This window comes from Scomber japonicus, chromosome 4, assembly GCF_027409825.1.
Source record: "Scomber japonicus isolate fScoJap1 chromosome 4, fScoJap1.pri, whole genome shotgun sequence".
NCBI lineage: Eukaryota > Metazoa > Chordata > Actinopteri > Scombriformes > Scombridae > Scomber > Scomber japonicus.
The window spans coordinates 17,346,941-17,465,582 of record NC_070581.1 but is presented as its reverse complement, the minus strand read 5'-3'; the positions used below and the strand labels follow the sequence as shown (position 1 = coordinate 17,465,582).

The 118,642-nt window shown below is 39.2% G+C and overlaps 5 protein-coding genes across 9 annotated transcripts; 2 read left to right on the top strand and 3 right to left on the bottom strand.

The window, feature by feature from the left end:
• Nucleotides 1–18,781: 18,781 nt before the first annotated feature.
• Nucleotides 18,782–25,597, top strand: slc26a10 (solute carrier family 26 member 10). Its single transcript, XM_053318373.1, has 18 exons — nucleotides 18,782–19,151; nucleotides 19,623–19,733; nucleotides 19,868–20,025; nucleotides 20,167–20,331; nucleotides 20,435–20,587; nucleotides 20,671–20,753; nucleotides 20,840–20,987; nucleotides 21,079–21,192; nucleotides 21,780–21,857; nucleotides 21,957–22,052; nucleotides 22,689–22,795; nucleotides 23,462–23,531; nucleotides 23,649–23,831; nucleotides 23,941–23,995; nucleotides 24,216–24,304; nucleotides 24,413–24,467; nucleotides 24,646–24,752; nucleotides 24,856–25,597. Exons 1-18 carry the CDS (start codon nucleotides 18,887–18,889, stop codon nucleotides 24,892–24,894), a joined length of 2,076 nt encoding a protein of 691 aa, XP_053174348.1. The 5' UTR covers nucleotides 18,782–18,886; the 3' UTR covers nucleotides 24,895–25,597.
• Nucleotides 25,598–31,962: 6,365 nt separating this feature from the next.
• Nucleotides 31,963–45,887, bottom strand: b4galnt1a (beta-1,4-N-acetyl-galactosaminyl transferase 1a). 3 transcript variants are annotated; one of them, XM_053318374.1, is made up of 11 exons: nucleotides 45,781–45,887; nucleotides 37,640–37,851; nucleotides 37,358–37,540; nucleotides 36,342–36,448; nucleotides 36,151–36,188; nucleotides 35,658–35,838; nucleotides 35,272–35,364; nucleotides 34,941–35,128; nucleotides 34,706–34,846; nucleotides 32,826–33,063; nucleotides 31,963–32,682 (listed from the first exon to the last, which is right to left on the bottom strand). In XM_053318374.1, exons 2-11 carry the CDS (start codon nucleotides 37,849–37,851, stop codon nucleotides 32,471–32,473), a joined length of 1,593 nt encoding a protein of 530 aa, XP_053174349.1. In that variant the 5' UTR covers nucleotides 45,781–45,887; the 3' UTR covers nucleotides 31,963–32,470. The 3 variants fall into 3 exon arrangements, with proteins under 3 accessions (XP_053174349.1, XP_053174351.1, XP_053174350.1); XM_053318375.1 differs by lacking the exon at nucleotides 31,963–32,682 and adding an exon at nucleotides 34,328–34,356 and having other exon boundaries at nucleotides 32,947–33,063; XM_053318376.1 differs by lacking the exons at nucleotides 37,640–37,851; nucleotides 45,781–45,887 and having other exon boundaries at nucleotides 36,373–36,448; nucleotides 37,358–37,371.
• A 7,516-nt stretch (nucleotides 45,888–53,403) lies between these two features.
• c1galt1la (core 1 synthase, glycoprotein-N-acetylgalactosamine 3-beta-galactosyltransferase 1, like a) lies at nucleotides 53,404–60,569 on the top strand. Of its 2 annotated transcripts, none has more exons than XM_053318379.1 (4): nucleotides 53,404–53,591; nucleotides 54,923–55,180; nucleotides 57,102–57,766; nucleotides 59,367–60,569. In XM_053318379.1, exons 2-4 carry the CDS (start codon nucleotides 54,970–54,972, stop codon nucleotides 59,691–59,693), a joined length of 1,203 nt encoding a protein of 400 aa, XP_053174354.1. In that variant the 5' UTR covers nucleotides 53,404–53,591; nucleotides 54,923–54,969; the 3' UTR covers nucleotides 59,694–60,569. The 2 variants fall into 2 exon arrangements, with proteins under 2 accessions (XP_053174354.1, XP_053174353.1); XM_053318378.1 differs by lacking the exon at nucleotides 53,404–53,591 and adding an exon at nucleotides 54,005–54,169.
• Nucleotides 60,570–60,885: 316 nt separating this feature from the next.
• Nucleotides 60,886–62,744, bottom strand: tac3a (tachykinin precursor 3a). The gene is made up of 7 exons (XM_053318382.1): nucleotides 62,699–62,744; nucleotides 62,175–62,287; nucleotides 61,979–62,078; nucleotides 61,676–61,705; nucleotides 61,517–61,570; nucleotides 61,308–61,374; nucleotides 60,886–61,007 (listed from the first exon to the last, which is right to left on the bottom strand). Exons 2-7 carry the CDS (start codon nucleotides 62,271–62,273, stop codon nucleotides 60,989–60,991), a joined length of 369 nt encoding a protein of 122 aa, XP_053174357.1. The 5' UTR covers nucleotides 62,274–62,287; nucleotides 62,699–62,744; the 3' UTR covers nucleotides 60,886–60,988.
• Nucleotides 62,745–91,471: 28,727 nt separating this feature from the next.
• Nucleotides 91,472–117,722, bottom strand: znf385a (zinc finger protein 385A). 2 transcript variants are annotated; one of them, XM_053317807.1, is made up of 7 exons: nucleotides 117,609–117,722; nucleotides 108,668–108,778; nucleotides 103,513–103,687; nucleotides 96,705–97,064; nucleotides 92,475–92,659; nucleotides 92,083–92,175; nucleotides 91,472–91,741 (listed from the first exon to the last, which is right to left on the bottom strand). In XM_053317807.1, exons 1-7 carry the CDS (start codon nucleotides 117,705–117,707, stop codon nucleotides 91,487–91,489), a joined length of 1,278 nt encoding a protein of 425 aa, XP_053173782.1. In that variant the 5' UTR covers nucleotides 117,708–117,722; the 3' UTR covers nucleotides 91,472–91,486. The 2 variants fall into 2 exon arrangements, with proteins under 2 accessions (XP_053173782.1, XP_053173783.1); XM_053317808.1 differs by lacking the exon at nucleotides 96,705–97,064.
• Between the last annotated feature and the right edge of the window lie 920 nt (nucleotides 117,723–118,642).

The following is a 118,642-nucleotide window of genomic DNA, read 5'->3' as shown; positions in this document are numbered from 1 at the left end:
TGGGCTACTCATAATTTCACTCAATTTCAACCAAACGCTGACCCCAAGAACTGACTCCTCCTCCAATTGTTATGGGAAAAAAAAGACTTAAGGAATGATAAGAACCCTCCTGTAATATCTAGTTTTCAGGGTGTCATATATCTTCTTTTTTTCTCTAAATAAACCTTGCACAGCTATCATCTTAAATGATTCAAAATAACATTTCAAAGACTTTGTGTTTCAGCAATTTTCAGATCTTCATTTAGGGCCAAATTTTGCACAAGAACAAAATGCTTAGTCTGTTAAAAGATCTAAGATTAATATAGACAGCTTAGTCAAGACATTTTTCACTCAGGGACTGTTTGCATTCTGTTTCATCTTCACTGTGGGAATTCATGTAAAGATAGTAAATACATTTTTATTTATGGGTATATTCATTGATGCAGAGTTAAATTAAAAGGTGGTAAAACTTTCCAGTCAACAAATATAAAGATAAATAACCATCAATGTAAACCTGAGTCATATTTGCATGATTTCACAAAAGTGTGATTTTGAAAACTTACACAATGTAATGCAATAAAGTAGGATAAATAATATTCGATATGAGGCCAAAATCTAATTTTGAGATAAATTAAGCATTTTTTCAATAGGAAGCTGAAGTCAATGTGCATAATTCTGTGACAGTGATGGTCGACATTACGTACCATAAATCTTTCACTCTTGAAAATGCTTCACCCTGTGAGGGATGAACATAAAACATCTCAATGACAAGAAGCTTACTACACAGACAATAGTTTAGAGGTGTTTTTATTCACTCTTTGATTATTAGTTTTCTTCAGAAGAAGATGACACGCAAACTTCTTATGTCTTAACGCTGCAGCTCTCTGGATTAGCAGGCATGAGGCTCACACACTCTGAAGATTTCCCTCACAAAGCTAATTGATAAAACTCAATCAAAGCCTCAGAGTTCTCACCAGTAGGTGACAAGTCAAATAGGCTGCCCTGTGTGACATTCTCACATTTCGGAGTTCAAGTAGAGGCCACTTCAGATCTGCTCCATTAAATGCAGATTGAGGCTTAATCTCATTCTGTAAGTCTGTTCACCATTACAATGTTAAGAGTTTAAATCCAGGCTGGGAACCCGTTTCTCATGTAAATTCCTAGTTCTTCACTTATCTACTGCTCCCTGTTTCACAGACTGTGATCCTTAAATAAACATACCCCAAGGAAAAGCCAGCTGGAGTAAGAAATAATTAAACTAAAAAATGTATTCTTTATCAATGTATTTGAACAGAAATATAGAGCTTATTTTATTCCACTGTTACTGTAATTGATAGAATTCATTGCTTTTAAAAATAAATGGAACACAACGGAGATGATCACTAAACTGTACCATTTGTTTAAGGGGTTTGAAGTAATTGGTGTGAAAGTAGAGCAGACAGAGTTATGGCCTTGATAGACACCTCAGCTTGAAACAAAGATTTCTCCTGACTCACAATGACATGCAGACTTCAGTTCTTCAGCTGCAGCCCGTTAATAAATCCCACAGATTGTGTTTATTTTAGGTGAGGATAAAACTGAGCAAATCTGGAAAATCTGTATGTTTATATTTAAATGTATTTTCTCTGAAAAAAGGAAATGATGACACTATTCCTTTAAAGAAAAAAGCACTTACAGGATGTTAGGACAGATGTAATATTTGAGCAAAAGCAACAAGGCTAAGAAAGCTGAAATGATATGAACTGTAATTGCTCAACTGTTTCCTGATGCCTCTTGCTTGAAATACAAGTTTAACTAAATAATTTCGGCGCTTGCTGATCGATACTGCGGTTATGATACATAAACAAGACAAAATGCCTTGATTTTTTGTTAAACAAATCCCCCAAGCAAATCTTAATAAATATGATGTAACTTCAACAGCATTCAGTAAAAAAGTCTAATGCCAAATTAAAGTGAACATTTAGGATGAAAGAAAACAGCAGTACACAAATAGAGCAAGGAGGACATCAAAATAGGAGTGTATCTCGGAGGCAGAGGTATACTACGTCTCTGGTTTATTACGGAGCAGAAGTTGTTAATTACCCTGATTCTTATTTCCTGTCCCCTCTCTCCCCCCCATGCCACCCCACCCCCACTGTACTGCCTCCCAGATGAGTGGCTTTGAAGTGCAAAGTACTCTCTCCTCACTTTGAACTGTGAAAACAATGCTCATGTGGTGGTGCTTACCTTCCCCATGTTACCTCATTTAAATAGACCTGGATACGGCTTCCACAGTTTTCAAGGGAAAACTCATTTCCAGAGAAAGAGGTCCCTGTGTTCATTAAACAGCTGGTGAGATTGCTGGTAATCAGGCCCGCGCCGTCATACATTTCAGGCTGTGCTGACTGGGTGGCTACCAGCAACTTCAACTTCAAAACTGACACAGACTAAATCCCAACAAGGCAAGCAGATGTTCTCCTGCACCTATTTCTAAACAGAAAAAAGACAGAAATACATCCAAGAAAAAGGAAATAACAGATTTAACAACTCTCAAAGACTTTTTAAAAAAAATTGATAGATTAATACTCTAAAATCTTCTGATTCTGGAAGAGTTTTCAGTCTTTTTGCCCATTGTAGAAAATAAATGTTATTGTATTTGTTTCAAACATCTTACTCTTAAGCTCAGGAGACAACGTAGAATATGCAAGTGGCTACTCAAGCTGTTTTTTTTTATCATGCCTGGGGGGCAGTTTAAAAGTCTCAGATCACTAAATTGTCCCAGCTGTCTTGACCATCTGTACCCAAAAAGGGCAGCCACGGAGGAGAGCAGCCTTTGTACTGGTGGCCATGTCAAAAAGCCAATTTTACTGCACTGTGCCGACTCAATGGCCCTCATGTGACAAATGTGGCCTAATGGATGAGACAGACAGCATGTAAAAGCCTGCTGCTAAGTATAGTGCTTCACTCTTAACCATTCAGCAGTTCAAGACAGGACAAGATGGGGCTTAATTAGCATGACACTCAGTTTCATTGAGACCAGGAGCATCATCAACAGCTGGACTTTATAGTGCAACAAATTTGATACCTCATTCAGGAGTCTCTCTTTCCTATCTCCTATTGAGTTAGAAATGTGTGTGTGAGTGTCGGAGAGTGTCTTCAAAACTGTTCTCTCACTCATTATCAAAGTTTCCTCTGCTCCTAATTACTCAAGTTATTCTGCAGAGTGTCTATTGGTTTTTAAGGGATTTAAGGGAATGAGGATAAATTATTTTTTTTCTTTTTGCTAATCACAAAAGTGTATTACAATGATGAATACATTCTGAAGGAACACAACAACCAAGTAGAATATTTTTTTTCTTTTTTGAGTGCTTAAATCTCCAAAAACACCTTAAACATAAATTGATAACTAATTAATTCAATTTTTCTTAAAAATGAAGTAGCTTTCATTACTGATACCATTCCAGGTTTCATCACTCGCTGGCATCTTAATTTAGCTCTTTTGTTTGCAAATGAAATAAAGTCAAATGGTAAATTCTAACATGCTGAATCAGAAGTAAACCAAAATTAGGGCATAAATTACAGAATAGCGATAATTCTGCATTGCTATTCTTGTGTCTTGATATCACAGCAGGATTTTGTGCTGTTCCCACCCCTATTCTACATTGTTCAGTGTGTGAAGTGGAAAACTATAATAATTCCCTCATCTCATGTCCATTAGCATGTATGAAAACCCCAAAATCTCCAGTCTTGGGCAGACACAGGCAGACAGCACGCATCTCCACTTGTCAAAGAAAACTTTTATCAATACCAAGAGCACTTGAAGTTTGTTTGCATTTTGTTTTCCAGCACTCTTAACAACTTCAGAAGTCAGATCACAGGAGTATCTGATCAAAGCGCTTCGTGGTTAGTTCTGGAAACACAGGAGTGCTACACACGCTTTGATACTCCACATCAATATTTCAATTCAACAATCACTTGACATGCACCCATACTCCCAGAGACGAAAGACGAAAGGGGATAGAGGAGGAGAGAGAGAGGGAGAGATCCAGGGAAGACGGAGGGGGTTTGGGAAGTACATATAAAAGAAATGGATTGAAGAAATCACTGCCTTCTTCACCTTTGTAGCAATATTAGATGAAATGAACTGAGATGCCCTTTACACGATGAATATAATCTACTAGAATCTTGTTTGTGTGGCAGTCCAAGTTACAGTAACATCAGATCACACATCAGATTTGATTCACAACCAATAAATGTGTTTGAGTCCTGCATGTCACAAAATGAAAATTGAACCACAAAAATGACATTCACCCCCCCCCCCCCCCCCCCTCCCCTCTTTTTTGGCGGTGCGGGGGGTGGGGGGTAGCAGACTCAGTTCACAACAATCTCACTTATATATCAGTACTGAAGCTAAAACACTTGTCACACACTGAAAGTCTGAGCAGAAGATATGTTTCATGTTATATCAAAGGAAAGTAGTACAGGAACTCTGCAGTGATAAAGATGAAGACAGTCCAACTGCCAAATGTCACTTTCATGGTGCTTCATAATCATTTCATCATCTCGACAGGATATGACATGCTTTGAAGGTTTCGGCCTATAAAATATGGTGTTTGATCTGAAAAAGAGACTTGTGGCTAAAGTTGCATGAGACATGTAGTCAATCATGATATAATAAGCGACACTGTTACTAGTAAAGCCTGATGTGTGGTTTACTACATAGTGTAAATTGAGCCATTTCCATTTTGTTAAAGAAATAGTTTGACCTTCTGGGGAGTATTTTTATTCACTTTTTATGTCAAGTGTGAGATAAGAAGATTGAACCTTCAGGTAGCAGCTGGTCAGCTAAGGATAACAAGCTCCCAACTCTTCTAAAGCTCCATAATTCATAAGTCATATCTCGTTTGTTTAATCAAGGTGTAAAAAATACAAATTGTCGTTTTATGGGAAGTTATATGCCAGACTTTTTCTTAGCCAGGACTAACTTACTAAAGTCTCTGCTGGTTGCCTGGCAACCTTAGGTGATGACATTAAATTAATCAATTGTGATATAATGTGTTAATCAGTGACATTTAGAACTGCCAGTATGCAGATTTTGTTACTTTTAGACAGAGGATGGCTAGCTGTTTCTCCCTGCTCCCAGTCTTTATGCTAAGCTAAACTGAGCAGTTGATAGCTGTAGCATCATATTTACTGTAAAATATTAGATTGATAAGCAAGAAGTCTCACTATTTCCCAAAATGACAAACTATTTTATCTGGCTTTATTGCTTATATTTCCACATACCTACAAATATATAATTTCACTGCACACTACCAACCATACCAACTACCATGATTCAAGGCAGGGACCTTTGTTGTATGTCATAGGCTATCCATCTCGCTGTCTGTCTTTTCACTGCCCTCTGTCCAATAAAAGCAAAAATGCCTTTCCTTTTTCAAAACCTTCCTTAGCACGATACGCTTATGTTAATTCATTTCCCCGGCACAACATTTAAAATTAATGATAACTAATTTACTGGGGAAAAAACACGAATTGTTTATTCATAGGGTTTGCTGTGTATATTCCCTAAAACAATGAATTCCTTACAATTGCCTGTCTGTACAATGCCACATAGAATGAATAATAAAAAAGCAAATGCAGAGACAAAAGGATAAAAAGAAACAATGAGATTATCAATCATGAAGCATCTCTGAATGCATTTAGACAAAGATGAACAAAGGTAAATAATTAGCTGTAATGCTTGACAATATCATTTACAGCCATCATGTTAATGTGGGTATTGTAGCATACAGGGACCCCTGCCAATTGATCTTATAGCTTTGTTCGGTGGCTGTGGGAGATGTTAGCACCTGTCACAGTGACATTGGCGTCTGATCTAATCTACTGTACTCAGATGGGACTAATTCAGGCAGGAAATAGGAATAAACCAGAGTAAAAAACAAAACAAAACTGAATTCTCACTCATTTTTGATATCATGGCCAAGTTTAACCATATTTAGTCTCAAAGGAGAAAACGACTGTGTACAATATTTTAGTTGTGTCTGCAGGAGGCCTATTAGTAGTATTAAGATAAGAAACCCAAAAAATGTCATGGATCCTGTTTCATAAATATCACCCAGGAAGCCCCAACATGCCATCTGGGATGAGGGACTCAAGTTGGTATGGTAACCGGATCTTATGGCAAGGCTCCAGCTGAAATCAGAAATGCAAAGCAGGAGCACAGATACAAGGGTTACATGTGCAGAGGAGTGCCACACAGCCAGAGCAGTAGATTTATTTGTAAACGTACGCCTGTGATGCCACTATCTGTTAAGCCCCTCAGTCAGCTCAGCCTGCGTAATGTGAGGGGAAGTGTCACCCTGTCACCACCATGCCAGGGATCAGCCTGCTGTTTGTGTGTACTGTGAACCAAGTCAAGCTTTGAGGAGGAGGGGAGAAAATGACACAGAGGCTCTTTCATCTAATCCTTGGGGTGTAATTTGCACCTCAGTAAGTTTAATTGATGACTACTGATCAAATGCTTGCCTTTGAAAAAAAATCTTTGGGATTGTTATTTTCCTCTTCAACCTGCAAAAAGAATTCTTAATGCACCTGATAAGAGGTTTCTACCTGATGGATCAGTTTTTTTGAGAGTCTGAACTTTGGTACAGTATATTCAAAGACTGCAGCTCCTGCCAATAATGTGTGTATTTTATTTTATTTGCTGCATTAACTTTATATTTGAACTATATACAAACTTCATTAAGCAAACTTGGAGAGACTTTTCTTTCTACAGCATGGTAGCAGCAGCAGCAGCAGCAGCAGCAGCAGTAGCAGTAGCATATGCACCTGGATTCTGTGCGTTCCACTTCCTCCAGAGATCCGACCTGAGCATCAATGTCATTCAGACAAATGGATAGTGACAGGCCAAGCTTATCAGTGTCAACGTCAGGCTGCTCTCCGGGACTTTGATTCCGCACTTTTCCCACAGCTGAACAGAAGGCTGTGCTTTGCAAAACAAACCAACAAACAGGGAACCTGAAGAGTGTGATGAAAGAGTAAACAACACGGCCCGGTAACATGCCCCACAACCATGACACTTCCTAAGTAGGTTACCATGGAGGGTAACCCAATTTAACACGTGGGTCTGATTGAGCTGAGAACACGCAGAGAACTTCAGGAAGTTCACACCATCCCGGCGTTGTTAGGCTTATGAAGATTGATCCGTCTCTGGACCTTGGCCTTGAAAAATCAAATGGGCCTACCATTAATGCCCTTGCACGTGTACAAAGCAGTTCATTATCAAGAAAAATTATAGGGAGTCAATCTATTGATGTTGCTTAACTAATTGTAAAGCAGGGGATTCAAAAGCAGATGTTGCATTTCAAAGCAGTTGTGAGCAAGGAGACAGGTTATGATTTATGCTAAAATGTGTGGCTTCAAAGCGTCGAACGCGGCTTCTAAACAAATTGAACAAGTCAAGCGCTATTCACCCAGGACCAGGAGGGAGCCCAGCGCATGTAGATCAGAGGCGCACGGCTGCCGCTTGTAATATCGCTCAGTGGAGGAGGGGTCCCACTGGGGGGAAGCAGCACAGAGAGGCTAACACAAAGCACTGCGCGCACAGAAAGGAATTATGTACGAATGCAGCTGCAACACCTGTGCAGAAACTACACCCCCCCCCCTTCCCTCCCTCTGCTATCCTCTTGGAGCATCATCCACACAGGGGGAGTGGAGAGGGGTGGGCAGCACCGAGAGACTTGACATCCTTTCTGTGGATGGCACTATTATTTGGGAGGAGATCGAAGAGTTGGTAGAAGATATGAGGCCTATGTCAACATACTGATGCAATTTTAGTAAACATGGATAAAGCCGGGTAACTTGTTGGGAAGATTTGTGGATGGGGGGAGGCTTTAAAATGTGTTTATCACTTTTGTCTTCTAAATGAGGCAGGCTGTGTGAAATGTCTTTGGAAATGCAGATAATTTCTGACTGGACTTATCTCAGATCTTTCAGTAACATCACAGGCCAAACTTGCAAATTTGGAGAAATATTAAAGGGAATTCAAGAAGTGGGTATGATGGATTATATTCAGAATGTTATGTTTGATGAACAGTTTTCTGTGTTCAGATATATTACAAACAAGATGGGATATATATCCTAATGATACACCCTGTATGAAGAACAGCAAGAGGTGGAAAGGATTGGTGTAACATCCTGAATTTTATATTAGAGAAGTGTTCCTCCTTGTTGACGTTGCCATACATGTAAGAAGACAGACTGCATGGACTTCTCTCACAAGTCATTTTTCCGTCTGTTTTCTTCTATTTGATGCAGCCTAAATTGGGACAGGAGAAACGAATTGCTAAATTTTTAATTAACTTCATAACATCTGCACTTGTGCTTTGAGAGAGCAGCGAGATTTCCTTTTAACCTATTCCAGCACATTTGCACACCAAGGTAAATCTTGATGCTGGCACTCTTACAGAAAGGAAGGGGAAAAAAATCAAAAATGGAAATGAACTCTCACTTGTGTGTGCAGATCAAAGAGGCAGAATTATTCAACTTTTTGCCATTGCTTGATCTTCAAAAAAAAAAAAAAAAAAAAGGAAAAAAAAAGAAGAGGAAAAAGTAGGGGAGATCTAGATGGATAAATCAGTTAGAGTTAGAGTGTTCTTTAGCTGTTTTATGAGCATTCGTTTTCTCATCTGGTGCATTTACTTGTACACCGTGACTTTAATGTCTCAGTTCTGGGCTGCTTCATTGTGCAGGTAAGACAGGCGTTATGCTTAAGAGTTGCCAGGACAATAATACAAAGCTTGCTTTAAAATTGGATTAGCTTCTTTCTCCCAATTAATTTTGTAAACTGTTTAAATTCTCCTGTTCTCTTGCTTTTGGTATTTCTCTAAAAAAGGATCATTAGGACAAAATGCATGAAAATAAAATAATGGTATTTCTTATATATATATATTACCATTATATCATAATATAAAAACAAGAAAGGCATTAAAATAGCTTGATGCGCCAATATTGCCCCCTCCCAGTAGACCAAGTATTAAAGTACTGATGATGTGATGCATCAGCCACTTTGCCTTAAGTTGCTCTAAGCAGCGGTTCACAGTTTTTCAAGGCTGTCCAAAACAACAGCCAGGTGCCCAAATTAACATTAACACGTTTTTCTTGCTGTAATCACTCCTCCTGTGAAAAGGGGAGATAAAATCCACAGTCTTTCTTCTATGCAAAAATGTATTTAAACGTGTATTTGAAGCTAATTTGAGGCACCAGCTGTCCAAATTAGTCAAATGAAGTCAGTATCTTTCAATGTTTTATTTGTGCCAAATTCCATTTTTTTTATTCTTCCACTGGACAGGAAAACACTGTTGAGGCACAAAGATGGTTGTTGCTGTTTTTTTGGTTTGTTAAAAACTAAAATCAACTGTAACTCTGGAAGATATCCACTTTGACAAATTCACGCAGCCGAAATATTATCTGCAGATAAACTTTTAAACACATTTTTGCTCAAAAGATGTGATTTTGTCATTTACATTGTAAGTACATTTGGAGGGGATCCTTACATGAACAGGATGAGTGATTGCAGATAGAAAACCTATTTCACCGGCTGTTAAGACAAAAGTGTTCAGATAAAAAATATGAAACTATCCTAGAATACAGCAGCATATGAACTACATGCACCGTTTTTTATTATTAGATTCTGGACTCATATTGCGAGACTAAATTTATCTACAGAAGTGACTCTATATCTACAAATGTTATGGTTCTGTTAATGCTGAAATAACTGTGTATCTGCAGTAATAATGTATGACACTGTGTAAATGTGCTGAAGTTAAACAAGTAATACCTGATTGATTTTTTTAATGTCCACATGTGTAATTTGGAAAGGGAGTTAAACTGTCTTGATCTTTCTATTATTATTCACCTGAATTAGATGCTTTATGTCTTATCCCACATGATGAGGTAGTGTACAGTTCATTACCACCCCACTAGAGAGAGCTGTTGAGCATGCAACAAAAGTCACTGGAAGATACTGAAGACTTTAAGGTAAAGGACAACACAGGATCACATCTGTATCACTATACAGAAGACAAATATATACAATTTAATTTGTAGATTTTTAAGGACGGAGGGGAAGGATCTATGATTTTATTTATGTCAGCTTAGATACCTTCCTCAAGTCAGAGGCCTATGAAATTGGAGCAGACAGGCAGTCCAGCAACCCCACCCCCCATCCCCCACACAGTCACAGGCACCTGCACGGGCAGTCCTGTCTGATGTGGGTGATATCACAGCACACCAAAGCTCCTTTAACAATCTCCCTTTGATACAGCGCACACAATGGTGTCTCTATGGGAAACCACCTTACCACTCTCTGTGTGCGGGGAAAAGCTGCTCAAACAGGGAAAGAAAATGGCAGACCACCCTCAAAAAAAGAAAAGAAAAGGAAAAAGAAAAGAAAAAAACTGCTAAAGCTGGTTTTAAGTAAAGATGAAAAATCTTTTCTTGGGTTTCATGGTGTATTTGCTTTACTGTATATGTCCACAAGAGGACACTGCTCCCGTATTGTATCTACTCCATGCCTTCAGAAGATCACAGTAGATGCATTTTTCATGTTTCTTTTCTACTCTTGCAAAATATAGACAGAAATTGGTCCTTCAGAAGAACAATGACACATGTTTTCTGGTCATAATGGGATGTTTAAATTAAGTTTCAAGTGCACACATTTCCTAATTCCATAATTGACATAAATTACATGAATAACATCAGTCAATGTCTGAGTCTGCATATGTGTTTTCTTTTTGTAGAATAATAAACCATGAAGCTGTAAAGGATTAAAACAGTCTGACAAAGGTGATGAAATTGAGAGAAATTAACATGAGGAGAGTAAAGCCGCCCCCCTGGAACAGGACTCTAATCACAATTAGGATGTCAAAATAAATACGTGAGTTTCATCTAGTTCAATCACAATGACTGTGATTGCAGAAACAGATCCTGAGTTGATTTCAGCTCTCCATACTTTTGTTCCTTTTACTTGATGCAAATCTCAATATTTCAACCGTGCAGGTTTTGGAAAAACAACAAAATTCAGAAATGTTTACAGAATTTAACTGTGATATTAAGTCACTGAATGGATTTAAAGTTGTTTGATAGATTTAGCAGATTGGAGGCAAGGCAAGGCAAAGCAGTTTTATTTATATAGCGCATTTCATACACAATGGCAACTCAATGTGCTTTACATAAAACAGTAAAACATGTAATTTGAGAAACATTAAAACATACAATTAACCCCCACCCCACCCCCCCCCACCCCCCACACTAATAATAAAAACAAAGTACAAAAAAATAGAAAGAGAGAAATAAAATGCTTGAATAGAGCATTAAATATAAGATTGCAGCATAAAATAATAATTAGCTTTAAAATCATTAAAAGGACATAGAGTGCAAATGAAAGATTAAAATGTAAAGTGCTTTAAAAGAGCTCAATCATATGCACAGCAGAAGGAGGATCATGTCCTTTAAGACAAGCTTCACTTATCTACTGGTTCACCCCCATGATGAATTCCCTCTCATATATTATTTAAACAAAACATCTGTCAAATGTGAGAACAAAAAGTCTGCCAATAATTTCAACAAAAACTGCCTCAGGAGACATGATGGCTTAAAGTAGTAAGCACCCAACCTCAAACTTTAAGGGTCTGGTGGAAAATTGTGGGTGCAGTGCTCCAACCTCCTTTGTTTGCACAGAAATCATTTCATGTAAGGACAGTATCTTCATACTTACATTACATACATTTTATGTATATGACATCTAGCTGTTTTAGCTCCCTCTTCATTGAATGTGATCCATGTTTTTCTGTTTATCGCTGTGATTTTTTTTATCCTGTTAAATGTCTCTTTGTCTCATGATTCATGTGTCTGTTGTATCCATTTAAATTTACCCTGGTTGACAGTGAATTTGACTTGACTATCACAAAAAAAAAGTTTTTTCGAACTCTGAGGACTGAAATTGTTTTTCTCAGTCTAATATCTGACTATTGTATTACTGCTTCTATCAGTCACATATACTCAATCAATCTACAGACCTTGTCAAGATCATCTACATAATTATACCTAGACCTGCATAGATCAGGTTCCCCTACATATCTAATAACTATTCACAACAGGTCTGCATGGTTTAGTTGGCTTTAACTTTCCTGTAAATACCAAGAAAATGTGTAGTGCCTTTATGCATCTATCAGTGTTTGCAGCACCCCTTTCATGAGCTATTGACATGTTTAACAAAAAAAGAAAAAAAATCAAGAGAGCTTCAACACAGCCAGTGAGGTGGGGGGAGCCCCCAGGCTCTTGGCTTTGTCTGCCTGTTGAGTGGGGCCATCAGATAACAGCCAGGACAATGGTGCTCCATTCTGAGGGCTCTCTTAAATGAGCAGGAAGCAGTGGTGAGCGCCTAGCGGAGGCTTCTGGTGGACTCCCTGGGGTCCGCTCAGCCCTGACGGAGCACGCCACCACTGAATGGCTGGAGAGCCTGAGAGGAAATGAGAAGCTAGTGGCCACCCAGCTGGAGCCACGACTGCCCTTTGATGCTGTGCTGGTGGGAGCAAGGGAAAGGTGATGGAGAGGTAAAAGAGGATAGAGAGGAGAGAGGAGAGGACTCTAGGACTATAGGAAAATGAAGAATATGAAATAAAGGACCTCAGAGGTGGCATCATAAATTACTGAGTTGGATCTCAAAGGCCTACAAGGATGAAAATGGGTGAAAGTACATTTCACAATCAAAATAAAAAACATGTTATGATTTCTGATGAGAATCACTGTTACTAACCTGTCACCTGTTTCATTAATGGTGACATGACCTCATGACATCTTTATTCATTGTAGCATGCATGTGACACTCAACTGAAGTCAAATACAGTATATTCAGATACTTTCACAGCCAGGGGTTTTGCAGCATACTATAAGGTAAGATGGGATACAATTCTTAGAGGATTAAAAAATATATTACTATTTTGTAACTGCTTCTTATTTCTAGTACAAAACCCCTCATTCTTGTTTCAACTTTATTGTCTGGCCTCAGATGTGAGTACATGAGTGATGGCATGGTGTGGCAGGAAGGTGGTGTAGCAGTGACTGCCAGTACAGTTCAGCACCCACGTCTCCTTGTCCTCCACCCTGCAGCTTTCAGCCTGCTACGTGCTGTAGGGGGTGATGCAGCAGCCCTCTTAACAATAGGTGAAGATAGGTGAATTACAAAATGATTAATATTTTCTATGCAGTTGAAACTGTGTGGCGGTTGATCGGCAAAGATTAATCAGGAGTTCTGTCTTAATACATGTTTGATACATTCTAACAGCAGTCCTTAGATGACTGTGAGGCCAGTGAGAAAAAAGGGAGAATTTTAAATATAATTTTTCAAATGTGTGAGCACCATAAATTGAATCTCATTCTTCTCCATTGTATTTGAGATGAAGGTAGAAATATTGAAGAGAAATACCTCAAGAACTGGATAAATTCAAACAAACCTACCTTTATGGCTACATACCACTAGAGGTAATTCAAATAACTTGTTTTTTGTATTTTGATTGGACCAACCCTTTAATATATAGTTACAGATCTTGGTGCACACAAATTCTAACTACAGTGTCAAAAGTTGTTGAGTCAACATTTTGGGGCGATGAGCACAACCTACCTGCTCTGAACTCTGTGTAAGACGAGCCTGGTCGCACTGGTGATTCTCAAGGACCCACTCCATCAGAGTCTCACGCACAAGACAAAATACTAGAGTCATTATAGTGGATCGACGCAAAATCTTGCTCCCTGTACCCTCCATCACTGGGACTGGAACAGTCTAAATATTGGGCTGTATGTGCATCTTTCAGAAAACTTGCAGAAGCTGCGGTTCAACTACTCAGACCTTTATCAATATACCATTTTCAAATGCAAAAAAATGTCTCTTCTACTTTCCTGCTCAGTATTTTATCTGTATTGTATCTGGGACTAATTGTTCTTCAGTAGTGTACATGCACCCGTTATGAAGGAATTTACTTTAGGGTGGTGCCTGTATTCTTCAAATGACAACATAGGGAAATCTTGTTGTTTTTTCGTTGTGTTGAAGGCTACTTAAGCTCTGCAGCTGAAAGTGAATCTAGTGTTGTCGGCAGTGTTGAGGCAAAGCAGACAATGCAGCAGTGGCTCTTACAATGTGGTTCAAGGCTGTGTCGCCGATGTGTACTTGAGCTGTACAATGCTTCAGCATGGGCTAGGAAGTGACACATCCCCAGTCCACCCAGCCCCTCTGTGGATCAAAACAGCTCCCCTCCATGGTGTAGTAAAATTAACTGTTATTCTGAAATGGAGGTGCAAAACAGCTTTACTGTAGGTTGTTAGATTTTATATATACATAAAACCTCAGAGGCCTCTTTTCTAGAGGTTGGGGAAAGTGGATAATGTGTGCCAGCAACAGGGTCAACAGTGACTGTCAGACAGAAATACCCTAGATGAGACTAAACATTAGTGAGTGTTTTGTTTTTCACCTTTAGTACCATATCCTCACAGGGGACTGACATGACAGTGACTATCTCTACATAAAGGAAGGTCAGATGAGGATCTAGGCTTCACCTTTTGTTCTCTTCAGATGACAGACAGGTTGCTAAGGCATGGCGTAGCCCTTTTTGTTGTTGAGAAGAAGAGATCACACTCATTGAAGTGTATTTCCTTTACCGGCAGCCGACCAAAACAGTTATGTAATCAACCCAGTGCTCAATAAAGTGGAGATGATCATGTGTTTAATCCAGGCCAAAAGTCATCATCTTTGTTGCTACCTTAATGAGAACATAAAACTTAAATGTGTAGGATGCATCCCAAGCACACACACTTGTTCCCTGGGGAGCCTGTGAATGTAGGCGGGTGCTGTCTTACCCGCCCAGGAGATGCACGACCCAGATGTTTGATGAATTGACATGACTAGCGTAGGTGTGGTGGAGGTCATCAAGAGTGAACATGAAATCACCAACTCACTCACGCTGGCCTCACGCATAGTTACAAATTGCTTTAAAAGGAGAGATGGTATTAAAAAAACATTGAAAATTGCCTCAGCTATTTGAGAATAAGAAATGGGAACATGAGAGAGAAATCCTCCATAGATCTTTGACAAAGTGTAATTTGATTATAATGTGTTGCCCTATAGAAGAATAAGCAAAGGAAACAAGTCTTTAGTTAAATAATGCAATACTTTGATTATTGTGTTGCCTAAATAATGGAGGACAACAAGCTACCATAAAATATACACTTTTCAATGCACATCAAAGGGCTGTTAGACAAATTCCTGGGCTGAGCTCGGCTCTTAACCTCTTCAGAAACTTTGTATGCTGTGAGTGACAAATTGCAACAAATTCATGAGCCGACAGGAAGAATTCTTCATAGAGACATGATTCATGAAGTCAAACAATGTAAATACATAGACAACATGAGGAGAAGTACTAATGGATGGACAGGAGCAATGAACGGAAAGGGATGGGAGAGGTAAGGAGACAGGGACACAAGGAGAGGTTTGGCTGCCAGCACTCAGCCTCATAGACAAGGTCATTTCCAAAGTAACATGCCATGGGGGGTCGGGACAAGCATCCCATAAAGCAGATAAAGAACAATAGCAGGAACTATAGGCCACAAAATGACTGGAGCCTCTCCTTGGACAAGAATAATAGAAAGACCCTGTAAGATCAGGACACACACTCAGCATGAAGGAGACAGGGTGGATGAGATATTTTTGTAATGTGATTAATGCTAATGCAACAAGGAAAGTGGGATCATGAGGTATGCTGCCAAACATAACTACAGTTGCCATCGAAGTGTATATTTTTACAAACCTTACAACACTCCATGAGTGGTTTTTAGGAGTCAAGATAATTGCTTTTTTCCTCCAAGACAATACTGCACTTCGGAAACACTGAAAATGGGAACAAAACATATTACAGAGTAACAATATTAATATTAATAATATTCATCTAATTTTACACAAACAATGTGACCTCACTTTTAAAATATGCATGTTTGTCAAGCAAAAAAGGTCACATCTCTTGACACTGCTTTGTTCATAGAAAAGTGTTGATACCCTGTTTGTTGTTGCTTTTAAGCCAATTGAATGTGCATTGGATTGCATGAATGGTACAACTGTATGCTGCAGTGTGCCACTCAGGTATTCCCATTTTCATTGTTTCAATTTATAAAGAGCTGTCTGTGTTATGATGGAACAGAAGGGTTTTGTCTAGTTGGGGGTTAACACTTCATATCCTTTTCCATTCAATGCATTGTTCCTTTTACCACTGATTAATATCTTGTTTAAACAGCCCGTAGACACACCATGCCATTGGTATGTTCATAAATCCTCTGGAACTGATCAACACAATGGCCCACATTCCTGGAATTTAAAGGAAGTTCCTTATATCACTGCATCTCCTCTCCAACAGAGACACAGAAATTGTAGGAATATGACACTGGAACAAAAACAGCTGTCTACATGCATGTCTGTTTATTTCATTTAGTTTAGAATATTAGTGAGATTGGGACACATCACACTTTGGAGGGTGTCCATCCCGTGCTTTACCTCTGCAATGCATCACCTACACCCTGTTTGACTCCACTTACATCTTTAGCAATATTTTCTCTTTCATGGAATAACAACAGCATGGCCTAAACTTAGCTCAATAATAGCCATTGTTTTCATTTTTTTTAATTTAGACTAAATCAACAATGGTCATTAGAAAGAAGTAATTGGGGTTAAATCATTTGACCTGTCTCCAGCATTGTCGCAGTATGTGGGATTACTAAACACCCCCTACTAATTGTGGCTTCCTCTGGGTGGATGAGGTGACATGGCATATTAAAAGTGATTTCATTTTCATAACATTAAAGCTCTACTAATTAATATTTTTTTTGTATGAACAATGATTCAAATAACTACATGTAATGCAACAGAGGTCTCTTGCTGTGATTAACTCAAAGTTATCACCCAACTCTTCAACTCTACAGAGCTTGTTAGCTCTTTTTAACTTATTTTTGCTGCAAACTGACTGCAGCAAAAATACTACTAATATACTAATATACTAATATACTTCAGCCATGGCACTCTCATCATGAGCCCCATTTCCAGCAGCAGCAGCAGACGTTGAACGATGCCTGCCCAGCTCCAAACAGCAGAAAGACAAAGTTAGAGGGCAGCTACTTAAGAAAGTCTGACATCTTGCCAGTTAAAGCACCTGTTATTTTCCTCTGGAGATGGTGGAAAACAGAGCTGAAAGGAAAGCAAACATCAGACTTAAATTCATTAAGTGGGCCAGAAACACAACTCTTAACGAATGTTAATGTGGCCGAGCTTTGTCTGCTGAATTTGTAAATAGGTACATGTTTTCTAAAAAGCTGATCTAATGTCAACTTTAACATAAAAGATGAAAGTTTAACATAAATGTCTTCTACCTTTTATGCATTAGAGCTTTTTAAAGTATATTGTTATTGTATTTATCAGTACGCTTGATATTCAGATTCACGAAACACACGCTGACAATGTTATCAAAATGCACTGTATTCTTGCTTTCATGTTAACTGGCTGAATGTTTTTTTTGTTTGTTGTTGTTGTAATTTTACATAACTACTTTGTCATCATTGCTGTTGTTTGAATGAGTGGTACAGTACATTTGAGATTTGCTGCATTAAACTTCCTGCCCGTCTAGCTAGTCCCATTCAAGCCAAAATCTGTGGGTGTTGTCCTGTGCAACAATGGAATACGGTGGCATGGTACGGTTGCCTGCACTTCCTCACGTAGCCTTATGACATGAAATGAAATGAAATGGGAGAGGTTCATTCACAGGGCCAAAAACCAGGAGATAAATTTACAATTCCCCTTGTTTTATAATGGCTAGAGTCAGACTTAAACTTCTGTGTCATACTCACTCATGCAACTTTCAATAGGATCATTTCTACTTTGATTATATCCAGTGGCTAGGCTCCTTTGCAAATAATATGTTATTACCTGTAACGCATAGAGATCCTATTTTATCACATCCCAACCCTCATGTATTCGCTCTTATCTGACAAAGGACAACATGTCAATCATCATGCACCATCTCTGATCAGTCAAGGTGTGGTTTGATCCATGAACCAGGCCTCCATGTGTGATTGAGTTTCACAGAGGTCTCATGGGGTAGCAGACTCTTTCCTTGTGGCTACACAGTTTAAACACCCACCCATTACAGACATCCATCCTTCTCGGAAATGAACTCCTCATGAGCAGACATGGTTTGAGGTTACACCTTAGCTCCACCAACAATACTACTTTGATCTCTTTAGGCGTTTCACAGTGCTATACATTGTATGCACTTTAACTGTGCCTCCCCTGAGCTGGTACCTCCCGCGTTGCTCTCTGGAGGCAGGACATAAGGGAGGATGGGACTGTGCAGTGCATAGGATGTTGTATGTGTGTGTTGGAGAGAGAGAGAGAGAGAGAGAGAGAGAGAGAGAGAGAGAGAGAGAGAGAGAGAGAGAGTGTGTGTGTGTGTGTGTGTGTGTGTGTGTGTGTGTTTGGAGGGAGGGGTTGTGAGTGTGAGACAGACAGATTGTTGGCCTGACTTTCTTTCTGTTAAAAAAACACTTTTAGCAGTAGGACCCAGAAGATTTTTTCCAGCCCAAAAAGAAAAAAAACTGGACCAGCTCACCTTTATGAAGTCTTAGGAAAGACAAAGATGTGAAAAAAGTTGTCTAACACTGTGACAAAAAAGGTTAAGCTTTGAGCCATGTCATTGGCTAAGAAGAGTCTGACAGGAAAATGCAAGGGCTCTTGAGGTCAGGGCACAGTCTGCTATATATGTAATGCAATAGTCAACACCTTTGCTGACTCTAAGACAGCGCTGGCGTGGTGAACTATCATCTCCACACGGACAACATGAGCGCTTCTGTGGCCGTGTACAGGAATATCTACACGGAGGACCGCTTCAAACAGGCCTATGGCTCCGAGGATAACACAAGTGGAAGTCTGCGGCTCCGAGAGAAGCTCACCGAGAGGTGCAGGTGTTCAAAACGAGCCTGCCTTCACCTGTTGAGGGAGAGGATACCTATTTTCAGCTGGCTGCCAAGATACAGGCTAAAGAAATGGATTTTAGGAGATGCTATAGGGGGATTGACAGTTGGTATTCTTCACATACCGCAAGGTGAGAAAACATTGGCCTGTTATAAGGATGAAAGTACAGATAATTACTTACTGCCAGACAGGAAAAGGGGAAAGAAAAGCTTATTTTCACTGACGTGATTTGATTACCTTAGTTATAGTTAATTAAAGTCATTTGTTAATATGCTGAGCTTGATTTAATTTTTTTATTATGTCATCAAAATATGAGCAAGTATTTCAAGGTTAATTGCAACTGAATGACAACATCTAAAAGGAGAAACTTTCAACATGTACATTGTCACAGTGAAGGTGAATACTGTCTGTTGTTTTAAGTCACTTTTATTACTTATTTTATTTTGTATTCAGTTAATTTGCATGCTCCAGCTTGTGTGTGACAAAAGTCAATATCTAATATTCAATGGTACAGTTGAAAAATGAACTGATATAAAACCATGTTGGTTTGTTTGTTGTTTTTTTTAAGAAGTTGTCTTTTTGAATTCTCTTCCCTAAACAGGCATGGCCTTTGCTTTACTCACATCTGTAGCACCAATATTTGGCCTTTACACCTCCTTCTTCCCGGTGGTCCTGTATATGTTTTTTGGCACTGGTCGACATGTGTCCACAGGTAAGACTGTAATGTATTATATGTATACAGAAGCATGACAGCAAGGTTACATTAATTCATGCATCTCAAGTGTCAAGTGTTATCCAGGTCTGTTATGTTTATCACTGTTACTGAGAGGATGGGTCTTCTCTCAGGTACCTTTGCTGTGGTGAGTCTGATGACTGGTTCTGTGGTGGAGCAGCTCGTCCCCACTCCTCTGGAGATGAACTCGAGTTCGCCTGAAGCGGCTGACTTTGAGGCCCAGAGGATTGGTGTAGCCTCAGCTGTAGCACTCCTCTCAGGAATTATTATGGTAAGACAGAGGCACAAAGTCTATGGATTAATCAAAAAGTCACAAAAATAAATAATAAATGCAGCTGAAATAGCAGAGTCAAGAGTACCAAAGATGAATCCACAAAGCAAATGATAATGTTGTTGATCTCTTGTGCTCCAGCTCTGTATGTTTGGGCTCCAGCTGGGCTTCCTTTCAACCTACCTGTCAGAGCCAATTGTTAAGGCTTTCACCAGTGCTGCTGCCTTCCATGTAACCATCTCACAGCTGCAAAGCATGCTGGGACTGCGGCTCCCTCGCTACACAGGGGCCTTCTCCCTCTTTAAGGTATGCAGTGCTTCATGATGAGATCTTGATGGTAAATTCAACATGTTTGAGCAAATAGCATTTGTTGTTGATTTCCCTGCTGCTCACTAACTTGTATTTTCAGACTTTTGCGTCAGTGATGGAGAACCTACCTCACACCAATATGGCGGAGTTGCTCATCTCCTTGGTGTGTTTGGCTGTCCTGGTGCCAGTTAAGGAGATCAACATGCGTTTCCGGCAGCGCCTGCGTACACCTATCCCTGTGGAGATCCTCATCGTTAGTGTCAATTTTAGTGTACTTATTATTTTTACAATGTAAAGAACAGGTTACAAGTCATGATTTTTCACTTCAATCCCCAGGTGATTATTGTCACAGGTGTGGCTTACGCCTCCTCCCTGGACTCCACTTTTGACATTGAGATAGTTGGCCACATCCCAGCTGGGTAATCTTTTAGATTTGGGGAAAAAAACTGAAAACACAAACAAGCTCATCAGCTTCTAGTTTGACTTTGTACCCTCCTATCCTCAGATTCCCAAAGCCACAGATGCCTGCCTTACACACTTTCCCTGAGATTGTTGGAGACACAATAGCCATAACATTTGTTGGTTACGCAGTGTCCGTCTCACTGGCGATGATCTACGCGGATAAGCATGGCTACTCCATACATCCAAACCAGGTAAATCTCTAAAGTGTCTCAACTGCTTGCTGAAATGTTACATTCTCACCAGTCTGTTAACTATTTGTATTGAATCTGTGTTTGATTTCAGGAGCTGCTGGCTCATGGTATCTCCAATACAGTGTCCTCCTTTTTCACCTGCTTCCCAAGCTCCGCCACTCTAGCCACCACTAACATACTTGAGAGTGCTGGTGGATACACACAGGTAGATTTCATGATATACAGCAGCTTCAGTGCATCTTCAGTTTTGTTACACTCACTAACCACTGGTAGGCTCTTTGCATTAAGGTCACAGTGATTCAAATGTAAACAAAATGGTCACATCGTCAAAAGATTAAAACACCTTATTGAATATTGGTATCCCTCCCAAACTGACTTACAGATGTTTTAATTAAAATCAAAGACTAACATAAACATTGAAGTTAAGTTTATTGATACTTTTAACATAAATGCAAAACAGATCTACATGTTTAATTCTGATCAGCACAGAAATACAAATTCTGATTTTGCATATATGACTCATTGTTTAGTTGTGTATATGAATGTACTTCAAATGTATGTGGCCTAAGTGGCTGATGTGCCATATGTTATAAGTCATATGTACTAAACACTATAATCCAATCAAATGCTGCTGACATGACTTAAATGTAGGAGTGCATTTAGAGCTGTTAAATAACATAGGTTTAGCTTGCATTTTGAATATCCGTATTTTTAATGCAGAAGTTAGCTAATGGGTAACATTGGGATGTCCAGTAAGTGACGTGTGTCTTCTGTGTGTGTGTTTTCCTGCAGCTCTCCGGCTTGTTCACTAGTTTGGTTGTTCTGATTGTCCTGCTGCTGATTGGACCACTGTTCTACTTCCTGCCCAAGGTGTGTTTATACATGTGTATGTATATAAGCATTGGAAGGGTCAGAGACAGACAGGGAGAGAAAAAGTCCACTTAGCTCATCCTCTACCTCTCTCCCCAGGCAGTGCTGGCATGCATCAACGTCACCAGCCTCAGGCAGATGTTCCTGCAGTTCCAAGACTTACCTGAATTGTGGAGGATCAGCAAGATGGACTTTGTAAGACCACTGATTGACAAAGAAATATAAAGCATATGAAAATATCCTGCTATGTGATCCCCATGCATAAGAAAAAAACCCCTAAGCAAACAGAATGAAGATGGTTAATTAGCTCCCTAGTTACCATTAGGTCAACAACTGATCCCTAAAGCGCAGCTAATTATTATACTCCTCAGGCTGTGGTCAGCTTCAAAAACGGTGCTCTATTCACAGTAAAACATGATGTTCAACACTTTTCATTTCTAACTTGCAGTCAAATTATCAGGCAGCCAAGGGAAACTGGACTTCATTCTTGTGACTATTTGCCACACAACTGTTTGCTATTAATTTAGCTGTGAGTTGACAGCTTTTCATGCAGTCTGTATCAACTACAGTGTGGTTGTCTGCTGACAGACTGATGATGCATTTATCTTTGAACAATAACTGCTCTGTCACAGTTGCAAGGTTATTTGAAAACACAGTTGCAGCCAATGAGCCAGTAGAGCACAGGTAGCACATCAGATAAATTACCTTCTTCCTCCACTTTTACACTGATTACTTGGCTGGAATCAACAATAATTTTCACTGACATGCTTCCATTGTTAATTGTTACATCCTGACAAGGAAATAAGTTATTGTGGCCATGTCTTTGTGTAGATGGTTTGGGTGGTAACCTGGCTGTCTGTAGTGGTACTCAACGTGGACCTTGGCCTAGCCACTGGGGTGGTTTTTTCAATGATGACCGTCATTTGTCGCACACAAAGGTACATTTTCCATTCCATCTGCAAAAATACTGTTGTGCAATCCAGCTAGTGTTCTTGCCAAATGCTCTATTGTATGAAACACCATACTGTACAAAGTTTAAACTTTCGGTTAAACTGAGATCATCACACAAGCAAGCAAACACTATGTAAATGTGTTGTTATAAGATTAATAAGGATAAGGATAAGACTAAACTTTATTGTCCCTTGCAAGAAATTTGTTGTAGACAACAGTACTACAGGGGCTGCAAACACAGACACATAAAACACCAACAAAGAACGTGAACAGAAAATACAACAACAAAGGAAAGTGGACTCTGCAATTGTCCCATGTATTGCATTCGACTCAGCTGAAGGGCAGTTTATCATCATTTTCACCAAGAAGAAGGAGAGTTCAACAGAACAGTGCTAAACTGCCAAATGTAAGAAAAAATATATGTCAAGCAAATAAATAATAAGAACATTGCATATAAATGAACAATAAGTCAAAAGCAGAATAAAACATAAACAACAAAATGAATTTTATAACTGACATGTACATCAGGAGTTTTATATCTGCATTAGAGCCCTGAGCTGAAATTAATCACTTGATACCTATGAGGTAATGCAGATCATGTATCATCGTGTATGTGTTACTTCAATTAAAATTAATGACCCATGGTTCAACAGGGCTGGTTGTTCAGTGCTCGGCCGGGCCAGCAATACAGAAATTTACAGACCCCTGGAGAACCACAGCAAGGTGAGAGGAAACCTTATTGTCTTCATTTCTAATCCCAAAAACAAGTGATAATCATAATCTTAATGAAGATACAGCAGGAATATCCCAGAAAGACTTTGAGTCCTGTGTTTCTTCCAGTGCTATGAGGTGCCAGGAGTGAAGATCTTGACTTACAACGGGCCTATTTACTATGGCAACCGCAGCTTCTTCAGGGAGGAGATAAGCAGGCTGTTGGGCCTGACGCCAGAGAAGATCCGCAGCCAGGAGAAGGCCAGAAAAGCCCTGGAGAAACGGGAAAGAGAGGCCACCGTCAACACTGTGGTACGACTAATGCAGTCACTGAATGAACTGAGCCTAAAAATAAACTGTTCTCACTGTAAATTCCTATTTCTTATGCCTTGTTTTGTTTTCTCCTTCCATCGCTCTTCAGGAAAGAGGCATTGCAAACACATCGTTTTCTTCAGAAAATGAGTTCTTTAAATCTGGTAAGTAATGATAACTTTTTGGCGGCTCTGAGTGGTTATATTGAATATGTATACAGTTCCAAAAATGGAAACTATATATTGCCATTTTAGATAAGGACACTGACAACAGCTATTTAGCCATCACAAATGAAATTTGCAATGCTACATATTTTTAAATTATTCTATTTGTGTTATATTATATTATAGTGAAATTCAAGGAATGTCTTGTTTTTCTCTGCAGAAACATCTGAAAATGATGTCAAGGCAGTGTTAATTGACTGTAGCAGTGTGATATTTGTCGACGTTGCTGGAGCAAGACTATTTACACAGGTTAGTCTGCTAAACCAAGATATTATGCTTCAGAATTCACAGTATGGAGCTCTCGCTATGTCAAGATATATCATATTGATGTGACCGATGGCTTCTGGGTTTTTGCAGATGTGTACTGAATGCCAGAAAGTTGGAGTTCATGTATATTTGGCAAACTGCAATGGTAAAGCCTGTTTTATTACACAGTATTATTTTCTTCATGAAGGTTTTCTTTAATATATTCTTTGATTATACTACTTAATGGGAAATCAGTTTTAGAGATTTGTTTTATGTTTAAGATGATATTTTTCAAAATTAACTTCAATACAGTATACACTGATTAATGATGTATGTCTCCATAGAGAGTGTTTTAAAGATTCTCACATCAAGTGGTCTAATGAACTACATGAACCCTCAACATATTTTCGTAACTGTTCATGATGCCGTGATGTATATCCAGCAGCAGAGGGTAAGCTAAGAAGGAGATATGTTCACCCATATATAAAAGACTTTGATTTCTGATTACTTAGATTGTTGTAAATAAATATTGATACTGCTGTCATGTGCCACAGGAAAAATGTCCAGAGAACACCACGACTGTTTGGGTATGAGGCAGATGGACAATGACGAGTCATGCTTCCTTCAACCATGTGTTTGGGACTAAAACAGCAGAGGGTATTAGGAGTTGTACATTTATTTTATTAGTGGAGACTATATCTCTCTGCTGTATATGATCACTCCAGTATTTGGTCCAGTTTATCTTCTGTATACCAGTGTTTCAGATAACCAGTAGCCTGTTGTAGCACTATGTCATGAATTACAATAATTATCACATTACAATGTTACCGGTTTTCCTGTAGATATACTGGAGTCACCCCTGGCACACTTTAATCTGATGTAAGTAAATAGTTACAAATTCAGATGAGTTTAAATCATGCACATATACTGTAAGTACTTTACAACAGGAAATGTTATCACGTATTTAGTGTAAATAAATCTAAAAAAAACCAAACAAATATCTAACACGTTATGGCTGGAATATTAGCATAGTAATATTTATTTAGTTTCTGTTTGTTGTCTGCAATACAGAGAAATACACTGTAAAGTGCACTGAATAGTTTGTTGAAATATTTATAGATTTGAAATGTGCTTAAATATGCAAATGTGTACAGTAAATGCCATTCCATAATGCCTTTAAATGTTCTGTCTTTGAACTCCAGAGGGACTGCACAAAATAGTTTATGAATGACTTTTGTATATGTCAGCAACCATCCAGTGGCTTTTTTGACAATAAATATATCTCCATAAAGAGAACTCAGTCTCCCTTTTACTAAATTTATTAAATGCCAAACACATTTGAAAGACGTGGGTTTCTACACCAGTACTTGGGTGTCTGTAGTTTTTAAGTGTGATTACAGTTTGGGGGGAAAACACAGTTTGGAATGTGAAGCATGCCCCCTTGTCAGATTTTGAGGACAGAAGAAGAGCAGTCTTTGTATTTGGTGGCGTACTGTAGAGCAGTGTGTGTATGTCTGTTCAGATATGATGAAAAGTCTGACAAATGCAGGATTTAAATGACAAAGACAAAGGAAATTCTTGCAACAGCAAAGAGCTAAATGGATGAAGTGTGACAACAAGTTCTTAGTCCAGTCTAGCAGAATGCTGTATTTTTCCTACCAAAATGCATCAAACAACATAAATAACATTCCTACATTGCTAAATTGGATGAAACTTTAGGTAACACTTTATTTTACATCCTTTAATTTTATTCAAATTTCCTGGAAATATAAGATATATATAGAGTAATTTGCAGGTATTTAACAGTTACATTTACAAAAGGGGTAGTGTAATTTGGTACAAATAATAAGAAAAACTAACTTGGTTTAGTTAGTAACTATACTCATATTTGGTTTCATATGTAGTTATTTTGTAAAAAAATTCCCAAACTAACCGTTTTTAGTGTGAACGTTTGTTGGCCAAAGTACACATTAGCATATTCGATTCTTCATTAAAAAGTCTACAATAAGCAACAGCTACTTTCAAGAAACTATTGAAAAATTTTCTTGGAAATTAGTGCAGGGATCTGCAAAATTAAGTGTTACTGAAGTTCTTATTATTTCTTAATTCATTAGATAAATGATGATGAATTAATTTTTGAAAATGATCAAGGCCTACATGAGAACCTAAATATAATTCGGTTACAACTTGGCACTCACTAACTTGACACGTTTTTGTACACGGGTTTGCACATTGTAACACACTCTCCTTTCTGTTACAAGGTGTTTAAGATGTGTTTTACAAGACCTTATAAATACCACTAATGAACTAAGAGTGATGTCTTACCTTGCCACCATGCTGCCCTCTGCTGTACAACAGCTAAAGGTTTCTCCTCATCACAATCCTGTTACCTTGACCTGATAAAACTATATGCAGTGTGAGTTCAAAACCAGGACAGAAAAAAACTAATTATTTCCTTGCTTGATGTTGGATAGCCAAGTTATTAATTTTTTGCAGTGCATATTTCAAAGAGGCCTCTAGACACTGTACCCTTTGGGTTTTCCCTTTAAAGCTCAAGGAGTATTTCACTAATTGGCAGGAAGTAGTCCACTTCAATTAGAGCATGGTACACAAGGCTCTGGCCAACTGTTTACTAAGCCAGATTCTACAGGCAAACCTACTAGCATGCACACACACACACACACACATAGGCCTACATTCAAAAAAGTAACCCTGTAAACTACTCACTACTCACTCCAGGAAGGTCAGCGCTTTAAAGCTTTTGATTAACCTATGACGTGCTAACAGGTAACATTGCAAAAGTAGGAAAGTGGAGCACATGTCATATTAGTTGAACTACATATAATGTTAAAAAACTAAGAATTGTCATTTCATGGATATTGTCAATAACTCTGGTTAAATGATTTCAGTGGAATATTACAAAAGGATAAAACATTGTGTAATTTGTATCAGTTCTAATTAATGCAAATTTGTATAGAAGCAGTTAAATGGACCTTCAAAATAAAGATTATTCCAATGCGTTTGCTCATATTTAGTAAGACAACAATAATAAAAACAATTTTTCAACAAATCTTAGCCATACAATCACACACACAATCATAATTTCAAGCTGTTCATGACAAGGCAGAGGACCGTTCAACTTGTGTGGCATTTTTGTGATTGTTTGTTTCCATCTTGTGGTGAAATATTGGAATGACAGTCTGTCAGCAAGTTCATTATTCTGGACAGTAGTTAAGGAAACATTCCGATCCTTTACGTAAGTAAAAGTATTAATACAGCAATATAAAAATACTGGATTATAAGTAAAAGTCTTCAATTAAGAATTCTACTTAAGTTAAAGTATATAAGTATTATCAACTTACAGTTAAAATATTGCAGTACAAGTACTGGTTTTGTCCATCTGATATATATTGTAAGAGGTCAAGAGCCAAAAAGGTTGTAAACCACTAGTTTAATCTTTAACAATGTTGTATTTTAAATGTTTTTAGTTGTGGAGTTGAAAGTAAAGTATTACCCTCTGAAATGTAGTGGAAGTATAAAGCAGCATCAAGGGTCATGACTTTCCAGTGAATGAGTCAGCAGTCTATCACCATAGTAACAAAAATGTCATTGTTGAAATCAACCACATGCACATCACACACATTTTAATACCTGTAACTGTATTTTTGCTCTCATTTTTAAATGCAATACAGAATATAAACAGATGATAGACTTTTTAAGCCCCCATCAGCTTCAAATAAGCTCACAGATACCAATGCCCTCTGCAAAATATGGCAACTGTCAGCAACTGCCAGCAACTGCATTGGCACAGCAGTGCTGCATACTTTTGTTTTGGGAATCCCTGTCATTCACAAACCCCTCGCCACCAATCTGTCAATATTACCCAGGCAACAAAACATAAACACAAGCAGTGTCATCAAAACTGAAAGGCAAAGTCAGCTAATGGCTATTTACTGTGCAACCTCAGTGAGAGTGATTCCTCAAAACTAGCCAAAGCCTCTGTCAGCTTTTCAGCTTAAGTACTTAACTTTCACCTCTTTGTAGAGGCAAACCCCCACACGGATATGCAAAAGCAGGTCATGAGACAGGTTGAAATATACTTGACTTAGCACTTAGCGCTAACCTCACCCTTAGCCAGCTCTAGCAAATAAAATACCCAACCCATAACATAAAAACATACCAAACGACTAAGACAGTTCATGAAGACTGCAAACAACAGTCAAAAAACAATAGCAACACTAGATGCCAGGCTGAGAGACAGCAAGACCAGCAGTCCACAAAGCAGGAACCAAGAACCTGGAGTATTTAACCACTTCCTTTCTCAGGCCAGGTGCACCTGATTGAGGACAGATCAGGAATAGAGGACCTGGGTGGAGTAAGAGACAGGAAAGGGAAAAGGACAAACAGTACAGGGAACACATACAGCTGTAACACAACAGTGATGGGTGGATAACTGAAGCTCTTGGAATGCACTCTGAACATTCTCTCTATTTTAGCTATTTCTACTTGATCGATTATTTTACTTTTTAAAAATCTACATCATAATAAAATAAGCACTTGCCAGCTGTCTACATTTGTTGCCTGTATCCACTGTCATGTTGATATGAACATGCAGCCAATCAAATCACTTGCTTTCAAGGCCACTCCATTAGCAAACGCAGCCAATATGATTATTTCTAAAGTCAAGTCAAGTTTTATTTATAAAGCACATTTAAAAACAACCTCAGTTGAACATGTAAAGCATGTATGCACATAATTGTCTGCTTATTACCACTGATAATTATGGGTATGTGCAATTGAGGCCACTTGGCTAACTATTTATCTCCCCTCACACATATTCATTTTTATATTCATTGAGTAATGTGTTTGTGTGCTTCTTCTGATTTTGTTGTATTAACATTCCTATTTTTTGATCCCAGACATGAGTACCTAATTTAGATCATGTAGTTTCATGTACCATCATGCTTTGGAATGAACTTGGAGTGAACTTCCTAGAACACTGACTCTTACAGCGTGCCTAGACGTGTGTGTCACGCATCACAAGACTTATCCACCCATGTTTGCTCTCTCACTTTCCGTCTCAATAATGATCATTTCATGAAGAGATAACTGTTGGTAGCCTACTGAGTGGAATAAGATTATCTTCGGCGTCCAAGGAGAAACGTACAGAGCCTGTAAAGGGACATGGTAAAAAGAAAAAAAAACTTTGGTTTACGTATATACACAGAGCTAGCCAGATGTTTAATTAAAAAAATTAACTACGTGATCCAAGGTGGTGTATCCCTTGCGCCGAAACAGACTACAAGACTTCAAAATTAGTTTTAAATGTCTTTCAGGGTGCACTCACACTAGTTGTGAGCCAGTTGTTCCCTACCGTGCTGAAGCACAAATGTCCCCCCTCCCAGCTGGTCCGCACTCAAACCCAAGTGTACTCAAACACGGTTGCCTCCTCCAAAACATGCGTTGTGTGTTGTGTACGTAACCATGTGGCTGATTTATGCTTCTACGTTGGGTTGACGTCAAGCCGACGGCGTCACCTGATGTGCACCTCCCCACAAATGTAACTACGTGTCGAGGCAACGCAGACCGCAAGGGCTGTGATTCGGACTCGGATTTGGAGGTGCTGATTCTCATCCCAGCCGCTTCACACTCACAGAGTTGGAGGTCATGGTCTGATGAAGCCAACTGGGCCACATCATCTGCAAAAAGCAGTGACCCAATCCTGAGGTCACCAAACCGGACCCCCTCAACGCCCTGGCTGCACCTAGAAATCCCGTCCATAAAGATTATGAACAGGATCAGTGACAAAGGGCAGGCCTGGCAGAGTCAAACCCTCACTGGAAACAAGTCCGACTACTGGCAATGCAGACCAAGCTCTGACACCGGTCGTACAGGGAACGGATGGCCTGTATCAGGGGGTCAGATACCCCATACTCCTGGAGAATCCCCCACAGGACTCCCTGAGTGACACGGTCGAATGCCTTCTCCAAGTCCACAAAACACATGTGGACTGGTTGGGCAAACTCCGATGCACCCTCAAGGATCCTGCAGAGGGTGTAGAGCTGGTCCACATTTCCACAACCCGGACCAAAACCACATTGCTCCTCCTGAATCTGAGGTTCGACTGACTGACGGATCCTCCTCTCCAGCACCCCCGAATAGACCTTACCAGGGAGGCTGAGGAGTGTTGATCCCCCTATAGTTGGAACACACCCTCCAGTCCCCCTTCTTAAAAAGAGGGACCACCATCCCAGTTTGCCAATCAAGAGGCACTGCCCCTGATGTCCACGTGATGTTGAGTCGTGTCAACCATGACAGCCCCACAACATCCAGGGCCTTGAGGAACTCGGGGCGGATCTCATCCACCCCCAGGGCCCTGCCACTGAGGAGCTTTTTGGCCACCTCGGCGACCTCACCCGGAGGTTGGAGTTGAAACTCTCCCTGACAGGAGACTCTGTCAGACATTCCCAGCAGACCTTCACAATATGTTTGGCTCTGCCAGGTCTGACTGGCACCTCCCCGACCATCGGAGTGAACTCACCACCAGGTCGTGATCAGCTGACAGCTCTGCCCCTCTCTTTTGGCAATTAATATAAGTCAGGTGTGGGGGTGGGTGGTGGTGCACATTACAAAAAAAGTGTACCTTAAAGGAATACGAGCACAATTCATAGGATGAGGAGTTTCATTACAGACTATTATTTCCTCACTTGCATTACTCAAAGAGCAAAATTGATTGTACAACAGTGCAATATAAAGACACCCTTTACAAACTTTATACATTTTAACAAAGATAGGAAAACATTTTATATACATCAATAATCCCTGAGAAACAAACTATAATAAAGCTTTGGACCATGTTCCTCGTATTGGGACAAAAGAGATGGAGCTTCATTGATGAGTCTCAACCTTTCAGTGGCTAAAAATATGTAAACAATATAATAAACAATTTCTTCGTGCTCATTTTCAGAAATGGATGCTCCTTTTCTTGGAGGGTCCAATACACCATGATGTTATCATTTTAGAATGGGTAGATGTACATCATGTGAGATGTAATTTTAATTAGATGTATTATCTAACCTACTGATTACTTATAAAAAAATAATTTAAAATAATAATTATTGAAATATTGCAACAAGATATATAGATTTTTTTTTAAACTATAAAACAAAAAAACAAAAAAAACCACCATGACCAAACACAAATTTTAAGCATAAATATAGACAATGACTGGTTCACTGTCTTGTATGAATCATCATGGGCCTCCACAGACACATCCCAGCCACTAATGTCTATGTAATGAATTAGAATTTAACATCCAACAGCTTTAATTAGGCACTGCAGAGCTTTGAGCTAAACGCTAACGTCACCATCCAAACATGCCGAAGTTATGGAGGCAGTGTATTTACCATGATTTGAAGTGGGTAGTGAAGTCTGCACCGACTGCACCCAACATACTATTAATGACATTTACATCAGGAGGTGCAGGAATAAAGCTTCCTGCCTCATGATAGACTCCACCCCCTCTGCAAATGGAGTGTTTGCCCCCTCCCCTCAGGCAGCAGGCTGTGTAGCATCAATTCAACAGTTATTGAAACATTTCACAACCCCCCCCCCCTACAAAAACTACAACAAAAAAACAATGTCAACACAACAAAATAAAAAGTCAAGGCATCATTAAAGTTACCAGGATTTACTCCCTGGGCACCATGAACATCTCATTTAATGGGAAATCCATGCAATAGCTGCCGAGATATTTCATTGAGATTCAACAATGTCAACTTCATTGACATTTCTGAATGACGGCCCAATGAGTCAGTGGGTTTGCAAAATTGGTCGGATTTGTTCTTGGCAGACAACAAATCTTTGCACAATCTTTGCCAGCATGATTGCATGGCCAAAAACATGGCCTTTTTAGCGTGTACCTTAGAGGGTAAATATTGCATAATGGAGGTTAATGTCTAATGAATAGGATATGGATTCATTGATTTCTCCCAATATATCAGGGAGGAATGTTCTGTTCACAGATCAAAATTTGTCCACACAACAGCAAGTCTTTAGGCAGTGAACGAACAGTAAACAACAGCTTGTGTTCTTAATCGTAACTGAAAACAATAATTTTCCATCCATCCTCACATTAAACCAGCAAAGAAACAAGTGGAAGCACAGGTTTCAGTTACTTGTCTTGCACTTGAACCTGTTTTTGAAATAAAATATTTCGTTATAAAGGTCAGATTCAGAACTGGAGGAGGTGTAACGGAATTTCTCATAGGCCTTCTGGGATTCTGTTTTTGTCCAGGGTAAATGAATCTTTGATGTGTGGTTTACGATGACATCATGACAGGAGCCAATATGGAGGTGTCCCAGTGCATCGACGAAGAACTCTGCAGTATAAAAAGACATTCCTGTTTTAAGCATATTTCCAATCTGAAGCAACTCAACGTAATCTCCACCATACTAAAAATAGAAAATAGTTAACATAAATTACTGTGTTAATGTGATAGCAGATAATTACAGACAGACTCACCCAGATGACCGCGCCGTGCCAGGCGGGGGTCGAAGCCCACCTGCTGCACCTTGTATGTCCTCCCCATGAAGAAGTTGATGACAGCATCAGCCACCACACAATTGGGAAATCCCTCAATGACATGATAGTAGCCTTTTCTAAAATGTAAACAGTCACCCTCTTCTCCTCCCTCTTCCACTGATATGGTGTGACGGTATGTTGCAGTGTAACCTGTTGCTTCTCTCACTGCACCACCAACCTGTAGTCATTAACAAAACAAAAATATTAAGATAAAAAAGATACTTATGGATGCAAGAAATAACATAAGTGTGTGGACAGACATAACATGAAGTCATAAACTGGATAACAGAAGCATGATATAATACAGAAATAAAAACAATCTGACACTGAGAATATGAAAGGGATGTTGTTATTAAGTGGTGGGAAGTGAACAAATTCTCTGTCTTCTGCTTCCATCATCTCATGCAGATCCATTCTGAAAGTGCAGTGGCTAATAGGAAAGTTCTAACACTCTGCTGTGGCTGATCAATACTGTAACTTGATCACTCACTTACAAACAACCACAGTAGGGCTGGTCTGTTACCAGTCCAGCCGGAAAAGTATGACAATGGGTGCACACATGGCACCTCAACAACAACAAAAAAACGTTTTAAAAATGATAAATGCTTTTGTAAAAACAGGATATCAGTCAATCCCCCACTGTGGTCCAGACAAACATACTTCAACAATTATCAACAGCCTTCGCTGCACTGGGGCTAATTAGCCTATGTTAGCATGCTAACATGCAAAACAAATGATGTACATGGTAAAAAAAATGATCTACTAAACATAATCGTGTTAGTGTGTCATTGTGACTGTGCTAGCAGTGGTTAGCATCCAGCTAAAAGCATTGCTGTGGCCAAGTACAGCTTCGCAGAGCCACTCAAATACTCACAGGTGTTCCACTAATATTCTAATAATGCAAATCTACTTTAAAATGTACAGTCAGGGCCAAACTGCAGTGGAAAAAACAAAACAAAACACATGTATAAAGCAAACGTATAAATGCATAAAGCCATATCTCACTGAAGTTTGTCAAGCTTAATATCTTAAGAGTTTACGTTTTTAAGAAACAGCTAAAGTGGTTTTCATTCATGTCTTTACAGTATGGATATCTAAATGGATGGAGATTATTATTATATTGTTTTGCTTGTCAAACCATTTAAATTGTTATATTTTAATGTTTTCTAAATGCATGGCTTTGAATTCAAAATTAAAAACCAAATATACTTCAATGGCCAAAAATGTCTTATTCCTCTTGAGAATGAAATGCATTTGCTGAATGTAATTGAATGAGACTGATGGGAAAAAACTCTCAAGAAAAACTGAAGTTGGCTGCAGCATACCCAAATCCGCAACACTAGTGATATAAGCATGCAGTTAAAAGGTTATGAGGTATGATGAACATCAGGCAGTTAAAAAACTACTGTAAAACTACGAATAATACCAACATAATAACTTACTATGGCAGCAAACAACATCCATGGATTGCCTGTCCGTAAAAAAGGTTTATAAACAACATTATAAAAGTGAAAGTAAGACCATAGTCGTCTCAGCTCCTCAGTTTTGGCTGAGAGAGAGATGAATGTGGGAGCTTAATGATGGAAAACTGTGTCAGCGCTAAAATACTAAAATGACTCCTGTATTTCACCAGCTTTCAGTAGAGTACAGCCAGGATTGAGGAGATACGAGTTCTCCTACTTGAACTGCATACAGTATTAGCTTTGTTTCAGCATTCTGGAAATGATGCTATCAGTGTCAATAATGAGGACTTCCGTTTTATCACAATTGAAGTGTGTGCACATCACACACATTGTACTGTATCTCAGCATGTATCTCACCAGATCCAAGGTGGTCTTCTCTAAGACGTCCACCATATTCTCCAACTTGGTGTTTGCAGTGAAGATAAAATCATCATCCACCCAGAGCACATACTTGGTGGTCACTTGAGACACTGCCAGGTTTCTTCCCGCAAACCAGCCCTGTACACACAAAGGGGTATCAAAACACATTATCCAAACTGTGTGACACTTCACTTCACAGATTATGATACTTCATAGAGTCAAACTTCTTTACCTTTCCAAATGGCATGATGTAGTGTTCAATGTGAGGCCCGGTCACTTGCTGAGGGTGTTCATTATCATCTGCTATCACTATGGTGACTGTTGGATAATACTGCCGTATACTGTCAATGAGTTCTTTGAGCTTGTCGTAGCGCAGAAAGGTCTTGGTGGCTATAGTAACAAGAGCACTAATATTGTACTCTTATGTGGAAACAAAACAAAACAAAACAAAAAAAACCCACAAAAAAAGAAAAAACAAAAATTATTCCATGAAGTCATCACTGGTGACATTGATACATTTAGGTCAAATAATGCACGTGATAACGATGTAACTGCACACAAACCTTTTTGGTATCCAGAGTTGTAAAGTCTTGGGATGATTTTGTGTCCAACTTTAATGGTGAAAAATGACTGATGACCTTCTGTTGCAAATTGAACTGCAGGATAAAACAACATATTTGAGATGGAAAGGAAGTGAGGAGATGAAGCTATTCATATTTATACATTGTTAAGAGTTAAGTGTCATGCCATGTCCTAAATGCATATACACTGCAGTCCCCATCACTGCCATCTTTATTGCTGACTTTGAAAGGGATTTTGAGACACTTGTTTCTAACCACTTCTTTGCACCTGACCCTAGTTCCATTTACCATTTATGCAAAAAATATTGTGCATAACAGCTGAGCATCAAGATGAAACTCTATATATAGTATATGAAAGATAAAATTACCTGTATCTGCTGTATTGGGATGGAACACAGTGTTTGTATAGGTGATGAACTGCAGCTGCTTGTTCAGAGCAGAGAGCTGAGGACTCGAGAGTATTATGTGCTTCTCTCCCCCTCCTTTAACAGAAACCATGCCTACTGTAGCAGCAACATCAAAAGTCCCCTGTGTTGCTGTCAAATATACCTGTGGGAAAAGAAAAAAACAAAAAAGTTAAAACACTTAGGCAGAACCAGAGAATGAGTCTGCAGCCACTGTAGCAGCTTGGTGAGACTGTGCTTGGAGCTAACACTAATATTAGCATGCTAACATACTCACAATGATAATTCAGGTAAAAAGTTCACCATCTTACTTTATTGTGTTTGCATGCTAAAGTTTTCTAATTAGCAACAGTGGTTGAAAGACTGACCAAGAACAATATTGCCATTTCAGGTACATCCATGCTGCTAGCATGGCCAAAGATTAATATGTCAACCACAATGAAAATGATGAAATTACCGTGTGGTTAGGCTTTGTTTTTTCTTTGAGACCCAAACCTACAGAGAGCGAGAAATTGTTAGAGATCAACATGAGATGATGGTGAGGGATTTTAATTTAACTATAACAGCAAATGCAGCACCAAAATAGATAAATAGTTGAAGCTTAATGTATGTATCTTTGATGTATTGTGTAACATTAGATGCTGTTACCAGGAATGATGATTGTTTTGAGCGGTCGCACCTCCACACCCTGAGTAGGATACTGAAGAGGACTGTTGGCCTCAGCTATAATAGGCGCATCTGCAGGATTGTATGACCTTCACATACAGAACATATTAGACAGGGCAGTCCTGCATTTCTACATCACTATGCAATGAACACCACATAAGTTTAGTTGCAGAAACAGTTGAGTTACTTCAATTTAATCTGTTACTGAAAGAGTCTAGGTGTACTACAGTGGAAAAGGAAAACAACACACAACTGTAAGAGTAAATGGATTAAACTATTTCCTTTTTTAGAATAAATTATTAATTGGAAAACCCCAATACTGAGATACATTTTTAGCTCCACCAATACTAAGAATCTTCATAGACATGTAGTATACTGATATGTACTCAAGCTAAGCAACATCTTGAGATTTATCAACTTAGCATATTCTACAAGCTATAGGACTGTAGTTTTCTCAAAATTGCTACACAGTGCATTCAAATCAAGTCAAGTCAATTTACAGTATATATGCTGTATATAAGAAGCTTTATATTATATAGACAAGAAGCTTTAGATTTTCCATCTTATGAATGCTGTTGTTCGCCCACTAACCATTCTACCTCACACAGTGAATGTTTACAACCCAACTTAAGTGATTTCCTGTCACACTTTTTCACCACAACATGCAAGAAACTGGCAATGTCTGGTCTGAAGGCAGAGTCGCCACATGTAAAATGCTGATTAGGAACTTAGTTGTGCATAAAATAAAATAAAATGATTTTTAGCTGGATAAATCTGGGTTCTCTTATCCCCCATGTCAAATTTGGAACCTTGCTTCCCTATTTACATGACGTTAAAGAAATTTGAGTGCTGCAGAAAGCTAATAGTAACCAGGTTGATAAAGTGCATGCATTGCATTCAGTATTTATGAATGAAAATGAATAAAGAAAGATAACAGGTTAATGATTACACAAGGGTGTGTTTGCTGATAGTCGTGTATAACACAATTTTTACTTCACCTCTTCTGAAAGCTGTTGTACTCCTGAGCTCTGTGCCGCTTAACACCTTCTGGGTCAGGATGTTTTTGTAACAATGCAACGTCGAACTTGTGGGCCCACACACGTGGGAAGAGCAGATTGGCGAAAGGCAGGCGGAAGGACTCCTTATCAGCCAGGCATACACATGTATTTCTTGCCAAGCGACTGTATTGGGAAAAAATATTATTTAATTTGATATGGATCAAAATGACAATTCAGAGCAGAATTTAGACAAAATAGCAGTAAGCCTGACTAGAAACGCACCAAGCCACATCCTCCTTTATATTGAAGGCGATGTCAGGATAGTCACTGATTGCATTTAGAGCTTTCCTCTCAAGGAGTTCATGTATTTCACTCCTCTGTCTTGGCTGTATGTCAACTCCTGAGGTAGTCCCAGGGCTCCAAACATGAAACAGGGCTAGCGCAAGTCCACTAAGCACAATCAATCCAAGACTCTTCTTATGGCAGGCACGCATCTAGAATGAAGAGCAAAGTCAAAAACAAGTCCTCACAGGGTTAGAAAAAGGAAGTGGCATTTGAAAGATGAGGGGTCTCTGCATTGAATGAGAAAGACAAAATGTGGTTAGATTGTTGACAAAGACTGGATGTTTCTATTGTTTATAGCTAGCTTAACATTATTAGATCATTAAGTCCTTAACATTTCATTATACAGATATATCAGAGTACACGACATTGGCTGATAAGAAAATGCTGTGCAGATATGCCAAACTGCTGTAGGTTAGAGGTGATTTAGAAAGTGCCACCTTAACATATAATAATAGTGTGTCTACCAGAGAGCACTGAAATGCTTTTGTCACAATTCTTTAAATAGGGCTCTGTATCACACTTGCTTATGTTAAATGTTTATGTGTTCAAAAACATTTAGTATAAATCTCACCACAAGATAAAATATTCAGAACAATGTCCTCTTTGGACAAATACATAACAACAACCAACAATATGACCCACCCAATATCTAAGTCAAAGAGTGACTTCTGCTTTGCTTGCTGCTGCTACTGTGCTCTGGTTGCATTGGGCGGGTAGCTGAGGCCCATTGTGCCACATGTATGAAGCCGGAGAAGCTGCCAGTCCAGACTCTCTCTCTTCTCTCCCCCACACAGTTATTTTCCCTTCCTTTCCTTCCCTACAACATCTATACAGCATACACTCACTCATCTATCTCTTACATTAACATTACTAATAATACAGACTCACCTCGCCAGTGTTTTTATTTAGCTTTGTTTTGTGTACATTGTAGCAGGTCAAATTATCTCAATGTACTTCATTTAAAAAAAAAATGTGTTCAAGGTGAAGCTTCTATCCACTTTTCATGATGTGGGGAAGTTTAATGAAAAATAGTGCAACATATTTTATTCGCTGTATCCGCTATATTTTGTGAGTAACCAGTATAATTTATCCGTTATCTAAATGTAGTGGTAAAATGTTTTCCTCCTAAGTAGAAGTATAAAGGTGCATATTTTTTTAAGTGCTTTGGAGGCTTTTTTTCAGTGTATAATGAGTTAGAATAGTAACATAATTCAATATTTCTCATACCTAAAGGTCATAATAAATCGAAAGCTGTTTGGGGCCCTTTTAGTTAGGGGTCCCAGACAGTTGCCTACTTTGCCTAATAGTGTATATATATAGTTTATAGTATATATAGTCTATAGTTTTAATGCCAAATATCCATTCATTCAGGAATGAATAGAAATGGTAATATTCTGAAATGTGAGCCAACCTGTTTGTTGCCTGGGAAACTCTTAAGGCCTGATTTACTAAATATCACATATCAATATATCACCCGCAAAAAATGTGCAAGCTGATCTACTAACGCAGCGCACTGAGGTTTGTGTCTTGTAACTGTGCAAGATAGTATGCGATGTCCATTTAGCACGTTTGCCATAATGAATATGTAACATGGGCCGTTTCAACCCCAGTGTGCAAAATACAGGGAGGAGAAAATGCAAATATGTTATTTAGCACACGCATTGTGATTCACCAAACCTGAAGGTATTTTTTCTGACACTAACTATAAATAATACCTTTGAAGTGCAGGTATTAACCAGCTGCACACTGTGCACAGATGACTTCTGTCACTGTGGTGAGGAGGAGACGGAGGCACAATGACAGAATACGTACAGGAGTTTTTCCACCCGTGTTAATATTTTTGGAGTGGAATATTTTTGGTTTTACTAACAACATTGACTTTGTTTTTGTTATAACTCAATATATTTGTTAACCTCTTCCACTAGAACCTGATCACATTTCATTCTGCGCTTGCAGCTTTCTGCTCGTCCAAACTCTCCATTCAGACACGCAAAACCCCTTATTTAAATACTGCTGTCTCCACCCTGTTGCACCTGTTTTCATTTACGCAGTTAATCTTAGCAGATCACCCGCAAAATACACACAAACGAAACACACAATCTATTGTACTGTGCACGCAATTTAGTACCCACTATTTGGGATCTTAGTAAATTAGGCCCTTAGTAGTATAGTGTATCTCCTTTGTGTGTATAGCGAGTGTGTGGTTGCAGAAGTGACATCAATGTGAATAGAGCAGAGGTGGTTTTAGTGGTAAGTTGCTAGTCTGGAAGTAAATGCATGGTACAGGCTGAAGTGTGTCAGTTAATACATGACAAATTTAAGGTGCAAAAGTTAAGGGGGTGTATAATAATTATATATTTACATGGAAGCAACAATTTTAGCTTTGTGTTGGTGTAACCCAGATTTAATTTGTCAGTTTGTGTCACTATATCATCACTGTCATCCAAAACTTAGCTTCCTTTAAAGTGCTATGACAGTACTACTGTATGACCACTTTACAACGATTGGTTTGTATATTAACACACTGGTGAGGGGAAAAGCAGGCTCAGATGGTTGAGAGCCAGTTGCTATTCTCTGTATTTACTAGCCTCAATTCACCTGTGTAGGTCTATGTGGTATTCTCATGTTAAGTGAGCATTCATATTTAAGATGTGTGACATTGTCTTATGGTAAAGGTTTTAAGGCCCCATGAAATGAAAAATACATTTTCTCAGATTTAATATCGTGCCCCTATGTTAAATGTTAATTTATCTCTTGTTATATGTCAAAAATATCAGTATACTTGGTACTTTACATCACAATCCCTGTCTCTTCTCTTCCAGTTTCAAATGTTTGATGACTCATCCAACTAAATGGGACTTTGGTAAAGTAGCTAGTCATATATGGTAAAATAAAACTGCACTTCACTTAAGGTCTAATTCATTCATCTCTCCCTCATCCTCCGCCTGATCTTACAACAAGTGAGCCAATAGTCCTCTGTGGCCATGTTTCTCTCTGCAGCTCCATATTGTGCTTTACTCTGTAAGCCCTGCCCACTTTTTAGAGGTTCAATTTAATGTGAAGGATTTTATCTAAATATCTATTGTAATTGTACACCGCTCAAATATTCTGTTTCACTGGGAAATACGTCATAGTACAGAAGCTAGAGACAATATAACTTTCATTGCACTGCGTATTTAATAACTAAATTAATGTTTATTAACATACTAATTGCTAATCACAAGTTAAACTAATCGCAATATGCCACCATGCTATGTGGACTTCGGCATGAAGTTTGTACATGTTACTTCTTTGCCCAGAGTGTAAACTCACATGGTTTATGCTGTTTTAAGCTAAATGCCAAAGGAATACATTGCTTGAGTTGTATGACCCCAGATAGGGAAATTCGGGTTGTCACGGTGCAGAGGTACACAGAGTAGTCACAAAATAAATACAGATACAACCATACAATCAAAGGACCTCTCCCCCATTCATCCAGCACATGCACTCACACCCACATACACATTTGTATAAACACACACACAGACACACACACACAGGGCATTTTCATCTGCCCTCACCCGACAGATAAATAACACATATATGGTGGACTACACGGTCCCTGAGAACAAACTCTATGTCAGCATTAAACCCAAATAATAGAATAAAATTGAACATATTGCACCATGCAAATATTGTGAAAGTATGATTGCACATAACCGTACACTAAAACGGAATATATTATACCATAGAGAAATTGGGAATATATTGCATGATACAAGTGTTGCGTGAGGAGTAATAGAGGTCAGGGTTTTTTGCCACCAGTTCAGTGCCAGTGTGCTGGTTAGCTTCCATTTGCACCTGGTCTGTGGTCTGCACACCCTCAAGTCATGTGACCATGCACTGCACACGCATCACTGAATACACAGAGACTGAGTGCAGTCTGTGAAGTATCTCCACCCATGGTACATAGATGACCAAACATTTTCAGGCACACATTTGGATTGAATTAAATTGCGATTAAAACTCTCTTTTGCTGTTATATAATTGCACAGGCTGACATCACGATTGTGATTAGATTAATTATTCAGCACTGTCTTTTTCATGTTTTAGTCTAATGGCTGAAGGAACAAAAGACATGCTGAACCTGGTGGCTTTGGTTTTTCATTGCACAGTCTTTCCTTTGTGTCAATAGCTTAGTGGAAACTTATTGTGTAGAGAGTTGAGTCATTAAGGATGTGCCTAGCTTTACTTACAATAATTCTACTTGCCATCTTGATCATGTGTTGAAACTTATCTTGCTCTTGGTTGTGCATGTCCCATACAGATCAGGCCAATGTAGGGATGGGCGATATGGCAAAAAATGTATCATGATTTTTTCAGGCAGGATCACGATTCACAATTGTATCACAATTATTTTTCGTCTTGGTTTACTATTTTGCAAGTTAACTGAACTGTGCTCAAAATTAAAAAACACACTATTGTCTATCACATGACAACATACATTTGTCTTACTGTAGGTTAGGAGTTCACAAACATCATAAAGATATGTACCACTGACAGACTCACATAAAATGACATTAAAACACAAACAATTCCATAAATAAAGAAGAGCAGGTGTGCAAAGCTGCATTCAAAAGTAGTGACAGCATATTTGGACTTGTTTAAAATGGATATTGTAGTAAAACCAAACTAATTGCACAGTTGATGTTGTGTATACACTCATTGGTATAAAATGTATACAGTAGAGGAGATAGGACATAGCCCTGTGGAGGCCTTGTATTCATAGACTTGGAGGGAGGAAATGGTTTCAGGAGAAAAGCACTAATCCATAGAGTGAGCCTTTGGTTAACCTCAAGATCCATCAACTTACTTATAAGCAGGTGGGGCTGAATGGTATTAAACTCAATGCGAGTCTTGAAAGACAATGAGGTTATTCCATACATGCTGTTGATTAATGTGAACAGTGTGTCTTCAACTCCTGGCTCTGGATGGTATGCAAACTGAAAAGAATACAGCAGTGGTGAGACTTCACCAAGGAAATGCTCTAACATTATCCTCTAGAAAACACTTCATAGGCACTCAGGCCAGGATAACTGGCTGCCAGTCATTCACCTCTTTGGGCCTACTGTTTTTGGGCACAGGAACAGAGACTTGACCCTGTGTCCATTGACCACTGAACCAAACTTTGGAAAGAACAAGCAACAGAATCAGCACGTGACTGCAGTAAATACTATCAGGTCTGGCAAACTTCTGATTTTATCAACTGTTTCAGCCTGCTGTGCTGAATAATCAACTGAGTTAAATCAACAGTAATAATAATTCCAGTCATAGACAAAGACAGAATCATCAGTGACATTCATATAGTGTCTGTTTTAGGTTTTGTAGCCTGTAATAATTTGTAGGACCTGCCACACATTCCACACATTCGTAGCATCATGGTTACAAAGTGACTGTATTTTATCTTTATAGGCAGCCTTGCACACTGTTATTATTATTCTTAATTCTATGTTATTCAGCTTACATTTCCTCTTTACTTCCCCCTTTTTGATTAAGCAGGTTTTTTATATATCCTGATACAATAAATAAATATACCTTGATACAGCAAGCAATACATTATTAATATCTTGAAAAGAAGTCCATTATAACCTCCTAATCAGTGTGATCTAAACAGTCACTCTGGACCAGTGAGTCAACTGCTGTCTCACTGAAATTCAATTTTTGGAGGTTTTCCCTGAAATGACTCCCCTATTTCAGGGAGTAATGTGATTTTCATTTAATATACAGTGAGTTACAGTTGTATTGTGTGTTAAACCTAGAGCAACATACCTTCCTGTTTTGTTCTGTTTTTTTACTAAGTACTGTAATGTTTGACAGTGTTCACTATGATCATCTGTACTGGGTAGTTACACAGTTACACAGTGCAAACTTCATAATTCACCCCACCCCTGTTATTCTGTGCTTACAGAGTAGGTACTTTATAACTCTCTGTATACCTTATTATTGTACAATTAAAATCTGCATATGTTTATTGTTACATTACTATATTGTTAGTTTTTCTTTATTGTTTGACATTACAAACCCTATGGTTTGCTCTCTACTCCTGCTTGCCTGTTATGAGCTGCTTGCAGTGCTGGATGAACATGACTGCTAGAGGCTAATTTTCAAAAGTATTCAAATTTATAAAATGAAGTAGAAGACATAAGCATAATAAAGCCCTGGAGTGTGGGTGAGAGTTGGTGCTGTAGTGGATGTGCCAGAAGGGCGGTTCTGACACACACATCTTTTTTTTTAAGTTTTACTTGAGTATTTCCATTTGATGCTACTTTATAATTCCACTCCTCCACATTACAGAGGGAAATATTGTACTTTCTACTCCACTATATTTATTTGACAGCTTTAGTAATTGTTTAGATGAAGATTTGTTAACAGCGCCACCAAATACTGATTTTTCCATTTTCCATCATCATTAATTTCAATAAATGTTCAAATGATCCAATATTTCACAAAAAAAAATCAAAGATTATAGAAAAAGTCCAGATTATCAGGTGACCCTAGGTTGGGAAGCACTGGACTAAACTAGCTGTCTGCAGATATGAAACTAGCTCTACCTCCAGCAATCACAACAGCAACATGCTGCGTACACACTGATGCTTCAGTATTAATCTAATGATGTCATAATATATTAGATAGAGGGACCAAACCACGACTTTGACTTTAATACTATAACTACATGCAGGACTTTTACTTGCAATGGACTATTTTTATATTGCTATATTGGTACTTTTACATTAGTATAATAGTACTGAATACTTCTTTCACCACTTCCTGATGAGAACACCGTATAAGTACGTAGAGTCTTTGACTCTTCCTCCTTTAATAAAAAAGTCTGTCAGAAACTCTATGCTGCTATGAGGCAACTGATGATGTAACAACCATTCACAGCAGAGCGTCCCGACCCGACCCCATCTCTCTGGCCCATTCTAGCACTAACCATGGATGGCCAAACCCATTTGAACAAAAATGATTGTCACGACTGCCACAAGCACCACATCCGTATTATGCTGATTCATATGAGGAAGTTACACAGTTCTGAAAAATGTGTAGCAGCATGGAAATTTCCCAACTGTTGCTCCCTTGTTCCTCTTTATCTTGAATTCTTCCTTTATACATTTAAGTACTAGTAGGAACAGGTAAGTATTTTATATGTATGTTTATTCATACGAGGAAAACAAACCAGGAAATGTCTCCCTGCCTATAACTGACATAGGTCTTTTAACTGCTGACAGATTGCGACAGCAGCCAGTGAGGTGACCTGCTTCTTGGAGGATCCCAGCCTAGCAGGTAGAAAGAGTGTGTTTGCCTATATATCTAGACAGACAGGATATTCCGGTTTAAGTGTAGTAGCATACAGAGCATATCAACTGGCAGAGAGTTTGAAGAAGAACAACAAGAATTCAGTAGCCTACATGATCAACATGGCGAGTAGAATCATTGGGTGTGACCAGTTGACAGCTGCTCAGCTGTAAAGATGTCATTCTAAGACTAGGTGCATCCTTAATGACTCAACTCCCACAATACATTTCAACTAAACTATTGAGGCAAAGGAAAGATTGTGCGATTGCCACAAAGATAAACAGGTTTTAATCAAAAAAGTATTTTAAGACACAGAATTGTTGATCACACAAATTACTATCAGACTGTTCCTATTCCTCTTTCAGTAGACTTGTGTCAAAAGGTGCAGTATGTCTGTGAAGAAAAATAATCGGCAGTCACGTGTGACAGGAAATAACTGTATCTGGTATTATGCAATCCAAAACGACCTTGAGGCTAATTAAACTCTTATTGAACGCGTACTAAGTGCTATAATTTAAAGTAGCCCAGTGGACAGCAGCTTTACAGAGGACAGAAGCCCATCACTTTCTTACAAAATGATTAATTTTAGCCTACAATAAAGAGTGCAAAGTGAAAATAAAGTTAGTCTGATAACTCATAAACTGATATTCTCTTTGTTAAAATATTTATTATTACAGTCCCTGACATGCAAATTCATTGTAACAGTATAAATCAAGACAGGAAAGGTGGACACATTTCCTTACTGTTGCTGTTTCAGTTGTATGTTATCCTCCTGCACCATCAAAAGTCACTTTCTGTTTAACTTTGGCGTGACATCCGCGCTCGGTACTGTCGGGCGTGCCCATGCGTGTTGTGCGATCTGATTCATGCATCATTTGCATTTCAGGCGGCTCGGAGGTGGAGCGAGCCTCTTCTTCTCTCGCTGCTTGTTTTTCTTTTTTTTCTTCTTCTTCTTCATCCTGTGTTTTTTCGGCAGGCTATAGATAACTTGCAGCACCTTGATGCCTCCCGCAGGTCGGAATTAGATTGCAGTACAGGTGTAACCCTTTTGAAATGATGAATTCAAGCACTGTTTTTCACAAACACTGTTTTGGTTCTCCGTGGGATGAAGGAGGCTCCTCATCGTGCCTGTCTGTGTTCCCATAGCCTACGTGATATAATGTGGTAAATAACTCTTAGGCTGCATCCCATAAATAAACTTAACAATTTGTTGTTTCTGAAGGCTCCACACAGTCCATCCTTATACTTGCCCATCTTCACTATAGATCCCATGCTAATCCACATGTTTTAGTGGTCGTCTTGTCATAATGATAGTGTGCTGTCTCTTGTTGCTTAGATAGCAATGAATTCTGCCACACAGGTTATGTTTTCCTTGATGATAGAATGACATTCGGATATTCTGATGCATACGCTCAGATAAATGTCTCTCCTCAGTGTTCTTTTAGCTGCTATGTCTGCTGTCTCATTCCCATCTATCCACACTTGAGCTGGCACCCAAATGAAAACCCACTGAGCCACTGGCCTGTACAGTTTTATAAAACAAACCCAACAGCTCCACCACAAGGTCTGGTTGGGCCCCTAACTTGTTTTTCTTTCAGTGTCGAATCACCTAATCTCTCAAAGGTTCCATCCTGGAGGAACTGTTCTCCTCCCTTTTTTAATAAATCTGTGCAATTCCTCCATTGAGAAATAGAGATTACAACATCAGCGTTATCTTCATTTACTGAAAGTATGTACTAAGGCAACACCCTTAGTGTCTCATTCAATTTCCTTTCTTACTGGTGACTGCTCCATTGTGAATTATCTTAACCTTAAACCATTTTTACACAGTTTTGCTTTTCCAAATCACTTTTAGCATCTGGCACACTGTTTGCTGTATTTCACCAACTGATGTCTCTAAACCTAGTTTTCCACAATATATTCTCAGAGCCACTCCACTTGGGAGTACTATGCATTATCATTGTAGGAGCCGCATTTAGGGTTATTTAATTTATTTCTGTTTACAGGATATATTGATTATTTAGGATGAATTATTGATTAAAAACAATTTGTTTTATTTGTGGCAGTAAGGTGCGCCATCCTCCCTCCTCAGGTGGTGAGGACAGGGCTTAACCTTTAACTTTTGAAGTTTGAATGGAGATGCGTGATTGGCAGCTTTATTTCTTTGTTTTTTCATGTTTTGACAATAAATTCCTTGCATCTGAGAACAACATTGCTCACTGGATCTTTTGTGGCTGCATGTCAGACACACTGCTCACTCCACTGAGGTAAAGGTGAAATAGGATAGGAGTTAAAGGACACACACATCTGGAAGTTTTTTGGCCACTACAATCATTCTGCTCTGACATTTGCATCTATATTTTTTTATGGGCTTTTTACATTTCCATGCAAAGCATAGGTTAATAGATTACCCTCTCTTACAAGTTGAGTTGTAACACTAATATATTTGAGTTGTAACACTAAAAGAAAATGAAAATGAAAGTTGTCCCATTAAGACACAATGCTGACCACCAACTGCGGCCAGCGTTGTTCTTTGTACATGGCTAACCATCCAGACTATCCAGATTAATATGTTGATGATTTGAAAAAAAATCTATATCACATTTTGAACAGCCTTTTCTGTCTGTTTGTTTGTGTTCTAACACTCTAGGTACAGTTATTTAATACACAAATTGACAATAATAAAGTGCATGTGAAAGGCAGTATCATATACAAGCAAAAGAGAAAAGAAAAACAGCAACCTGCAACATAAAACAAACAAAAAAAACACAGACAGTCAGCTCAGCCATATTTCACATATTACAGTAAATGCAGTAACCTCACTTTACAGGTCATAGTAGAAATAAATAAATAAATGACAAAAGGTAAATAAAATGAAGTGGGATCTTATTCGGGCATATCTGGGAAGGTAATTTTCTCTGCATTAACAAAGAAAGGCCCCCATATTTCTCTAAATTTTCTGGAAGAGCCTCTCAAAGTGTATGGGATGGTGGCATTGATGATTTCCACCTCATTAGGATTAGACGTCTTGCCAATAATGTCACTAAAGCTATCAAATCTGCTGATCTCAGCAGTTGAGAGATGCCAAACAAAGCAGTAATTCGATTAGGCTCAATAACTGTCCCAGTAACCTCCGTCAAAGTGTTAAAAATTGCAGCCCAGTAGTTACACAGAGATGTACATGACCAAAACATGTGCACATGATTTGCAGGTGTTTGATGATATTTTTCACAAAAGGGATCTACACTGTCATAAATCTTACAAAGTCTAACTTTGGTCCAATGAGTGCGGTGAACAACTTTACATTGGATCAGCCCGTGCCGGGCGCAGACAGAGGAGGTATGCACCCGTTTAAGAATATCCTCCCAAAGCTCGTCCTCCCACAGGATCCAGAGATGTAGAAGACAAAGTTTGAATTTGACTGTATATATACGAAATCATACCTTTCATCAACGGGACCCGAGTGAGAAAGGCATCCAGAGGTGTGTCATCGGGCCTATTAGGGAACTTGGCATAATGACTGCGAACAAAACTACAAGTCTACATGTATCTTAATTGGTGATGTTGAGGAAGAGAGAACAATTGTAAAAGCTGTTGAAAAGATGCAAATATACCATCCACATATAAATCTTTGAACTGTTTAATTCCAAGGTTGGACCATATGGAAAAAGCACCATCTGATATAGAAGGATTTGCAGCCAGTGGAGCATAGATGGAAAAGGTTTGTAAGCCAAAGTGACGTTTGAACCGGTTCCAAAGGAGGTTTTAACAATTATATTTTAGACATAAGGAGAGATGGGACAGTTACTGGGAGAGTGTACAAGAGCTGTTAGAGACACAGGTTTGGAGGGAAAAGACTCCATTGCCAACCAGGCAGGAGGTGGGTGGAAAGAATCAGACCTAAACCAGTACTGTAGAATTCTGATATTAGTGGCCCAGTAATAAAACCTAAATTTTGGTAAGGCCATTCCTCCAAGAGGTTTTGGTCTCTGTAAAAAGTCCTTCCGTAGTCTAGATTTTTTTTTATCCCAAATAAACTCGAGAATAAGGCTATCAATTTTCCGAAAGAACACCTGGGGGAGGAAAATTGGTATACACTGAAATAGATAGGGGAACTTTGGAAAATAATTCATTTTTACAGCAATAATCCTAGCAGCTAAATTTAGTGGGAGCAGTGTCCAGCGTTCAAAGTCCTGTTTCATACGTGCTACACAGGGTCTAAAATTGGCTTCAAAGAGATTTTTAAATTTACTTGTTACTCAAAGTCCAAGATATGTAAAACTATGTTGAGATATTTTAAATGGGAAATTGTGTAAAGGATACGTACGTGCAGTTGAGTTTAGAGGAAACAGTTCACTTTTACTGAGGTTAAGTTTATATCCTGATATAAAACTGAATGACTTCAAGGTGGCAAGTACGGCAGGGACGGAGACAGATAAGTCCGAAATGTACAGAAGATGGTCGTCTACATACAAAGAAACTCTCTGTTGGGAGGGGCTTAAGGGTGGGGGAGGGAGGGGCTAGAGGGTGGGGGAGGAAGGGTGTGTTAATTTTGATGACCAACATTTTGATTGTATCTGCCTATTGCCAAGGAAAAAATCAATAAAGAGAGTTATCTAAAAAAAAAAAAGTATATTCATATTGACTGGAGCATGGTCAGATATAACTATTGTATTATATGCAATAGACTTAACAGATTCTGTTATCTACAAGAAAATAATCTATACGAGTGAAAGTATGATGGACATTTGAGAAAAATGAATATTCCTTACCAGAGGGATTTAAAAAACACCAGGGGTCAGAAACAGCAAATTATTCTTTAAAGGACCGAATCACCCTGGCGGACCTAGAAGGAATACAGTCTCGAGTGGAAGAGCGGTCCAGTTTAGCATCCAGCCAGCAATTGAAATCCCCTCCTAAAATAAGGAGGTGTGAGGACATATCCGGTAAAGAGGAAAACAGAGTTTTAAAAAATGAATCATTATCCCAGTTTGGGCCATATATATTAACAAGAAGTACTGGAGTGTCATAGATTTTACCACTCACAATTAAATACCTCCCGTTTGGATCAGCAATTACATTTGAACACACAAAAGGAATTGACTTGTGCAATATGGTAGCTACTCCTCTGGATCTACCCTGAAATGAGGAATGATAGATATGACCAATCCAGCTCCTTTAATCTGGTCTGATCAGAGGCTCTAAGGTGAGTTTCCTGTGAATAAATTAAAATGAAATATAATAACCTGTATCGCCTACCAGAGGGCAGTGAGGAGGTGGTTTCCTGGATGTGATGAGTCTTTTACTAGTGGCACGTCGTAAGCAGTGGGACCTGTAGATGTCTTCCAGGGAGGGGAGGTGTGTGTGTTGGTGACAGTCTGTGCAGTGTTTATGACTTTCTGTAGTGTCTTCCTCTCAGCCTTGGTGCAGCTTGTAAACCACACCAAGGTGCCATAACTGAGAATGCTTTCCACAGAACATATATAGAAGGACAGCAGCAGGTCCTGAGAGAGGTTAACTTTCCTTAGTGTCCTCAGAAAATAGGCGTGCTGCTGTGCCTTCTTCACGAGAGCTGTGGTGTTTGTGGACCATGAGAGATCCTGAGATATGTGTGTACCCAGGAATCGTTGACCCTCTCAACCTCAGCTCCTTTGTTGTGTAGGGGAGCCGTTTCCACACTCTTGCTGAAGTCTGCTATCAGTTATTTTGTTTTTACTGGAGTTTAGTGCCAGGTTGTTGTTCAAGCACCAATTTATCAGTTTGTGGACTTCGTCCCGGTAGGCTGTCAAGGAGTCGGTATGCTGACGAGGAGTCAGCATACTGGGACGAAGTCCATGTGCTCAGTGATGAAAGTGTGGGGACAGTGGAAACATTATGGTGTGCAGGGTAGAACCAAATAGCAGCAGTAACAATGAAGGAACACGTCATAAAAATGAGATTTATGTCCAATTTATTGCCCCAGTCCATGCAGGAAGGGTTCCCAACACACCTACCTCAACTAACAGCACTCACATGATCAGCACTCAATCATAGGAATGCTGATAATGACCAACTCTCTGCTTATTTTTCCTTTTTTATTCAATATTTATACAAAATAACATCCAGAACAAACAAATCAGTCCTCAAACTACATTCAAAGGACCAAATTAGCTGGATAACTATACACAGGATTGTGTTAGTCTGATAACAGCATGTTAGCCTGAATTAGTCAAGCCACATTTAAAGAAGAGGGCCATGAAGTTGAAAGAGGGAAATGTTTTAAACTGAACATGCGGCATCTGCATTTGGATGCTCAAGAGGTTCGGTAAACCTGTTTATTGTTGCCTTTTTTTTATGTTTCCTTACTTTGCTTCACTGTGCAGATTATGCTTATGCATGTGCAGAGGAGGCTGTTTTCCCAGTCACCAGCCAAAGTTTCTCTTTGCCGACCTTAATCTGAGTTTAAAGAGATGCATTTTAAAACATATAAAATACTCTGCTTTTAATAATAATGTGTGTCTTATATATACCTTGCAATAAAGCTTTAGTCACTTCATTAGTTAAAACCTTTGTTGGGCATGATTCAATCTGAAGATGATTCCTCTCTGAACTGGGTTCCACCCTATGCTGACTTTCATGATTTTGACAGTACTGTTTAAATCTAGTATTGTTCAATCTAGCAATATTGCTTGCTTTGATTACTTAAAAAAAGAAGATGTTTTTCAGATTTTTTTTTATCATTAGTTTTGAATTTCAATGATTAATGTTTGTTTGATTAATGTTAATTTGTGAGCGTAATACGCTCAAATGGGGGAATGTAATGGGAATTCTTATTATTCATCTTGTCTGATCAAATGAGTAATTATGTTGTATGTGTATGGTGTATGTGTGTGTGTCATAATCTGCTGACCATGACACACTTATGCTGATTTAGTTAACATCATTGAACTTTGACTGAACATCATGTATGTTATAATTTACTGATTAACTATTGTCCTGATTGTACACATGTTATGACGTGCCTATTGTGCTTACGTTGTTCTGATGATAGAACAAAGTCATCCTTTCCGTGATAATGTATTGTATATAATCTGACTGTTTCCTCTGCTCCGGGCTCACTGTGCCATCTCACGCTTGAGACAGCAAGGAGTCCGTCTGCAGACGACTGAATAAACTAGAGAAAGACAACGTACCGGCTTTGTGCTTCTTGATAAATAAATATTGCCAGAACAGGTTTCACAAAAAAAATTGAAACCACTTTGTTTAAAATTCTTTCAATTGCATCTACTCCTTCTCTTTCACTGAAAAATCCAGAATCTATAAATGCAAGTATTGTTCATTTCTAAGGTTAGACAATGCTTTCAAGAAGGGTAGTGCTTTGAAAATCTAATAATTACATAATAATGCAGTCTATGAGAAAGCTTTGTGTTAACAATAAAATATCCTGCAGAAATTGCATACCACAACCCTGCCACTGCCCTCAAAAAGCCTCTGTGCATTTTGATCAATTCTAATCTCTATATTGAAATGAAGACACAAAACCTTTACAACAGTGGGAACTTCTCACTAAATGATAAATGAGTAAGTGATAATTTAATAAATGTGATTTTTCTGTAACTAATTGGCATATCTTGCATTTTGTTGTTATTATTTGGGCCTTTTGGGATTCTGTAATTCAATTCTTCTATACTATAATTATTGTGGTATATGTACTACAATGGCCATCCTGACTTCTATTTCCTAAATATTTAACCACCTCCCTCCTACTTTTGAATCTATGTAGTTCATCTCCACCACTTAACGGTTTCAGTGGACTGTTCAGATCTTATTGGTAGTATTGAGATGATGCCATTTAAAGCATATCTGTATATTATTGTGTTGTTTCACGGTTTCTCTGCTCTCACTTCTGTTCTCATGGAAGTATCAATCTTGTTTCTGTGAAATACTGTGCCATCCCTTTGCTGCATGTGTGCAACATTGCAGTGTCTAGTGCCTGTTAGGCTGTAAGAAATATCGTCTACAATTTATGGTCCGCTCCATATGTATGAATACCTCTGAAGATGTGCGTGAAGGCTTGACAGTGTCAATTTTGTAGGCTCTTTTAGGGTGACACCTAGTGGTCGTGATGGATAGAGGGACACCTTTGTCTAGTTTTCTCTCTCCCCTTTGTCTCTCGGTGTCTCATAATTAGACATTAAAATGATGTTTAAAAACTATAATGAATCAAACTTAGTTAATTTCCATTAATATATAAACACCCATGATTACAAGACGTCAGGCTGCCTCATCTACGTCACCGACAGCAAGCCAATCACAGACCGCATAATCAGACTTTATCCCGTGATGCTGGAGAATGTAAATCTGTACAGCGGCTTTCCTCCTTCTAATCATCTTATTGTTATAGCGGCGCAAAATAGGCACCAACAATACATCGGATGAGTGTGACCAACATGTGACGATATGACCATAGACTGTAGGCTCGTGCCGTTTTTCCAAACGGGAAATATTTCGCTGCATAAGGAGTTGCAAGCATATCGTGCTCACAAATGACTGACCCCCCCTCCCCTCAGCAAAGGTAAATAACACACACAAACGGGTGCAGATCTACAATTAAACATATTCATGCGGACTGGTAATACACAGATGCGGCTGTGAGCCAAGACAGCATTTCAGCACATTTTTAAATGTGGAGCTTTGTTTCCACATGGCCTTATTTCACTGTCACAGCAGTCTCTGTCATGTGATTTTGGTAGGATGAAATGCAGCGAACTGGGTTGTCGCCGTATTGTATTAATCGTCAGAGTAAAGGTGCGTTCCCACCAAACGCAATTTCGCCCAATCAGAGGAGCAGTGACAGGAGAGTACAATTTTGCCTAAAACAGCTCTCGCTATGTTAATCATTAACATCTACCTCAGTTTGGGGGACTTTAACCTGAGGCAACAGATGGACTCAAATGCAAACATTTTTGACTTTTGCAACATGTCGAGTGTCAATGTGCCCCAGGAACTAAAAGTCCACATCATTATGTTATCTTCCTAAATTAATTCAAATGTGTTGAGTTTAATGAGTCTCTCTGAACGCTTAACAAAAGCGAGACATCAGACAAATCCTGGAGCTTTTCCACAGAGTGATTAGTTGGTCACGGATTCACAGTAAGTCTTGTTCAAGAAAAAAATTTTGGTTTAAGTAAAAAAAAAACAAAAAAAACGTCCACAGAATTACACTCGTTGAGTATCTGTGGATTTACTACTACAATACATTCCATGTTTAGATGATTCATGGCCAGTTTCCTGAGACAGTTTGTGTTTGTTTTAGATTTCACTGTCAAATCATTTACAATAAAAAATACAACATTTGTTTTTTAAGTAAATTGTCCCTGTAAACGTGACTCTGAGCCAATAGGCTCAAAGGGGCCATACAAAGCATGTCCAGTATGTTGTAAAGATAACAGAGTATACTAAAACCTCATCGCAGTCTTTTATTTATGCACACATAAAAATTGTCTCATGCCACTGGGGTTTTTGGCCTTACTTTAAACAATATTTGTGAAATAACATTGAAGGTAGGCCTACTTGAAAAGTCCTAACAGCTCTCATCTTTAAAACTAACTACTGGCCTTTTCATGATTATAACATAATTAAATGGTCAGCTACATAAAATCAGCTAATGATCTCTATATATATTACATGAATATTTGACTGTACATTAAATGCAATGACTAGACAATTAATAGATTAATTGAGCGACAGAAAATGAATAGCCAACCATTTAGATTATTGAATAATTAGTTTAATTTGGCGTAATTTTAAAGAAAAAGTGCCATTCAAAGAGAATCAGTCGATTAAAAAAAAAATTGTATGTTGCTCTACTTTAAATCTATCGTGGTGTCTTGTGTCTCCATATAGACATGCTGTAACTGGGACATCACAGTGCTAGAGACTCTAATATCACCATGAAGGTCCCTAGCTCAAGATGGGCCTTCTCCCTGGGCTTCTTGGTGGGGGCCTGCAGCATCTATTTCTTCCTGCGCCAGGTGTGGTATGAAAGGAGCTACCCATTGCTGTCAGAGGCTCAGGAAAAAGCCACATTGGCGGGGCAGAGACCAACCAGCTGGAGAAAGGACGGAGCTGCTCTCATCAACGTGCTCCACCCTCACCATGCAGGTGCGGGTAAACTCATTGGATTTGTTACCAAAGTTCTGAGTGACTGGTGGATCCCATACATTTAACCTCTATTTACACTTTGAGAGTCACATGTAGGTTTTTAGTCCATTTAGTTATTTTGGAGTGTTAGTCACATGGGTCAGGGTGTGAATGGGTATTACACCACCTCTTGTTTTCCCTGTCCAGTATGTGTACATTGCTGTCCCTTGTCTTTCAGATGAACGTAGACTGCTGAGTTTTGACCTGAGGAGCTGGCCCACCTTGTGTTGGGACATGTGCTTGCTTAGCAGTCATTTTGTCATCCTGGTGTATATGTCTGTGGATTTCTTTGGGCTGCATATACTAATTTTTATGTGTTTGGGTGTGTGGTTGTTTGCATGGACAGGCTTCTTTCTCTGTGTGTTGTTGTAGTTGAAAATCACAAAGATACTGTGTTTGTTGAGGATTCACCTGAGTTTCTCAGATACTCCAGCAGGATGACAGTGTTGTTGCATTTATTCTTCTTTTCTTCACCATCTGTTGTTGTAGTGTTCTTATTGGAACTTTTGCTGTTGCAAACAAGTTTTTAGAAATTCCCAGAGGTATTTGAGCCACTTCAGTTTGTAGTTGGAGGCACATTAAAAGAGGGAATATTGATTGGTGTGTAGGTTTCCCAAAGCCTTCATTGTGAAGTTCTGTCCACTTCAATGTGTACTGCACAGTTCAAGAAGGCCAAAGGCAATTTTCACCCTGATCCATTACCAACTTGATGTTCTGTTCCAGTTTACAAAATGTTAAACTATATAACACACTGTGACACAGTTAAAAGCTTGTGATACAAAATATGGCAAACATTTTGCCAGCACCAAGTTGTTTCCTAAACTTCTTTACGCATATACACTGAACATCATAACAAATCTCCCCTCAATGTAAAATATGAATATTTATTATATACACAGTGCTGCTTATAAGTTTGTGAACCCTTTAGAATTTGCTCTATTCTGCATCCTATGCAAGTCCTAAAACTAGATAAAGAGACATCAATTGAACAAATAAGACAAAAACCTTACATTTGTTAATTTATTTGTTGACCATGTGGATAAGTCAGAAGGTAGGAAAATGTTCTGTGGATTGATGAGACTAAAATCAAACTTTTCGGCTTGAATAAAGTAAAGTGTTTTGTTTGGCGATGAGCAAACACTGCGTTTGAACAAAAGAACCTCATCCCATCTCTGAAACATGGTGGTGGCAGTATCATGATTTGGGCCTGCTTTGTTGCCTCTTCACCAGGTCAGCTTGCAATCATTGATGGAGCTATGAATTCTGAGGTGTACCAGCAAATTCTACAGGAAAATGTTAAGGTATCCATCTATGAACTGAAGCTCAACAAGAAGTGTTCATAACATCCAAGTAGCACTACAAAAGAATGATTAGAGTAGAAGAAAGTTATTGTTTTGGAATGGCTGAATCAAGTCCTGACCTTAATCCTATAACAATACTGTGGAAGGACTTGTAGCAGGATGTTTATGCCAAGAGGCCCACCAACATCCCTGAGTTGAGGCTGTCCTGTCAGGAGGAATGGGCTAAAATTCCTCCAAGCTGATGTGCCGGGCTGATAAACAGTCACCTTAAATATTTGGTTGAAGTTATTGCTGCGAAAGGGGGTCACACCAGTTATTGAAAGCAAAGGGTCACTTAACCTTGCCTCTTACAAGTGGATAATTTTCTTCAATAAAGAAAAGAATAAGTCTAATGTTTTAGTCTTGTTTGTTTAATTGGGTTCCCTTGATCAAGTTTAAGGACTCTATGCAGGAATAGAGCACATTGTAAAGGGTTCAAAAACACTGTGTATACCCGTGTTCACATAACATTTGATAACAATTTACCAAATAGAAATATGTCCTTAAATGGCTTTCACAGTACTGTTTTTCTATGTTTCTAGATGAAGACAGCCGGGTGGCAGATGCATTGTATCAGAAGGTGCGCGTTCTATGCTGGGTGATGACAGGGCCGTACAACCTGCAGAGCAGGGCCCGTCATGTCAGGGCTACCTGGAGTAGGCACTGCAATGTGGTGGTATTCATGAGCTCTGTGGAAGACCCAGATTTCCCCACTGTGGGCCTGGGCACTAAGGAGGGACGTGACCAGCTCTACTGGAAAACCATTCGAGCCTTCCATTATGTCTATGAGCATCACAGAAATGAAGCAGACTGGTTCTTAAAAGCAGACGATGACACCTATGTGGTGGTGGACAACCTGCGCTGGATTCTGTCTAACCACACCCCCGAAGAACCCATCTACTTTGGCAAACGCTTCAAGCCTTATACCAAACAAGGCTACATGAGTGGAGGAGCAGGCTATGTGCTTAGCAAAGAAGCCCTCAAGAGATTTGTGGAAGGTTTTCGGACAAAGGTTTGCACACACACCACCCCTGTAGAAGATCTCGCACTGGGGCAGTGTTTGGAGAAGATGGGTGTTTTAGCCGGGGACTCCAGAGATACTTTGCAACGAGAAACTTTCCACCCATTTGTGCCAGAGCACCATCTAACTGCCAAGTTCTCCAAGAGCTTCTGGTACTGGAGCTACTGTTACTACCCAATTGTTGAGGCAAGTCCCCTTTGTATTATTTCTGAGCTAGTCACATTATTCAATGCTGTGAAATGGCTCTATGGGTTGGTAAACAGTTAAGATCAAACAAATCAACATCTTACGTGTGCTCAAAGCACCAATAAATGGCACCACTACTAAAAGCACAAGGTGGTTAATGAACAGTCCTTTGATAAGAAAGACACCCTGTGAGTGGATTAGCCTAATTGGAAAAGGGCAAGACAGGTTAGTAGAAAATCCTTTAATATCATTAGTGTACAACTGCACTTTAAGTGTGAGAATTATTCTTTATTTTGCAATGTATAGTAGGAACCTACTTTGTAACAGAAATGAAAGTGAGTAGTGTGCAATATACTGTGTATTTTCTTTTGATGAATTCAACAAAATGTAGATAAAAATGAGTCATCAGAGGGATAATAACAAAATACATAAATTTGTGATTGTCTGGCACATTCGGAATTCAGCACTTGACCCTTGCATAGAACTAATGAATTGAAATAGAGATGAGTTCATTTTAAAGTAGATATTTGCAGCAGAGACAATGTCCTGTCAACAAAAGGAAAATTGGTCAATTTGTTTCTGATGATGCAACTAATTTGTTGTATTTTGCAATTAAAATGAGACAGGTCCATTACTGATCCTGTCAGACAGTGTCAGCCAGCTTTCCACTGTCTTTGAAAGGGAAACATGAAAACAAATCTATTTTCAATATTAAAGTAATTGTGTTTTTATAGACTGTACAAATGGAAATGTGTGCTTTCAGAAATGTCATCATATGACAATTTATGAAGACTTCATGAATAAGGCTGCTGATATTATATATTCTTCTCATTGTAAACAAAAGCAAAAAGACCAAAAACAATAATACCTTGTTACTACTAACACATATTTTCTGTATAGTCAAAAACACATTAATGCCGCATTGTTGCCCTTAGTAGCATCTTTCATCATGATCAATGTAGGAACTGTCAAAAAATACTCAATAGCTTGCCAAATGTGTATTAATCCGCTGCCGAAAATAATCCCCAACAAATCTACTATTTACTGCCCAGCTGTTTTAGGAAATTACTTAGCTTTAAAAAAAATAAAACTATATATTTGTGAGTTGTAATGTACATATTGGAAAATGCAAACATGTGAGATATATGACATGTAGCATTTTTTAAAATACCAAATCAGATTATATTCTGTTATTTTCCAGTGAATTGGTACCTTAACAATTTCAGCAGTTGTTAAGGTCCTCATGCCTCTAGAATAATTTGTGTTTCCTTCATAGAATGGAGACCATATGTCCATTGCATTAGTTTGCTTCTCTTTATTTAATAAGTTATTCAAAGTGATTTTTTCCTAGACTTTAAACTTGCCTTTCTTATGGCAAAAGGTTTTGTTTGTATATACTGTGGTGCCAGTCAAAAGTTTGGACACTCTTTCTCATTCAAGGGAATGGGTGTATCCAAAGTTTGGACTGGTACTGTATGTCTAAGAATTATTAATGATAAAATGCTACCAACTGTCAAGTGTTGTAATATTGTTATTATATATTTTAAGATTGTTTTCTAACATATCATTTGCTTGTGTGTGCCCCCCCTTCCTTACTCAGGGTGCACAGTGCTGCTCTGACCTGGCTGTATCGTTCCATTATGTGGAAGCAGGCTTGATGTACACACTGGAGTATTACACCTATCACCTGAGGGCGCATGGTTACAAGCCACGCTACCAGCCCTCTGTACGCCATGTTCTGAACCCTGGCTCACTCCCACATACAGCCATGATGGTTGGACTCAAAGAAGTTCAAGGTGTGACAGACGGAAGGAGTCACACAACTGCAGCCTTCTCTGTTAGTACAAACCAAACCAAAGCAGAGAAAGAGGAAAAAGATAATCTAAACTCTAGCCTCACAGATAGCAGGACTGCAGCCACACTCTGATTCTGTGATTCTGCTGTGCTTGAATGTTTTAATTGAGACGTGTCTAATTACATTAACACTTAGGGCCGCTTTCACTCAGTGAATGGGTGATAGGAGCTGTAGTATGAAGTATATGCCAGATAAATGCCCTGTGTTTTATGGGTAATTAGTGTTTTCTTCTGACAGGACTTCCCTGATCCGATCATAGTAGATTCCAGTCAGTATGACACTAATTGCAAGCAGTGAGTGGTTAACATTGGAATATGATTCAGTGGCAGAACTAAGTGGCTTTGCTATATTTGGACAAGATAAGTACTTGTTTTAGCTTAAGTGAATTTTGACATCAGTATATGAATTTATGATGTCACACAGTCACAGAAGTGAGCTTGGAGTGATAAAAAAAGCATCTGATCTGAGCCAATAATACAGGAACAGTTGTATGTAGGTTTTATCACCTTGTATTAATAACCTTTCCTTGTAATGTAGAGCAGCATCAAACAGCAGTGTCTGTCACAGCATTTTAATATTTTGCCTTTTTTCTTCTTGGCCACAATTTTATTATTTAATTTTTTTCTGGGCTTTTCTGAAACAACATACAAAAATGACTGTATAAATGTTTTAGTCTTTGTTTCTTTTTCTACATTTTGTCTTAATATTTTTATTTCCTTTTTAAACCCTCTGCTGTGCTGTATTCATTGCAGACTCTTCATCCACTGCCAGCAGCAATACAGTGTTTGTTTTAGTAAGAAACTGTTTTTTTGAAAAATGTTTCCTTTTTACCTTTTGAGTGATATGAGCTCTGATGTAAAGATGCATACTTGAAACCCCTTGTGCTTCTGTTCGAGATCACTGTAGCTTCAGATGAACACAGTGTTATATTAAACTCAAATGAATCCCTCTTGCCAAGTAATGTTATATAACCCAACAGTAAACATTGTACATTGTAGCAAGTATAATTGAATATTACTGTCTGCACTAGAGCTGAGCTCTAGCAATCCCTCATAAACAACTGCAGAAAAATGCACCAACATTTTAAATAAATAAACTGTGTATTAAAAAAATTATGTTTATTTTGAACTTTAAAGAAAAAGAATAACATGATAAAGAAATAGAATGCTTCAACTGTCACTTCTAATTATGTTTCTCTTCAGGTAAAACCAATACAACCTATGTAGTTTATGGTGACCTTCATTAGCCAGCTGGCAGGTTTACAGTGTGATTCGTGTCTATTCAAACATTTCCATCAGACATGTAGTTCATAGATTGTGTTCTCTGTGATCATTTGCCATTGTAGCTGGATACGTCAGTATGAATGTCTACAGCCCCTGAAGAAACCTGCAACAAAACACATACACCACACATGTAATCAGTATTTTTCCTACACTTGTGTATTTTAAATGTGTAAAATCAATGGTTTCGTATGTAATTAAAAAAAGGTAAACTTAAATTTACTTTTTAGAAATTACACTTTGTCAGTTTGCATACAGAAGGACAGAAGAAGAAGCTGAAATATTTAAGAGCTCTTCTGTCCAATATGATTTTATCTTTAATTAGCCAGTTTGACTTTATTTTATTTCCACGCAAATGAGACGTTGTGATGCTCCATCGGCTCAGTGAAAGAGAGGAGGTACTCACCTCAGCCTGCACTTGTTGAGAAAAATGCCTCTCCTCTCTGGGTACTCTCTCCTCCAGGGACCATTATCTGTGAGAGAAGAGAGTTCCTTAACGATATATTGTCTTTATTATGAACACCACAGAAAACCTGAAATCTGAATGCCCAGAAAGGAAATCCAGAAAGGACACTGTGGATAATAGTTGAAACAGTCATGCACTGGCACACTCACTGGGCTCTGAGTTTCTCCTTCCCATGAGACCAACAAAAACATCATTCATCTCCCCTATAATGAGAATAATCAGAACCATTAACTTTTACAATGATTTCAAAACATTTTTATAGAAGGCCAGCACTTAATCAGATCATTTTGAAATCGTGAATGTCTTACTTTTTTGTGGTGAAGGTATGGCGTCTGTATCTGATCGAATTAAAATGAAATAAAATAGAGAAGGAAAAACAGGTTTATGAAACAATCCTGACCAAAATTACCAAACCCGAAAAAGGGCCAAACATTTACAACACAGAGTATATTACCATTTCTCCTTGCTTTCATGATTTATTTTTACTATTACAATAATTATTATATATATTTATATATATATATATATAGACATATATATAATTTATTATTATTGTTATGAACGCATATTAATTGTATCAGTGAGCTATATCGTCAGTCGTGAAGACTCACCAGAATTCCGTCTGCCCATCAGCCCCACAAAGCTGTCATAATCCAAATCGTTATACCTCTTCAGAATGTTCCGCTTGAGGTTATCCAAACCTGGGGTCTGCTGCAATTATGAGGGAAAGGGGAAAAGTAATCAGTGTCTCTTAACATGTCTGAAAATCTTAAAATCACCTTGGTTATTACGTTCCAGGAAACCTACATCTGAAGTTCTGCGCGATCCGGGCTCCTCGCATCTGGACTGACTGTATTGAAGTTTCATGATGAGGAACAGACTCATCAGCAGCAAACCTCTCCTCATTTTCTCAGCACCACCTGTGCGAGAATAATAACATGATGCTCGTCCCGTAAGCCCGTTATCTTAAAGGAAAATTAATTGCTGGATATCTGCTTTAAAAAAGTATGATCAAATAATCGGTAGCTTTTGCGCATAACAAGCTGTGCAATTGGTGCGTAAAAGCGATATAAGGTTTAAAAACTTTTTTTCTTTACAAACTACATATTATATTGTAATCAATAAATTGTTGTTGTTTTTTTTTTGTTTTTTTGTATCCAGCAAATAAAAAAACATGACAACAATAATTTCACGCAGTCCCCTTGTTTGTTCTCTCCAAAAAGTCACGGTAAGCCTTAAATCAACTTCTTTATGAATGAAGAAGACAACTGTTGAAAATGAAATAAAGATATGAATATTTTCCTTCAAGGATTTAAAGGTGTATTATTTACCTGTTTTCTGTCGAGCAGATAATGAAAGTCAGCTGTGTGCGCTCTGGCGCGGAGAGGAGCTGGAGCAGATATATCATGCAGTGAGATCCGGTCAGGAAAAATGAGGAATCCACGCTTTGGGGTAATAAATAATAGCTGGATACCTGCGTAACGCCAATCAGCAGCTGGAGCGTAGGTGGAGTATCAAATCTTATCTCACGTTGACGTTGTGCTGAAAGCTACATAGCCTACTCATTGATAGTCATGATGCTGCCCCCCAACAAAACACGGACGCAAACACACCTCCAAAATAACGTCTGTCTCTAGCGTCACGAGGAAATAGGTTTGTGGACTCAAGCCCTTTTCTTTAAGGGTAGGCTCCAACATCACATTTACCTTTGACTATGAAGTGGACAAATAACTAACTCAAATTACAGTCTCATATCTCTAATTTATCCATCTCGTTGCAGTTGTGCTCACATGCTCCTCTAGGTGCCTTTCCACTCCATTGACCAGTTGACATGGTCACTGTCAAGATACTAATCTTTTTAGGAAGTCATTATGAAGATAGCAGCTGCCTCTGCATGTCACAATAGAAGATGGTGATGTATGTGACTAGATGGGCTGCAGCTGTGTTTGTAACTGACTGTCCAATACTTACTCATACACAAAATGTGGAATAAAGCCAAACATTTGTTCACCTGTGCGCAGGTCAATGAAATCTTATTTCCCATAATAGAAAATTAAACTATATTTTTGTCACCGTGACAAACTTATTATATGTAGCATTTTCATCACATAAAAAATTAAACAGTTCACAAGTGAAGAAGTAATTGTTGACATTCTCAGTTCAGCCAGTGCACAAGCAGACAAGTAGAGTTGTCATGACTAAAATCAAAAAATGTTGTTTGAACAGAAATATTTTCATACCAGTATTGTCACAATGAGTAACACATGATTCTGAGAGTCACTTGAGAATGTTTTCATGGCTGCTAAATCTCTTAAACAGCTTTGACAGGTGCTGAGATGAATTGTCTGTCTTGTATCTTGTACAAGCACAGAGTGTGACAATTTTACCTGCAAAGAGCACATGAATGAGTTACTCTGGCACTGTTGCTAAAACGTAGTTTCCTACAAAAACCAATCATAGGCTGGGGAATAACATTAACTATTAATGTAAAACCTGAAAGACATTTATTTATATGATAGAAAAAGTATTTTAACCCCATCAGCAGCAGTTCAAAACAATCTAGTGCTCACATCAAACCTATCATTTTTCTTGCAATTACACAAGCAATTACACTCATTCAAAATGCAAACAAGCATGAATATTTCAGGAAATCAAAGTTTGAGATCATAGCTGTAAACCAAGCCAAAGGAACTACGTCAGATAGCAATGGCTGTGGCCTCTGGAGACCGAGGCCTGATAGAAGAGGGTTTGACACCAACAACAAAGGATCAGGCAAGAATACAGATTGTGCATTTTACAAAAGGTTAAAACTGCTATGTTTTAGTAATGACTTCCCATTTCCATATTAGTCCTGTTCCTGTATGTAGTAGCATCAGGGTGAGATGAGGGGATTGCAGCAGTGCAGGGGTTCGGGATGGGAGATCTAACAGAAGTAGGGAAGTCATTAATTGCATTTTTACATTATTGATGAGTGTTTTTATCGCCCTTGGTATTCAAAGCGACCCTGTTTTTGGACTAAAAGAGAGCACAGGGAAAGACTGCCAGGGGCTGTTTATCCGCAGCATGTCATGTCAGGGGAAACTTCTCATCCAACAGAAAGGTGAATGGATATTGGGTTGGATGTGCTGCAGGGCTAGATGGATGTCCAGCTATACATCACAGGTAGGCACATGCCCTGTGGACTGTATAATAAGACATGGACCCTCTGCTGTATTGCATTTGGGTGTCAGTCAACCCCTGCACCTGACTCATGATAAAAACTGTCCAACTCTCTCTATCTATGAGCTCCCCTCAGAGCTGCAGACAGCTTTAAAGGTGAATGGACAATATCTCGGCCTGACAGGTCGGCAGGATGTTCATGCTTGGCTCAGTAACAGCAGGTGAGCCATGGTGGCTATAGGTGGACTAGTATGAGAGAGGACAAGACACAGCTCAGCCTCATGCTGAGCTCAATTAATATAAATGCGTACAAAGGAGCGTAACCCTTACACATGCCATTTTTGTGGCATGTTGAGGTCTGCTACTTTATCAGCATGATGATCAGTCAGTTGGCCACCTGAAAATATTTTAATCCTTTCTTTGCAATGATTTAATGTTATAAAAAGGTCATTAAGGTTAGCTTCATCATTCTATTATTCAGGTCTTTCTTAAACTATTTATCTGCATTTGTGTAAAGAGCAAGTTGAATATCAGCATCTTTATTTGTATAACATTTAAATAAAAATGTACCTTTCATTTAATAATTTTGCCAACTGATCTTGCTTTTCCTATATCAACCTATTGAACTAATAGGCTAAATAGATTGAGATATATATAGTAAAGAGCGGGGGAGGGGGGGGGGACTCACATTAAGACAGAAAAAAATATGTATGTGACTTTGTGGGCACATCATCAGGTTGTTCAAAGGCCACACAAAGTTAACCATGTAACCCAGAAAAGACAATCTGGCAGTTCATATTGTTTAGAGGCCCATGTAACGACATGAAAATACAGATTCTCTCCATTGTGTATTTTTGCATCCAGTGGAGGAGAACAGCAGATTGGGCCTGGAGTACAGTCATGCTGTTATTCCTCTCCTGTCTCTCTAATGGAGCTGCCAATCATCCATTTGTGCAGGCTTTCATGGCCTGGGAGGGAGAAGATAAAGTAAGTTCCACCCTGGAGTTGAGAGGGGACAGTGACGCCACAGCCCTTATATGGGAGTGATGTTATGAAAGAAATGAAGCAGAAAAGGAAAGTGTTCAAAGCTGAGAAGACAAGGTGAGATTGCAAAAGATGTGTGTGGAAATTGTATCGTTAGCTATATTTGTGTATAGGATGCACAGCTTGGAATATCTGACCAATAAGTCCAAAGGGGATTCTGCATGTGTGAACACAGGAAAAGAGTTGTTCACACACTTAGTGGCCATCCCTGCTGTTCGCTGTTGCTTGTGGCGACATGAGGACTAAAATAAGTAGATCTAGATCATTCCAGGCTCATCCATGGAAAATCACAAGACATACCTGTCAATAATTGAGTTAATGGGCTCTAATCTTATGAGAGGAATTTAACTTAGACCCCTTTATTATTTTCCTCAGGGCATGCAAAATGACTTTGATGGATGCAGTTTTTTTATTCCACCCACTCCTCCCTGATCTCTCACTCATGAGGTCCTAAATGTCACTTCCATCTAAATGTTAATTTGAAGGCTGTTTCTTTAATACTGGCAAGGATACTGACATGCTTTGAAAGTCTGTTTGCATTATATTGCTATGTGAAACTGTGAGCCATGGTCTTGCTGAACCAAAACAAAATCTTATTTTTCAATGTTTTCCGAAGAGCTCCAAAGTGTTTGTCTGCTCTCCCCTCGTCAAAAGGTTTTTGTCCTCTTTATATCTTCTCTCAGAGTTGGCATTGAGGCCTGTGGGAGAAAATGTGACCCTGATGCTGTTTTGGCTATTGAATCTCTCTCTCTCTCTCTCTCTCTCTCTCTTCTCTCTTCTCTCTCTCTCTCTCTCTCTCTCTCTCACATGAATGTTGCAATGGATACTGTTTTGGTCTGTAACAGTATTGCTTATTTTCTACTCATCATGCACTAAGAATACTCTATGCTAGAGATAAGAAGATGCATTAGCATCCTGTTCATCACGGGCAATCAGTGTCTCTTACTCTTTGTCCTTCCGTCATCTTTTTATTTGCACTGCAGTTGATAAAATGGCTGCAATCAGACGCTTGAGTTGTCTTCTGAACCTTAGAAATGTGTTTTCTGTCCTGCAGAAGTGCAGTATTACATATCAGTCAAACTGGCGGCATTGTGAATTGTTTTGTTTTGTTTTTTCTTTTTAATTAGAAGATTTATTATTAAACAGTCTTATCAGTGCATCTTTTATTTGCATTGGGGTTAGGCCTCATTTTTCTGCTATGGTGAGATATCGTCATTCATGCATGCCAGATTAATTTCCTCTGCCATTTGGTCATTACTCTGCTACCAAGTTTCCAAACCTTTTGGCTACTACTGCTTTCCACTTACAACTTTGTTATTACATTCAGTTTGAATATTGTCTGTTGAGACAGGGGTCTGCTATGGTTTTCTCATCTTTGAAGCCATGTACATATTGTTTGATCAGCAGTGATATGTATAAAAACCCTCCCATATTAAAAAAAAGCAACGTGAGTGTAACACTGGACTGTTACTAGACCTGAGATGGCAAAGAGCAGTGAGCGATCAGGAAGCAAGTTAGGAGAGAGCTAAGTAAATCCACAAGTAAGAAAAATCAAGAAAGTAAGGAAGAAAGAAATGGATCACTGCTGATTATATGTAAGGATGGAGGGAAAGCAATCAGAATGATTAAAAAAATGGCAGGAAGGTGCAAACTGGCTTCTGATCACTTTTGATAAAGAAAGCTCTTTATTGGATATATGTGTAATGATGTGAGGCTAAATGTTCCCCCACCACAGATGTTTAAAGCATCAGAGATTTGGACATGTGACATATGGTAGAGACCATTAGTATGGCAAGTGTGCAGAGGGGGCAAAGCTAAAATGTTGCAATTGTTGAGGGGAACATAGCTCAGCTTACTGTGGATGTGAGGTTGGTAAGATAGTGGCAGAGGTGCAGAGAGTCGAGGTTGCCCAGGGAATCAGCTATGAAGAGACAGTCAAGAAAGTTTCGAGAGGAGTCAAGGCGAAATGACACTACTCCAACAAAGATACAGGAAGATGTCAAGGATGCAATAAGTTGAAGTGGGAAACTGATAGTGAGTAAGAATGATTTTGTACTTCATGGCGGAGATAATCAACTGCTCGGCACAGATGAAAAGCCAAAATGAAAGGATCAAAATAACTGTGAAATCAGCTGAGAAATATCTTGATGTAAAAGGGCTGCACTAGGAAACATTTAAATGAAGATACTCACTTTTTAATGAAGATACGCAATCCTCTCAGACATGGGCTGGATCCTCTCAATTGTGTCCTCATTTTACTTCAGTGAAATGCAAGAGTCTTAATTGCAAATGGCCAACAGTTTAAGAAGGTGATAATATGAGAGACAAACCTAATGTAATTTGTACACAGGAGACAAAGTTGAAAGCACAGGTGGATTTTATTATAAAGGGTTTAATGAAATAATTTAGTCTGCTGAGGAAAGAATCTCTAACAGTGCAGGAGCTAGATGTACCAAGAACGTACAATGGTGGAATATCAACTGTAACAAAGACATAAAAGCCAGAAATAAAGCATTTAGGCAACTCAGTAATCTTAATTCACAGGATGGTTTGGTCCAGTGCAAAAAGGCCACAAGAACACAAACATGCACATTTTGGAGGCAATTTTAGCTGTATTGAAGGAGAAGTACGTGTGTCAGATGTATAGGGTATGATCAGAAGACTGGGGAGATCACAAATACCAGTGATGAACAGCAGGGAATTTCACAGTTCAGATGATGCAGGAAACAGTATCCTGAAATATCAGAGAAAACAGAGCCTTACCCTAACCCACATGACAGATAATACACTACATAGTGTTAAGACAGTTTAACAGAGTTTGGAATACTGGCCAACTTCCTTCAGTGTGGAAACAAGCAATAATAGTGCCCGTTCTAAAACCAGGAAAAGACCCCTCAAATACTCATGCTGCAGACTTATTTCCTAAATTCACATGAATGTCTGTCACATTAGTAAAGCTCTTTTGTCTCTATATCAAAGTGGGTTCTGGATTCTGTATGGTGCTTAATATCAGACATCAGGAAAGCGCAGACCAATAAAGAAGTATAGTGATAGCTGTCTACTTTGATGTGGAAAAGCCATGCTCTGCAAAGAAGGGCTACTTATTAAGCTGAAGTCACTGGGAATTGGTGGTAGCACATAATTGGGTTATGGACTTTTTATGTGACAGGAAAATATAAGTAAGAGTAGTTGCAGAATATTCCAGTGAACAGAACTCTGCAAGGTAGTGTGCAAGGGTCATTGTTATTCAGCATAATGATCGATGACATTTTCTCTCAGGTTGAATATAGTGTAGGAGAATCTTTGTTTATGGTTAACAGGGCTCTATGGATAAGAGGCTGCAATGTATCTTATGTCAAGAAAATGCAAACTACAATTGTTAAAGTGGAATAATGGGCAAGTAAATGGGGATTCAAACTATCTGTAGCAAAAACACAAATAATTTGTTTCTCAAAACAGCATGAAGTTGCATTTCCTTCAATATTGCATCAACAACCTCTTGAGCAAGTAAAAGCTTAGGACAGGAGTGGGGAGCAAATAGAGCATCTCTACAAAATACATACTGGGCAGTCATAAGATCTGTCTTCGACTATGGGTGTGTTTACATGTCTGGAATCACACCTCATCAGAATTGAAGGACAAGTCAGAGCAACATCCAGTATGGTGCATAGTACGGAACTATTGTGATAAACATGTCTCAGACTCAGCCTTTATAATCAGATATGGCTCCAGTGAGTGAATCATATTTTAAGAAAGGGGTATAAGAACATTTGTTATTATATACCAAAAAGTTATTAGCAATGCCTTGAAGTGGATAGAGAAGGTGGTGTTGGTGTGGAGGGAAATGAGCAGGTGGATATTCTGGCCAAGCAAACATTCAGAATTAAGGATGTAAAACTACAACTTCCATTAAACAAAGCTGAAGCTAAGACATTCATTGGAACATATGTATGGACAATTAGAATGGCAGGTGTATTGGGAGGATAATGAAACTGGGAGACATAATATGCAAATACAGGGAAGGGGCTGGGCTCTCCCTTAGAGATAGGGTGAGAAGCTCGGTCATCCGGTAGGAGTAGACCTGCTGCTCCTCCGCGCTGAGAGGAGCCAGATAAGGTGGCTTGGGCGTCTAGTTAGGATGCCTCCCTGGTGAGGTGTTCAGGGCAAGTCCCACCGGTAGAAGACCCCAGGGAAGACCCAGGACACGCTGAGAGACTATGTCTCTCGGCAGGCCTGGGAACGCCTCGGGATCCCCCAGGAAGAGCTGGACAAAGTGGCTGGGGAGAGGGAAGTCTGGGCTTCCCTGCTTAAGCTGCTTCCCCCACAACCCGACCCTGGCGGGACGTTTGACACTGTTCTCTTTTGTAATAAAACCTTTAAAATATACAAGTGAGACTTGTCAGCGGTGGTTTCCTTCTTCATCAACACATCAAGAATCAACCTATTATTATATACATCAATGCCCTCAGTCATATTACCAACCAAGTTGGATACAAAGGAGCTCCAATGTTGCTATCTACTTTTAGTAGGCAATGTCATAGTGTTACATGAAAAACATGAAAATGGCAAGAAAGAGAATGAAAGAGATGTTTTTACTACCTTGATCACTAACATTTTGAGACCACCAGGTTTAATATCTTTTTCTTTTCACTCAGGATCTTCGTCGGACCCAGTTGGCCCAAGATCATCAACTTTACAACCATCAACTTCCTAACCATTAACTTAACAACCTAAGCCATCAACACAATGTGGCAAAAAGAGAAAGCACAGGTCCACATATGAAACACCCCAGTGCTTTGAGGAGCATGGCACTGAGCAGAGGAGGCAGATGTCAGAACTCATGGACTTACAAAAACAAGCAAGGGAAGTGGCGAGTGAAAAGAATTACATCTTAAAGCAGTTTAATGAAGACAAAATAGGAACTTATTACCACATTCTGCTGACGATCTAGGTTGTATTTTGTTTAATGACATGATGTATGGCATGATGTAGTCTGTGCTGAAAGGAAAAAAAGCATTTCTTTTAATTCAGGGTTTATTTTCTTTCCATTTTATGAAACCAAAACTTCTGAAAACCTAATCACCCAAAACCAAATGTTCATTTGTTTTTCTTTAGCCTGTAGTATTTTCAGGGTCCACTGCCTGACATTCATTGTCATTGTTGCCATCCACATCCTCCATGTGGTGCCCTTTCTCCTTCATGAGGAAATTGCAGAACACATGCAGCTTGATTACCACTGGGACTTCTTTGAAGTCCATTCGCAGGTATTTCAGCCATATCCATTTCCCCTTTAGAAGCCCAAATGCCCTTTCAATCACAACTCTGGTTGAGCTGTGGGGTGTGTTGAATTTCTTTTGCTTCTGAGATAAGTGCCTATTATCTATATATGGTGTGATGAAAGATGTGCTGAGTGGGTATGCAGGGTCTCCAAGCAGGTGGTAGTCACTTCCCATTACATCCTAGAGGTGACCATATAATGGGCAGTTCCGAAACACCCTGTCATCCTGCCCAGCTGGCCAGCCAGTGTACACATCCAGGAACATCATCTCTGATGCACACATTGCCTGGAGTTGAATACTTGCATGTCATTTCCTGTTTAACTGTTTTCATAGAGAGTGGGTGCTGGTATGGGAATGGTTGTGCCATCAATGGCTCCAATGACTCCAGGAAAGCCAGTTTTGTCTCGAAAGCCATTTGCCAGGTTGGTAAGTCTGGGAAATCGTATGTATTCATTCCTCAGCCCACATAGGACATAGCAAATGTCTAAGATAACATAATGCAGTGATCCTTTTGACCAGTCTGTAACTCCCTTGACGCTCTCTTGATTTACCAACAACCAAATGCAGCACAGCCATTTAATCGGGGTGTTTTCCAAGAAAGGACCAACTTTCTCAAAGAGGGTTAGAAAAGTAATTATAGCATTAGTTCATCATCAGAGCAAAACAACCTCAATAATAAAAGCACAAGGATATACAGTGCTGCTTGAAAGTTTGTGAACACTTCACAATTTTTCCTTACAGAACAGATGTTGTTAGGCTTCTTGGCATGAACTGCCTGCTTCAGGTCCTTCCACAGTATTTATGTAGAATTAAGGTCAGGACATGGGGTATTGTCATACCTGAAGAAAGCCAGTGACCAGGTCCAAATGGACCTTAACCCTTACATACTGTTCAGGATCTAATTTGACCATTTTTTACATTTGAAAGAAGGAAAAAACAGAAGTAAACATTTCAATTTTCTAAAAATGTTTTTGTACAGCAGATATGCATGCAGTATTCGGCTGTCATTTATTCAAAAACATTCAAAAACTACCACTCAAAAATACTGTTCATTCACCATTCATCATCATCATTTATTGAAAGCGTTATGTTTTTGTTTTTTTAATTTTTTCTCCATCAACATAAAGCATACAAACTAAAGAATAAACTCTCTCTGCTCTCTGAGAGCTTATAAAAGATTAATCACCAATTTATTAATGACTGATGAGGTATTCATGAATTATTTGTGGTACCAAAATGATATATTGTTATGAGGGGATACTTTGAAATGCCTGAACATGAAGAGTGTGTAAGGGTTAAGCCATTTTGCATTGATATCATAATGGAAAGTAACATCACCATGGATGCTCAAAGACTTTCTCAAGCTATTGGACTTTATTTAACTTAAAACTTAAAATTTTTCATTGTATAATAATTTAGCTTTTTTGTGTCATTAAAGAAAAAATCCTGCTGATGAATTGTTCATTCTTAGTTTTCCCAAGTTTCCTAAATTCTATTCAGTAAAAATACGTGCTTAGGTGACTCACACAATCTTAATTTACTTAAAGCGATGGTTAGGCATAATTTCTACTTAGTGTCATATGCACCATGAGGTCTATCTAATCAGCCGTTTTTTTTCATTTAGAGCCATCAGCCAAATGTCTTAGTACAGGCGCTAATGGGACCACCAGTGTATCTTCTACAGTAGTACAAATAGGGTCTTTACTCATAAATCCATGCATTGAAAAGTTTGTAAGTACACCAGGAGTTTATTAAAATAAACACTTATCTGATGGTTTTTACTCTGCTGCTACTGCTAAAGCTGTAAGCATCATCGAAATATTGCGCGATCACACACAGAACTCCAGATGTGTGCGGGTGTCTCGCGAGACCACACGGTATTTCAGTGATTTCGCAATATTTCGGCTGAGGAGCTGATTAGATAGACCTCATGGTACATATGACACTAGGTTGAAATTACGCCGAACCATCGCTTTAAGTTGCTAACATTTGAGGGAAAAAAATCAAGTTGCATTTACTTGCTATTTTTAAATTGTGTAAACTGAACATTTTAAGTAAACTTAACAAGAAGATAAACAATAAACTTACATCAAAACTAACTTTAACTGGTTTCCTAATGTTTTAAGATCAACTTTTTACAATTTTTTACAGTGAATTTAATTTCAATCTGCATGCTTGTAGCCTGACCATCAAGTCTCTTTACATACCTACAGTTTTCAGTATGGTCAATGAAAAAACAAACAAACCAATCAGAAGCTTTGTTATTATAACTGAGAATTTGTCATAATTACTGATAAGTCTGTGCTTCTTGAGGACTCATAACTCTTTTGAGAGCAGGAGAAAAACTGGCTTTTAATTAATATTTTGTGTTGCATCCATGTTGGATGCGGTTGTTAATAGAGCTGCATAGAGATGTAACACAAGGTTTTTATTTCATTACAGCAGTTGGTGGTATTGAGCTTCCATCACACCTGGATATTAGACTGCCTGGCTGCACTGTGGTGTGACCTCTCTTTGCTGCTTATTTAATTCTGTCCTGCCTGCTCATAAAATTATGTCAAGGGAAATTATGAAATCATGAGATCAAAGTGTGCAACATACTGACTGAAACTGAAATTGGAAACCATGAAACAGGTCATGGTCATATTATTCACCCTCTGATTGAATTTGAGCATTTGATATGAGCAGTCACTTTACACTGTGTATGTGTGTGTGTGTGTGTGTGTCTTCCATTTCTGCATGGGTGTTTATCCATGGGAGCATACTGTATGTCCATAAGTGCATTAATGGACAGCAGGAATATCTCAAGTGAGAGCACAGACACACACATAAACACACAAATTGCACATGTTTTATTCAGCTTTGATGAGACACATACCCATGAGACAATGTGGAAAATTTCCCATGACAGTGCTGGAAGTACTATAAGCCACATTGATCCAAGCTCCTTTCTATAGCAATTACCTCAGTCATTTCCTGAGGGGGTTGGATTAGTCCTTTGTTTTAATTTGCTAATATGATCGGTTTATTGTTAGATACATAAAAAAATATGATGTTTGAGTATAAGATCTACCACTGGCTGATGACCACTATATACTCATGATTTCAGACTTTCAAAACTGAAGTCATATTATATTGCTGCAATGACCAAAGGTGAGTCCCGCATAAAGGTAATTTCAGAGACAATAAAAAACTTGGTTCTGAATGACCGCTGGCATTGTTGTGCTTCACTTTGTCTCTTTTCACAAGACACCAAGTCAATGAAACACATTATTCATGTAGCACTCACCTAATTTGCTGGTCGCATTACCTTCAAGAAACAGCTGTTATTGCTTTCATGGTATGAGGGGTCAGCTATTGATCCCTACTGACACATTATGAGGGGTGTGTTTGTATTGAAGGTAAAGCTACACCAGCTATTGACAACACCAGCTCAGAGAAAAGTTACTAAACACAAACAGAGGTCTGCTTGCTGCGGTCAGAATAACTTAAGGATTTGTGGCTTTGATTGTAGTGATACTACCCAATAATACATCTGTAATATTTGAGTGATGATAAATTATTAATCAGGACTTAATCTGCACTAATTAATATTTTTACATAACAATGTGTTGCATGTAGTATTTTACTATCTATGATGATCTTTAAGTCACATGACAGATCGATAGACTGTAGGAAACAAGTAAAAGTAACTATGATGTGCTGGAGAAGAGTTGCACAATGTGTGTGAATTTTTGTCAGCTTTATGGCCGACTTTGCTGTTTTGATGCAATCTTACTGCTCTCATCACCCCTATTTTCTAGAGCAAAAGGAGAACCCATACTTCCTGTCTGGTTGCCCAGCACCAAATGGGCAGAATTAAGGACCAATTTAGCGGCTAGCTGGGGAGCATAGATTTTACATTTAGGAGGCTAAACAGCCAGATATTTCCAGCAGGATGTTGTGGAGGGCGGTGGCCAGAAACAAAACTCTAGATGATGCTAATGTTGCTCCATATCCTTCGAATGTGAAGACTCTGAGGATGAGGACTAAGCAAAGTGTTCAATATTAGATAAAAAAATAATTATGAAATAAATAATCACAGTAATGATTGTATACAATTATTAAAACATATCATTCTCATTATTTATTTAAAAATGGCCCTTTTCAAAAGTTTGTTTTTATTTCACAATTGCATTTTCCCAATAATATATAATATATTTTATTTTCATAAAACTTCTTATTTTATAAGGTCACATTTTATAATGCCACTTTTTACCATATTTTACTGTGCACCTGTCAAGGTCATTATCAATCAACTACATAGAGCAGCTATAGCTGTAAATAAACACACAAATAATGCAGAAATAATACAAAACAGCTACATATTAGGTTGCATTTGTCATCCCCCCATAAAGATTCCCCTACAGAAGCCAGACATCCTAGTCTGGTCAAAGCATGGATGTATCACAGGTCAAACAGGAAAAGTTCTGGGAGAAGTAAAGGTTGGACAAACATATAGCAGATGAGGCAGAGCATAATTTCCAGTAAGACGTATCCTTGACAAAATGTAAGGGATTTATGATTATTAGTGGCTGATCTCACTGCCATTCAATCAACTAACTTGCATTTAGGAATCCCCAGATGATTTTATCTTTAGTTGTCTAGTATTGTGAGACTATAATGCAGGTGGATTTTTTTTGGACCAGTGGCCATTAGATTATTTGTCTTAGCTCGACATACTCTGTCACAATCTTTGTTATTGTTGCTTACAGATGGATATTCAGGGAAAATTTGGTCTTTTTCAATTTCTCTTCTATGCTTTGCAAACTCACACATATGTTGCTAATTGTCAACATTAATCATCTAATGATCTGTTATATATCATACTGGTGTAGATTGGGTTAGATTGCAATTGATTTTTTGGGGTGGGGTTTTGCTGTTAAATAGTTGTTTCTACACTGTGATGTCCAAGGCAAATTTCCCGCTGGGACAATTAAGTGTATCTTATTCTATTTGTAGGAGTGTTTTAATTGTGATGTGATGTTAGTCAACAGTCTTTTTTCATGAGGTATTAAATTAAAGTAGGTAATTAAATTATTTTTCCCTGTACACTCTGTTGTATGACAGTGTAAGTGATGACTTCCGGCTTAAGTATTCATATTTATAATAACAGCACTGAGATAAGTTGTGCATAAAATAATACTTTGCAGTAGGTTTGAATTTGACACAGCTGAGTAACTGAGGATTGTTTTGTGCATGTTCTGTATGCTTGTCTGTGCAACTGTACATCCTCCCAGTACAGCACTTTTTTTCTGTTCAGTTATTATATGTGAGAAGATTTCACTGTGTCTCTCATGAAGCTATAGACAGATAAAAGCCACACAAACTCCACTCCATCCACACACATGCACACACACACACACACACACACACACACACAGAAACACACTTGCACTTACAGATGCCTGATGGCCCTGGGCTCTTCTCTGTAAATGACAAGTGCCATCCATAACAGGCAGGCAGGGGCTGGTAAAGTGATTACGTTTCTATCACACAGTGTCCTGGTAAACACAGCTGGCACCACGTCTGTCACACTAGACATAAAGGCAAATTGCTCAGTCCATGTAAATTTATGGATTGTGTTTTAGGTTTGTCTTAACAGAGGGTTGTCGACCTGGCAGATGGATGGACTACACCTTTATTCCACCTCACTTACTGAAGCAGCTGTGACTGTGTGGACCAGAGGATGTCAGGGAAGTATGATAAAAACTGATAAGATACCAGGAGAACACTTAAAGCTTGTGAGCATGAGGAGACATTATAAACTGGTTATACTTCCCTATCTCCTAATTACATGCATTATAATTCATTATAAATCTGGCATGACTATATAATGGGATTTTTATCTGACAGTGTAACGTCCTGATTAAAATGATTATGATAATGCAGTATCCGGAAATACAGGGTCAAAAGCAACTGGAACTCCTGGCAAAATGTTCATATTATTAAGAATCTTCATTAACCTAATATAATCCCCCCCAAAAAACGTCAAATTATTAGTGCCATGAAATGACAGCTACAAAAAATGTATCACAAACAAAAAGTGATGGCCCTGTTCCATTTACGTGTCCCGTTAGCTATGCATTTGAGCCAGTATCCACAACACCAAGGGCCAAGAGCTTGCAAATGGATTGCATCCATAATGAATTATATTAGCAACACCTGTGCTATTCCTGCTATTATAAGTCAAAATGTCTGCTGCAAAAAGGCCCATTGTCATTACCATTTAGACTCCATTAACACCTGGTAGTGATCTGTATGTGGATATATTAACTGGGTAATAACATCTGATTCATGGGCCTTTGCATTCACAACTGATATCAGTAAGTACTGTCTTTATTTCAATGCAATAGGTGTATTCAAATCAATTGTGGGGACCCCCAGAGAGAAACTACCCACAGAGGAACTCCCTCAAGAACCTTCAAGTGCTTTTTTCTGTTTGAATTTTTACCACCAGTAAGGACACATACAACAACAGCAACAAGATGGAGGATGCTGTGATTTGACCTATGTGTTTATTTACAGTGGTGCACTGGCTCATGTGTTCGGCCAATCACTATATCCTTATGTCACTCAAAGTCCATCTTGTGCTGGGAGAATACCTACTCCTAAGTAGGGTCTGAAAAAAAGTCCTCAAAATGGCACTCCTAGAGCTATGATCATTCCCAGTTCCTACTGTGTGGACACAATAAAAGCTCCTTCACATCATGTTTACAATTGTACTAATGTACTAATTTCCTGCCCTGCCCACTTTTTGCCAAACAACACCACAAGCACATTTGACATGTTAAAATCTGACTGCAATCTGAACTCAGGAGGAACGTTCAACTCCAGCCGTATTTAATTTTCTTACAATTCCATTTTTAATTGTAATACAATTGAAATATTTACCATGTACAATAATTGCCATAGTAAATTAGCCGGTATAGATTAATGTACTTTTTCCTTTTTAACCAACAGTGAATTGTGCAGTAGATCAGCTAATACAACTGTGACCAGGCCAATTAGATTAAAGAAAAGGAAAATGTTCCAAAGAATTTGTATTGTTTTTGTTTTCATACATCTTTCCTGAGCTGTCTCACCACCACCCATAATAGGGTTTTATGTTTTGCAGCTGTGAGTAGCTCCTCCATTCCCTTTGTGCATTGCATTGTGGGACAATACTGTACACGAAGAGCACACTCAAAAATCTTTTTTTGTTGTATGCACGTTGATTTTTTTTTTTTTTTTGGAGTATACTTAAAGGTTGAATATGTAGAATATTTATTAAAAGCTATATTTAAAAAAAAAAATAATACAGCCACGGGGCGTTTTGAGGGGTACAGAATGAAAGTATTGCTTTTCCATAAAAAAAAATATTTAGTCTGAGTTAATTTTTTTAAATTTTTTTGACGGGTTCGACAATGACGTTCTGACACGTTCTATGTACATTGTACCAGCCATTTAGCGGCCGGAATTGCGGGTTGCCAGGGTTGTCTGTAGTTCCAGTGCAGCTACTGTAGGCTGGCACTGGGTGAAATGGAGTTGTAAACAAACACGGCTGTGTTGGACTTACTAAAACCAGCGTTTTTTGCTCTCAAGTACAACTTTTCATCACAAAACTTCGAAGGTAAGACAGAATATCTGTTAGTCGCTGTAAATAAGTGGTTGTTTACCGTTGTATGCTGCTGGTTCACTGAGTTTTTAGCGCAATAATAGTGGTACTGTTGAACTCGGCAGGGTCTTAGCTTTCATATGAGATGCTATTTGTTTGTGTACCATGAAGTATCAAAACGGTAGCAATGGAAATGTGGAGAGTGGGTTGACTTTCTGACGCTATTCGGATTTTGATATTTGATCATTAACCTCTTAACTCACGCTGTTCCGTTCACGGGACGGGACGGATGTTAGGAGGCAGCCACACGTTCTTCTGAATGTTTTAAACACCAACCCTGAAACATATATACTCATGCCGTACATTATTGGAAAGCTTAGATTGTTCTGATTCATTCAAGACCACTCACGACTTATATGGTTGCTCACAGCCGTAATAGTATTAGCGATTAGCTTGGCTAGCCACTCTGCTAAGTGAGAAAAGCTATAATGCCTACATACCTTCAAAGTCTTCCCTTTATCCACAACGATCATTTTATGACACAGGACTTTCTGTACAGCTCGCCAAGTATCCATTCTTGTGAAATATGAAATCCGTTTCCATAAAACCGGAATATTTTCCTCAATATGTCCATGTATTTAGTCCAACACGTAATGTAATAACAAATAACAAACCATATACGGTCCGTTTACGTCATTTCCTGACCTGCGCGTCCATCTCAGAGTACACGTGACTAGATGTTTACGACCGTGAGCCTCTTCTGCTTCTGACGACACCACACACAAGCCAATCGGTGTTTAGGATTAGGCAGTACATGCAGAGACATTGCTGCTACTCCCACTGGCGTTACAATGTAATGTACCTCGGTGGTTTCAAGTCAGTTACAGCGAGGGTATGTTCGCTTCCTGTTTTCAAAATAAAAGCACCAACTCTATCGTTATGGTTTTCTTAATAATAAAAGGCAATGGGTGTTTTATTTTGTGAAAATGACCGGAAGTGCGTTACTCGCTACGGCTAACTTGAGTGGCTCCGAATTCGCAGGAACAAAACCTTAAGCAGATGTTATTTGGACAAATTAGCGTCACATTGTTGATCTAAAGGGCTACTTTCTCGCCTAAAAAAGGTTAGACATGTGGATAAAGTGGTATATTTACAGAGTTAGAGCTAAAATAAAATCCGGCACCGGACCTGGCAACCCGACTGCTGGAATTACTTTTTGGTTGTTGCGACTACGATCTCGAGACATTAGATGGCGTTGTTCTGCTCATTCTACATATTCTACCTTTAATGATGCCACTTTTCCAGTACAAGCACACTAGTTCAATAAAACCTATGTAGAATTATTACGTAGTGTGTAACTGGGACACAACTACCTATTTTATAACACATGCATCATTTGGCTCAGGTTCTTTAAATGATCATTAAACTTTCCTTAAAAAGGTCTATGCCCAACTTCAGCCTCAGCAAGGGTCTAATCAGCAAGAATAACTGAGAACACCTGTGTGGATTTGTTAGTGGAACAAAATGAGAAGAACTGTGAATTGTTAAACACAACAGTGACTTGTGTGTCTTTTGTGATTCCATTTGGATATCAACCTGAAAGGCAAAACACTGCTTAGGAGGTATTATTTTACAGCTGGAGGCAGCATTTATGAAACTGTAAATACAAATAAAAATTGACATTGAGGAAATTGTTGAGACATAAGTTGTAATGTTGTAAATAATGCTGCTTTTATCAATAAATTATACATTTGGCTTCCTCCTCTCACATTTTGTTCACTTCAGCAATTTACACACTTCCTGCTCCCTTTATCAATATTAATTTGAGTATTCTTTAAGATCCAATTCTCCAGTTATGACAGTTAGTATAATATTTTATTATTAACAGTGTGTGAAAGTGAGATGCAGTTTTGGACATGGGCAAAAGGAGACACAGGCGTCAGAAGGATAATTAGTGAGTGGCTGTCACAACAGGATACTGTTGAATGACAACATTATTTGTTTCCGTCCATCAGTAACTCATCATCTAATTAAAGGTGGCACCCAATCTTTCACTTTACATCCAGTGTTTGATCTTCAAGCTTCGGCGTCAGTTTCCCCCGCCTCTCCATCGCCCCGCCATTGTTTTCATCACCATAATTTCCTGAATTGCTCCAGGGTTTACATTGCATGTATTGTGGGAGATTTAAATAGAACATTCTTGGGAGGACATCTGTGCCTTTTGGGTAATCACATCAACAAGAAGCTGTACAGTATGGACAGTAGTAGATCAGCTGGAGAGGAGCTTGAATGCTGGGGGTTTGTGTGAAAAAGTAATACTTTCTCCAAATGTTATTTGTTAATTATGGATAAGAATAAATTATAATTCAAAATAAAAAAAATATCATATTGAACTACAGGAGACATCAAAATCATCTGTTCTGAAGAAAGCAAAAAATGTTGTCCTCCTAATGATCGCCTGATCTGTCACACACCAGTTATCCATTTGTCGTTAATATCAGTATAGCACCCACTAACATATGCACTAAGCATTATTCTCTTTATGTCTTTTGATCTCTGCCTATATTAGCCTGGGGTATTTGTTTGCTCTGACATTTAGGTCTACTAATAGGCCTTTTTCACAGCATACATTTTGACATTTCACAGCAGGAAAAGCAATGATGTAAATAATACAATTAATGCTGGCTGAATTCCTTTTAGTTGCTTTGTTTACAGGGTGTCATACATGGCTCACTGGGTTACATGTGTAGCATCAGCTGGTGTCCCTCTTGTGTAGTATCAGCTGGTGTCCCTCTTTTATGTATTTTGTCTGTATTTGGTATATTCATAATTCTTGAGACAGTTTCCTCATGTAATAAATAATGTTGCTGTATTTTTGCAGTGTTTTTGGTACTCAGTTAAAAATCTAGCTCTTCTCCTATTTTGTTTTATCAGATTGGCACCTTACCAGAAATGATGCTCTCCACCCATCCTCCTCCGTAGTGTACTGCATGTCACTGCCCCAATATGTAGGGAGGTCCTAAAGACTTTGGGTTGGTTCTGCAATGCAGGTTGTTTTTGTCTTCTTTTAATCTCTACTTGTTTCCAGCCAGTTTTAACAACAAAAGGGAGATCATCCTCAGTCTCCAAAGCGTTTACAGACTGATGTGAGAGTCTAATTTTGTATTGTTTTTTAATGCTATGTGGTGAAACAATCATAATGTTTCACAGCATTGATAACTTACAAACTCTATATACTCTATTTGTATCAGAGTTACTGTAATAAAGTTAATTCTTCAATGAAGTATTTACATATTTGTTATCCTCTGTTATTGTATATTTGGACAGATATGTATTTCCTAATATTTGACAATAAATAATAAACACTGATCAAACACTGATTATATAAGTTTAATTGTATGTTTTATTGTTTCTGTTTTTCTGTTTTATGTACATGTAAAGCACATTGAGTTGCCATTGTGTATGACATACGCTATATAAATAAAAGTGCCTTGCCTTGCCTATACATAAGATAATACAGTACATTTTATTCTATTGCTGAAGTCATGTACTTGCTCAAGGATAAAAATCAATGTAAGCACAATGTGTAATTTTTTATCCACCACACATTTTATTGAAGGGTCTTCATTCACTGCTTGAACACAGTTACTTAGATTCACTCCTACCATGGCTTCTGCTGCCTGAGTTCAGAAGGGCAATTTGCAGACCATTCTCTCACAATCGTGGCTTTTGTCTCGAGCTGCTGCCATGCCAACACAACTGAGCCACCCCGCTGCTGTCGTCTCAGCCCTAAAACTACTGAGACATTACTAAGATGCCCTGTGAGAGCAACATACTGGGAGACTGTCACTTTAGAGCCCATAATGATGAGCATACTGTAGGTAGGCTCAAGGTTTACTTCTATTCACCTAAATTAATCTTGTATGACACGATCCCCTTGTAACCCAAGAGTACTGGAGGAACTGCGGCTATTTTGTGTGGCCCTGAGTGGGAGTTTGGTTATTGCATGGATGGTTGAGAATTGACTTAATTTCCCTGAAGAGGACAAGATATTAGTCCCCCTCTTAGCCTGCTACAGCTAAGAGAGCATCAATAAATGTTTGTCACAGCAGGATGTTGCTTGTTTTGTGTGAGTGGTAAGGAAATTGAAAGACAGAGAACATGAATGAAACTTAAGTAGAATCCACACCCATGGTCTTGAAGGAAGGAAAGTCGGCTGCAAAAAAAATTATGTATGTTATGTACATGTAAAAACATGTACATAACCTACGTACACTTAGTTATGCCACTTTTCCAGGACACACTACTTAATCCAAACCTGTGTAGAATCAAGAGTCATGGTGTTGAAGGGGAAAAAATCCAGTTTGCAGTGTTAATAAGAAGTAGTTGTTTTTCTGACAATTTGCCTAAACTGTGTATAATTTTAGAGAACATGAACACCTTAAGTAGCAGCACAAACACTAATAATGATATCCTGAAGTTGAAAATAAAAGACAAGCTGAACTGAAAAGAAAGAGCTCTACAGTTGGTCTCAACACAATTTTGTGACTTGTCAAAGAAATTAGATTATAGACTCATTTGCTCTGTTGTGTGTCCTCCTAGACTGTTTGTGGAGACGGTAGCAATTATCTCTTCACTGATGCACCTGAACCTGCCAACTCATACTTGTGAAGACAGGCACGAGAGCACACGCCTGGATTAACCTTTGCTGTAAGACTGAGAGAGATCTGTTATCATTGTGATGTCTTTTTCCAATTCAATATGCGTCTGTGAGGTTTATTTTTTGTTAACAATTTGCATAGTGATCACATGCTTGAGCTTGTTCACTCTGTAGCTGAAATGATGCACATGATGTGTCAACACTTTCAATCAGTGACATCTATTTGCTCAGAAGATAGTCATTAAATTAATGCGCGTCATGATTTTTTCAACTAACTTGTAAAAGGTTTTTAAAACGTTTTTGCTTTTATTCATGTAATCTGGAGGCTATAACTTACCTCTGCTATTTACATACCAACCCCTCTTTCTTCTGAATTCAGATTGTAGAGTAAATCCTGCAAAATAATTAATTCTTCCTGGGGACAAGGTTTTGTATTTTCTGTTTGCAGCCAATGTCAATCATCAGCCCATCATGTTCAGACTTCATTATGACATTTTATATTACATAGTCTATGTAAATATGAATAGGTCCCTCTCTTGCTTTTCAATTTCTATATTTTGCTTGTAATTCTAATGCAAATGTCTCTGATCTCTTACTTGTTGAGCAGGCATGGAGCTGAGGGGGCCAGGGTCTGTAATGGGCTCTTATATAGTCTATAAGAGGAATGGAGATGTAAGACAGATCCAAGGGGGAACTTCTGATGATGGAAGGAGGGTGGAATGGAGAGAATTGCGGATTTCAATGAGGTGTGCTATTTCAGCACCTGGGATAGTGCCACGGATTGATAATTAAAAAGGTACTGCACACTTAGAACATGTTTTTTGAGCTGTAAACTACATTAGATGGTTTTGAAACACATAAAAGCTGGTGTTTATATGGACATTGACAACAAATGTAGATCATATATTTTTAAAATGCAGAGCATAAAGGCTTCTGCGTTGGGCCGACGACGTAGCTACGTGTAACCCTCTGTGTCGACGCGGACCCCCCCGTAGCCTGACATGCACCTCCAAAAAATCCTAACTACGCGCAAGGTTGGAAACAGCCTGTGAATGGAAAAGGAAGGCTTTAAGCGAAGCCTTATATTTCTTGACTGTGTGGCCATCAAAACCAACATCACTGACAAACATCCTAAGGTGCAGAAGTTCATGAGAGAGACCAGACCTCACATTGCTCATCATTTTGACCCATGGCACATTTGGAAGGGTAGCTGTTCTCTAATGTTTTTTAATAATAACACAAAATGTTTTTATTACTCACATGCCATAATGTCATATTCTGATCATCTCTGATGCCAAAATGTTATCAATTAATGTGTGCTATTGTTCATCTGTTAAAGATTAGGAAAGAAAAACAGTGCCTTGACAAAACTTAGGAATTGCCATGAAGTTGGCCCTTGGAAGAAGATTGTGATAAACAGTTTTCACTGATCTGCATCATCATCATGCTCAGGAGAGGGGACTGTGACCAAATGGAAATATGTGGCAAACCATATTCAGGATATCCATACATATGAAATCTCTCCCATTTCCTATCCCTTCTCTCTTTTCTATTGTCTATTAACAAGCCAGACCATGGCTACATGTGTTTATATTAAAAGTTATTTTATTTTTGTTTACAATATTGTATAACCTGCAAATCCTTTTACCTATAACCTACTCATCCACTGAGGCATTCTATAGCCACATGCTAAGTTTTCCCCAAAAATGTGGCCTTTGCCTTCTTGGGGATGGTATGATTAAAGTTTATTTTTCCTTGGGAAAAGAGTTAAAAATATATATATATATAAAACACTGACACTAAAGCATGAAGATTACATAGTGCATATTCTCAAGAGTAGTCCTATGGTGAGTTATTTTTTTTAATAAATATGATTATCAATATCAATATCAGGAACTGCTGAAGCAGACAATGGTGCCAGAGGACTTGTGTGCCCAGTTTATCAGACTGGACTAAATGTGGCAGTAGAAAGACATCAGTCACACTTCAGGCTTTCAAATTGACCCTAATTGAGGATTTTCACTGCATTCTGTTTTCTCTACTTTTGTGTTAAAAGGACTGTTATTGCAATAATAATCTCATATGGTCTAGTTTAGTGTTATGTCAGCACCAATGGTTCATAAATATTTACATTATAGCATACAAAGCTTGAATGAATTGTAATCGCATCCTTCAACCATTAGGTAACACCTACAATAATGCTTCTGGATTAGTCTTCTTTAGAAAACATTCTTTTTGACCATTTTTACGCTCTCTTCTAATGTTCTTCGCCCTCTCCTCTCTTCTCTCTCTCAGATGCTCCTGATGATTGGTGGGTGCCTCAAATTTAAAGGAGGGTAGTGAAGAAAGAGCCTTCTCTCAGGTGAAGCAGCCATTTTACCATGTGTTTGCCATCTTACCACATTTCTTTTGCCCTTTATTTTTGTGTTCATCTCTTTTAGGGATGGAGGTCGGTTTTTGCAGCTTTGTTTGTTAATTTGGTATATAAACTGTTTTGGGGGGAGGCTGTGGAGCTCTGGTGGTTCACACAAACTTCCCCCATATTTTTTGTTCTGTTTGGCCAGGCCTCCAGACTCTCATAGTTTTGGTCATCATTTTTATTTTTTATTTTTTCGTAAATATGATCATTTTGCTTTTATCCAAATTTATCTGGATTGTTACATCTGTTTTTTTTCTTCTCTTTTTCTTTGTAGCTTAAAATATCGTTTGTCTGGAACATCTGTGTAACTTATTTTACTTGAAAAGAAAAACATATTCTTGCTTTTGCATCAGTAACACAAATCAATCTCATATATTTTGTTTGCATACAACATACACAACTCAAAACTCTGTAGAGAGAAAAGGAGCCTGTGAGGAGGAACGAGGGTGAATCCAAAGAAATGTGCCGCCCTTTTTTCTCAGGTGCGGGCTTCCATTTAGAGAAAACAGCAGGCACATGAACCTCTTCAGATTCCATTTGAGTACATCTCTCTGGGTCAATGCCATATCTCAATGCATGAAGCTCTCAAGAAAAGAGATGCTGGGTCGGCCTCTCATGGCTCTCTAGTACAAACTAGGACAATGCCATTAGTTCTCTGCTTTCAGGACTTGTGATGTATAGAAACAGTATACAGTTAGTATAAATTACTGGTATGATTATCTGGCAAAATAAAATGTCTTTGTAGAGGTATCAACTATTCAATGTTGAATTTAATTACTCAAAATTCAAGAGACTTTACTGCCAAGTGCATAGGCACATGGTGCATGCTCATTGAAATTCTTGTGCAGTTCAGGATTGGGTTAAAATGAAATTAAAAAGGTCTGAGATAATTAATTGATTGTCTAACAAATATTTTTTATGGTTTAAATGATGAATTGAAAGTATTGTCTAACTTCTCCCTCTGGGAGATTTGTTTCACAATGTCTTTGAAAACCCTGGCAATAAAGACAGTATAGGATACAAGCAACTGTCTTCCCAATCTACTTGTGGCTTTTTCTCTGCCATATGGCCATGTGTTGCACTTTTATGTATGATCACAGAGCTGGAGGGACAGTTTCAGAATACACGTTATATATTCAGAACAATGGGTGCTTATGCTCTATGTATAAGTACTGAATGTCCTCAGTCTTCATCATCATATCCAAAGCCCACGCTTGATGTGTGAATAACTTTGACTGCTGATACTTTGCTGAAAGAATAGCTCTTTTCAGTAATTACACTGCATTGTTTCATGTGGACATGCTGCACCATCATGGCAGCAGGACCATCTAGTGGCTAAATTGTGTATCCCACGATAACCTGCTCTGTTTAGGAATGCTTGAAAAAAGTCTCAGGGGAACAACAAGAGGGCTGCCTATTACGGTAAATCAGCAACACCATACAATGGTGCTCTTCATCAAACAGTACAATGCAGGGCTAGTCAGCTACTCTGCCTGCCAGCTGCATCTGCTGCTCACAAATGAGATTCAGTGTGTCTCATGTTCTAATACTCAAACTGAACAAATGTTCAATTGTTCAACTCATAGAAATGTGTTTCATATTTTAAGATCAAGATTTCAAGGTTTCTATAAATACCAAACATGTTTGTTATAACAAATAGTTATACCGTCAACAAGTGTGGAATGAATGATATTTTACATTAAATGTAAACTTTAAATTAGTGTAAACCAATTATTTTGGCAGTGGACCCTTTAAAACATGGCAATGGCTGCTTGTCTCTCAACTCAAAAATAAAAAAGTCACAGAAATAGAATCAAAATTTGAGTTGTAGAACCACATTTCATTCTTTTGTGTCCCATGTATAATCTTTCCTTTAGGTTTCTTCAGTTCTTCAGTATTTTGAACTGACACTGCAGTGAGTTAAACTTGGTATCTTTGCCAAATCTTGAACATGTATGAGTAAGTATCGCCTATATTTGAATGGAACAGAGACAAGATTGTAGTGATGATGTCATCTTTGGACACATTCTTGAGCTTCTCCAAGGACTGCTAATGATAGAGCACTTCCTAATTTATGACAGCTGTCATGTTTTTTACTGAGAGGAGCATATTGTGACTCGCAGCATAAAGTCTTCTATTTACAGTATTTTAAACTCTTTTTGATTGATTCCTGAAGACTAAATCTATGGGTCACTAACTACAGGCAGGTGACAAAGTAAAGGAGTAGTAAAGTAAAGTCTTACTAGGCCATCAGGCTGCCAGAACAGTTTCAGTGTACTTTGGTATAGATGATCTGAAATTGACTGGAACAACATTCTTCCAATAGAAAGAATGTTGAAAAATTGCTTTGATGATGGTCGTGGAGAACACTGTCTAAAATGACAGTCCAAAATCTCACATACTGTAGATAGGTGTTCAATTGGGTTTAGATCTGGTGACTGTGAAGGTCATAGCATATAATTCTCATCATTTTCCTACTCATCAAACCATTTAGTGAACCATAGCGCCCTATGGAAGGGGGCATCATCATCCAGGAAGAGACCACTGTCATCAGGACAGAAATGTTTCATCGTGGATAAAGATGATTACTCAGAACAACTTTGTATTGATTTGCACTGAGAGATATAACATCTGCATGTATTGTACTGTATGGGATTTTTTTTTCTTGATGTGTTACGGCTTGTAATTGAAAGCGTTGAATTGCACAGTTAATGATTTACAGAAACTCTGCAGACATTTGTTTCATTTAATGATTTATTGACATTTACTTTTTTTTCCACCATGGTTTCTCTTGATACCAATAGTATTTACCATAAAGTTTCTTTTTAAATTACATTTATAATGTTACTCACATACACATTTATTGTTTAATTTTCTTATTGCAATAAACAAGAGTAGCCAGAATGAGTCAGGTATTGCTACGATTCGCCATACAAACTCTTTGTCCCTCTGACAATGAAATTCAAAAATAACTTTATTGGCAAGACAAAATTACACCATAGCTTCTCCATCTCTCTCTCTCTCTCTGCCCTAGGAGGGCAGAATAAGGCTAAGGCTAGTAGCCTAAACACAGCTAACATGAAATATCTGTCCAGAAAATAGGAATCTAACATTTATTTCCCATATGTGAATAATGAGGATGAATTAGTGGGAATTACCACAGTATGAACATATCAAGGACAATATGAACATATCTGTAGCTTTGCTACTTGACGGACCTATCAGAGACAAGATTGCAGTACTTTGATTAGATTGGGTCATTGATCAAGTCGCTGACAGAATCCAATGATTGATCAATAACCCTCCCAAATCAAACGTGCAGGTTTTTGCCTCCAGTATTATGTTAGGCCACTTTATAGATCCAGGTTGCCTCTGTTTCTGATTGGTGGGAAGTGGGGAGAGAGCAGGTCCCAACACACACTAGAATACATATGGTACACACACCAACAGGAAGGAGAGCACAGACCCTGGAATTGTATCTCACTCACAAAACAAACTCAGCAAAGAAGATTTTGTTCGGCAACAAAAAGAAAAGAGCACAACGGTGGAAGCTGACACCAAGCCAGCTTCTTCTTTAAGTAATGGCATTGATAATGTTCCTCAGGATTTTCACTTAAACACATTTCTCACGCACAGAAAAAGAAACAAATAACTAAAAAATAAGCCTGTTGAACAAATCTAGTTTTAATCCCTTGTTACCTGGCATTGTACCCTGTTCCCCAAGCAGAGATTACCATAGTAAAAAGGCCCTTTAATATGAAGGGTCGGTCCCTAAGCCCAGCTACACCTCCGTCGCTCTTTGTCCCTCTTGCAATCCCTTTGAGGGCTTTTAGTCCTCATGGAAGAACAGAAAAGTCTGTCAGCTGGCGTGCTCCCAGTTTACACATGACTCCAGACAACATGTCACAACATGTCACAATGATTACAAGTCACTCTGATAAAAATTGCTCATTGCATTGCAATATTCAGACAAAAGGTAAGACATTAGAGCTCATTGCTTCTCAATGAAAGGGCACAGTGTACATCTCGTTCAGAAAAGGGTGACAGTTTCAAGCTGTTGAGCAAGATAAGTCTGCCGCTACTTATAGCTAGCTTTTGTGGCTCCCCGCTGAGACTGTATGTCAGTCTGTATAGGTCAACACTTACATAACGCACCCTAAAATAATCCCAATGCTTCCTTCTTTTCCATCCATGGGTGCAGATATTAACATTTCCTACCTACAAAAATATTTTTATTGTGTTTTCTATTTTTCTCTTTTTTCATGTATGATATAAACAGGAACCAACAGTCCAAAACAAACAAAACAAAGTGCTCACCAGTCTTTGTAAAAGAAAATAAATCATGGTGCGTTTCATGGCTTTCAGTTGTAAGACAGGAAGTTTCAATAGATAGATGCCTTGGATGCTGGAAGTCTCGGCTCACGCTTCCCGGCAGCCGTGCTGGACCTCTGGCTCGGTTGTCATTCCAGCTCAAGATCATTCCTTTGCTAATGTATTTGGCTTTCTTTTTCCTCTCTATAATTTGTTCCCTTTCAGCATTATGGTTGCCAGTGTTGATGTGCCCTCTGCTATAGACTAATGTGAACTTTTGGAGATGGGGGAGGTGAGAATGGACGAGGTCAACCCAGTGATGCAGAAGCCTGACCCCGCAGGACCCTTTTGCAAGGCTGCATGCAGAAACGACATAAATACATCAGTACACAGGGTCTTCACCTAAGTCATACCTCCCCACCTACACTGTGAATCAGCCTGTATAATGAAGACCAGGAAGATGTGAGGATGTTGGTAATCTTCTTTCTAATTGCTGGATGTGAACTCTACTCAGATGCTTCTGAACTTCTCTCCTGTAAAATATTTCCCATTACTTTAAATAACAGCACTTACCATCAAAGGCAATTTAAGCTACAGATAGTGATCTTGTATCAAATACAGGAGTACAGTATGTACCAACGTGTGATTTCTGCTGTTTCTCCCATACTCTCTCCCGTTTGGTGAGGCCCTGCTCTGACTGTAATGGAGGTTGGCAGATGTGTCCTGTGGCAATACTTGTTGGTAAAATCTATTTTAAAACACAGATTCGTTCGGGCCTGTGTGTGTCTGCATGCTGCCTGGGGTCAATACATCTACTGACCCGTGCCAGCCCTCCTCTCACCTCACCCTTTCAGGAAATGGCAGGGGAGTGCAATCCCCCACAGTCACTTTTCTGGTCTCTCAACTCCCCCAACCATCCAACAAGTTCAGATGTGGCTATCACCTGCCTGTCACCAGAAGTCATGTTGTATCTAGCGAGGACCTAGTGTCACAAACTGAAGAATTGCTGGCCTCCAGCACAGAGGAGGACATGTACAGTACCATGGAGGCCACCACAGCTACATGTGGTGCATACAGCAAGACCGATAGAAGCAGCTATCCTACTGACATTACATTATTGTCTTGGTTTTTGAGGTGCATAGGATGAGTAGAACACATTGAGCCATGGTGACAGGAGAAAACCAACCTGGCCCAGAATAATTATGTAACACTACATGTGGTTTAATGTTTCTAGAAAGGTCGGCATGTGTTTCTTCTGTAATTATTGAGGCGACCATGACAGGGCCACAGTGCAAGGGAGAGGGACCAGGGGAGGTAAGAGATGTACAAGGGAGTTCAATGCATAATGAATATCTCTCCTCTGCTCATTCCATCTGTAGGTCACTCAGAAGTCTTTGAAATGGAGGGAGAGTTTCAGGTAAAGGGAAAAAAAGAGAGACATATATTTCTACTACTCTCCGTTTGCGCCTTTCCTTTGCTTTTCTTTCAGTTACGTATATAAATGGTTGAATTTTTTCCCCTATCAATCGCAGTTTATTGATCATATTTGTATCTTCACAGTGTGCTTTTGGAGTGGCTGCTCCTGACTGGCCGAAGTCAGAGGGGGATGTGTCAGTAAGGGGAGAAGAGAATTGGCCCGTGGGTGGTGCGGATGGGCCCAGGAGCAGGTCTCAGGATGGCGTGGCTGAGAGGCGGGCCTTGCAATAGATGATGGTGATGGTGTGGATGGGGCGCAGGAGCTGCTGCACGGAGAGCCAGCTGGTTCGAGGAAGCTGCAGCGGCCATTGCTGCAGCAACAGCCAAGGGGTTGGGCAACAGCCCTGCACCCAAAGCTTTGGTGAGATCCTTTGAGAAGGTCAAAGAAGACTAAAAAAAGAAAGGGGTGAACAGGGAGACACAACACAAGAGAGAGAGGGGGATAAAATGATTAGTTCCAGAAGGTCAACAGATGGATGTGAAAACAGATATAGAACTTCCTTTCCAGACTTTTTTTGAACTGTCATGATGCCGATTTTGAGTTCAACTGAGTTAATATTTTCATGAGGAGAACACAACTAAAAACAGAACAACTGGCAAGCTTTTGTAGGGATCATTCTAAGGTCTTACAGGCCTCATGTCCTAGATTAACACTATCTGATCTGTGGATCTCAGGTTTGTTGACTGTGTCTTAAGAGGAGTCAAAGTTCAACTGAAACTTGAAAGGTTACCGTCAGATCAGCTCCCCTGTGCTTCTTGTGTCGACTGAGGAGGGGGTTAGGCTTGCCTGCCATACCGTCCCGGTGCCTTCGACTTGATATGTGCTGAAAGGAAGGAACACAAATGATTCACACTTTCAGGCAAACAGTTAAACACTAACCATGGACACTCACTAGACACACACAAAATAGCATGGACAAAAACAAAAAAGAAATAACAAATAAACAAAAAAGAAGGATTAGTTCCATAAATAAACAATTACTGTTGGAAGAAATGGCACATGCGCTCACAAATTTCTTGTTAGCGTAAAAGAGTGATCTTAAGATTTTTAATTCCAAATTATTTTCTGTGTAAAGTAGTAATATTTTTATAATACAAACATCCATACATAACTTCCTCCCACCTGTTTGAGTTGCAGTTCAGAGTTGACCCGCACATTGCAGATCTCACAGTGGAAGGTTCGTTCCTGAGTGTTAGGGTCCACCGGCCCCCCTCCCTGCTCTCCACTGGGCTTAGGGCCCAGACGAGGATATGCCTTAATAGGGCCCAGCCCGCTCCGTGCCTCCAAGATAGTTTTGTGTTTGGTACCTGCAGGAAAACAGACACACACAGAAGCACAAACACAGGTCAGCAATACCAATAATCAAGATGAAATTACATATTTAGAGGCTAATAGAATAGAATGAAATAATACAGTGGAGATGAATCACTATTTATAACATATGAGTCATGCTGCCTCCATCTGTCTGAACTGAAATGAGTCTGGACAGCATTTCTCTGCAGCTTAAAGCGCTGATGGAGAAACAGTGACAGTGACAAATCTCTGGCCATGAAAGAAAGAAACATGAACCAGTGGCTTTACTCTCGACAAAATCTCAACATACATAATATAAACAGAGCTGAATACTGTATGAAGTTGTAGTGCTGTGCTCTTACCACTAGGGGGCTGCAGTTAGACAGCTGTACATCTGGTGATCTCGAGAATGAACTAAAAGCCCTCCTTTATGTTTATATCACAGTAAGAAATTGATCATGTTTATTTCAGTCCATATGGTATGCATGGTATGCATTATGATAAATTATATCAACACATGTGACAGTGTCTGACCACTGAACCCTCACTGTCAGTAATTTTGACTGTAAATGTCAATGTTTGGAAATTTAAGGGCATGTTTTTATGAGAAGCAGGTTTTGTCTGGTCTCACGATGGATTCTGAAGTCACACATTTGTTGTGCTATGAGAGCACAACACAGTACTTTTTACTGTTTCACAAAGTACGAATGTGATGAACTAGAAAAGATCACTGTTAAGTCAAAATTGGAACAAATAAATGAGTACAATATATTTTTAAGATTTGATTCTGAATGAGGTTCATGCTGTATTACCAAAGATATGGTCCACAGGATAACAGTCACTGGTGGTGAGGCATCAAAATAGTGACTTGTTTTATGATGCAGGACAATTTCTAGTAACCTTTGTATAAAACATCCATACACATAGCAGATGTATTAAAGACATGTGCAGCCATGTGTATAAATAGTTATGATCTGGATGGTGTAGCATAAGTCTGGATAAGGTAAAGATTTGTTGGTGATAAGAGTTGGCATCATAAGCTTTGGCTATAGTCAACACCTTTTCAGTAAACATTGTCATCATTTGTGCATAATGGGTAAGGAGGATATATTATGTTTTCAGTAGACATACATCAGTATTGACTATGCATAGTGTTTTTATTTCTATTGTTTTCTTCCCAGTTTTCTTTCTTTTGTTGTTTTGTCTCATATTTTAATAGACTGAAAAAACGATCAAATCAATCAATTTCTTGGACACAGAGTAAGACCAAGTAATAACAGAGTTAGTGGTCTGATACTCCAGAGAATCCAGCAAGAAAAAAAAGATAATTTAAAAGAGATTCTTAACTCTCAAACTTTTATGTTCAATGTTTTTCTAAATGTGGGCAAATCCAACTTCGTGTGAATGAATTTGCAAAGAAGACCACATACTGGGAGGTGCTGTTGCATATTACTTTACCTTTCAAGAGGTCCAAAGGGTGTGTCAGAATAGTTTATCATTAAATAATAACACATTTTATTCCTGGCTGGAAAGTTATAGTTATGCCCCCCATAGACCAAACCACACCCCACAGCCCCCACCCACTTATTGTAGTGACTCTGCAATCAAAGTAAAGCATCCCACTGTCACTGGCTCTGAATTTAAGTCACTCTGAAATCCCTTTATAGAAGAGAGAGAAATTGTGGGGATGGAGGCTGTTACCTTCACTGGGGAAGAAGGGGCTGGAATGTGCTCTTAGGGTGTCTGTTTCTGCCTTTCTTCTATTTTAGTCTGACAATGGATGGCCCAGTGATTTTTTTTTGTCTGGAAGGTTGACTCAGTGTAAATCAACACACAAGCAGACAAGCCACATTTGAAAACACAAAAATAGACAATGGCTTTGACAGGAAACTGTTACATAAATGTTGAAATAACATTACATACAAATTATTCTTTCCCTGGTTCCCTTTTTTCTGCTATTTATTCTGTGCCAAACACACTGCTCATGTGTTGGTGTCTGCACGGCATATGCTTTCATGTTTGAACTCTGCTAACATGCACAGTTTTGTTTTTGAGAATGTGCGGGGTGATTACTTCCAGATCATTTCCCCTAGAGTTCAACTGTTTCAACTCTTAGTCATACGGGGGTTGAACTTTGGAGCCAACAAACAGGCTGTGACCACGTGTCATGGACCATGTTTATTATTTAGTGTGTGTGTGTGTATGTGTGTGTGTGTGTGTGTGTGTGTGTGTGTGTGTGTGTGTGTGTGTGTGTGTGTGTGTGTGTGTGTGTGTTATTATTATTCTATTTATTATGATCTATTTATTATTCTAATTTTGTACTGACGTGCATATACATAGTACTGTAAACAGGAAATGTGTTTGTAGACTGATTAACTGTTGGTTTGTTTTAGAATTATAACCTATTAATCAGAGTACATTATAGCATGATTTCTGAGAGTCTGACAGAAGTGAATCTAACCATAATAGTGGCAGTGATTGCACTTTATTGATTAATACTTTATCCAAAATGAAGACATATTTGTTAGCCAATTTCATGTCTGGCTGACCAGGCTGTATCACACATTATTCAGGGAAAGTGGAATACAGTTAAACTGATTTGAAGTCTCTCACTGTGTGTTATGTCTCTGTCTGTCAATAAACGTCTCTGTTCTAGGTTTTCTTTATGAACAGTATAAGTAAGGGAGTCAATGAACCTTGTGAGCTCAAATTACCAGAATAAAGAAGATACAAACTGTCCTCAAAAGGGAAATAAGGTCACAGGGACAGCTAAGTTAGGGCATAAAGGATTAAAGCATTTGGAGCCCTGATAAATTGTTGTCATGTGTGAAAGCTGTCTGACAGAATGATGAGGCTGGAATTGTAGTGAGCTCACACACATAACACTCTATTTTTACTTTATTTTTCTACTTAAAGCCCTCATGCAGTCTTAACCATCCTCCTCTGCAACTTTTTCAAGGGGAAGGCTTCAGGCTATGGGGAATGTTTTTATGCTGTGTGCTGCAAATGGCAAGACAAATCATGAATCTTTGAGTGAAGGAGAGCTGTCTTAAATAGTTATGTCTTTTGTGAGTGAAGAAGTAGTGGGAAGGGGAGCGAGTATGTTGTCAGTGGGAAAGAACAGGCACACACAGGTGAGGCACCTTGACAGAGTTCCTGAAACCAGGAGATCAGTGCTTGGTTACAGAGGTCATTCCTATCAATGTCAAACAGATCAGTTATCTGCTGATCAGTGTTCCTGTCACTACCCTCTGATGAGTCGCCTTAAACCTGAAACACGTAGCACTTTTTTTTTCAGTCAAATTAATGAATTGGGACAGGAGCTCTAACTAGTGTAAAATTGTTTTTAATATTTGGTATACTCTTCTTGTGTGTGAATAACTTTGAGATACCTTAAATTAAAATAAAGAATGTCAGTTTTTGTTAATAATGCATATGATTCAACACAGTTCATAAAAAGAGCTATACTGTGCTAAACACCTGGTATTATCTGTAATAGGTCATTAAAATATAATCAATTTAATGGTGCAGTGTGTGTAGAATTGAGTGGCATCTTGCGGAACAGACTTGTCAGAAATGGAATATAATATTCATAGGTGTATTTATTTAGTATTTAATCAACTGGCAATAACAATTGGTGTTTTCTTTACCTTAGAATTTCTTGTATTAACCAGACCGATTTTGGATTTTGCTCAGTAAACCCAACCTGATTCTTGATTTTACATTGTCCAGCAATTTATTCAATTGACAAGCATGGCATTTTTTCACACTTTTAGAGTAATCATAAAATTATAAGAGGCTATCACAACATCTTGCAGTAAGTACTTAAATGTTTTTTTGACTAAATCCTCCTGGCACACAGGATGAATGTTTTCAGTATAAATGACAGCAGTGTGGTTTGTGGTTTAAACAGAGTCCAGTTTTTGTTGAACAGGTTAAGGATCAACTCAAACTTAATCAACAGCAAATTCAAGGGGAATGACATCATGTGGTATGACTGGTAGCAATTTATGGAACATACAGCAACATCAACATATTAGACCTCATAGATTAACTCACCTTTGTTGTGAGCCTCCAGTTGTGACAAGGAATTGACAGCCACTTTGCACAATGAGCAGTACAGCAACTTCTTAGCCTTGTCCTCCTCTGTCTCTGGATTGGACGGGCTGCTGGAGGCCTGAGGGCCAGTGGCTCCTGAAACTGGGGGTACAGATCCAGGCTGCTCTGAGATGGCGCTGCCACTGCTGCAGCTTGGGGAGGAGGAGGAAGGGGGGATCAGGGGAGGAGTGGGCGTTGGCAGGAGGGGGCATACTGAGGGTACAGGGGAGTCCATGGGTGGGGTAGGCGGGGTGGCCAGAGGGGGAAGCGGCCCTGGGGCCAGCAGGGGCCCGTTTAACTGTGACAGAGGCCGTGTTTCATCTGCAAAAAGAGAGAGAGAGACAAAGTAAAAATAAATTAAATTTTAAAAGCAGTGGCCAAAAATTAAATAACTCATATTGTAGCCCAAAAAGTGCATAACTCGTAAAATAAAGTGTTTTACTACTAATTTCATTGACTTTGTGGTGAAGTAAAGTCGCCTGAAAAAGCCTCTCTGCAATGAAACCACATCACTAACCACACCCAGTTAAGTGTGGAGAACACAGTATGGGTAGTAGATCAGACAAACCAACATAAAGCACTTTTCATTTCCTATAGGCTTTAAGTGATTAAAAACAGTTCCCTTTCATTTAAAGTATAAAGTGAATCAGAGGAAGCAAATGTATGTCCCCTGTGTGTATAAGGATGGGAACGTGTTTAACATGTTTCCAGGCTGTTTGAAGTGTTTGAGCCAATCTTTCACTGATGTGGTCTCATGCTATTGAAATGTTTCCACAGTAAGACATAGGAAACACACACCTCAACTTGTACATTTTTTGACTCTTCCCCAAACACCTGTTCACCTGTTTTTTTTGGCTGGGTTGAAGCAAATCGGAACTTGTCTTGTCACAGGGCATGACATGAAGTCTAAAGAAAATATCATTAAGTGAGTCCTCCTCTCATTCTGTGCTCACTTTTCTCTCCACTCCCACTTAGTTCTCTTATTTTTGAATCATGTGTTCGAATCTAAAGGGGGTTTTCAACAGAGAAAATGTTTATACATACATTTACAGACACATGTTTCTGGTCAGTAACTTCCATACGCCATGCCTTTGGTATTCACTAAGCAATGGGTGTTGGCTGAATAGAGACCCCCTAAATTTGGGTGGAGCATTCACTCCCCCTGCCCCCATCCCATCAGCAGGGACCCATCAGGCCCGTCTCCAAACTCCACAGGATGTAGCGCCAAAGGCTGAGCATGGAAAAGCCCCACTAGATTACAGTATTAGAGGGATAATAATGGGGTATTTCTGGGAAGATAACAAATATTGACTTTAACTACTAAATGTCCTTTTAATGATTCCCACGGATGTCATTTTGTCACATGACATGAGTCAATAGGGTCTGTGATATATACATTTATGTTTTTATCCCATCCTGTAAGTCTTATAATTTGTGCATTATGTAAAAGGTAACTACATAGCTGGTCTGGCCACTCCATTGCATCATCTCTGATGAAGATGCCATAAGTGCTTTCCATTCCATTGCTTTCCAAGATCAAAACTCTTTCTCTTTCCATTTTGGAAGTTTCCAGTTGCAGCTGCTGGCAGCACAGAGCCTTTGACAAACAGATGTTTTGTTAAAAAAGAGGATCAAAAAATATTCCTCTCTCTGAGTCTATATGGCATTGATGAGTCCATAAACCAGGACTGGATCAAAGTGCTCTGTGTAAGTGCTCTTTGGAGAGGTTTGTGACTCATTATGTGCCTACTTTGCAAAAGCATTGACCAAGCTGGTTAAGCTGATTGCAGTGCTTGTACATGCAGGTGCAGGTGGGCAGAATGCTAGAGAAGCAAAAACAGTTCTCTCGAATGTTGTTGTAGTTTGCCCACACAGGCATGTACACATGACTTCAATGCAAAACTGAAAGACAATCCAGAATCCACAGCACCCATAACATGTGGTTTGAGTTAAAATCAAGTCAGGAAGAAGAGAGGTGGTCGGCCAAATAGCAATAATCCATGATGGCCTGGAGATCTGCCATACCAAACCATCCAGTCAGTTTCACCTCATACCACAGTGAATGCCTCCCACACGCATCCCCCTTAGAACAAGTTCAACTTGAGGCTAATCCCTCAGGGCCTTCCAAGGCCCAGGAATTCTGTCTCACCAACCAAAAAGCATGAATCTCACTGAATTTTAAAGTGTTTCTTTTTGTCATATTTACCTAAAACTAAAATGAACAAAATGAAAGATTCATTCCAGATTTGATATTCTCTCAGAGTAGCTATACTTTCTGCCTGTCTTGAGAATCTGCCTGTCAAAGCTAAGAATATGCTATAAGTCTAATTAAACATTGATAAGGCGGTTAACTGACCTCCTTCCCTGCTAGCTGGCCTCCTAGCTGAACAGAAGAAGGTATTATTCCTTGGGAGAGGTCAGCAGAGGGAGATAACTCAGTCCAGATGCTTCACACTGTAGTCTGGTGTGTCTGTGTTGCCTTAATCCACTTCAGGAAATTATAACTATGTATAATATGCAGTCCGTGGGGAGAGGATGTGTTGATAAAGTCATTGGATTTAATACAAACTCATTTAAAATTCACACCAAAAGAACTTCCGTTATTTGCAGCAAGAGTCAAATTTCCTCCTCATTCCTCATGTGTGAAACTCTAGCTAGTCTGTGATGGCTTCATGGAAATACAAAAAATATATGATTGTCAAACTAGTGTGGAAGTGCCTGTGTAAAAAATGTACCTCATTGTTCACAGAATGCAAGTGATCCCACAGGGTTGAGAGCCAAACAATAAGTAAGCTTTTTGTTGTTATTGAAAATAAAAGCAGAATAACTTTATTGGTGTAATGAATCCTGTGCGTAGGTGGAAAAATATGCAGTGATGTGCACATGTTCTGTTCATTTTAAATGTAAAATGAACTCTGTGTAATTTAAGATAAATAGATTACAGAGGCATGTGTTATTGTAAGTTAGAAGCCAACAATGCAGTTTCAGCATAGGATGAGGCATAGGATTGAGGTATTGTCTATGTGTGGGTATGACATGTTGTAGGCAGTGTTTTTGTGTGTGTTGGTGTGTGTGATATGGGTATGGGTTAGGTAGGATGATTCTGTCTGTCACCAAAGCTCCATTCTTAATGATTAATGACAAACGAAACCCAATGCTAGCTTTGTGAGAGCCAAACCTCATTCATAATGCAGTTGGGTGCCTTTTTCCCCAGTCTGGCTTGCATCCGAACTCTGAGTCACACACACACACACACAAACACTCACATACATGCAAACTATACTTTACAGAAACTGTTGTTGGTTATTTCTGATATGAATTTCATCAAATAGAGAAAACAAAATGGTGAATTACCCAAAAAATATAACTCCAAGACCACCATCAAATAACAAAGAGCATGAAAAGCATATTAAGCCTGTGTAACTCAATACTATAGTCACTTCATAGCCATGCAACCCGAGCCCTCACATGAAAGTCATTTGTTTAATTGACCTTGGGTGTGTGTGCACCTGTGAGTATTTGTGTGGACTTAAGAGCGCTATAATATCAGGTTGGTTTTAACAGGGCCCTTCATTAGAGTGGGAGTGTCAGACAGCAGAGGGATAAAGAAGACGTGAAGGATGAAGAGGGGGAGGAGCAGTGTTCCTCTCTGAGAAAACAGCTGCCTCTCCATCGCCTGCAGGCCGAGCCAAACCCTCAGCTCACCATGCCAAATCCCCCAAAGCCAAGGGCCTCCTGTTTTGGGGCAACCACAAACTCTTTGAGGGTTGTAAAACCTGTGACCTGCTCTGATAGCTGTAAGGTTAAGGAACCAGTAGTATTAAAACAGAAAACTATAACTGACCTTTAGCTGTTTTAGCCAATAGCAAGGTCTTAATGTGTGCTGTTTATGGCCATCTTTGTTGACTGCATTTGATATGCTAATGAGAAATGATGCATTATAAAAGAGAAGGTCATCATACTGATACTAGACTGTACTACGACTGCATTGTGTGTGAATGTCTCAGAAGCTTGTGAAAAAGCCTAAAACCCCACAACAACAAACAGACCTTTCACAGGAAAAAACACTAAACATCAACAAATGCTGCTTTGTGTTGTAAGGGAAGTACAGTGTAGGAAACCTTCTACTTGTCCATCTGTGTGCTCATATGGGTCTGACCATGTTGTTTGTGTACGTGTGCATTAGTGTGTGCATATATTATGTGTATAGACCAGTGTGTCTTCGTCATTTTCAGAGAAACTGCCCCATGCTAAGCTCCACGGCCAAAATATCAGTGTACATCCTTTAGACACTGTTTTCCCAGTTGAAACACTGCACAGCTGCTTGCTCCCAAAGATCTGTTCCCCTACCATGAAGCAGTGGGACAGGACCACACTGGGAACACACAGACTCACACACACACACACAGAACATGGCCACTTCTGGGGACATTACATAGACTTACATTCATTTCCTGGATACGTATCCTAAACCTAAATATCAGCACTAATTGCATAACCCTTATCCTAACCTTAACCACTGACCCAAAAATCTTTTTCTCAATTGGGGACTATTGTTCCAAATTAGTCAATCCATTCCCAATAAACTGGTCCTAAGTCTGAAATTTGTCCCCAGAAGTAGCCTATTACAGACCACATACACACACACATAAGCAAGCAGGCAGGAAAACCAGGAAGAGACAAGGTTCCAGGGTCACGAGAAATAGGCTTGGATGGAAAAAGGCATTCTTTCACATGTTACTACTTTCGGATCTCAATCATGGCAGGCTCTCCATGCTCTTGAAGTCTCACTGATGGCGAATTGCCTGGAGCTGATCTCAGATCCCCCATGAGAGAGGGAGAGTTAAACAGACTGACCTCTTACTACTCAGGGTTCAGCTACAGAAAAAAAACCTTCTATTTTCAAGTGGTGTTATTCTTACGTATACAAAAGAGTTAAATACAGTGAAATGCTGAGCAATATTTTGGCCTCTATTGGACCTGAGTTTCATTTTTTCATTCATCATGTTTGCTCTGTGCCCTCCCGTCCATAAGGTGGAAATGTCTGGTAAACACTTAGCTACAGAAACCTTTGTAAATGTCACCAAAACACGGCTGATCTATTCATTGCCTTGTGTTTGATCCAAGGACAGAATGGTGACACTGAGGGAATGGAAAATTCTGGGTAGAGAAAAGAGAAGGGCAGAGGTGCCCAGCACACAGCCTCTGAGTTGCAGCTCGAAATAGGAAGATGAGCAACAGATTAAGAGAGAAAGTCATACTAAGACAACAGAGACTTGAATATAGATGCTGCTAAAGAAAGAACTTGCAATATCTTGATCATGCCCTGCATCCTTATTAACTAATAAACTGTCAACCTTTCATTAAAGTCAGCTCAGCTGTACCATCTCTGTCCTTTCAGATGTTGACTTTGAATCTGGTCCATCATCCTCCTTAATGGTGTCATCTATATTTATATATTAATATATCATATGTTTTCTTTATCGGTATTAGCACTAATCACTAACAGCCTAAACCCAGGCGACATGTTGTATTTTCTTAACTTTTCGATAACTTGCTTAGTGCAAAGACACAAATAGACATATGCACACCACAGTGGGCTTCCTTGAAAAGATGCCAAGAAACTGCCATGTTACTAGGCCATGTGTATGCCAACTCACCTGCTCACAGTCTAAATTAATGTATAGCAAACCGGTTTATATTGCACAGCTGAATAATAAATTGCTGTGGTTAGACTGGACTAATACTGTGGATTGTCTCTGTCACAATAATGATGCCTCTACTTTAATCAACCTGTCACTCAGACACTTGGCGTCTGATTTCCATGTTGGTTAGTCTACTCTTCTCTGTTCTATCAATATTTCCCTAAATTAAAACAAATCAAATCTATAATGTAATCTGATGATGCAAGAGTATCTTTCAAGACAGTGAACTATTCTCACAATCTGTATTCTCTTCATGGAGGCAATATTTCCAGTTGTAAATATTTTCACTTTTATGAGAAGCAGATACTGTAGAGTGTAATGAACTGAAGCAGTCAATAGTGGTTGCAAGGAATACATACTATATATTTGGTTAACTTCTCATTTCTCAATCATATAAAATGGGGTCAGACTCTTTTTGTTTTTAGTTTAACTTTCCTATCAACCTGCTTAATTTCAGTCATCTGATCATTGGCTGTTTTCATCAAGTGCTAGTCAAAACTTACTAACTGTGGCTGCATTCAGCCTGATTTGGACCCACTGCTTTGAAGTTAAGGCTCAATCAAATTTCCTAATCTAATTTAATGTGTCCAGGGTTACAGATAGAAACACACTGCTTCATCTGTGTCACACTGTTATTGTCATTAAAATATGTTTTCCTCATCTCAAAATGAAGCAGATTATAGTCCTGACATTTAAAAGTTTTGTACAGCCACAAATCTTTTATGAAACAAACATCCCTGTATTCAACATTTATGCTCTCTTTATGATAAACACTACTGTGTTGTTTCAGAGGTTTCTGGAATTGCATTGTTAGCCATAAGCTGTGCTGCAGCCAAATCAGACCACACAGAGAGCTGAGATGACCACAAGAAGAGCAACACACTGCAAAGCTGCTGTGAATAGATGCATTTGTTATTTTATTTGCATATTTTCCATTTAATTTTCCAGAAAAAGCATAAGCCCCTAACCATCCTGCATGGCAGTGATTATTGCTACAACAAAACAAAAAAAAACACTTATTCTGTTTTTCTTCCTGGTACTGAGAATATGTTCTGCTCTCTCACCCTGTTTGCTGGGCTCACTGTCAGGGGCAGTACCAGGGGCTCCTGGCGGAGATGGGGAGGTGGTGGGGGGCACAGTATGAGGCTTGTCCCCGTCCTGAGGACGACTTTTAGAGGTCTCGATGCCTTTGACTCTCCTGGCATGGCGGTTTCCTTTGTAGTGGGCCTCTGCCTGGCTCTACAGGAGAAAGCAGAAAATATAATCATGTTTATGCTGTAAATGAAAACCAATGGCAGGTGAATAAAACATTGCAGGGTGAATTAGACTCGTTGTGACAACCACACATGCATGGATGTTATTATGATAGAATGCTATTCAATATACACTTGGGACTGAAGCCACAGGCAGCAGGCAGGCACAGTAGATAGTTTGGCAAGCATGGGAACAAATAGAGGCAATGATGCAGTGATGCAGTGAAAGAGATATCTGAGAACTAGACCTGGCTGTCCCGTACAGTATGTCCCTCAGTTATCTTACATGTCATTATTTCCAAGTCAGGTTTTCAAATTAACTATAAATTATCTTACAATATACTTAGACCAGCAGTTGTGTCTGGATCATCTGTTTACATACACTGGACATAACTACTCAGCTCAAAGTTTTGACTATCACCCTAACAGTATTTGGCTCCAGCTTTCATTACTACAGCCATGCTGACTGACATGCCATGGGGAGTTGAACTCAGGGTCAATGGCATGCCATACTATCTGCCTGGAGCACCCATAAACCCCACCCTGACACTGCCATCCTTCCTGCAACACACACATTATTACAGTACACATCATCGAAGGGTGGCTGGCATTCGTGGGTTCTTACAACACAAATACTGTCATTGCCTTCAGCTGCTCTTGGATCATCGAAATTGCTTGCTTGTGGAGTGGTCAAAATCTTAATATATATGCTACCAGACAGCAAAGACCCTGCCCATAATATCCCATTGTATAGATAAAGTAGGGATGTGGATTTTGAGTCAGGAGGTTCCCAAGAACTGAAGATCATCCTGCATTCAAAAATGCAGCAGAGATTTATTACAGAACTACTAGTGTTCCCAATCTCCCATTGAAAGGCTAGCTACTAGTTAATGTGTTTGTTCAGAGACTAAACAAAAGAGGTTAGTCATTCATCAGGAGACTACCAGGACACTGGGGAGTCTTTCCTAGTCTGTGTATCTTTGTGTGTCTGCACGATGGTATGTGAGTCTGGAACAACATGGTGGATGAGATGTGGGGTTGCTATACTGAGCTGTTACCAGTCGTCTAGCTTCACAGTGTGGTGACTGTGTGATGAAAACACAGACAGACAGACAGACAGACATACAGACACACGCAAACGCACACGCACACGCACACACACACACACACACACACACACACACACACACACACTGGTGGGCAGGGGGCATTCATGCAACTTTATTTGACATCTGTTCCTCCTGTATTTGTCTCCCCTCCATCATTGTTTAAGCACCCCTCAATTGAAAACACAAATAGACTTGGCTGATATAGCCACATCATGTCAATAGCTCCCTCTATCTAAACAAGTATGTAGAGTGAGCAGATGTGCCATGTGCTGCATTGGGAAAATAATATTTTTATCAAGGGGCCAATGATGAAGATAATTATTAAGTGGCTGGATTACAGTAGATGCCAGGCAGAGACATGGTCTTGAAGAACAGCTGACAGCTGCCATAAGCGCTGAAAGGCTTAGAGAATTTGACAGACACTTAGGACATCACACTGACCATAGGCTCAGGAGAGGGATAGATTTGCTTGACAAAGGAGGCAGTGGGTGATGAGTAATGTTGCTGAGCCCAGTTGTGTATGTTCACTGTATGGCATGCAGGACGTGAGCTGGCACGGTAAATCAGCGGCAGTGGCTGTAGTGATAGAGAAGATCACATGTTTCTTGTGAATCATGATGACAAATGACTGAATATAGCAGAACCTCTGTAACTATACACTGTCAGAGGGGTCTTACGGAGCTGCTCTAGCAAAGCCAGCAGATCAAGGTGGAGAGAGCTGTGTGTGTGTGGGGGGGGGGGGGGGGGGGGCATGAAGGCATGAAGGGAGATAGATAAGTATGTGGCTGTGCATGGTTGAAGTGGCCCCAGAGGTTTTCTTAACCTCTCCCACCAAGCCATGGGGATCAACTGCCAAGCAGCTGAGTGTCATTGTGAGGTCCTCAAGAGTGAGAGAGGAAAGAGAATGAAGGGACGATTGGAGAAATGGTCCCTAGCCAGGGAACTACAAGACAAGGAAAGTGATGTAAAGAGCTGGACTGTTGATGAAATATAGGAGACAAAAGTCTCAGAGAAAGAAAAACCTGCACCACATCAGCCTGGGATGCCTGTGTTTCATTATGCAGAGGGTTCAAACTGAACAACTGCTTTCCAGCATGGCTGACATTCTGAAGGAAAAGCTGTGATGTTACAGCATGGTTACAGCTGCATCTCCAGATGAGACAAAGTAAAAATGAGGACGAAATAAGAGGAAGTTAAAAGTGAGACAAAAAATAGATAGACTGGGACAATAAACAAGTACTGTAGCAAACAGAGTGGGGGAGGGAAGGGGGTGAACAAAAGAGAGAGAACAGTGAAGGGGAGAAGAAGAGGCAGAAAATAAGGGATACTTATCAGCCAAGTCCTGCTGCAGCAGCAGCTATGACGTTGGTCAATGCAGCGCGACAGAGCCTGTGATGTCACTAATGCAGTACACCACCAAGGTTATTCTGCATAAACTACCATTTAACACCTCACACCAACACATGATGCAGGGACAGCAGGACACACACCCTCCTCCCACCCTATCCTACTCTCCCATCCTTCCCCTCCAAGTCTCCTCTCTCCCTCTTTCCCAAGATGCATCAGGGCTGTCAGCGCCAGACACTAATCCCTGCCCTTGACGAATGCATCTTATAATAACTAGTGGCAGGCAATTTTGGGCATTTCCACACTGTAAATAATGCAGTATGAGAGAGGAAGACAGATAGAATAGGAGGGAGAACGTTTCTGAGCGAGAGACAGGCAATAAAAGAGAGAGGCACACAGAGAAAGATCAAATGGGACGAATGAATGATGGCAAATTGATGCATGAAATGAGAGGAGCGTGGCGTGGGAGCAGGAAGGCAAGACTGGATCCTTTGAAGACACACACATTGATCAAGACATTTCATCGGAAGCCCCCAATGCTTTCTTTGACCCATGCAACCCCATCAACTCACAGATGACAGATACAGAAAAAGAAATGTCAATATCAAGGGCAAAATTATCTTTTTTTTCCTGAAGACAGAGCCCAAATAGGAAAAATTAGACTAGGAATGTAGCCCAGGATCCTTCAAAGTATTTTTTAAATCCATGAAATATTCATCCTGACTTGATGTTATGTAAATGAGAACAGTGTGGGTGGGGAGTCATTCTATGGCAATACAGTGGACAGTTTTTCTCCAGCCAAGCTTAGTAGGACAGCACAAACCATACAAAGGCTGCTGCAAGTTGGACATTACTGATATACTGCAGTGTGTGCTTTTTCTTGTTTACACTGAAAGTGACAATGACAGCAGAGAGGTAGTGTAGTCCTGCATATTAGAACACTGAGGATTCATATGTGTTTGTGTATGTGTGTGTGTGTTTATGCTTTATTTGACAGGAGCCAGGACATAAGTCATGGCTGCTGTGGGTGTCACCTATTGTTACTTCTCACATATACACACAAATATATATGATTTTCACTGGGAAGACCAAGTGCTCATGAAATGCACACACAGTATCTTGAGTCACGGTGAGGACGAAACATCACAAGTTCTGATGACAGCTATCAAAAATAATTCTCTGAGACGTTTACATGTACTGTAGGTTACTGCCTAATATGCTGGTATTGTTGCTGTAAACAATATTCCTCCAACCACTTTGCACATGTTTTCTAGTCCAAAAGCTGTGTCTTGCATGATTATATTCAATACAGTTTTGGTTAAATTTCAGGCATATAATGGCAAAAATACACACTAGTGCCAGTGACTGAGCACTTCCTTTGAAACTTTGTCTTCTCATTTTAGCTGTCACCATAAAGAACCATTTAGTTAAATATTTATATTCTTGAAATTCTTCACAGTTTTACTGTATATCCTAACTTTATCTAACTAGACATATCTTTACCTAAAGAGCTACTATTTGATCGCTAGATATGGCCCTAAAAGTATTTCATCATATAAATATCTCTGCCCGTTTCCTGTTTTGTATGAAGATATGTGAGAGAGACCTCTGAAAAGAGCAGGCTCAAGATTACAGCCTTGCATCTCCCTGACCACATGGAAACCATGATTGTAGACCTGAGAAGTATATATAGCACCGGTCCACTCCTTAATGTTGTGTATTGTAGATGGATATACGCCCTGGCCCCGAAGTCTGCACCACTGAATAGGGAGAATCACAGCCAAATTATACACTGCACATGACATTTGGCACTGATGCTGTCATGTGTCTATCCTATTACTTTACAAAGAAGAGTAAGCACCACTAGACATAAAATACTTCCATATGATTTTTGTTTTCATTAATTTGTCATCAGTCTTGTTGCCTGTGGGTGTAACATGCCATTAAACTCCCATTATGAGTTTAGATATAAACTACACTATATGGACCAACTGTTGCTAAAATTAATTGATGGAATTATACAAAAGCATGAAAAAGACGGGACATACTGCAGTTAAGTTAGTTCTTAAAACATTCTTAGTTCATGACATGTTAATATGACATTCATTTCCCCCATATTCATGATATCAATCAAGGTTTGTCAGTGTTGATGTGCAACAAAAAATCCCTGAAAAAGAAGGCAATATTTCTCACTCCCAGCTTTAGCAGCAGCACTTCAGGCTTTGTGCTGCACTGACTGTTGCTTCTACTCTCACTGTCTTGAAACAAATTAAATTCCTGAGGGGTCACAACTGCCAAAACAAACCCCCAACAAATGTATCACATCCTCTGTGTCAATATCTGCTCTCAGGGGAGCAAACAGAATAAAGCGCCTTCCAAACACATTCCTAAGGAAAATATGCATTAGGTGAATGGTGTATAAACAGTAAAATACAGTATACTTAATGCAACTTGGGCAATGGAGTCATCGTAAGAGATGGGGGAAGAGAAATACTGTGTATGTCCTGTACCTCTGAGTTGAAGCGGATCTGGCAGACGTTACAGGAGATGACTGGCCGCTTGGTCTTGACCAGTGGAACTCCAAAGGTGTGATTGATTACGGCCTTCTGCACCGGATCCATCTGCCAGAGAGAATGACAGGGGAGGACACAGAGAAAAAGAGAGAAAATAGAGATCTGTAAGCTATAATTCATACTCTACTGTTCTATGCAGCCGATGTCCTGGCGCTAGGTTGACACACCAGTCCATCATAATAGCATGAGGAGTGAATGTGCTACGTCTTCTACCTCTGATTGTCGAGGCCAATGTGAAGTAGAGAGAATCTAAATCTAATTCTAATCTAAAAGTCTAATTAACCACATGCAGGGGTAGACAAGGTGCAAAGACAAGAGTGTATACAGTATTTATCTTGTATACTACTGAGTTTTTACTGTATGTCTGTGATCATGCTCAGCAAATGGTCAATAGTGTTGACAATGTGTTGCTACAACTGAGACACCAGTTTCATCCTCTGGAAGCTCAGGCTTTTGATCCTGACCAGGTTGTAGTTTCTGTCCCTGTGCTAATTGTTTCAGCTGGGATGTCCATCATCGAAGTGGTGCGGTGGTGTTAAGCACCCTGTATAAATTTAACTGACTCGATTTAGCACCAATGTGTCGATGGCTAAGCCCCCCACTTAAACTCTGTCCCAGACACAAACAACGCTGCCTATACGGATCTAAAAGGGGTCCATTCCCATTATTTATCTATGTTTGAAGCTGAATTTATCTAGTGATCATTGTTAATTGACCTTAGCATTAGCCTGGAGTCAGTGGCTGGTGTGGATTTCTACCACAGACAATTGTCTGGTACCATGTCTGCAGCTAAAGTAGACAAAATGTAAGATGATAGGGCACTGGATGGGTATGCAAAAGGAATGAAGAGAAACAAAAGTCCTGGGCTGAAGTACAAAATGGATATGTGTGTGTTTTGAATTCATAAGTCAGTGAGGGAATGTTCCAGAGAGTCCTCCAAGTCTGATGCAAGCCTGTTCATTTGGAGAGGTTGACAGACTCTAAATGACCCAATTTGGCTCATCACTGCGTTTAATTTGGCTAATCACCAGGCTTCCCCTTAAGCTATCTTACACCCAGAGCCATGGTCTCATCTAATATACAAATGGCTCAAGACTTTGCCCTGAAGACTGACAGACAGAAAAGAGAATATTCTCATAACTCAAGCACAAACAATTTGAATTTCTGCGCGAGGCTTGTTACTCAGCAACTCCAAAGAAACAACGTAAACAGAAAGAAAGAAATGTGGAGGAGGCCAGAGACATTTAGCTGGGTGACAGTACAAAAACACACCATCTGGAAGGGCAAAAGAGTGGGAGAGGAAGATTAATTGAGACAGTCAGATAAAGAGAGGGAGGGAGAAATGAGGGTGAGAGAGACCAGAGTGAGAGAATGAGGCCCCGGCCGGACATCCTCACATCGCACATTCTTATCTCATTTGGCTCTCTTTCCCATACTCTATGTTCCATGACTCCCTCTATTTCTCTCCCCAGAAACAGCCTAAAGTGGACTCTGCTGCTGCTGCTGCTGCTGCTGCTGTGCATTCAGATGGATAGAGAGGGAGGGTAGATAATGAGCAATGACGTTGGTGGATGATAACTGTCTGAACAACTACATCAATAGCTCAGCAGTGACTATGCATTAGGCAGCTGAAGCCAAAAACATAAGACAGGGACTGCAATGAAACATCAATTCATAACATTTTTATCAACTCCTTCCAAATGCTACCAAAACTCCAACATTACAAGCAAATATTACTGAACAGTTGTGAATTAAATATTATATGTGGGTGTCCAGGCTGTGACCCATCGTTGCCCCTCTGGAGAAAATTTAACAAGAGCCGAACACACCCAGTGGATTTACTGTACACATGAATCATGGGTTTCTCCCCAAGCACTCAGTCGAGTGCTCAGGGTGTGGGTCAGCTATGATCTATCCAGTTGATTCAGCTGTTAAAAACATTGTCCAGCTGCCAACAAGCCTTTTTGGAGGGCTGCTCATATGGCCTCTTACCCAAATGCTCTCCAAAACATGTCCTCATGAAAGAGGAGCAAAGTATTGTGATGTAACTGAGGAGGGATTTTCCGAAACTTAACTCAGTCACTCTGACCAATTTTGAGAAACTCAGGGACTGTATTTAAAATGGGCCGTGTTTCCTGCATTAGTAATACAAATCAGTTATCAATTATCAATAAAAAAAATACATCTCGTTTAATAATGGCAAACTGAGAGAGCTTTGTAAAGTTTGATGTCAGTTGGAGTATGGGGCTGTGCTGAGTGCTCTGGCAGATGTAAATAAACCACACAGACCACTGACTTCAGCATCACTCAGCAGTCATGTCAACAGCTTCACAGGGCCTTAGGACCCAAACGCACTGATGCCTTTTGTTACCACAGAACAGCCTCTGAACAGCCTTTGGGAGAAATCGACCAGAGTGCAACCTGACTGGTCAAACATGGGCAATGGTAGTCTAAAAGTCAGAGAAGCTAGCTTGTGACTGGAAAGTCATCGGTTCAATCCTCCAGACAGGTCAAACCTAGGTGAGGATAGTGACATTGAGGTGCCCTTGACCAAGGACCCTTATCCCAACTGCTGCAGTGGCCAGTAAACCAGACTGTGTTGTACTGGACAACTTCCATGCGTGAATGTGATAAGGGCATTCTTGAAAAAGAGAACATTGCTCTCAGTGAAACTTCCCCCTGATTAAATAAAGGTAAAAATATACCTCCGAGGACTGCATTAAGTCATGCACCAACAACCTCTTTTGTCATCTTTTTTTTCCTTCTTTTTTACAGTTTAATTTCTCCTCTCTTTATGTTTCATTCTTCCTCCAGTGTGTTTGATCAATGCCCTGCAACAAAATGTTTGGAAGTGTTGTAATTCCAGCAACAAGGAATGCACTGCTCTGTGAATCTCAGTGGGACCACTCTGGCAGTCACAGTATAGTCTGCACTGAGGCAGATAAAAACAGCCTTTGAAGCACAAGTTCTGCAGTAGTTTTGAGCTGTGCCCAGATTAAGCCACAGTTGGGTGAGAAACAGAAAATGGCGAAAACCTCCAACCATTCCAAGCAGTTAGGCACTCACCTTTTTCTCCTCTGTGTCTGTAGAAGCTTGGAGCTGCATTGTTCCTCCTATGTGTGTGCCGGCAGAAGTGTGAGTTTGGGTCTCAGCATGTGCAAAATTGAGAGTGTGTATTACACTGTCCTCACTCATTCAGCCTCCTAGTTGGTTGTCAAAGCTGAACATAAACTAACTCACTAAGAAACTATGATGCATTGCTAGCTAATATTTCTTTGATTGTCCTTTTGGCACACTCTGCTTCTCTTTGAGATGCTGCAAGAGAAGAAGGAAGTGTCTGCCGTAAGAATTTTCTCAAATCTCTCAGTTACTCTCTTTTTTTTCACTGACACATCACCTAACAAGTGCCTGTCCCTTTTGTTCAGCCTCCTCCTTCTCTCCTCTAAGCTGCTTTCTCTCTCTGCCTCATGCTTCCCTGTAGTGCATTTCCCTCACTCTGCTTTCCAGTTTTCTCCTCCCCTTCTTGCTCTCTCTCTCTCTCTCGCTCTCTCTCCTTCTCTCTCCCTCTCTGGAACAAACTACCAGCAGAACTGAAATCAGCCCCAACTGTGAACATTTTTAAATCCAGGTTAAAAACACTTCTCTTCTCCTGTGCTTATGATTGAGCTCTTTTAAAGCAATTTACATTTGAATCTTTCATTTGCACCTCTATCTTTTAATGATTTTAAAGCAAATTTAAAGGATTATTTTATGCTATTTAATGCTCTATTCTAGCATTTTATTTCTCTCTTTCTATTTTTCTGTACTTTGTTTATATTATTAGTGTGGGGGTTGAGGGTTAATTGTATGTTTTAATGTTTCTTAAATTGCGTGTTTTTCTGTTTTATGTAAAGCACATTGAGTTGCCATTGATTATGAAATGCGCTATATAAATAAAACTGCCTTGCCTTGCCTTCCCTTGCCTTGCCTTGCCTTGCCTCTCTCTCCCCTTTCTTCATGCATACTTGATCTGTCCAGATGAAGCCAGGATTGTGTATCCAACTCTCCTTCTGCTTGATTCTCCCCCTCTTCCCTATGTTCACATCATCTATCAAATGTCACCATCAGCTGCTTGAGCTTTTGACTTAGGGTTGGCGAAAGGCATATGCTAGATAGGCAGTCACTTAGAGCTCCATCTTCTGGTCTGCACTGGTTGCCCTCGAGGACAAAATAAATTCAATATATAAATTAATGAATACATTTTTAAAATCCTCATGTTGTGAAAGAAAGAAAGAAAGAAAGAAAGAAAGAAAGAAAGAAAGAAAGAAAGAAAGAAAGAAAGAAAGAAAGAAAGAAAGAAAGAAAGAAAGAAAGAAAGAAAGAAAGAAAGAAAGAAAGAAAGAAAGAAATACACTTTGCCTGGACTTGTACTGTAAAACGGGGGATGGGTGTAGTGATATAATGACCTTTAAGAGGGTTGCTAACAAATGAAGGGCTATGGATATGGGACACTGACCACCAAAATGCTTCGAGGACGTGAAGTCAACAATCACTAAGGACACCTGCTTAAAATATTATGATCCAAACACACACTTAACCGTTGAAGAAGATGTGTAACAGAGAGGCCCAGGCATAGCTTTGGTGCAGAACAACAGACTCATTGCTTTTGGCCTGAAAACACTAACGGACTGCCAATGGAGATACAGTAACATAGAACATGAAATGCTTGCCATGCAGCGTTATCGCACCTACCTGAAAAGTCACTCCTCTCTATAACAGCTGACAAACTGCTTATCACCATGTGCAAAACCACTGCATACTGAACCACTACAACTCCAGCACATTCTAATAAAGACACAACTGGCTTGGAAACCAAAATGGTTGTGGCAGATACTCTCAGCTGGTTACCAAAACCTTGAAAACCAAGCTGACATTGAGCACATCAATGGAATAGATGAAGAAACTGAGGATCCAGAGTTGCACACCGTCCATAAAGAAACTGCCAAGGACCTCAGGCTCAATGCACTGAAGGAACTGATTCACCAAGGATGGCCAGACAGTATAATAGACCTGCCAAAAGACCTGGATGCTTTCTGGGCCTTTAGGGATGAACTTGCAGTGGAATAAGAGGTCAAACTCAAGGGTAGACAGGTACTCATTCCAGATTCCATGACAGATGGTATCCTGAATCAAGGCAGTGAGAAAACACATCGCATTGTAAGAGAAAGTTTATTTTGGACAAAGATGAATGATGACATCAAAAGACTTTGCAGATCTTGCAATCCCGAAAGAACCTCTCCACCCAAACAACATACACAATGGAAGTCTCTAGCGTCAAAATCAATTGACATCAGTGCTTGCTGACTGTGGACAGATATTCCAAATATTCAGTTGTGTCTGGCCAAGCAGTCACACAAAAAATACAAATATATCTATTTGGGTGCTCTAATGAAATAGTAACAGACAATGGACCACAGTACATAGGGCAAGCCTTCAAAAAGTTTGCAACAGACTAGGGAATCAAAACACATTACAAGGTCACTACTTGAAATGTAACAGGTTCGTCGAAAGGCATGTGCAACACATCAACTCAATTGTTAAGAAAACCATGAGACACAGGGGTTATTTACAGAAAGCATTACTGCAAGTCAGAGCAACACCTATCAATAGTAAGCTACTGTCACCTACAGAATAGATCTTTGGAAGACCCATTACCACCCTGTTGCTGAGTCGAGCAGACCCAGGCAAGGAGGGGCATTGGTTGCAACAGAGAACAGCAGACATGAAAGAGCATCATGATCACAGCACTCGCAGAGAACTACCTCCACTCTGCCCTGGACCGCATGTGACTGTACATAGTACATAGACATTTCATTTCTAGTAGGTAGCTAACTAAGTAGCAATAAAGCTAGGCATAACCTAACTAGTTTGGACATAAAGTCATAACAAAGGCAAGAGGTCAATCAACAGTCAAAGATAGAGTTCCATCGTCTGTGTTACCAAATGCATTAGCTTAAGCACAGGTGCATAAGCCCATTGGCATCTTAGCACATCGTATTAAATGTGATCGATATTGAAATATCATATCAATAAATTAGGTATCTATTTGATTACTGTTTTGCAAAATGGTGTCTTAACATTATAATAATATCATAATTCTGTGTCATTTTATGATTTGCACCTACCCTAGGGACATGTGTAACTATTTAGTTGTTACTTATAGAGTTAGCACAATTTACAAATAATTTACACTAGGCTAAGCTTGAACATATACACAGCTGGTACAATAGGCAGCAGTTGTTTGTCCTGCTCTGCAGCTACATGTTTTTGCTTGTAATAGTTGATATCAATCCTATAACAGCGCAGATGCTGTCAGGAAAATATCTACAGAAGCCCCCAGCTGCTGGAAAGGGGATATTTGATCTCCTATCTTCACCACTCTCTGAAGCATAGCGTAGGGGGGCAGCACCAAATCCTAACCTTACCTAGAGCACCAAAATGGCTAGAGCTGGCCCTGATTTGCCTCAACAAAACCCCTCTAACCACACAAGAAAGCAGAATACTGTTCCTCTCTGTTTTTTTGCAGAGCTAATATAACCTCATGAGCAACGGGACAATGCATACTCTAAATTGTTACGATTTTGATTGAACAGCCTCAATCGAGACCCATTGAGGAAACAGGTATGATGAAATGTCAGTCAATTATTCTGGTTGTGAAGTAAGACCCATACTATTAGAGAGTGAGCTGTTTATAAGGAGAGCGAGAGAGATGAAAGGAAGACGGACAGCAGGTGAGACTCTACACGTCTGCACACGGCTGTGCATGATTAGACACCTTCATTGGAACTCCCTGACTTTTCAGCCTTAGCAAGTCCACATCAGGGCAGGCGGCTTGGCTGAGATTTGTGTGTGTGTGTGCGTGCATGTGTGCACTTGCATCAGGACCAGCTGCTGCAGATAAATAATTCAGCCTTGTCACTGTCTAGAGGCACATTGGGTGAGACAGGCAGGTAGAGGACAAATCACATTAGAGGACCATTAAAGCTGTATATGGCTTTATGAGAGGCCATTCCTCCACCATGGGGCTAATAACCCTCAATATGAAGTAGAGTCTCATTAAGACTGTACAAACTCAGCACAGATCACTTATTAAAATAGACTGATAGAATAACTAGCTCCCAGCTTAGTGCATGGACATTTCTCATTGTTATTGCTGCTATAATGCTGTCTTCATTGAAATATTCTGCATGTCCATATTCATCATAGTGTGTTGATACAGAACGATACTAGGAAGCATCTAAAGACACTGGAAATGATACTCTCCTAGTTCAAACTCCATTCATACACAGTTATGTGAAATAAACAAGACCCACACAGAATGTGATTCTCTGATTGTGTAAATATTCTTCCACCTAAAACCCAAATAGGCCATAAAATATAGTCAGTGATGTAAACAAAGCTGTAAACACTTACTTTCTTACTCAAGGTGCTTGTGTATACAGTAAATGGACTCAACTACACATTTCTAAATAAATCATGAAAAAAATTCTGGGAAAGCTGAGGGTTCATGGCGTCCTTTGTAATGAAACATTAAGAAAGTGCCCTCATTACAACATTTTTGTTTTGCATCTTTACATCTTGAAAATGCTTATAATACATATATACATAAATGTATATCATAAGCAGATATATCATAGGCATATACAATCCGCAGATAAAAGACTATGCACTACACTTCAGGGAGCACAATACCAACTAGAGTATCAGGGTGAGTGTGTCAGTCAGTCATTTCTCCATTTTTTTTAATCTAATGATGTACAGGCTTTCAAGTACCTTCTAAGTATATACTCCCATGTTTATTGGAGCTTTAAGGTCAGACTGTCCTCCAAGCCTCTCCTATGGCCCCATCTCCTGGCCACAGGCATGTAAAACACTGTGGTTGTGTGGCTTGCAGTCATCAGCGGCAGCTGCTATTAACATTCACTGTGTCCCTGTGGGCCTTCAGAAATAGTTAACGTTCAAAGTGGAGGATGGAGGGCTGAATGTTACAGAATGAAAAGAAGGATTCAGAGGGAGTGTTGCTGAGGCAGCAGGACAGAATGAAGAATTATATCAGGGCTATGCTAACAGATGCAGGAGTGGAAACAGAGAGCCTGCATAATTTCAGCATCTCTATTAATCCATGTCTGCTGGGCACACTGCTGTTTTAACATCAGTGAGAAAGCTCCCACTTATGTCATGGCCCATAGAGGGCTATTAAAATGACTATCATTAAAATGTGTTTAACAGTGTCTGGACTCCTGTTACTATCCCGGTAGTATTGTACATGGTCAGAGCACATGCTAGATATTTCCAATTAGTGACAAGAGACTGCTGTGTTGCCCCTTTGCAGCCAATGACAAATGCAGTAACTCTCATCCAGGAATAGCATTGCCCTACATAAAGCACACACAAAGTTCACTGATTTTACATATTGCTGATGAGAAATGTGTTGACATTCCCTAATGGAATCTGGAGGAGCAGGCGGCACATTATGCTGAGTTGGTGAAATGCTAAATGTCTCTACGGTCTAATCTAAATGATAAGATGTTAGTCAGAGCCTGGGGAAACAAGAAGATCCCTCTCAGTTAAAATAAATACCACATCAAACAAACTGTGGTGTTTGAAGTACGCAGCTATAAGGATGGCCTTGGACTTGCTCTTTAATTCTTAGGTCTTTGATTTAAGGATGGGACAGAATTGATAGTTCTTAATGTGTAGCAGCAATTAAACAATTTTAAGATACACGCTTAAAACTCCTAGAGTTTGTGGAGAGACAGTTTCCTCGTGTGTTTTCCTTACGGCACTATTTGAGTTGAACGACTGCAGTGTGTGTGTCTGTGTCTGCATCAACTCTCACCGCGTTGAAGTTGTGGAAGAGGCTCATGCTGTGTGGAGGAGGAGCGGTCTCCATGGGAAACTGCAGAAAAGGCTTCATGTCCAGGTGGGGCTGGATCATTGTTGGGGTCCGCAAGAACGTCGGCACCGCCGCCCCTGCCCGGTTTATGCCTCCTACATAGAAAAAAACAGCAAAAAATAAGACATATTCTTATATATATATATTTACACACACAAATACACACACACATATCCCATTGCCTTTTGAGATTAATGTGATAGTTTTGGTTACAGTATGTACCCTGTGCTGGTATTAAATACTTTTGTTAATATACTTTGATAAAGTGTAACGCAAAATGTGTAGTTTATTACAGATTTTGTATTGATGATTCCTGGAATGTGCCACTATATTCCAATAAGAGCAATGAGTCATAATTGCACTGCAAAAGCAATTATTTTTCTGCAGAAGCAAGAAAGCGATGTGGCATCCCAGTGGAAAATGCAATCACTAATTTGTGAGAAAAAACAGCTTGAACTGGATGATCAAATGATTGTTGTGGACAGACATTCAGTTTTTCGTGACAAGTTGACAAGACTGAAGCTCCAAAGTGCAGCAACACTGCTGTGCACAAACACTGTAATACAGAGGGTTTTGAGGGCTTTGTAGAATTTACATCACCGAAGCCTTTCATTATACTAAAACATTCACATCAAATGAAGCAGGAATGCCACTGAAAAGAAAAGAATGCCACAGAGGCAGTGGGGATCCCTCTTATCCACCTGCCTGCCAGTCTACTTTCCTCTCCTCTCCTGGGAAACATCTGCAGCTTGATGATAATGAGTTTCATCTCAGCGTGTGTTGCTTTATGTCATCTTGACTCGTGCAAAAGGAGTTGGATCACTTGGTTGTGTCTAATTATGGAATGAATGAATCATAGACTCTGATTCCTCTACTTAGGTCCGACACATGCTCCCTGGCTTTGACTGTATCCAACATGCTGTTTGAGTGGATTTTAACAGACTCGAAAAAAGCAGTCACTTATGAACATACTCTAT

Bases quoted from the DNA above. Each gene is read 5' to 3' on its own strand.
- slc26a10 (XM_053318373.1), top strand. From the start codon at position 18,887: ATGAGCGCTTCTGTGGCCGTGTACAGGAATATCTACACGGAGGACCGC. The intron at 20,026-20,166 runs GTAAGACAGAGG...CTTGTGCTCCAG, and splicing joins TCCTCTCAGGAATTATTATG to CTCTGTATGTTTGGGCTCCA. The intron at 24,305-24,412 runs GTTAGTCTGCTA...GGGTTTTTGCAG, and splicing joins GAGCAAGACTATTTACACAG to ATGTGTACTGAATGCCAGAA.
- tac3a (XM_053318382.1), bottom strand. From the start codon at position 62,273: ATGAGGAGAGGTTTGCTGCTGATGAGTCTGTTCCTCATCATGAAACTT. The intron at 62,079-62,174 runs GTAGGTTTCCTG...TCATAATTGCAG, and splicing joins GATCGCGCAGAACTTCAGAT to CAGACCCCAGGTTTGGATAA. The intron at 61,706-61,978 runs GTGAGTCTTCAC...TAATTCGATCAG, and splicing joins GATGGGCAGACGGAATTCTG to ATACAGACGCCATACCTTCA.
- znf385a (XM_053317807.1), bottom strand. From the start codon at position 117,707: ATGATCCAGCCCCACCTGGACATGAAGCCTTTTCTGCAGTTTCCCATG. The intron at 92,176-92,474 runs GTGGGAGGAAGT...CCTTCCTTTCAG, and splicing joins CTGAACTGCAACTCAAACAG to CACATATCAAGTCGAAGGCA. The intron at 91,742-92,082 runs GTAACCTTTCAA...TTCTTTTTTTAG, and splicing joins ACAGGGGAGCTGATCTGACG to TCTTCTTTGACCTTCTCAAA.
- c1galt1la (XM_053318379.1), top strand. From the start codon at position 54,970: ATGAAGGTCCCTAGCTCAAGATGGGCCTTCTCCCTGGGCTTCTTGGTG. The intron at 55,181-57,101 runs GTGCGGGTAAAC...CTATGTTTCTAG, and splicing joins GCTCCACCCTCACCATGCAG to ATGAAGACAGCCGGGTGGCA. The intron at 57,767-59,366 runs GCAAGTCCCCTT...TTCCTTACTCAG, and splicing joins GTTACTACCCAATTGTTGAG to GGTGCACAGTGCTGCTCTGA.
- b4galnt1a (XM_053318374.1), bottom strand. From the start codon at position 37,851: ATGCGTGCCTGCCATAAGAAGAGTCTTGGATTGATTGTGCTTAGTGGA. The intron at 36,189-36,341 runs GTAACAGCATCT...CGCTCTCTGTAG, and splicing joins CAAAACAATCATCATTCCTG to GTTTGGGTCTCAAAGAAAAA. The intron at 35,839-36,150 runs GTAATTTCATCA...CTTTTCCCACAG, and splicing joins AAACAAAGCCTAACCACACG to GTATATTTGACAGCAACACA.